The following is a 144,179-nucleotide window of genomic DNA, read 5'->3' on the forward strand; positions in this document are numbered from 1 at the left end:
AAAGGCTGCAGTGTGTTACTGCATGATCCGTTGCAACCAAAATCAATGGGCGATGCAGTGAGAGTGCATAAAGGAAGCGTGGTGTGAAACAGCGCGTATGCACAGGCCAATGGGTATTCCAGTGATGTACTTCCTGCCTAGCAGGGAGTACGTAACTACCTGGGGGGGCGGCGCTAAGCAAATTACCCGATCGTCGCACCGTGGAGCAGGGTTATATAAAGGCTGATTTCTTGGTGCAATGTGGTGCTTACACAGGGGAAGGTACTTTCATATTACAAACAGACCTCTCTAAGAAGATTGCCCCTTTTATCTCCGAGTGGACTCCTGATTATAGGCTCATTCACTAACGACACCATCCAGAGCTTGGTGCAATCCCCATACTGCAGCTAGCCACCTTATTATGCAATATAGCATTATCATAATTCAGTATAACTGAAAGGAGCAACATGTCCAGTGCACCAGCACGGTGCTGGCTAAAGTTCTTTTGAGGATTGCTCTGTTGACAATGCACTGTGCCTGGACTGGAGATTTAATGGTCCTTTCACACTTCTGCCATTGTATTGCGTCACTCACTATCATTGCATAAGCAACACAGAAGCAATAATGATCCTATAGGGCTATCACATTGATCACAGTGCGGCATGGCTGGTTTAATTAAGATAAAGCAAGGGATACCATTTGCGTTATGCGTGTTCACAGCGGTGCAACCTTTCAGGAACATTGTGGTGCAATTAAAAAACAATCACATTGCAACAACATGTTTGAAAGGTGTAAGGGACTTAATTGTTACAGTACTATTGTGCTGCATTGACTATTCCGTGCACTGGGCTACTAGAATATTGCTGCATTAAATGGAAACGTTTACTGGCAAAGTATGTAATTTAAAATGATTATTTTGTAAAGACTACTAGGAAAAGATTTTACATAATCTAAATGGTAAGTACAAGTGCTTTGTGTTCTATGACTCTTTTCCTTTTCATGTATGATTTATTTAAATTTGCCAAAAATAATGCTATATGCAAATGTGACCTACAATGTGTACTATCTGTAAATGCGATAGTTCCCCCTCTGACCTCTTACTCTTTCAAAATGCAGCCAAAGCACTTCTGAATATTACATAATCTGAATATCATGTATTTGATTCACTAAAATACTTGCACTAGGTCAGGAAGATATAAAAATTCCATCTTAAAGAGGAACTGTAACCAAGGATTCAATTTCATTCCAATCAGTAGCTGATACCCCCTTTCCCATGATAAATCTTAACTTTTTCTTGAATAGATCATCAGGGAGGTCTGTATGGCTGATATTGGGGTAAAACCGCTCCCACAGCGTGATGTCAGCACCTAGGTCCTGACAGTTTCCTGTCTGTGAACCTTGTTGCATTGTGGGAAATAATGGATGTTTCCAACTGCCAAGCAACTAGTATATCCCTTTGTGCATATGTATGTTAATAAAAAAAAAACTTTTAGCCTAACACATTGGTAGGGGGTGTGGTCATAGATTGTGGCTGTTTGTGCTGTCAGTTTTTTTTTTATGTCTGCCAGTAGTAAAGATTGTGTATAAAACAATATGAACAAAGTACATGATTGCTTCACTACCTTGGAAGTTGCTGACACAGAAGCAAGCATGCAGGACAAGGGATCAGCCTTTTCCAACCTCACTGACATCATACTAGTTCCATGTTAGTGACTCACTAGTGTTCATGTCATGAGCAGGATGCCAGCACTAGAGTTTGCAGCAGCAGCAGCAGCTTCCAAGTTTCTATCCACAAGAATAAACATACTATAGAAAAAGTAAGTAGTTAAACGTATTAAATTAATAAATGCAGGTATAGTCAAGCTATGGCATGGAATTGCACAAATTACAAAATATTCTGTAAACTTCAGGTAGCAGTTAATAATTTGTAGCAGTCTGTATTCTCAAGAATCACTTGTGAGCTCAGTCTGCAAACTCAGACAGTTGCATAAACACACACACATAGTGTGTCAGGTCCCTCGGCCTACTCTGGGTCCCCTCTGTTCTCCCACTGAAGACATGTACTTACAGGCACCTGATGATGGAAAGGTGGCTCACTCCCCTCCACTAGTGCCTCCCTCCTTCCCTATACAAAGTCCCAAGCAGAGTGTAAATCAGAGGTTACATACCCGGCTCCCAGCATTCCACTGTTGAGATCTTACTTCAGTCAGGAGCACCTCTAGCTACTTAATACTGAGGATGCCACTGGCTACCTAATATTAAGGGGAACCTGTAAGGGTTGTTTGGAACAGCCAAATTCTGATTTCATTTCCAATTTTGAGTTCCGATTTTCGTGTTCCAAGGGCATTTTGCTGGCAACACGAAAATTGGCTTCTGCAAACAGTGAAACCAACAAAATGGCTGCCGGGTAATCCCCGGGCCCCGGAGGCGACGTTACAGTGGCAGAACGAGCAGTTTTGCACATGGATCAGGTAACTAGGGCAAGGGATGCCCTTGTCCCCTGGACCCCCCATTCATGTGAAAAAACGCTTATTCTGCCACTTTAGTGTGGCTTCCGAGGACCAGGGAATCCATGGTGGCCATTTTGTTGACATTAATATGGGCAGAAAATTCTCATTTTAGAAGCCAATTTTCGAAACAGAATGCGGTACTTGGAACAGTGTAAATTCCGAGTTTCATGATTTTACTCAAAATGGCCGAATTCCGTTCAACTGTTCTGATCTGAAAGCTCAACCCTAGTAGCTACCTACACTAAGCAAGAGAAGTAAGGGAGAGGTGAAAACTGGGCCAGTCAGCACACTAAATTATCAAGCTAGAAAGCTAACTATAATAAACAGAGGTAAGAGCAAGATTCATTTTGGTTCAAGGTTTCTTTTTTGTATTTCACGCGCTGTTGTATTATCATTTCATTATTGCTATTACATTAAACGTACATGTTGTTACATTCACTTCTGCTGTATTACTGTACTTTTACTAAGGACAAAAACACTTAAAAAAGAGTAATGTATAATATAAATACAAAAGCTAACCTTGAGGTTCGGGGAAATGGTGCGGAATCACAGCGTTGTCCCTTCCATTCTACTAATGTTTTCAGCTAAATGAAACTCTAAACACAAGGCAAATGTATCCTGGTCACTGTGCAGGTATTTCATCAGCCTGCCACCGGCTAGAACACATTAAAGCATTTTGTGATTGTGATTTACTTGTTGAAGGTCACATGTATTTGAAAGATGTCACCGACCAACTTTACACAAAACGAGTTCTTAAAATGGTTTGTAAAGGGGATATTTTTTACTTCAGCAAATGTTAACCAGACGATTTAAAAATGTTTGGATATGTAAAAGAACAACAACGTCTCAGACAAAATGTAAGTAAACAATTTGTGAAAATTAGGTAAGGTAATTGTAACGATTGGTGTCAGCAACACAGATTTTTCTGATTATTGGTGATCTGCAGTATCACCAATAATACAGATGCTATACCTGATTCTGTGGTGATCTGCAGAATCACCAATAATACTAGTATAGCTAGACACAGGACACCTAATGTGATATTGTGTTTGGTGCAACAGTAATTGGAGAAGTTATCTCCCGAGGAGCGGAAGATACAGACAATACTGCAGCCAAGGATCCCCTGAGGGGCAGGGGATTCAGACTGCACTGCAGCCAGTGGACGCCTGAGAAGCAGGGACCACTGAAGGTGTTTGAGAGTATGATCACCTGAAGAGCAGGTGATCAAGACTAAGCTATAGCCTAGGATCCCCTGAGGAGCAGGGAATACAGACTGTACTGCAGCCAAGAATTCCATGAGGAGCAGGAAATTCAGATAGTACTGCAGCCAGTGGACACCTGAGGAGCAGGGACCACTGACTGTGCTGCAAGGGTGGTCACAGGTGGAATGAGTGATAAAGACTGTACTAAAGCCAAGGATTCCCTGAGGAGCAGGGAATCGGACTGTACTGCAGCCAGTGGACCCCTGAGAAGCAGGGACCACTGACTGTGCTGCAAGATGATCTCCTGAGGAGCAGGTGATTAACAGACACTGTTTACAGCTAACAGACACCTGAGGAGCAAGTGTCACAGACAGTACAGCAAGGCTGATCACCTAAGGGTTAGGTGACAGCCCTTAAGAATTCCCTCACTAGTGGCAAGACCCACTAGTGAGGGCAGAAAGGTCAGACAAGCAAGGTCAGCAACGAACGGACAGATAAAGTACAGAGACGGAAGACTGATTCGGTATCAAGGTACAGGCAGTGTCAGCAGCAGTTATCAGATAGGCAGAAGTACCGAATCAGTAAGCAAGAGAGTAGTCAGGAAAGTGAGAGATCATAACAGATAAACAGTAGTAATATTGCAATATCCTAGTCTAGATGTGAAGTCCTTGGTTTCAACACCTGGGAACTAGACTAACAGATGAACAGTAGCAATATAGCAATATCCTACTCTAGGTGTGAAGTCCTTGGTTTCAACACCTGGAAACTAGAATAAAGAATGGTACACAAGTCTACAATACAATAGTACTTAAAGCTATCAACGGAATCTGACTAAGTGTGAATTCCCAGCTCCGGCTGGTTCTAACACACTGTAAGATCTGACTAGGGTCTGAGTGCTCACACGTAAGCATTCGCAACAGCAGACAACTCGCAACTGACAGGCAAGTCCTATAAATACCCAGAGCGCTCCACAGCGCCGCCCTAGTCACTCAGCCAATCCGGAGCCTAGCTGGAGTCAGCTGACCGGCTTGATCAGCTGACTCCCCTTTTACTTGCATAAAGGTCCTGTCACCTGGCGCGCGCGCGCGTAGCTCTTAATCTGTGTGCAATAGAAGGACCAGGTGAACCAGCAGCATGTAGCTGCGCGGCAGAAGCCGCCGGCTGGAAGGCGGAGATGGCCGCCATGCCGCTTGCCCATGTGGCGGCATCTCCGCTATTCTTTACAGTAAAATAAATGTGCACACTGTATAATGATGACTACAATTGAATCTGAATGAAGCATTGGGGCCTGACTGCTAAATAAATTAAGGGTCACTTTGTATTATACAGCTATGGAAGCTCCACCCTCTATAAAAGCACTGGTTTCCTGGCCATTATGCTAATCCTCTGGCTTGAATACCTTCTATATCTCCAACCTGGAGCAAGTATATATATTTGCAGTAGGTATATACAGTGTATCAATTAGTGTACATTTAGTATGTATGTAAATGAGTTTGGTTATAACTAATCTTGACAGTAATTATAATGGTAATATTGCATTACCGATGTAATACTATCTAGCACCTATACCTTCTCGCAAATTCAACTTGCGGCCTCCCCCTAACCTATCCTTTCACACTAACCTTCCTGCCGCTCTGCTTAACATTAACCTTTCTTCTGCTATTCCTAAAATTAACCTTCTGACCAACAGGCCTAACATTAACCTTCCTGCTGCCATGCCTAACCATCAAACTGATATACCTAACACTAACTGAAACACTCCAGTGCCACTTCCTGATCTGTCACTCCGAACACTCTCACCACTTTACGATAATTGCACCAAACCTAAGCACCCCAGAGCACTCACCGCTGAAAGAGACGCCCTGATATGTATAAAATGGATTAAAACCAGTTTAAAACGAAAAAGGTGAGGTGGCTTACCTTTATAACGAAATTCTTGTAAGAACAAACATTTTTACTAAGCACAAGCAACGCATTTTGCGGGTCTCAGCCCGCTTCCTCAGGCCAATCACAGTGCCAATTAATAGAAAAACGAATAGCAAAGGGAACCTTTTTTGTTTTAAACTAGTTTTAAACCATTTTATACATACCAGGGCACCTCTTTCCCTTTAACTGTGAATCTGTTTCCTGGATTGTCTTATCACTTAAAAAAGGGGGTCATATTTGTGTGGAATTAGGAACTATTATAAAAGTAATAATATAACTTAGCAGAATTACTACTCTTCCTAGTAGCATTCCAAGAATTGAGATGGCTCGAACCTCAGATTTCCGGTCCATGAACAGAGAATGCAAACCGGCGAACTCGCAATAGACTTCAATGGGCAGGCAAACTTGAAAAACTACAAACACTGTTTCTGGCCACAAAAGATGTTTCAAGGGGTCTAACACCTGGAGGCGGAGTGGGATGCATGCCAAAAGTCCCAGGGAAAATTACAGATTTGACGCAGAGCAGGGTTATAATCCCTAAAGGGCAGAAATCACATTGCATTCCTAAATTGGAGGCATATAGTGCTTGAAAACATCTTGGGTGTGTATAGATGGATCAGGAGGTAGTGTAAGTAGTGTACTGCTTCACAATGACAGACCAAACTCACTGTGTAACGCACCGCAAACAGCTGTTTGTGTAGTGATGGCCATGCTGGACTGTGCCACTACCGACCCGCAATGACCTTATTATCTTGGGTGTGCCCCTCAACACACTCATATAGGTCATTGCTTCATTGTGATATGCAAGCCCCTTCACTGCGGCAAGGTAACAATCATGAAGGGGAATTGACACATGTACATGCCTTTTGTTTTGTTGTTGCAGCTGCAGTGCAGCCAGAAAAAAATAGGCATGTACACGCACCAGAAAAATTATTCTTTTTGTTAGCAGTCGCTGCTAGCGTCCTGGACCCTGTTGGTGGTGGAGGAGAAGGCAGTCAAGCGGCCTGCAGGCAGAGATGCTGTGTGGGGATGGACTTGGAATTGGGGCAGGTAGCAGCAGCCGGCCGGCAGGCAGGCAGAGATGCTGTGGGGGGTACTGACTTTGTCTTCGGGCAGGCAGTCACACGGCATGCAGGCAGAGATGCTGTGTGTGGGGACTGACTTAGTCTTCGGGCAGGCAGTAGCCCTCCGGGATCCATGCCTCATTCATTTTGATAAAGGTGAGGTACTGAACACTTTTTTGACCTAGGTGACTTCTCTTCTCACTGACAATGCCTCTAGGTCAAGCCTGCGCACCCAGTAGTCCAGGGGTTCATCGCTGCTCAGAGTGTCTATATCTGCACTTAAGGCCAGGTAGTCAGCTACCTGCCGATTGAGGCGTTGGTGGAGGGTGTATCTGGAAGGGCTATGTCTGTATGTCTGACATCACCATGAGATCACTAGAGCATCCTGTCCTTGCCTGCGTGGACATGGGAGGAGGAGGAAGATTACTGGCAGTGGCACTTTTATTCCGTTGTGCTGTGACATCACCCTTAACCACCCTGGCGTTCTATTAAGATCGCCAGGGCGGCTGCGGGAGGGGTTTTTTTAAATAAAAAAAAAACTATTTCATGCAGCCAACTGAAAGTTGGCTGCATGAAAGCCCACTAGATGGCGCTCCAGAGGCGTTCTTCCGATCGCCTCCGGCAGCCAGAAGTAACACGGAAGGCCGCAATGAGCAGCCTTCCGTGTTTGGCTTCTCCTGTCGCCATGGCGACGAGCGGAGTGACGTCATGGACGTCAGCCGACGTCCTGACGTCAGCCGCCTCCGATCCAGCCCTTAGCGCTGGCCGGAACTATTTGTTCCGGCTGCGCAGGGCTCAGGCGGCTGGGGGGACCCTCTTTCGCCGCTGCTCGCGATCGGGCAGCACACGCGGCTGGCAAAGTGCCGGCTGCGTGTGCTGCACTTTATTTGAGCAAAATCGGCCCAGCAGGGCCTGAGCGGCAGCCATCGGCGGTGATGGACGAGCTGAGCTCGTCCATACCGCTAAGATGGTTAAACACACTGTAAAGCATACTAGTGCAAGTGCTGCATCCTTTCTGCCTTCTGGTAATTTGGTAACATCTCCGCCACTTTGTGCTTATACTGAGGGTCTAGTAGCGTTGCCACCCAGTACAGGTCATTCCCCTTGAGTTTTCTTATACGGGGGTCCCTCAAAAGGCTGGGCAGCAAGAAAGACCCGATCTGCACAAAGTCGGATGCCGACCTACTAGCCATCTCCTCTTGCTCTTCCTCAGTCATGTCAGGTAAGTTCTTCTCTTCCCCCGCCACGAACAATACCACGGGAAAGGTGAGCAGCACAAGCCCCCTGCAACGCCTGCTGCGGTTGTTCTTCTGCCTCCTCCTAAAAAAAAACACCTTCTGCACCTGACTCCCCTTCCCCAGATGACTCCTCCTCCTCTGTGCTGTTGCAGGTGTTGATGACAAATCTGGTACTGGTCGTGATGTTTCCAACAACTCTTCCTCCTCTTCCTGTTCATGCTCCTCTACAGCTTGATCCACCACTCTATGCACGGCACGCTCCAGGAAGAAAGCATACGGGATCAAGTCACTGATGGCACCTTCACTGTGACTCACCAGGTTTGTCACCTCCTCAAACAGATGCATGAGCCTGCAGGCATGAGTGTCCAGTACTTCGGCCAGAAGATGCCCAGCTCCCCAGAGCATGAAATTTGAGTGTAGCTGTACAGATAGTTGTTGATGGCTTTCTCCTTTGTTAGCAGGTGGTCAAACATGAGGAGTGTTGAATTCCAGTGAGTCGGGCTATCGCAAATCAAGCGCCTCACCAGCAAGTTGTTTCTCTACTGAATATTGACCAAGCGTGTAGGCCATGGCCGTGTAGGAATGCCTGAAATGCCCAAACACCTTCCTGGGCTGCTTCAGAACCTTCTGTAAGCCTGGGTACACACAAACTTTGGATTATTAGATTCAGCACATGTGCCATGCAGGGTACATGTGTCAACTTTCCCAAACTCAAAGCCGACAAGAGATTGCTGCCATTGTCACACACCACCTTGCCGATCTCCAGTTGGTGCAGGGTCAGCCACTGATCCACCTCTTTGTTCAGAACAGCCAGGAGAGCTGCTCCAGTGTGACTCTCGGCTTTGAGGCAAGACATGTCCAAGATGGCATGACACCATGGCATGCAGCATAGGCCCTGGGGAGCTAGGGGTGTGTAGTTGGAGAGGAGATAGCAGCACCAGTAGAGTGGCACTGCCACTCAGCTGAGGAGGAGGACGACGACAGCGAAGAGGATGTAGCAGGAGGAGTAGGAGGAGAAGGAGAGGAGGTGGCAGCAGGCCTGCCTGCAAGCCGTGGAGGTGTCACAACTAGGTCCGCTGCATAGTCATATACTCCCTGCTTGCCAGCGGTCACCAGGTTGACCTAATGTGCTGTATAAGTAATGTACCTGCCCTGACTGTGCTTTGCAGACCAGGCATCCGTGGTCAGATGGACCCTTGACCCAACGCTGTGTGCCAGAGATGACACCACTTGCCTTTCAACTTCACGGTACAGTTTGGGTATCACCTTTTTAGAAAAATAATTATGGCCTGGTATCTTCCACTGCGGTGTCCCAATTGCCACAAATTTTCAGAAGGCCTCAGAGTCCGCCAGCTGGTATGGTAACAGCTGGCAAGCTAACAGTTCCGCCAAGCCAGCTGTCAGACACCCGGCAAGGGGGTGACTGGAAGACATTGGCTTCTTCCGCTCAAAGATTTCCTTAACGGACACCTGGCTACTGTGGGCAGAGGAGCAGGAACCACTCAAGGTGAGAGGCGGAGTGGAGGAGGATGGCTGTGAAGGTGGAAGGGATAAAGTGACTGAAGATGCTGCACCTGAAGGAGGAAGAGGAGGTGGAGGGTGGCTTTGCGTTTGTGTGCTGCTTTTCTTCAGGTGGACATCCCACTGCTGTGTGTGATTTTTCATCATGTGCATTCGTACGTGAGTCTTGTTATTTCCACTACTCAATTTTTGGTGGCAGAGAATACAGATGGCATCTCTGTCATCTGAGGAAAACACACAAAAAACTTCCACAATGCTGAGCCCTGGGATGATGGCACTTTGGTGGTGGCGGCAGCAGCTGACCTTGAAGGGCATGTTGGCTGGCTGTCCATAGGTGGTGATACATGCCGCCACACCCTGCCTGAAGCTTTTTCTGATGACGAGCTCCCCCTGATTCTTCAGCAACTCGTCTCCTCCTACTTCTCTCTGACACCCCCTCTGAACTGTCCCCCTGTTCATCTTGTCTATTGGGAACCCACGTGACATCCATGGCAGTATTATCATCATCATCATCATAATCATAATCATCCTCCACAGCTCTGCTTGTACCAGACACCTCCAAAACTGCACCAACAACAGGTACTTCATCATCCACACACCTTATGTCCATACTGACGCCTAACTCAGACATATGAGGTGATGTAACATGCTTAGTGCCTTCATCTTTTAACAATAATGGCTGTGAATCAGTTAATTCCCCACCAAATAACTCCTGCGACTGTCAAATGGAACAGATGTGGTGCTAGTAGTACCAGTGGTGGTTGCCGGCTGAGTATTAAGTTGGGTGCCAGAATCAGAGCAGGAGGAGGAAGATATGTCACGGTTCCATGCAGAAGCTGAGGAAGATGAGCTGTTCTGTGTTAAATAGTCAACTACATCCTGACAATCTTGGTTGATGGCACGTGCCTTGTGAACACTGTACTTTGGTCGAGGGCCGCACGAAATCACGTCAGCACGACCTCGAACAGACCTGCTGGGTGGCCTGCCTCTGGCTCTGTCTCTGCCTCTGCCTGTTGTTTTGTCCATATTGGGGGGATGAAGTGAAAGGTATGCACTGACTTGACTAATACAATGTGCAGTCACACAGATGCAGTGAAAGGTGTAACTGCTGGTATAATACAATGTGCAGTCACACAGATGCAGTGAAAGGTATACACTGACTGCTGGTATAATACAATGTGCAGTCAAACAGATGCAGTGAAAGGTATGCACTGACTGGTATTATAATACAATGTACAGTCACACAGATGCAGTGAAAGGTACTGACTGCTGGTATAATACAATGTGCAGTCACACAGATGCAGTGAAACGTATACACTGACTGCTGGTATCACACAGATGCAGTGAAAGGTATGCACTGACTGCTGGTATAATACAATGAGGCCCTGCTGACTGCTGATGAGATGAATACCCTTGAAATTAACATAACGAGAATCTGTTATGGAGGGCAAGTCTGCCATATATTCAAGTGAAAGGTATGCACTGACTGGTATAATACAATGTGCAGTCACACAGATGCAGTGATGAAAGGTACTAACTGCTGGTATAATACAAAGTGCAGTCACACAGATAAAGACAAAGGTACACACTGACTGCTGGTATAATATAATGTGCAGTCACAGAGATGCAGTGAAAGGTATACACTGACTGGTATATTGAACAGTGTGCAGTCACACAGATGCAGTGAAAGGTATGCAGTGACTGGTATAATACAGTGTGCATTCACACAGATGCAGTGAAAGGTATGCGGTGAATGGTATAATACAGTGTGCGGTCACAGATGCAGTGAAAGGTATGCAGTGGCTGGTATAATACAATGTGCAGTCACACAGATGCAGTGAAAGTTATGCAGTGACTGGTATAATACAATGTGCAGTCACACAGATGCAGTGAAAGGTATACAGTGACTGGTATAATACAATGTGCAGTCACAGATGCAGTAAAAGGTATGCACTGACTGGTATATAAAACAGTGTGCAGTCACACAGATGCAGTGAAAGGTATGCAGTGACTGGTATAATACAATGTGCAGTCACAGATGCAGTAAAAGGTATGCACTGACTGGTATATAAAACAGTGTGCAGTCACACAGATGCAGAGAAAGGTATACAGTGAAAGGTATGCAGTGAATGTGCAGTCACACAGATGCAGTGAAAGGTATGCACTGACTGTGCTGGGCCTGGCACCGTATAGCAAGGGCCAGCTGCGACAGACAGGGCTGTATATGCAGTGTTAGTGGCTCACACACAAAAAAAAACACATCACAAGAACATTAGCTCTCAAAAGAGCTTTTGTTGTGGTGCTTTTCAGCAACAAATATCAGCAAGGAGCCTAACTAACGCTTTCCCTATCTCTGCAGCAACCTCTGCCTTCTCTCACTAAAGCAGGCAGCAGACAGAGTGAGAAAATGGCCGACGCTGCTGCCTTTTATAAGGGGGGGGGGGGCGGTGGTCCAGCGTTGAGAGCAGCCCAATTGGCTTCCATGTGTCTGCTGACTGTGATGTAGAATGTCAAAGTTTAGCCCAATTAAGTAGTATAGGGGGCAGGTCGAACTCACTATGTGTTTGCGGTTCGCCTTGACCGCAAACCCCCGGAGTTCGCGTGAACAAGTTCGGCGGCGCACCGTTCGGGACATCTCTAACCACAAGAATACAAAGCAAGTAGTTATCACAGTGCTTGTAAGTGTGAGGCATAATAACAAAGATGCATTGTGAAAAGATTGCTGGAGAAGAGTTACATAAGGTATAGTTATAAACGTTCCATATTCTGTTAATATTCAACTCTTTCCTGGAATCATAACAACAGACTTGAAGATGTGATTTTTTTGATTTCTATGACAGTCTTCAATCATCTGTCTATAGATAATACATCACTCCACAGCAGCTGCTCTTGCTGTTATTTCTTGGAACACATCATTATCCTCGCTGAACCTAAGTAGCGGGATTTTACTCTTTCAAATCTATTCTCTCAGCAATTTTTTGCTTTAACATTCTCCCACTTGTTCTGTTTCATTGTCATGACAATGTAATTAGTCTTCTCAAGATCCACCTTCAGTCAAACGTTCATTGATTCTACAATTACTTCATTCAACTTTCTAGGTAAGTATCTCAATTTTCAGGGATTAACAAAACTAGCTTATTAAAACCAGGGGGCTTAGTAAATGTGTTTTCTTAGGGGCAGGTTAGGCTGACTGTATCAGTTATTATTATTATTGTGTATTTAATTTGCACTGACATCTTCATGTTTTACAGAGTCCATAGGCATGTCATTCAGAGAAGCTCACAATCTTTTTCCTACCTTGACCAGTCTAATGTCCCAAAAATGATTAGGGAAATTATCAAGCGCTTTACCCTCCTTAGCGGTAACCCCGAGTCAGGCTCGGGACGGAAAGCCGCAGAACAGGGTGGTAATCCTGTGCCTGAGTGAGTTTCATGCAGGAGCTGCTGCAGACTTCTCTGAGATATGTTTTTATTCTTGTTTTTAGGGTCTAAAAGCTTGTGAAAAAATGGTATGGCTTTCAGACCTTAAAGGGAAGGTTCAGGGAGGGTGGAGAAAAAATAAAAATCAATTTCCACTTACCTGGGGCTTCCTCCAGCCCGTGGCAGGCAGGAGGTGCCCTCGCAGCCGCTCCGCAGGCTCCCGGTGGTCTCCGGTGGCCGACCCGACCTGGCCAGGCCGGCTGCCAGGTCGGGCTCTTCTGCGCTCCAAGTCCTGGCACTTCTGCGTCCCACGCCGGCGCTCTGATGTCATCGGACGTCCGCCGGGCTGTACTGCGCATGCGCAGTAGTTCTGCGCATGCGCAGTACAGCCCGGCGGCCGTCCGATGACGTCAGAGCGCCGGCCTGCCACGGGCTGGAGGAAGCCCCAGGTAAGTGGAAATTGATTTTTATTTTTTCTCCACCCTCCCTGAACCTTCCCTTTAAATCTGGAAGTAATCATAATGCCAGTGAGGTTAAAGAGGAACTTTAACCTCGGATTGAACTTCATCCAAATCAGTAGCTGATATCCCCTTCCCCACAAAAATCTTTAGCTATTCTCAAACATATCATCAGGAACATATGTATGGTGGATATTGTGGTGAAACCTCTCCCACACTTCCACAGTGTAATGTCATGACCAATGCTCTGACAGTCTGTGAACCTTGTTGCATTGTGGGAGATAACGGCTGTTTTCAATTGCCAAGCATACAGTATCTCCCTTTGCGGAATGTTCGATTCCACACTTCCACAGTGTAATGTCATGACCAATGCTCTGACAGTCTGTGAACCTTGTTGCATTGTGGGAGATAACGGCTGTTTTCAATTGCCAAGCATACAGTATCTCCCTTTGCGGAATGTTCGATTACTGAAAGTTCTATGCACAGAGATCACCCGCTAGCACTAAAGATGTTGCCAAGTGATACATTTCAGAATGTAAATTAGAGAGAGGAAAGATTTTACAATGGACAAACTTTGAGTAAATACTTTATAAATTAACTAGCCGACCCGCAGTGTAGCATACGCCGCATAAGAAGGTAGAGGGCAGGAAAGGGGTATTGGGCACAGCAGCAGGGAGGGGAGTTGGACCTCCCCTCACCTGGGTCCCCCATGTGCGCTCCTCCTCCTGCTTAAGCACAGTAGCAGCCGCCACTATTAGTAAGAGGAAGTGGGCGGGGATGACTCACCTCTTCCGTGTTCCATCGTGCGTTCCACTGTCGTCACTTCCTGCAATGCCGCACACTGTATTGGTGTCATTTGCCTTTTTTAAACAGAAGTAAATCTGCAATAATTCAGCTATAAGTGAACATTTGTGGTTACCCACAATGCACTGCTACTAAATATGCAAATTACTCCTTTTCCCCCTTGGTAAGCCAAGCAAGCATCCAGAGCTGCTAGTGTATAGCAAGCATATAGCTTTAAATTTTACACAGTCATATCAAACCCACATGCAGACAGCCTGTTTCAGACTTTTAGTCCTCATCAGTACATGGCAGGGATTGATACAGCTGTATACCAGTACAACAGAGTAACCAAGCAGCTCAGGGTGACTCAAACCACTCGGAATGTATAGAGGGATAAAAGGAACCAAAAAGACCTCCTACTAAAAAAAAGCAAAGCTTGGTGTAATTTGCCTTACTAAAACAGAAGGAAATATGCAATAATTCAGCTATAAGTGAACATTTGTGGTTACCCACAATGCACTGCTACTAAATATGCAAATACTTCCTTTTCACCTTTAGTAAGCCAAGCAAGCATCCAGTACCATTGGTGTATAGCAAGCCTATAGCTTTAAATTTTACACAGCCATATCAAACCCACATGTAGACAGCCTGTTTCAGACTTTTGGTCCTCATCAGTACATGGCAGGGATTGATATGGCTGTATGAGATAGGGCTTGGACCAGTAAAACAGAGTAACCAAGCAGCTCAGGGTGACCCAAACCACTTGGAATGTATAGGGGGATAAAAGGGACCAAAAAGACCTACTAAAAAAAATCAAAGCTTGGTGTTATTTGCCTTATTAAAACAGAAGCAAATCTGCAATAATTCAGCTATAAGTGAACATTTGTTGTTACCCACAATGCACCATTACTAAATATGCAAATTATTCCTTTTCACCGCTGGTAAGTCACGCAAGCCTATAGCTTTAAGTTTTACACTGTCATATCAAACCCACATGTGACAGCCTATTTTAGACGTTTTGGTCCTCATCAGTACATAGCAGGGATTGATATGGCTGTATGAGATAGGGCCTGGACCAGTACAACAGAGTAACCAAGCAGCTCAGGGTGACCCAAACTACTAAGAATGTATAGGAGGATAAAAGAGACCAAAAAGTCCTCCTACTAAAAAAAAGCAAAGCTCGGTGTAATTTTCTTTCTTAAAACAGAAGCAAATCTGAAATAATTCAGCTATGATAGGTGAACATTTGTGGTTACCCACAATGCACCACTACTAAATCTGCAAATTATTCCTTTTCACCCTTGGTAAGTCAAGCAAGCCTATAGCTTTTAGTTTTATACAGTCATATCAAACCCACATGTGACAACCTATTTCAGATATTTGGTCCTCATCAGTACATAGCAGGGATCGATATGGCTGTATGAGATAGGGCTTGGACCAGTACAACAGAGTAACCAAGCAGCTCAGGGTGATCCAAACTACTAAGAATGTATAGGAGGATAAAAGAGACCAAAAAGACCTCCTACTAAAAAAAACAAAGCTTGGTATAATTTTCCTTCTTAAAACAGAAGCAAATCTGCAATAATTCAGCTATAAGTGAACATTTGTGGTTACCCACAATGCACTGCTACTGAATATGCAAATGATCCCTCTTTGCCCTTGGTTTGATATGACACTACTTCTTCTTCTTCTTGGACCGGCCCTGGGGGCAGGGCGCTACTTCTTCTTCTTGCTTGAAGGTTAAGGCACTTACTCTATTATATATATAGATAATTTGTATGTTTACTTTAGTTCCTCTTTAGACTGAAAGACATATTTAAGCTAGGCATTATTGGAAGGATGAAGAGTGGAGTTAGATATAAGGAAAGAGTCATAGTCAGGATTAGGCCTCAGTTGGGAAAAGACTTTAGTGTGGATTAAGATTAATAATAGGGAAGGTGATTAGGTCAGAGTTAGGGTACATAAGTGGGTCGCTAAAGGGGTTTGTAGGAACCCAAAAACTAGGTGCTGACAGAAAAATATACTTCCAATACCCAGTACCCAAAGGAATAGGTATCCAGGTGTTGGTCACTCAGTTCATGCATCACACATCTTGGTTATAAGCTATCTTCAGGATTGCATATGCTAAGGCCCATGATCATGTTCATTGCCCATGGCCTCAGAAATTAATTAATTGAATGTAATGTATAGTGTAAATGCCCTTAGGGCATTGATTTTATTGCCCTAAGGAAAGTCACAGTATACTTTAAATTCAATTAACTTAAATTCAAAGACTTCAGATGCCCCCCCCCCCCCCCCGCCAACACACACACACACACACACACACACACACACACACCTCTTTAGCCTCCTCTGTGCCCTTCAATCTTAAAAACCTTTCAGCAACTCAGCTGTGCTGCTTGCAAAGGATCTGGCATTACTTTTGTACAAGTTCATTATGCAGACCAAACAGTGAGTTATGCACCATTTTTGTAACATCTAAAGTGCGTGTATGTGTGTGTATGGTGTGTGTGTGGTGTGTATTAGTGTTGGGCGAACAGTGTTCGCCACTGTTCGGGTTCTGCAGAACATCACCCTGTTCGGGTGATGTTCGAGTTCGGCCGAACACCTGACGGTGCTCGGCCAAACCGTTCGGCCATATGGCCGAACTAAGAGCGCATGGCCGAACGTTCCCCGAACGTTCGGCTAGCGCTGTGATTGGCCGAACGGGTCACGTGGTTCGGACCCGAACGCGCTCTGATTGGCCGAACGGTCACGTGGTTCGGGTAAATAAATACCCGAACCACGTCATATCTCCGCCATTTGTCTGTGGGTTTAGCTTTGGGTAGGCAGGCAGGGTAGTTCGCGCTCCAGCCACGCTAGCCAGGGTCCCCCCTGTCATTGTGTCACTGCTGGGAACAGTAGTACACCGCTTGCTCAGCCACACTATATAGCATTCTGTTTACTGCCACTCTGTGTACCTCGCTCAGCCACACTATATAGCATTCTGTTTACTGCCACTCTGTGTCTGCTGGGAATAGTAGTACACCGCTTGCTCAGCCACACTATATAGCATTCTGTTTACTGCCACTCTGTGTACCTCGCTCAGCCACACTATATAGCATTCTGTTTACTGCCACTCTGTGTCTGCTGGGAATAGTGGTACACCGCTCGCTCAGCCACACTATATAGCATTCTGTTCACTGTTCTGTGTCTGCTTGGAATAGTGGTACACCGCTCGCTCAGCCACACTATATAGCATTCTGTTTACTGTTCTGTGTCTGCTGGGAATAGTGGTACACCGCTCGCTCAGCCACACTATATAGCATTCTGTTTACTGTTCTGTGTCTGCTGGGAATAGTGGTACACCGCTCGCTCAGCCACACTATATAGCATTCTGTGCACTGTTCTGTGTCTGCTGGGAATAGTGGTACACCGCTCGCTCAGCCACACTATATAGCATTCTGTTCACTGTTCTGTGTCTGCTGGGAATAGTGGTACACCGCTCGCTCAGCCACACTATATAGCATTCTGTTTACTGTTCTGTGTCTGCTGGGAATATTGGTACACCGCTCGCTCATCCACACTATATAGCATTCTGTTCACTGTTCTGTGTCTGCTGGGAATAGTGGTACACCGCCCGCTCAGCCACACTATATAGCATTCTGTTCACTGTTCTGTGTCTGCTGGGAATAGTGGTACACCGCTCGCTCAGCCACACTATATAGCATTCTGTTCACTGTTCTGTGTCTGCTGGGAACAGTAGTACACCGCTCGCTCAGCCAGAGTATATAGCATTGTGTTTACTGCCACTCTGTGTACACCGCTCAGCCAGACTATATACCATTGTTTACTGACACTCTGTGTACACCGCTCAGCCAGACTATATACCATTGTTTACTGACACTCTGTGTACACCGCTCAGCCAGACTATATACCATTGTTTACTGCCACTCTGATTCTGCTGGGAACAGTAGTACACCGCTCGCTCAGCCAGACTATATAGCATTGTGTTTACTGCCACTCTGTGTACACCGCTCAGCCAGACTATATACCATTGTTTACTGACACTCTGTGTACACCGCTCAGCCAGACTATATACCATTGTTTACTGAAACTCTGTGTACACCGCTCAGCCAGACTATATACCATTGTTTACTGCCACTCTGATTCTGCTGGGAACAGTAGTACACCGCTCGCTCAGCCAGACTATATACCATTGTTTACTGACACTATATAGCAGACTATATAGCATTGTGTGTACACCGCTCAGCCAGACTATATACCATTGTTTACTGACACTCTGTGTACACCGCTCAGCCAGACTATATACCATTGTTTACTGCCACTCTGATTCTGCTGGGAACAGTAGTACACCGCTCGCTCAGCCAGACTATATACCATTGTTTACTGACACTCTGTGTACACCGCTCAGCCAGACTATATACCATTGTTTACTGCCACTCTGATTCTGCTGGGAACAGTAGTACACCGCTCGCTCAGCCAGACTATATACCATTGTTTACTGACACTATATAGCAGACTATATAGCATTGTGTGTACACCGCTCAGCCAGACTATATACCATTGTTTACTGACACTCTGTGTACACCGCTCAGCCAGACTATATACCATTGTTTACTGCCACTCTGATTCTGCTGGGAACAGTAGTACACCGCTCGCTCAGCCAGACTATATACCATTGTTTACTGACACTCTGTGTACACCGCTCAGCCAGACTATATACCATTGTTTACTGCCACTCTGATTCTGCTGGGAACAGTAGTACACCGCTCGCTCAGCCAGACTATATACCATTGTTTACTGACACTCTGTGTACACCGCTCAGCCAGACTATATACCATTGTTTACTGCCACTCTGATTCTGCTGGGAACAGTAGTACACCGCTCGCTCAGCCAGACTATATACCATTGTTTACTGACACTATATAGCAGACTATATAGCATTGTGTGTACACCGCTCAGCCAGACTATATACCATTGTTTACTGCCACTCTGATTCTGCTGGGAACAGTAGTACACCGCTCGCTCAGCCAGACTATATAGCATTGTGTTTACTGCCACTCTGTGTACACCGCTCAGCCACACTATATAGCATTGCGTACTCTGCCAGTCAGTGTGTATATTGCTGGGATCAGTAATACTCCACTCACCGTCAACCACTATATGAGCTCAACATGAGTTCCCCAGAGACCTCCGCTGTGAGCAGCACTCCCAACAACAGCAACAGCCAACGCCCCACGCAAGCTATAACATCCACCCCAGCAGCCAGTGGTCAGCAGCAGCCCTCCCCGGAGGAGAACGTTGTGTCCATCAGTCCGTCGCCAGAGCGATTAATGAGGGCTGCCATTGAGGAGATGATGGGGCCTGATGTGGAGGAGGAGGTCTGGCTCAGGCCAGCATCCCAAGTTAATGTTGAGGACGATGAGGGGTCTGTGTCTGGGGATGTTGGGGTGGCAGAGGTGGTGGGTGGGTCAGACTCAGGAGAAGAGTTGTATGATGAGGATGATGATCGGGACCATCTGTATGTGCCTCAGAGTCCGACCCCGGAAAACATGTTGTATCGTGTGTTTAGGTACTAAAATCTGCGTTCCCTCCCAGTAGTGTTGGGCGAACAGTGTTTGCCACTGTTCGGGTTCTGCAGAACATCACCCTGTTCGGGGTGACTATATAGCAGACTATATAGCATTGTGTTTAATGCCACTCTGTGTACACGGCTCAGCCACACTATATAGCATTGTGTTTACTTCCACTCTGTGTCTGCTGGGAACAGTAGTACACCGCTCACCCGCCACTGTATAGCATTGTGCTCTGTGTCACTGCTGACAATAGTGGTACACCGCTCACCCACCACTGTATAGCATTTCTGTACTGCCACTGTACTGCTGCCAGTCAGCGTGTACTTTAAGGATAAGTGAAATGAGGAAGAAATCCGGTGAAAGAGGGAGGGGCAAGGGAAGAGGTGTTTCCCCTGACGGTTCACGTACAGGCCACAGGGGAGCACCCAAGAAAACCCACTCAATACTGCCCATGTTGTCCAGGACAACAACCCTCACAGATCCAAAAGAACAGGACCAGATAATTACTTGGATGACCTCTCAAGCGTCCAGCAGTGGGTTAAGCAGCACCAGCACATCACGCACGAGGTCCGAGTCCTCAGCCAGTTAAAGTCTGGGCTTTCTTTGAAGACTGCACTGAGGATGTTACCATGGCGATTTGCAAGGTGTGCAAGACCCGCCTGAGCAGGGGGAAAAGTATTAACAACCTCTCCACCACCAGCATGAGCCGCCACATTCTATCCAAACATCCCACTCTGTGGGCAAACGCGGCAGGACAGGGTACCACCAGCAACACTGCCTCCCTTGGGTTCACCAGACTCACCACCAGACCCGCCTCAGCAGCAGCAGTAGCCCAGCCATTGCGTGGTTCACAACATTCACAAACATCAGACGATGCTGACACTGTCACTTTCCGGACTAGTGCTCTTGAGGTCTCCCAGTGTTCATCAAACACAACAACCAACAGCCCTTCGGTGTGCAGCGCTACGGTTGAGTTGTCTGTCTCTGAGATGTTTGAGCACAAGAGGAAATTGCCAGCAAATGACCCCCGGGCCGTGGCAGTAACAGCCAGCCAGCATAGCCAAGCTTCTGGCCTGCGAAATGCTGCCATATCGAGTGGTGGAGACAAACAGCTTCAAGGGCATGATGTCAGTGGCCATCCCACGTTACGTTGTTCCCAGCCGCTACCACTTTGCGCGCTCTGCAGTGCCTGAGTTGCATGAGCACGTGGTCAGCTAAATAACCCGAAGCTTGAAGAATGCCGTTGCCTGCAAGGTTCACCTCACCACTGACACCTGGACGAGTGCGTTCGGCCAGGGTCGATACATCTCCCTTACCGCGCACTGGGTGAACCTTGTGGAGCCTGGCAGCGATTCCTCACCTGCTACGGCGCGGGTGTTGCCCACGCCGCAAACAGCTGGATAACAACAGCAGCACCTACCTCTCTGACTCCTTCTCCTCCAACGCATCTCAAAGCTGTACCTCATCCGGAAATGCTAACCCAGCACCAGCAGCAGTAGGATCGTGGAAGCAGTGCAGCACAGCTGTTGGCATGCGTCAGCAAGCGTTGCTGAAGCTGATCTGCCTTGGGGATAAGCAGCACACAGGGGAGGAAATTTGGAGGGGAATAAAGGAACAGACGGATTTGTGGCTGGCACCGCTGGACCTGAAACCGGGCATGAAGCTAGACACCTGGCACGAACTGGCAATGTACGCAATAGAGGTGCTGGCTTGCCCGGCAGCCAGCGTTATGTCGGAACGCTGTTTCAGTGCTGCCGGAGGCATCATCACAGATCGGCGTATCCGCCTCTCCACAGAAAATGCAGACCGTCTGACTCAAATTAAAATGAATCAATCCTGGATTGGAAACGACTACGCAACACTCCTGGACCCCAACCAAGTAACATGACCGATGAACATCTGGGATGGTTTAGCGTTTCCGGTCCCTGTTTATTGAACCTCTCATCTGTATTACATTTATGACTGCATGGCGGCAAAAAGCATTGCTGCTATATCCGCACGCTTTTTGTCCTCATGCAAGGCCTGGGTTGTTGTGTCTCACAAAGCGTGGCCTTCTCCTCCTGCGCCTCCTCCTGTTCCATCACGTGTGCTGCTGCTGCTGCTGCTGCTGGGTTACCGTTGCCGCGTGGTCCCTGTTTATGGAACCTCTTATCTTTATTACATTTATGACTACATGGCGGTACAAAGCATGCTATCCGCACGCTTTTTGTCCTCATGCAAGGCCTGGGTTGTTGTGTCTCACAAAGCGTGGCCTTCTCCTCCTGCGCCTCCTCCTGTTCCATCACGTGTGCTGCTGCTGCTGCTGCTGCTGGGTTAGCGTTGCCGGTCCCTGTTTATGGAACCTCTTATCTTTATTACATTTATGACTACATGGCGGTACAAAGCATGCTATCCGCACGCTTTTTGTCCTCATGCAAGGCCTGGGTTGTTGTGTCTCACAAAGCGTGGCCTTCTCCTCCTGCGCCTCCTCCTGTTCCATCACGTGTGCTGCTGCTGCTGCTGCTGCTGGGTTAGCGTTGCCGCGTGGTCCCTGTTTATTGAACCTCTTATCTTTATTACATTTATGACTACATGGCGGTACAAAGCATGCTCTCCGCACGCTTTTTGTCCTCATGCAAGGCCTGGGTTGTTGTGTCTCACAAAGCGTGGCCTTCTCCTCCTGCGCCTCCTCCTGTTCCATCACGTGTGCTGCTGCTGGGTTAGCGTTGCCGCGTGGTCCCTGTTTTTTGAACCACTTATCTTTATTACATTTATGACTGCATGGTGGTACAAAGCATGCTATCCGCACGCTTCTTGTCCTCATGCAAGGCCTGGGTTGTTGTGTCTCAAAGCGTGGCCTTCTCCTCCTGCGCCACCCTCCTCCTGTTCCATCACGTGTGCTGCTGCTGGGTTAGCATTACCGGTCCCTTTTCCTGGAACCTCTTATATGTATTACATTTATGACTGCATGCCGACAAAAAGCATGTTACCTGTGCAAAGAAAACAGACATTTCCCGCATTTAAAAGACAGTTTTCCCTTTGAAACTTTAAAATCGATTTTCTCAAAAACTATAAGCTCTTTTTGCTAAATTTTTTTTTCCTCTTGTACCCACTCCCAAGGTGCACATACCCTGTAAATTTGGGGTATGTAGCATGTAAGGAGGCTTTACAAAGCACAAAAGTTCGGGTCCCCATTGACTTCCATTATGTTCGGAGTTCGGGTCGAACACCCGAACATCGCGGACATGTTCGGCCTGTTCGGCCCGAACCCGAACATCTAGATGTTCGCCCAACACTAGTGTGTATATGTGTGTGTGTGTGTGCGTGCATGCGTGCGTGTGTGTGTACATACAGAACAGGAGGAAATGTATAGATGTATAGATGTTACAAGAATAGTGCATAACTCACTGTTTGACCTGCACAATACACTTTTGGAAAAGTAATGCCAGAGCCTTTGCAAGCAACACAGCTGAGTTGCTTAAAAGGGTTAAGCACACCCTCCCCCCTATTACCAGGAGAGCAGCCAAATGTAGAAATGCCTGAGATAAGCTCACCCCCTGCGTGTCCAGGCTAAGGGAAGCGACTAGCTGTGTGAGGAGGGGAGTGAGGGAGTCCGGATCAGCCAGCAAGAGAAACCACCACAATTCTAATCTGCCGGGACAAGTGGATGAAGGTAAGCTACACATGAGGGAGGGGAGATTACTCACAGACAGACTGCAAGTCTCTCTCATCCCTGGAGCTTTTTTGTCTCTCATGGCTCCGCCTACTTCCCTGCATCCAATGGGCACCGGCCTTACCAGCCTATCGAGGTCCCATTGGCAGCAGCAGAGCACAGGGTGCTTTGCTTATGCGTGTCCAAACTTGTTGTTTTTTTTTTTTAACATGTATGGGCCTTCCCAGAGCTTGTGTAAGTGGCTCATGCTGTGTATCTTCAGGGCCACTGAGAGCCTCCGGACCCTGCTGTGGTTCGCGGGCATTGCAGGTGTGGTAGTTACACCACTGCTTTCTCTGCTTGACAGTTTATTGTATACACCCCATATCTATTTTTCACCTTACACATAAAATAACTTTTCAGCACTTTTTACTTTTCCATAGTTTTGACTACATTATGCAAACATACACACACACACGCATGCACGCCCACACACAAACACACACACACACGCACACCCACACACACTAAATAACATTCAACTTACTTCAAGGACTACTTAAAGGAATACTATCGATGTATGCATTTATTTTGAAATGCTGTATGTTGTAGCACACATTAGGACAAGTACTAGGAGCAATGTGATTCCTCACACAGCTGTTCCTCTCAGCTGTAAAATCCTCCATCAGTTTTGGCGCCAGTGTAGGATACAAAATGTATCTAAATACCGGGCTCCCAGAGGGCTAGACCATGTCTTTGCACAGGGGAGTTGCTATCAACTCTTCAGTTTATAGTTTAATTATCACCTTGCTGAAAGAATCTTGTTGATATGGTGGTAAGGAGTTAAAGATTCTAGCAATGTGTGTTTATTATCTTTGCTTCTCTTGACTGATAAAGAAACTAATAATGCTAATTGTAGACAGTGGTCTGCCCCTCTCAGCAGCTTGTAAAGTGGATGCGGCCTGGAGTGAATCACCTCAAGCAGGCAGCCAGTCTGAGTGTAAACACAGACTACTGTTATAGCTAGTTATATTCCAGCAATATTCCAGCCTCAGATCAGCCTGTTTCTCCTCATGTCTCCTGCATGCTGTGAGTGACACAGTGAAATATATTTGTGAGCTGTGTGACAGAGTAACCAGCAGCTCAGGGTGACCCAAACTACTATGAGCTGTGTGAGAAATGAATTTTTAAGCAGGGATAGTGAGAGAGAGACCTGGGTGAATAAATAAAGTGCCCCTAGCACTAGTGGTAATGTGTACACTAATATAGAGTATTAAAAAAAAAGTCGTTTCAATCGATAGTATTCCTTTAAGGCTGTACAATTTATTGACTGATTTCTGTTCAATAGAAAACATTCAGAAGGCACTTCATTCAGATCTGAAGCTAGCTGCCTTTTATCTTGTAGCTACCCTTACCTTTCATATGATATTTACCAACATGTCTCTAATGATGATAAAAACAAACTGTAATGTGTTTATTTAGTTTGAAATGCATATGTTTTTACTTAAAGGCAAATAATATAATTTACCATACATATGTGTTTTTTTATTATATTGTAACAGTAGGCTATAAAAACAAGACACAAAGCATTTATATTGCACTTTTCTCCTGGTGGACTTAAAGTGCCAGAGCTGCAGCCACTAGGGTGCACTCAGTAGGCAGCAGCAGTGTTAGAGTTGTCTTGCCCAAGGTCTCTTCGCTGAATAGGTGTTGGCTTACTGAATAGAAAGAGCCGACATTCGAACCCTGGTCTCCTGCAAAGCCCTTAACCAGTGCACTTTCCACTATCAAGGTACTTACAGCAGAATTCCAGGATTTTTTTGTTTTTAATATTTTAGATAATATAAAAAGGGGTGATATACTAATGAAATGCGGGTTTTATTGCATCCAATGGGCTCGATTCACAAAGCGGTGCTAACCCAGTTAGAGACTTTATAGGCGTGATAACCATTTTTATCATGCCTAAACTCAGTTTAGGCATGATGGGCTCGATTCACAAAGCGGTGCTAACCCAGTTAGAGACTTTAGGCATGATAACCATTGCACCACTCTGGTGAAAAGCCAGTTTAGGTGTGATAAGTTTAGGCATGCTAAGTTTAGATAAGTTTAGATCGCTTGCAAAGTCCCGCACGCAAAGCAGCGCCATTAAACTTTATACGAAGTGCACCAGACTTTGCTAGCGTAAAACTTTTGATCAGCTGTGCACTGCGGTGCTAAGGCAGTTGGCGCTTAAACTTATCATGCCTAAACTTATCACACCTAAACTTATCATGCCTAAACGTATCACACCTAAACTTATCACACCTAAACTTATCATGCCTAAACTGAGTTTAGGCATGATAAAGGGCTTTTCACCAGGGTGCTAACTGTTAGCACCGCTTTGTGAATCAGGCCCGATAAGTTTAGGCATGATAAGTTTAGGCATGCTAAGTTTAGATAAGTTTAGATCGCATGCAAAGTCCCGCACGCAAAGCAGCGCCATTAAACTCTATGCAAAGTGCACCAGACTTTGCTAGCGCAAAACTTTTGATCAGCTGTGCACTACGGTGCTAAGCAAGTTGGTTCTTAAACTTATCACACCTAAAAGCTTATCACACCTAAACTTATCATGCCTAAACTTATCACACCTAAACTTATCACACCTAAACTTATCGGGCCTGATTCACAAAGCGGTGCTAACAGTTAGCACGCTGGTGAAAAGCCCTTTATCATGCCTAAACTCAGTTTAGGCATGATAAGTTTAGGAGTGATAAGTTTAGGTGTGATAAGTTTAGGCATGATAAGTTTAGGTGTGATAAGTTTAGGCATGCTAAGTTTAAGCGCCAACTGCATTAGCACCGCAGTGCACAGCTGATCAAAAGTTTTACGCTAGCAAAGACTGGTGCACTTTGTATAAAGTTTAATGGCGCTGCTTTGCGTGCGTGACTTTGCAAGCGATCTAAACTTATCTAAACTTAGCATGCCTAAACTTATCACACCTAAACTTATCACACCTAAACTTATCACGCCTAAACTGGCTTTTCACCAGCATGGTGCAATGGTTATCATGCCTAAAGTCTTTTAGGCATGCTAACTGGGTTAGCACCGCTTTGTGAATCGAGCCCATCATGCCTAAACAGAGTTTAGGCATGATAAAGGGCTTTTCACCACACGTGCTAACTGTTAGCACCGCTTTGTGAATCAGGCCCTATGGCCTCGATTCACAAAGCGGTGATAACCCAGTTATCACGCCTAAAAGACTTTAGGCGTGATGACCTTTTCACCACTGAGTTATCACCGATTTTTCCTGCTCTTCGCGCGAAGTTACGGCGCGTAAGCGCGTTCGCGCGTACGCGCGTGAGTGCGCGCGCAAAGTCCCATAGGGCTTAATGGGAGCTTCGCGCGAAGCGTCGGGTGTTGCGCGCGCACTTACGCGCGTACGCGCGTGCGCGCGTACGCGCGGCAACTTCGCGCGAGTTTCTTCTTATCATGCCTAAAGTGACTTTAGGCGTGATAAGGGCCTTTTCACCATGGTGCTAACACTTTGCACCGCTTTGTGAATCGAGCCCTATGTCTTGATTAGAGAGATCTTTATCTCACTTCCTGTCACCGGGCCCTTAATTGGGCTAGTAGTCCCATAAATAGAGATGGGCCGAACCTCCGATTTTAGGTTCGCGAACCTTCGCGGAAGGTTCGGTTCGCGGAAAAGTTCACGAACCGCAATAGGCTTCAATGGGGATGCGAACTTTGAAAAATAGAAAAAATTATGCTGGCCACAAAAGTGATGGAAAAGATGTTTCAAGGGGTCTGGGGGGCATGGCGGAGTGGGAAACATGCCCAAAGTCCCGGGGAAAAATCTAGATGTGATGCAAAGCAGCGTTTTAAGGGCAGAAATCACATTGGGCCTGATTCACAAAGCGGTGCTAACAGTTAGCACGCTAGTGAAAAGCCCATTATCACGCCTAAACTCTGTTTAGGCATGATAAGTTTAGGTGTGATAAATTTAGGTGTGATAAGTTTAGGCATGATAAGTTTAGGGGCCTGATTCACAAAGCGGTGCTAACAGTTAGCACGCTGGTGAAAAGCCCTTTATCACGCCTAAACTCAGTTTAGGCATGATAAGTTTAGGTGTGATAAGTTTAGGTGTGATAAGTTTAGGCATGATAAGTTTAGGTGTGATATGTTTAGGCATGATAAGTTTAAGCACCAAGGCCTCGATTCACAAAGCGGTGATAACCCAGTTATCACGCCTAAAAGACTTTAGGCGTGATGACCTTTTCACCACTGAGTTATCACCGATTTTTCCTGCTCTTCGCGCGAAGTTACCGCCCATAGGGCTTAATGGGAGCTTCGCGCGAAGCGTCGGGTGTTGCGCGCGCACTTACGCGCGTACGCGCGTACGCGCGTACGCGCGGCAACTTCGCGCGAGTTTCTTCTTATCATGCCTAAAGTGACTTTAGGCGTGATAAGGGCCTTTTCACCACGGTGCTAACACTTTGCACCGCTTGGTGAATCGAGCCCCTACTGCGTTAACACCGCAGTGCACAGCTGATCAAAAGTTTTGCGCTAGCAAAGTCTGGTGCACTTTGCATAGAGGATGAAGCAACGACCTTATTATCTTTTGTGTCCCACCTCACCCGAGACACTCAAATAGCCGGCGGTCATTGCTTCATTGTGATACGCAAGCCCCTTCACCGCGGCAAGGTAATGATCACGAAGGGGGATGGGCACATGTACATGCCTTTTGTTTTTTGTTGCAGCCGCCCGCAGTGCAGCCTGAAAAATTAGGCAAGCATGTACACGCACCAGAAAAAAATAGTGTAGCGGCAGCGGCCTTAAAAATTCAGGAATCCGCCTAGAGTCCTGGACCCTGTTGGTGGTGGCGGAGAAGGCAAGTGGCCTGCAGGCAGAGATGCTGTGTGTGGGGACTGACTTAGTCTTCAGTCATGCAGTAGCCCTCCGTGATCCATTCCTCATTCATTTTGATAAAGGTCAGGTACTGAACACTGTCGTGACTTAGGCGACTTCTCCTCTCAGTGACAATGCCTCCAGCTGCACTGAAGGTCCTTTCTGACAGGACGCTTGCGGCAGGGCAAGAGAGAAGTTGTATGGAAAATTCGGACAGCTCTGGCCACAGGTCAAGCTTGCGCAACCAGTAGTCCAAGGGTTCATCGTCGCTGCTCGCAGTGTCTACATCCACACTCAAGGCCAGGTAGTCGGCTACCTGCCGGTCCAGGCGTTGGTGGAGGGTGGATCCGGAAGGACTATGCTGAGGGGTTGGACTAAAGAATGTCCGCATGTCCGACATCACCCTGAGATCACTGGAGCGTCCTGTCCTTGCCTGCGTGGACTTGGGAGGAGGAGGGTTACTGCCAGTGGTACCTTGATTGCGTTGTGCAGCCACATCACCCTTAAACGCATTGTAAAGCATCATCGACAGCTTGTTCTGCAAGTGCTGCATTCTTTCCGCCTTGTGTTGAGTTGGTAACAGGTCCGCCACTTTGTGCCTGTACCGAGGGTCTAGTAGCGTGGCCACCCAGTACAGGTCATTCTCCTTGAGTTTTTTGATACGGGGGTCCCTCAACAGGCTGGACAACATGAAAGAGGCCATCTGCACAAAGATGGATGCAGACGTACTCTCCATCTCCTCTTGCTCTTCCTCAGTGATGGGACGCAACTCCTCTTCCTCCCCCCAGCCACGAACAATACCACGGGAACGTGGAGCAGCAGAAGCCCCCTTGACGGCTGCCGTGGTTGTTCTTCTTCCGCCGCCTCTTCCTCCTCCACAGAAACACCTTCCTCATCACCATCATCAGAGTCTGACTCCTCTCCTTCCCCACACGACTCCTCTTCTTCCTCCTCCTCCTCCCCACTCTGTGCTGCCGCAGGTGTTGTCGAAACATCGGGTTCGGATGTAAATCGCTCCCACAACTCCTGCTGCCGTAACTCGTTCACGCTCCTCCACAGCTGTATCCACCACTCTACGCACGGCACACTCCAGGAAGTAGGCGTAGGGGATCAAGTCGCTGATGGTGCCCTCAGCGTGACTCACCAGTTTAGTCACCTCCTCAAAGGGCTCTATAACCCTGCATGCTTTTCGCATCAGTGTCCAGTTGTTGGGCCGCAACATCCCCATCCTCCCAGATTGTGTCCTTGTACTGTAATGATACAGGTGCTGGGTGACGGCTTTCTCCTGGTCTGGCAGGCGAGAGAACATCAGCAGGGTGGAATTCCAGCGAGTCGGTCTATCGCAAATCAGGCATCTCACCGGCAAGTTGTTTCTACGCTGAATGTCCGCAAAGCATGCCATGGCCTTGTAAGAGCGCCTGAAATGCCCACACAACTTCCTGGCCTGCTTCAGGACGTCCTCTAAGCCTGGGTACTTGGACACAAATCTTTGCACGACCAGATTCAGCACATGTGCCATGCAGGGTACGTGTGTCAGCTTTCCCAATTTCAACGCGGAAATGAGATTGCTGCCGTTGTCACACACCACGTTGCCGATCTCAAGCTTGTGCGGGGTCAGCCATTGCTCCACCTGTTTGTTAAGAGCAGCCAGGAGAGCTGCTCCAGTGTGACTCTCCGCTTTGAGGCAAGATATGTCTAACACTGCGTGACACCGTCGTACCTGGCATGCAGCATAGGCCCTAGGGTGCGGGGGCTGTGTAGCTGGAGAGGAGATCACGGCACCAGTCAAGGAGGAGGAGGAGGATGATGACAGCGAAGAGGTGGTAGCAGGCGGAGAGGAGGTGGCTGGAGGCCTGCCTGCAAGCCGTGGAGGTGTGACAAGTCGGTCCGCTGCGCAGACGCGTACTCCCTGCTTGCTGCCATCGGTCACCAGGTTGACCCAATAGGCTGTGTACGTAATGTAGCGGCCCTACCCATGCTTGGCAGACCAGGCATCCGTGGTCAGGTGGACCTTCCTCCTGACCACCCAACGCTCTTCGCAATAGATGACACCACTTGCCTCTCAACTGCCTGGTGCAGTTTGGGTATGGCCTTTCGTGAAAAATAAGTGCGGCCTGGTATCTTCCACTGCGGTGTCCCAATGGCTATAAATTTACGGAAAGCCTCTGACTCCACCAGCTTGTATGGTAATAGCTGGAGAGCTAATAGTTCCGCCACGCCAGCTGTCAGACGCCGGGCAAGAGGGTGACTGGCAGACATTTGCTTCTTACGCTCACATACTTCCTTTACGGACAGCTGGGTACTGCTGTGGGCAGAGGAGAAGGAACCGCTCAAGGGAAGAGGCGGTGTGGAGGAGGGTGGCTGTGAAGGTGCAAAGGAGAAAGCGGATGAAGACGATGCACCTGAAGGAGTAAGAGGAGATGGAGGGTGGCTTGTCTTTTGAGGGGTGCTGCTTTTCCTCCGGTGTTCTTGCCATAGCTGTTTGTGCCTTCTCTCCAGGTGCCTTCGTAAGGCACTTGTCCCTACGTGAGAGTTGGCCTTTCCACGGCTTAATTTTTGCTGGCAGAGAGAACATATGGCTTTGCTCCGATCTGAGACACACATGTTAAAAAATTTCCAAACCGCTAAGCCCCCCTGGGGTGATGGCGCTACGGTGGCATCAGCAGCTGACGTTGAAGGGCATGTTGGCTGGCTGTCCATAGCTGGCGATACATGGCGCCGGACACTGCCCCCAGCTGTTTCTGAGGACGAGCTCCCTCTGCTTCAATCATGGAGTCGTCTCCTCCTACTCCTCTCTGACTCCCCCTCTGAACTGTCCCCCTGGTCATCTCCTCTACCGGGAACATACGTGGCATCCGTATAATCGTCATCATAATCCTCCTGCCCAGCTTCGCTTTCCTCAGACACCTCCTCAACTGCACCAACTTCAGGTGGTTCATCATCCCCCTCCTCACATGTTACGTCCATACTATCGCCACCTAACTCAGACGTATGAGGTGGTGTACCTGCGCCTTCTTCTTGTTGTTGCAGTAGTGGCTGGGAATCAGTGATTTCACCACCACCATCAAATAACTCCTGCGAAGTCTCAAATGCAGCGGATGTGGTGCTTGTTGTAGCTCTGGTGGCTGCGGGAGATGAGGTGTTCTGTGTTAAATAGTCAAGCACGTCCTGATCTTGGGAAGTGATGGCACGTGCCTTCTTCTGAGCACTGTATTTTGGGCCAGGTCAGCACGAAATCACAGCAACACCACCTCGCACAGACCTGACGGTGCCTGGTGGCCTTCCTCTGGGTCTGCCTCTACCTCTTCCTCTACCTGGTTTGTCCATTTTGTCCATCTCGGGGGGATGCTAGGTATATGCAGTGAGCTGGGTTCACTCAACACCACAGGTACTTAGATGCAGTGAGGTGGGTTCACTCAATGCAACAGTTACTTAGATGCAGTGAGGTGGGTTCACTGAACAGTAAAGGTACTTAGATGCAGTGAGGTGGGTTCACTCAACACAACAGGTAGTTAGATGCAGTGAGGTGGGTTCACTGAACAGTAAAGTTACTTATATGCAGTGAGGTGGGTTCACTCAACACAACAGGTACTTAGATGCAGTGAGGTGGGTTCACTGAACAGTAAAGGTACTTAGATGCAGTGAGGTGGGTTCACTCAACACAACAGGTACTTAGATGCAGTGAGGTGGGTTCACTGAACAGTAAAGGTACTTAGATGCAGTGAGGTGGGTTCACTGAACAGTAAAGCTACTTAGATGCAGTGAGGTGGGTTCACTCACTGCAACAGTTACTTAGATGCAGTGAGGTGGGTTCACTGAACGGTAAAGGTACTTAGATGCAGTGAGGTGGGTTCACTCAACACAACAGGTAGTTAGATGCAGTGAGCCGGGTTCACTGAACAGTAAAGGTACTTAGATGCAGTGAGGTGGGTTCACGCAACACAAAGCTAGGTATACGCAGTGATGAGGTGGGTTAAGTAAACACAACAGGTACTGGGTATATGCAGTACTGGGAAGTACAATGTGCAGCTCCCTGTCACACACACAGGTAGTCACTGAATGTGCTGGGCTGCTGGCAGTGGAACACACACTATGAATTAGCAAGGCTGTGCATTCAACAAAAGTGTCAGTTTGAAACACAGAAAAAAAAAGTACAGGATGAGCTCTGAAAAGAGCTGTTGAGGGGTGCTTTAAAAGCAATAATAATCAGCCAGGAGCAAGCTAAGCAGCCAAGAACCTAACTAATCTGTCCCTAGAAGAACAAGTCTGCAGCAGTTGTCCCTAGTCTGTCTCTAGCAGGCTAGCAGGCACACGAGTGAGGCTAATGGCCGCTGGAGCCTGCCTTATATAAGGCATATATATATATATAAGTGTAGCCTGAATGGCTACAATGTGCCTGCTGACTGTGATGCAGAGGGTCAAAGTTGACCCTCATAGTGCATTATGGGGCGAAACGCACTTCCGCAAAAGTTCGCCTGGTCAAGGCGAACACGAACCCCCAAAGTTCGCCTGGAACAGTTCGGCCCATTTCTACCCATAAATAGGAAACAAGGAACGAAAAAAATACATTCACATTAACCTTAAGGACTTAACTTTTTTAATATCTATTTAATGAGGGTATAATACTTTTATTTTTGTAAACGTAGGCTTGTAATTAGTGACAGAAACAAAACAGAAAAAATACACCTTTATTTCCAAATAAAATACTGTCACCATATTGTACCAGGGACATATTTTAAATGTTGTAATCACCGGGACAAATTGGCAAATATAATGTGTGGCTTTTTATATACGGTAGCACATTTTATTTTAAAACTATAATGGCCAAAAAATGAGAAATAATGAATGTTTTCACATTTTTTTCTTATTATTTCAGTTAAAATGCATTTAGAATAAAATAATTCTTAGCAAAATGTACCAACCAAAGAAAGCTTAATTGGTGGTAAAAAAAAAAACAAGATAAAGATAATTTCATTTTGATAAGTAGTAATAAAGTTATGGGCAAATCAAAATGATGAGCGCTGAAATCTGAAAATTGCTCTGGTCCATAATGGGGAAAACGCCTCAGTGGTGAAGTGGTTAAAATAAGAGAAAATTCCCATAAAGTGCCATAAATTGCTAAACCAAAAGAGTGCCTCCTGAAAAAGTGCTACAGATGGAGTTGGTGAGCCATTTCTAGATAAGCTGTGGAATTGCTCCCCAGCACAATCATAACAGGAATGAAAACCCACATTCCATTTCTAATAAGAGATACTAGTTCCACATATTGCTGACCTATGTTAAACAAGAACACCTCACTTTTGTGCCTCTGCTAACCTGTCTCACCCTCTATGGGGAACTGGTATACAATAGATAGTATGGTGTGGAAGCTAGCAGGGGCATACAGCCATAAGCAGGCCCCATTAATGCACCACACCCCAAGTAAAAACACATTAAACTATTCAAAAGGAAAATAGCAAGCTGCACAAACCAAACAGTGCAATAATAGAGAGGGCCTTGCTGTTTTGGATTCCTAGTTTGACTCCTAGTCATGGAACTACCTGAATGGAGTGTGTATGTTCAGTAGTTTGCCCTTAAATTGGCCCTAGACTACAATAACCTGACTATGGTAGGGACTATGAGCCCCTCTACGGGACAGTTAAAGACATGACTCAGTGAAGCGCTGCAGAAGATGTCAGCACTATATAAATATTACATAACTAGGCGACCTAAGCTCATTTAAAAACGGGCTCTAGGTCTGTCATCACCGCATGTCAGCGCGCAAGCGCCCGCTGCGTGTGCATACGTCCGTCACGCATGCTCGCCAACTGCCACCGCACACGCAACCGCCCCTCCTGGCCCTGTCCTCCCGTGCAAGCAATTCTTCAGTGTCTCTGTGTCCCATGTCCACACAGGGACATGGGACGCAGAGACACTTAGGTTTTATTAGGTAGGATAATACTAAATATGTATTTCTCTATGTGTTTCTGGGACTCTAAACTTTACTTCTGTTCTCTAAGTATATATATTGCATATTTTCAATTGTTATTAAAAAGGAAAAGAAGTGATAAGGACCACTGTGGTTTGAATGATGAAAATATACATCTTTTCCATGAATTCGGAGTGTCACAGGGGCATGGCAGTAGTGTGGCAGGGGCGCATCTTTACCGTGTCCCTCTTTTTCATCTCAGAAAGTTGGGAGACATGTATATATTAATTTTTGTTTTAAATTATAAAGGAGCAAGCAGAAGCCATTGAGCCTGATTTTACATACTATGAAGACCTCAGGCATGCATTATAAATTGCTGATTAAAGCAGTATATTTGCTGATCTTATCCATAGTGTGTGCCCTAATACCATAGAAAGATAATTTATGGTACAATAAGGCATGTCTGAGAGTTCATTTATTGAGGGTCTCTCCAGATTTTATATGTGTAGAAAAAATTACATGCTCAGGAAAATATACAATTAATGAATGCTGTTACACAATCAGCTCTAAGTAGATAAAAGATGTTTAAAAACTCCCCAGTGCTATTAATTTATGTAGACGTTTCAGTTTATACTCTCCTCATATCCCAGCAGGCATCATTAGTATTGCTCCTATTATTACTAGTATTAAGCAGCGACACAACACAGACTAGTCTATGAACTTGATAGGTTGAGACACAAACGCAAGCTGCATTATAGATATTCAAACAGCTCAGTATTTTGTTATAACTTATGGCTGATAACTTATATTTGTTTATATGATATTGGCAGCTAGATACGATTGAAATCACAATTTTTTAATTAGGGGCGGTTCAAACTTGTTGGGTTCTAAACTTGTGGGGCTGGAGTGCAAGGCTCAGGTATACACCGCAGTCCACAACAGTATGTATTTAGGAAGTCATGTAAATATATGTCTAAGGGCTTGTCCTCATGTTTTACGCTGCTGATTTCAGTAACAAAACGCTAATGGGATATGCGCCGCATGGACATCAGACAGAGCATAAACAGCAATGTTTGATGTCTGCACTGCTGCATGCCTTTTGGTGCTCTAAGCAGTGCAATCCCCTTCAATGTACCTGAATGGGATCAGCACCACAGCGGTCATCCACGCAGGTGCCGTGCATTTCTTTCAAATACGTGACCATCTGCATTGCTAGCCAAGTTTGGACGAGGACGAGTCCTTGGCCCTGCCTACAATGTTACCTACAGAGTTGTAGAATACATATAAATACAGTGATCCCCAGCATAGACACACGGCTGTTTATAGTGTACCCGAGGCAGAATAAAATTAAAAAGAAGGTAGTTACCTACTTAAAAATAGGACTCCTCCAGAGGCTTCCCACATCCTCCTTGAGACCAACGTTGCCATGCGTCAACCCCCAGGACATGTCCAACAAGATCTTGTCGGAGGTTTTCATGGACATGCACCCTGCTGTGTACGATGAATCTGCGCAAGTACAGCCATGCCTGCACAGCAAGGCGCAGCCACTTTAAAATAAGACAGCCCACTAAAAGGGAATCAGAAAACAAAATTGGGCTTCCTACCAGGAATGCCTGGATACAGAGAACTAGCCAATGCAGGAAGTGCCCTTTCAAATTACACTAGTGTTTGTAAACAATAGTGATGTCATCTCTGGGCTACTCTATGAAAACTAGGAGGAAGACAGGAGATGGGAGTTCCCACAGCGGAACTCTGCTAGTCAGAATGGGGCTTCCAACATTACAGCCATAGACTGATATCATTTGATGCCCTGGCAGTATGCACCCGACCACATTGTCTACATCCTAGTTCATTTTTGCAAACAGTTCATGACATCACTATGATTAGCAGCTGCAACATGGTCTGTACAGGTAGTAGTTTGTTGATGCCATATATATGTATCTTGACTGTTTACTTGACACCTTAAGTAGGAGGTCCAATTGGATTTTTAATGTACTTTAAAAAACATATACAGGATCTTCTCAAAAAATTAGCATATTGTGATAAAGTTCATTATTTTCTGTAATGTACTGATAAACATTAGACTTTCATATATTTTAGATTCAAATACACACAACTGAACTAGTTCAAGCCTTTTATTGTTTTAATATTGATGATTTTGGCATACAGCTCATGAAAACCCAAATTTCCTATCTCAAAAAATTAGCATATTTCATCCGACCAATAAAAGAAAAGTGTTTTTAAAACAAAAAAAGTCAACCTTCAAATAATTATGTTCAGTTATGCACTCAATACTTGGTCGGGAATCCTTTTGCAGAAATGACTGCTTCAATGCGGCGTGGCATGGAGGCAATCAGCCTGTGGCACTGCTCAGGTGTTATGGAGGCCTAGGATGCTTCGATAGCAGCCTTAATCTCATCCAGAGTGTTGGGTCTTGCGTCTCTCAACTTTCTCTTCACAATATCCCACAGATTCTCTATGGGGTTCAGGTCAGGAGAGTTGGCAGGCCAATTGAGCACAGTAATACCATGGTCAGTAAACCATTTACCAGTGGTTTTGGCACTGTGAGCAGGTGCCAGGTCGTGCTGAAAAATGAAATCTTCATCTCCATAAAGCTTTTCAGCAGATGAAAGCATGAAGTGCTCCAAAATCTCATGATAGCTAGCTGCATTGACCCTGCCCTTGATAAAACACAGTGGACCAACACCAGCAGCTGACATGGCACCCCAGACCATCACTGACGGTGGGTACTTGACACTGGACTTCAGGCATTTTGGCATTTCCCTCTCCCCAGTCTTCCTCCAGACTCTGGCACCTTGACTTCCGAATGACATGTAAAAGTTGCTTTCATCCCAAAAAAGTACTTTGGACCACTTAGCAACAGTCCAGTGCTGCTTCTCTGTAGCCCAGGTCAGGCGCTTCTGCCGCTGTTTCTGGTTCAAAAGTGGGTTCATGCTTCCATCTTCTGAAAAGCTTTATGGAGATGAAGATTTCATTTTTCAGCACGACCTGGCACCTGCTCACAGTGCCCAAACCACTGGTAAATGGTTTACTGACCATTGTATTACTGTGCTCAATTGGCCTGCCAACTCTCCTGACCTGAACCCCATAGAGAATCTGTGGGATATTGTGAAGAGAGGGTTGAGAGACGCAAGACCCAACACTCTGGATGAGCTTAAGGCCGCTATCGAAGCATCCTGGGCCTCCATAACACCTGAGCAGTGCCACAGGCTGATTGCCTCCATGCCACGCCGCGTTGAAGCAGTCATTGCTGCAAAAGGATTCCTGACCAAGTATTGAGTGCATAACTGAACATAATTATTTGAAGGTTGACTTTTTTTGTTTTAAAAACACTTTTCTTTTATTGGTCGGATGAAATATGCTAATTTTTTGAGATAGGAAATTTGGGTTTTCATGAGCTGTATGCCAAAATCATCAATATTAAAACAATAAAAGGCTTGAACTAGTTCAGTTGTGTGTATCTGAATCTAAAATATATGAAAGTCTAATGTTTATCAGTACATTACAGAAAATAATGAACTTTATCACAATATGCTAATTTTTTGAGAAGATCCTGTAATATTACTTAAAGCAAACCTGACCTGAAAATTAAAAGTTGAAATGAACATATACACGTCATACGTACCTCCAGCATAGTCTACTCAACCATCTCTTTCTACTCTCCCGCATCCTGTTTGTCCACTGTGATTGATGGAATTCTCAGTCCTCCTTATAACTGACAGCAGCTGATATATGACTGAGAGCAACTGATATATTATAGTTCTGACAAAATCTTGTCATAATTGGAAGAAATTGTCGGAAGAAGGTAAGTATGTCATATTAGTTTGCTTATACATCATGTGTTTATTTTAAATAATTTTACTCGGTTCATGTTCACTTTACGTGCTTAAGTACAGTTTTTTATGCCAAATCCATACTTTCCTGGAATGTTCAATCATCAGTTATCATTTCATTCCACAGGGTACTCAACTGAGCCGTGCTGGGCAATGTTGCTGCAGTACAGATCCTCTTTGTCCACTTTGCAATGTCATTATCTCTTAACCAAACATAATTTATTAAACTTTCACCTCCCTGCACCATGAAGATTCCCTGATTGAGAATGCTGCACACACTGATGGGCAGACACACAATTATAACTCACATCAGTGTAGTAAACTTTGTGTTAGACCGTTACCCAATCTATTGAAACCCTTTTTTTGTACGCAACAATAAATAACCCACACAGCAGTTCAAGTCTTGGTGATCAGGCCAAAAGTGCAACAACAAAAAGTTTTATGTATTCCAGAATAAAAGACACTTTCTAAATAGAGAATTGCTGAAAAATGTGACCAAGAACAAAAACTTAAAGTAAAGGCAATTTGTACAGAAAATGTTAGCGGGATTGCTGAGTGGCACTGGGAAGGCAGCCAGGCTTCAGTTTAAATAACGACAGGCATGAAACACAAAGCTGCTCTGCCTCAATGAGGGCTTTCTCTTAAAACAACCAGCCAGAATGAAGGTCATGGCAACTAAATGACAGCCTAGTTTAAGAGAATCTTTTCATTATTTATGTAAAAAAAAAATTGGTGTTGTTTTGTTTAATTAGTTTTGATTGCTTTTGTGTTTTGGAAGGCTGAATACATGATATTTATTTGGAATGAATCTGATGTGGGCTTTTTGGAAATCTGGTATTGTTGGGTGTGTATGAGATCTTTCTTGGATCTTTTCCATCCTATTCAAAAAGATAAACAAAACAACCAAAGCAAATCTCATGAGGGGGTTTGTCTAGACTTCTCTGATGTTGTCAATGGAAAAACCATGTCTGAAACCCTCTTCCCATAATAAACGGGGGGTCTGACATAGTCCGCATAGTGATCTCCCACATTGCAAGGGGTTTCAAAGGTGTCCTGCATTTTGTACCACTCATTTCCCTGTATAGGAGCCTATAAAAAAATTCAGATTTCAACTGGAACATCAACTACTGGACAGTTATGAGTGTACTACCCTCACAACCTGTCCTGTGTAGTGCAGCTAGACAGTCAGATAAACACTGTAAATAAGTCCAATAAGTGTAGGAATCTGATTTGTGACTGAGATTCACTGTACTTTGTCTTTCCTTATTTACCTTTTTGTAAAACTGCAATGCAATACAAACAGAAATATATCAGTATACATAGTACTGCAATATACAGCCTACATCTAGCTATCTAATGCCTAACGTTCTACGTGCTTTCTAACATACACATTTCTGATATAGAGGCCTACTATCTGTTTGTCAGGCTTGATGGGAAGGATACATGCTTCTCAGTGAAAATCTAAGAAGGAAACTGGGAAGGGCCTACCACTTCCAGTAAAACTAGATCACTTCCTGGCACTGGCAAGATTATATTATGCATACGACTGCTTATCAAAAACAACCACTAGAAGGCAGCAGATAAGTTATCATACATTACAATTATATCCAGCACTATTATCTCTGTGGAAATGCAATGAAGGCAGTGTAATGAGATTAGGGGTTAGAGTCACTAAAGCGTGCAAAATGTTAGCATGCCAGTGAAAGCCACTTTGCACGTGCTAACATGCTTTGCATGTGCAAACTAGGGTGCTAAGTAGTTAGCACGTGCAAACTACTTAGTACCCTAGTTTGCATGTGCAAACTACTTAGCACTGTAGTTAGCATGTGCAAACTACTTAGCACCCTAGTTAGCATGTGCAAACTACTTAGCACCGTAGTTTGCACGTGCACCCTAGTTTGCCCGTGCAAAGCTTTTAGGCATGATAACTGAGTTATCATGCTTTTGTGAATCAAGCCCTAGATCTTTTTCTTAAAGCAGGGTTGTCACCATAAAAATCAAATTTCAACAGCAACTGGTCTGTGTGTATTAAAGGGGCTTTATGGCAAAAAAATGAAAAATTTAAAATATGTGCAAACATAAACAAATAAGAAGTACGTTTTTTTCCAGAGTAAAATGCACCTAAAACTACCTTTCTCCTATGTTGCTGTCACTTACAGTAGGTAGTACAAATATGACAGAAGCGACAGGTTTTGGACTAGTCCATCTCTTCATGGGAGATACTCAGGGATTTATTTATTCTCAAAAGCACTTAGTAAATGGCAGTTGCTCTGTCCAATTGCCAAAAAACTGTGTAGCGAGCAGGGAAGCTGGCCAGAATCATTGTTTAAATCCTTTTTAGGGAATATCTTTATAAAGAATAAAAGCCTTGCTGAGAATCCCCTGTGAAAAGATGGACTAGTCCAAAACCTGTCACTTTTGTCACATTTCTACTACCTACTGTAAGTGACAGCAACATAGGAGAAAGGTAATTTATGGCTCATTTTACTCTGGAAAAAACGTACTTCTTATTTGTGTATGTTCACATATATTTAAAATTTTAGGATTTTTAAGAGGTCCTTTAAAGAAAAATGACTTATCTTTCATATATTGTTTTAAAATGAAGTGACGGCTTAATGGAATGATTAATGATCAATCCACAATGGTGCTGGGGCATTTTGAATGACTGACATGACAGATCACTTCTGCAGATAATGGTTCATTGCTAGCCGTGTGTACAAAGCTGCAAACAATGTTTAAATAATGTGTCCGCAAAAAGTGTACACCATCTTCCCCTACATCCTGCATTGTTTAACCACTTCAGTTTTCAGTGTTGTTTCACCTTATGCAACTGTGTTCCTATTCATCGATCTCCAGGCTAAAAGTTGGCGGCAGGAGCGCGCGGGTGTGTGCGCGATCGTGCACGGGGCGAGCGGCAGCAGGGGAAGTATTTTGGATGTAGCAGCTACGTCCAAAATGCTTAACTAGTTAATGATCCAATTGGTTATCACTCATTTGGCATTTCAGTTGCGGTCTTCTGCTGTCATTTACATCAGATCGCTAAACATCTTCTGACTTTGATCGTGGAACAGTCATACATCGGTCATTTTACACAATTTTATTTTGCAGTATGTATGTAGCTTTACTGTCCATGGCTACAGAGGCCCTAAAATGGACAGTTAGAGGTCAGACTAATTAACTTGGCTGAGAGGAAAGGGAAAAATAGTTCTGTATCACTCAGTGTGATGGTCTCAGATTTAAGAACTAAAGTTGTAAAATCTAAAGGTCAGACAACTTCTAAAACTCTGTGCAGCAGACTCTGTTTTTGATACTGCCAAATTTGAACTATTCATATTTACCTAACATCAAAAGAAATACCTTTTATATAAACTATCATAAAGGACCACTATCGTGAAAAATAGTAAACTTTAAAATGCATGTGTATGCTGAAATGTATAAAAAGTACACGAAGCTTGGAGTAAAATGCACTATAAATGTATTTTTCCTACATCGCTCCAACTTTCAATAGGTTGTAAAAGTCTGACAGGTCTGACACATTTTGGACTAGTCCATCTTCTCATGGGGGAATTCTCAGAGTTATCTTTATTTTCGAAAGCATTTCCTGAACGACAGTTGCTCAGTTCAACTGTCAGAATAGTGTGTGAGCGAGTAAAGAGGTTGGATGGTATCCTTGTGTATATCCTTTTCAGGAAATACTTTTGAAAAGAATAAAATAAATTCTGAGAATCCCCCATGAGGAGATGGACTAGACTAAAACCTGTCAGATGTTTCAGATTTTTAATGACTACCATAAGCGACAGCAACATAGGAGAAAAGTCATTTATAGTGCATTCTAATATGGGAGAAACGTACTTCTTATAAATGTGTATTTTAAATTTTACAGTTTTTAGCAATAGTGGTCCTTTAAGTGTTCAACATAAAAATAAATTAATACATATATATTTGTTTAGATTTACTATGGAGTTTAAATTTTAATGTAAGGCTTATTTTGATTCATTGTACCTTAGTACACAACAGTTGAAGCAATATTTAAAATGTCATTTATTTTTGCCTGTCTGACCTTATGTGAATCCAGAGCACTTCTGTATACAAAGATTCAGAAAGCCAGTGTGTTTACTTCTCCATAAGAGAGCAGAAGGAGTGAGCAGTCAATGACTCTCCAGTACCAAGAGCAGAAGCTCACCTCGCTGACCTTCTGACTGTCACAAATGTCCACTTATCACCATCTATTTTTTATTTAGGAGAGATAAACATGGCTATATACTTCTACTGAACTATCAATTGTCCTTTCATACACAGAACATATATATCCTTATATTAGACCTCATGGGAAATCATTTTAAACAAACAACCAACAACAACAAAAATAGACTATTCTTGGCTTGCTGTATTTTCTATCTGTGAAATGTCACGAACGCTTGTGATAATTTACAGACTTCAATAACAAGGACAAATTGTACGCTTCAACTTAATTTTGTACCCTACTGTAAAAGACACCTCTCAGATTTTGGAGAACAGTTTTTAAAATCAAAGTCTACGGGTTGTACCATACATTCTGTTAATTCTAATAGCAATTTTAATAAAACCACAGGTATTGACATAAAATTGATCAAATGTCAACAAGATGTTATCCACATTGATATCATCTTGTATTATTACATAACTAGTGACCTTAGCCCATTTAAAAACGTACTAGGTCTATCACTAATCCGCCGTGCGCGCGCACGCCGCCCGACCGCACGCCGCCCGACCGCACGCCGCACGGACGCGGCGCGCACACACGACTGCCCCTTCTGGCCCCGTCCTTCTCCGGCTCTCGGCAGTGTTTCTGCGTCTTGTCCCTGCACATGCGCAGTGCAAAAAAGCACTGACACAGGGACAGATGCAGGGACTCTTGCAAACTATTATATACGATACGCACACCACTCTATCACCACTTGCACGCGGGTTCAGTAACTGGAAATACATCTTTAAATAGAACAAAGTATTCTTCAAAGTCATCAAGGTAAGTATTCTACTAAACATAGTCAGTGGCTCGCTTAATTAACTATCTCACGTCTGGGATTCTGCTTCAACAGTAAAATCTAGGCTTTCCATGTACGCCAAACGTACCCATTGACATCAATGTATAGCAACTTGATGGTGTCAGCTCGCATTAGTATTTGATCTAAAACAAAGGGTCCCAACTTATGTAGAATGGTCATCATTTTCCCTCTCCCAGCTAATTATGGCCTGAACAGTTTGCCGCTGGACAGTTCCCTACAAACTTGGGCTGTTTGCCATTCGCATTTAATGAAAACTCTTTTGTCAAAAATTTGTATTCGCATTTTTTACATTAAAGTAAATGGCTGCTGACTTTAGCGGTTAATAGCAAAGGCCACATACATGCTAGAAGCACTAAATCTGCAGGGTATGTTAAGGAGGACAGTAGGAACTAAAAAAAAGATCTTATAGTTTTGGAGAAAATCGATTTTAAAGTTACGATAGGAAAAAAGTAAATATTTAAATGTGGTAAATGACAGATAATGTATCAACCTAACAGTAGTATACATTTACATATATCGAAAGAAAGAGCAGTGAATTTCATGATGGGGTTTCCAGGGGGTCAGTACACAGTGGCAACTTTACATATTTTTTGGACCATTACATTTTTTTGTTAAAAGTGTGGGAAATAAAAAACATTATGTGGGGTCCCCTTTCCCAAGCCTCTTTAACCCCTTGTCCCCCATGCAGGCTGAGATAGCCAGAATGCGGAGCCCTGGGCACATGGGGCTTCGCACCCTTAGCTATACCAACCCGCATGATCCATGTTATTGGGGGGCTCTGGTGGAGAGGGGTGGCCAAGCCTCCCCCTCTTCCCCGGAGCCCTTGTCCAATCCATGGACAAGGTGCTCTTCCACGCCTCTTGTGCTTCAGGAGGAGATGGGGCTGATGACACCCTGGGGTGGTTCATGGTTGCATCTGGGAGTTCCCTTTAAGAAGGGGACCACCAGATGCCAGTCCCTTCCCCAGGAGAAATTAGTACATAGTACACCTTACCCATTTCCACAAAGGGTTAAAAGAAATAAAAACACAAGCAATAAAAAAGTCCTTTATTATTGTTAATTAGCCATGAATACTTACCTTTAAAAGTTTTCCCTTGCCAATAATTTCGGAAATGTCCCATGCCAATATCCTCTATGAGCTTGATTAAGGATCTCTGCACAGCCGCTGCCACACACGCCACTCTCCACCGCAGCTTTAGCTATACTAATTATAGCTAGAGCAAAAGCATTTTTAAATTTGGCTCTAAGGCTCCCCATTGGTCTATTAATAGATCAATGGGAATCTGGAGGTACACTTGTACCCTTTATACACTTTGCTAAGAGAGGACTAGCACTGCAGGAAACAGATAAAAATGATCATTAATGCAAGACTGGAGCTGTAAAACAGTATCATCATTCAGATAAGATAATACAAATTTTAAACTTAGATTTTTAGCTTTTAAATACAAAATGACATTTATAATTTGTTTTTTGTCTTACTGTTCAAGTTACATAATTGAAAAATGAGTCTAATTCATATAATTTATATAAGCCAAAACATTCTTTGTTTCAGTGGCTTTTTTATATTTGTTTCTCTCATTGATGATCAGAAAAATATTTCTTCATATTATTACATTTTTATAGTAGTAGAAGGCAATAGATGATAAGCTAAATAAAGAAACATGGGTTTAAAGAGACCCTGAAGTCTCTTTTTTTTATCTTCTTTTGTTTAACTATCCTCTTCAGCTTTAATGACAGAGTTAAATCGCCGCAGCAGAGGAGTGATTTATTATCAGAGATAAGCCCTGCAAAGCTCCCGGGCTCTGCAGGGCTTCACTTCCTCAAAGAGGCTGAGCTTTACAATGTAGCTTTGCCTCCTCCGCAGTCAATCTCTGCGGATCACCGCCTCTCCCTGCCCCTCTCAGTCTTCTTTCACTGAGAGGGGCGGGGAGGAGGCAGAGATCTACAGAGATTAATTGCGGAGAGGCTGAGTTAAAAAAAAGAGACTTTAGAGTCTCTTTAAAGTGGTATCGTCACCATAAAAACCAAATTTCAACAGCAACTGGTTTGCGTGTATTAAGTGATAAAGATGCTAACCCTGCATTCAAAACTTTCAAAACTTTTTCTGCTGTTATAATTTGGAGTTATCACATACTTAAGGAACACTGGCCCTTTAGTAGTCGTGCCAAAGAATTGCATGCTAGGGGTTCTTTTTATCTATAATCTATTCCTCCTCTTCCCTTTATTTCCCTGCCAGCTTCTTATCTGAAACCTAATCCCCTACTCACTTGTGTTTACAAGCAAGGCTGAGGCGACTCAGCGATTGGAGGAGACAAGAAAAAAAGTAAAGGGCAGAAATGACATCACGAGTTAGCCTTAACTGAGGGCAAAAGACATGCCCCCCCCCCCCCACCACTAACAGAATTCTCGTAATTTACTATATAACATTCACTGAAATCAAAATGTGGACAGTATAATACATGTGTTATGTAAGTAGGTCAAGTATTTATCTAGCAAGGAAATGAGCAGCGCTACTTAAAAACAGACTAGTGCCTACCTGCAAAAGAGTGCAAGCCCCACTGGTGGGGTCGAATACACACCGAGCATACACATGACCTGTCTACCACTGGAGGATGTTGGTTTCCTGTAACAGCTTGCATGCAACCTATTAAGTACTCGTCCCTCCCACTGCGAAGAAGTCAATCCTGGAGGATTAATTTCATCCCCTATAGTTTTAAAATAAACAATGCTACTATAGATAAAACTGACATTATGTTCCTAGTACAATGTATGGCAACAATATATTATTTTTAAAGGGACTCCGAGCTCTGAATAAAAACAAAATTGGTATTCACCTGGGGCTTTCTGCAGCCCACTGTAGGTCAGGAGGTCCCTCGCTGTCCATCTGGCTCTTCTCCCTGGGCCTGTCCAGAAATGGCTGCCCAGTGGCTCACGGCGACACTGGGTCCGAGTGTCGGGCTCCGCTTCCTTAAATGTCACGACTGTTGTCACCACGCTGGCCACCTCACGTCATCACGGCGGACGGCGTGACAGTACTGCGCATGCGCAGTTTAATTGCGCATGCGCAGTACTGTCACGCCGGCCTCCGTGATGACGCGAGACGGCTGACGTGATGACGACAGCCGTGATGTTTAAGGAAGAGGAGCCCGACAATCGGGCCCAGTGTTGCTGGGAGCCGCCGGCAGCCATTTCTGGACAGGCCCAGGGAGAAGAGCCAGATGGATGCCGATAGACCTCCCGACCTACGGTGGGCTGCAGAAAGCCCCAGGTGAGTACCAATATCGTTTTTATTCAGAGCTCGGAGTCCCTTTAAATTAAGGTGTATTTTTTCTGATTTGTGTTTTTTGCACCCTATCAATAACTACAAGCCCTTATTTGATAAAATAACATTAATATACCCTTATTACGTACATACAAAAAAAGTTCAGACCCACAGCCAATGGTGATGTTTCAACATCAAAAAAACAGCATCCAGCCACCTTAGCGACCAATAGAAAAGAGCCACGTCATGTGGACAAAAGAGCACATTCAACGTGGAAATTAATCTGTGCTGCACGCGTACCGATAGCGCATGCATATATAAAAAATTTTAACAAAACAAACAAACACAGAACATTTATCCTGGCAGACTCAAAGCACCAGAGCTGCAGCCACTAGGACGCGCTCTATAGGCAGTAGCAGTGTTAGGGAGACTTGCCCAAGATCTCCTACTGAATAGGTGCAGGCTAACTGAACAGGCAGAGCCAAGATTCAAACCCAGGTCTCCTGTGTCAGAGGCAGAGCCCTTAACCATTACACAATTAGGCCCAGAAAGCAGGAAATAGCAACATATACACATGGCGCATCCCCTGCAGCCATCCAGACATGTAAACAAAGACAAATACAATTATGATACTCATGATTCCGCAACTGTAGTAGGAAAATAACAGAAATCCTCAAAATCCCACCTCCAATATGTTCTATGAAAGCTCTGCAGAGCAAGAGAGCATGAAATATTAGAACAAACAGTTGAAAAGCAACCCAGTCCATCATACACAAAAAACGGGTTAATTAAATGCAGAAACCCAATTCGTATTTCCAGTTCAAACCACCACCACCCCCATAGTTCCTAACCTCTTAAGCCATCCTGCCTCCCTTCTACTTAACTCTCTTAACTCCATTTGCCCCTCCAACTATGGGGAACCCCATCAATAACTTGGACCTTGGGCTGTGAAACTGTATGATGTTGCATTGTAAAATGTGTGGACACTGCTTGCTTGATATCCTTAGTCCGTATCGCACTTTTATGTAAACTTAATCTATCTTTCAGTCTCTGGGTTGTCATCCCAACGTAGCCTAAATCACAAGTGCATTTTACCAAATATATGCCGTAGTTCTAATCTCACGTATAAAAATCTTGGATTTGGTACTTGATGCTAGGCCTAGTATGTTGGGGTCCCTTTCCAAGTGCAGAAGTGCCCCTCCCATTCCATGTGCAGATACATCTTCCATGTGTATCATCCATGTACTGGAGTCTCTCTCTTTCATGTACAACTCCCTTGGACATCAGCTTCCCTTTTCATGTGTTGCTCCCCATTTTCATATGTAGCAACCTGCAGGCTCGATATACATCACTGGAGCCTATAGGCACAGATGTATTGGCACACTAGAGTTTGCTCTCCATGAACCTACAAACCCCTGCCGAACCGAAGTGCAAGTGTACTGGCTGTCACTTTTCCCTTACTTCCCTTGCCAGTCATAGGTAGCTACAAGGACCCCTTATTATTAGGTTTTAGTAGCTAAAGGTGCCCCCGACTGAAGGGAGAGCTCATCAGTGGAATGCCGGGACCCAGGTGAGTAACTTCTCATTTACACTCAGCTCGGGACTTTGCATAGGGAAGGAGGGAGACATTTAGGGAGGGGGAGTGATCTGCCTTTCCATCATCAGGCGACTGTAGCCACGTGCCTACAGTGCCTTATGGTAAATCCAGCCCTGGCAACCTGTATTTTGTGTCCAGGTGCCCCTGGCAACCTGTATTTTATGTCCAGGAGCCCCTTGGGCTGCAGCTGCTCAAGGCCACAGCCTTTGTTGTCTTTCCAGAAATCTGGATAGAAACCATCCAGGGGTCATAACAAACCACAAAATTATTTTTCTTTTCCACGATTGCCTTAACCAGTTCGGCCTACCTGGACGAACTTACTCGTCCAGATAGGCTCTGCTGCTGCCTCTGCATGGTGCGCGTGATCGGGCACGCTCCAGCGTGCGCTCCCGCCGCTAGCCCCCCGATCAGTGCATGGGAATATAATTCCCATTCACCAATCTAACTTCCCCGCAGAAAAACCAACGCTTTCTATTGAGAGAGCGCGGTATTTCTGCCCCCAGGAAACGTCTCCGTCTTCTTTTAGTTCCTGGATGCGAGATCGTTCGCATGCAGGACTTTTTTGACTGTGGCCATCTTGTGGCCAAATAGTAAACTGCACCCACATACATTTTTCAATAAACAATTATTGTATTTTACATTTAAAATTAGCTGTTTCCCTCCCACACCAAAAATTACCCACATACATTATTTATTAAGAAAAAAAAATACAATTAAAAAAAACAACAACAACATGAATAGTTACCCAAGGGTCTGAACTTTTTAAATATGCATGTCAAGAGAGTATGTTATCATATTATTTTAACGTATAAGCTTATAAGTAGTGATGGACGCAAGTTGAAAAAATGCACCTTTATTTCTAAATAAAATATATGCGCCATAAATTGTGATAGGGACATCATTTAAACGGTGTACTAACCGGGACAGATGGGCAAATAAAATACATGAGTTTTAATTACGGTAGCGTATATTAATTTCAAACTATAATGGCCAAAAACTGAGAAATAATGAATTTTTTCATTTCTTTCTTAATCTTCCTGTTAAAATGGATTTAGAAAAAATAATTCTTAGCAAAATGTACTACCCAAAGAAAGCCTAATTAGTGGCGGAAAAAACAAGATATAGATCAATTAATTGTGATAAGTAGCAATAACGTTTTTGGCGAATGAATGGGAGGTGAACGTTGCTCGGATGCATACGGTTTTCGACTCTGTAGGCTGAAGTGGTTAAACAGTGTTTGAATTCAATATCTTTCAAATACCAAACATTTCAAACTGTTCATCTAAACTGCAAATTGAACAGTATTTATCAAAAGTAGTCAAAAGATAACACATTAAATTTAGTATTCTTTCTAAGCACACACAAACATTTCCATTTGTTAAATGCTTTTGGATGTTGCTTTCTTTTATACATTATTTTTTAATTTCTTTTTTTATCCTGAAGTTCCCTTTGCTCATGAAAATGATATGCATGTCCAACATTATTGTTTTCTCTGTTTGATTTTTTTTCTCATGTAGTTCCATAGACAGAGTAAAGGAATGAACAGAGAAAATCACAGGGAAGCTTCTTGGCAGAATTTCAATGCTGCTCAATGATGCATGTAAAGAAACTATATTACCTGCTAAGAAAATATCAACATCTCTGCAAACACGCTCAAGAAACAATGTAACAAGCTTTCTTTTCATGTTTTCCATACAGAGACAAACATAGGTGAAGCATTATCTTTATCATCAGTTTCCTAAGCTTTCTACAAACATCTTAGGTGGTGATTACCAAAGAGAGGGGCTCAGCAAGCGTGAATGAATAACAAATTAGTTTCAGGTGGCAGCGACATGTCTTGTTTACCAGATCCTTTCAATGTATAATGTTGGATTTACTTTGCAGTAAAACCCTCTCTTTCTAGCCCATATGCAAATAACTTTTTAGGCGGCGTCTCCTAGGCAGGGGCATAACAATAGACCCTGCAAGGGATGCAGCCACAGGGGGACTCAGAGGCCACAGGGGGCCCCATCCTGAGGGACTGACAACTAGGGAAAAGGAAGAGAAAAAAAAAAGTTCTACTCTCTGCACAACTGTTCTAATGACTGCATCTGCTCAGCAACCGAAAAAGCCCAGTGAATTCTAGTTACATCCCTGATCCTAGGTGATATTTTCACACTAAGTCCTAGTTCACACTGCAAGAGCTTTTTTTTTTTTGATCATAAAACTTTTATTTAAGCAAAAGTCATATCATAGTACATAAAATTAGCTTAAATGATAAAACATAGGTACAAACTTGCGGTACACAATGGTCGTATTACCATAGATGGCTTTTAGCCTGTCAAATATGTTGTTAGGACAAAATAATAACACACATGCGAATGCATTACACTCCAATTCAAATTTGTCTTTTATCAGTTGTTTTATCAAAACCTGGATCCGGTAACAACTGATTTTATTGACATAAGCCTAGGTATTGAAAGTGAGGGCTAGGAGAGCCCTTAATACCTGTGGTTTGGGAGTCTTACAGGAGGAGTGGAGCTTATGTATGAGCTCGGTACACTTTGAAACTAGTGTATAAAAGAGGGAAGGGGAAAAAAGGAACTAGTACTAACCTAACATGTCTTCCAACTCTTCCGATGGGGTGGTTGGGGCGAGGGTATTCCCTCTCAGAGAGGCAAGTTGGTTTCTGAGATGGAAGTGGGGAAGATTGACCCCCAGGCAGGGGAAGAGAACTTTAAGTGTGGAATCTTGACCAAGAGCCAGGTAAGTTATAATCCCTAGAATCGTTGGAGTTCCTAGCCCTGATTTTACATTCCATTGATAAGTTTCTACTCACTATGGATATCAAGTGGGATATACTGATCTGATTCGCTGATCTCCAGTTGGAGGTGATTAGATATAGTGCGGAGAGTAAGATATGACAGACCCGAGGTTGTGTGGGTTTTGGGAGGTTTTCCAATCCAATTAGTAGTAATGCTATTTTTGGAGATAACCGAAATTCTCTGAGTATGGAGCTTTTTATCAATTGCTCAATTTGGAGCCAGAAGTTATATATTACTGGGCACTCCCAGAACATATGCAGGAGTGTTCCCACAGAAGTGGAGCAGTGCCAGCACATCTGGGAATTGTCTGATGAAAATGCTGCTAATCTTCTTGGGGTGTAGTACCATCTATATACTATTTTTCTAGAGAGTTCCCAATGTGAGTTATTCTTGGAGAATTTCATCACTTTTGAAGTTGCTTGTAATAAGTGGGATTCTGTTATATTGGTTTGGAGATCGTTTGACCAAGCAAGAGCATATCTTTGGAGGGGGGATGGGTTATGGGAGATAGTGGCTTCATACCAAGTCGAGATTCCTCCTGTTTGTAATTCTCTATTATTTAGGGTCGTGAGCAGTTGACTGGGCAGATTTGGGAGCTTAATTTTTTTTGATTGAATTATGTCAAAAACTCTGTGGTAAGTAAAGAGTTGAGATTGGGGAAGGTTAAATTCTTTTTGGAGCTCAGCGAATGATTTCAGCCTACCAGCATGAAAAAGTGAGTTCAAAGAGGTGATGTTTACTTTACTCCAGGGTAGGAGGTTAAGTTGTGGCGAGAAATGGCTTAAAGCTGAAAGTGGGATGACTGGTGTGTGGAAGTCTCTTGAGTCTGGTGGATGTTTTATTAGCTGTTCCCAAGCTAAAAGTACAGCTTGAATAGTTGGGAACTCCGTTTTGGGAGCTTTTGCGCCCAAGAGTATACTTGACAGCGTTGATCTGAGATTTTTTTTTAGTTGGAAATGTTCCAATTTGGACCAGGGTTTGGCCATGGAATCATTCCACCAATGTTTTACTAGATCTAGTAGTGAGGCAGAGTAATAAGCCTCCATAGAAGGGAGACCCATTCCTCCTAATTTTCTGGGGAGAGTCATGACTTTGTATGGGACCCTTATTTTTTTCCCTTTCCAGACAAAGTAGTTGATACTTTTCCTTAGATCTTCCAGGTAGGATTTACGGAGGGGTATGTTGACCGTTCTGAATACATACAAGATTTTTGGCAGCGTAAACATTTTGAAAGCTGCAATGCGTCCGGACCACGATAGCCAAGATTTAGCCATTTCTGTGCATTCTTTTCTGACCTGGTTTAGTAGTGGGACATAATTGCTAACAAATAGATTATCTGCTCTAGATGTGAGTTTAATGCCTAAATATGTTACTTCAGAGCTGGCCCATGGGAAATTGAAGTTATCTGAGATTTGTTTCTTAATTAGGGGGGAAATATTGAGACCTAGAAGTACTGATTTATGTTGATTAAGTTTATAAAATAAGACTTCAGAGAAGAGAGTTAGTTCTTTCATCACTTGTTCTAATGAGTGAAGTGGGTTTGACAGGATCAGTGCGACATCGTCAGCAAAGAGGCTTATAACGTGGTGGGTATCACCAATATCTATTCCTTTTATTAAGCGGTTAGTTCTTATTTTTTGGGCAATAGTTTCCATTATTAGGACAAATATAATGGGAGAGAGCGGGCAGCCCTGTCTTGTCCCGTTAGAGATGTTAAAGGGCTCTGAGATGAACCCTGCCGCATTGACTCTGGCCGACGGGGAGGAGTACAGGGCCATAATTGCAGTAAGTATGGGTCCTTGAAATCCAAATTTACAAAGCGTAGATTTAAGGAACTGCCAATGTACTCTGTCGAACGCCTTCTCCGCATCCAAAGTGAGGAGCAGAGAAGGCGTCCGACAGAGCTCAACCTGACGAAGTAAGTTCAACATTCTTCTCGTGCCGTCATTTGCCTGTCTCCCCTTCGTGAAGCCCACCTGGTCATAATCCAATAGACTGGGTGTGAGTTGCATAAGGCGATTTGCCAGTAGTTTTGCGTATAATTTTATGTCCGCATTCAGGAGGGAGATAGGTCTGTAACTGGCTGGGTTTGTCTGATCTTTGCCTGACTTAGGAATAACAGTAATTGTTGCCTCTAAAAATTCTTTCGGCATTGGGGAACCCTCTGCGAGGGAATTAAATAGGTCTGTAATATAGGGTGTTACAGATTCTGCTAATATTTTAAGATACTCGTTTGCAAAGCCGTCTGGGCCTGGGGCTTTGTTGTTTTTTAGTTGTTTGATAGTGTTTTTGACCTCAGTGACGGTGAATGGGCTATTAAGCACCGATAATTGGGAGGGGGAGATCTTGGGAAGGTTTATTGAGTCTAGAAAAGCGTTTATTGTGGCCTCTGTAGGTTGAATAGTATGAGGATCTTTTTCAATGTTGTATAGTGTGGCATAATAGTCGCTGAATAGGTCAGCTATATCTTTCGGATTTGAGACTGATATTTTAGTGGTAGGATGTGTCATAGAGTGAATCGTGGATTTGACTCTCCTATGTGTGAGTAATCTGGCTAGGAGCTTACCCGGCTTGTTACCTTGATAGTAAAAGTTTAAGTTAGCTTTTTGCAATAAATAGTCATAATTATGATTTAGGTGGATTTGTAATTGGTCGCGCAGGTGGAACAGTTCTTTTTCAAGGTTTGGATCTCTATTTTGTTTAAAAAGTTGTTCTTTTAGTTGGATTTGGGCTAGTATATCTTCATAGATTTTATTTCTTTTCTTTTTGATTAGGGCTCCCTGTCTGATAAGAATGCCTCTGGCAAAGGCTTTATGAGTTGCCCAAAGAGTGGTCGGGCTAATTTCGGGTGTGGCGTTTATGTTGAAAAACTCTTGAATTTCCCTCCTGAATGCGGACACAAAACTGTCATCTAATAGTAATGAGGTATTTAGCCTCCAGAAGGGTGGCTTAAAGGTTTTAGGTCCATTTTTGATACAAATATGCACTGGGGCGTGGTCGGATAGGGTTTTGTTCCCAATCGAGGAGGACAAGACCTCCTGCAGAAGCAGTTTATCTACCAAAAAGAAGTCGATCCGAGAGTGGGTCTTATGCACATTCGAGAAATAGGTAAAATCTCTTTCAGAACCGTGGTATATCCTCCATGGATCGTAGAGGGTATTCCATCTCATTTGTTTATCAATCATTATAGGCGCTTTAGCATTAACTGCGGAAGAGTCCATACGTGCACTTATTGCATTGAAATCTCCGCCATAAAGAACAGAGCCTTGCTTAATTTTGTTTACTTTATCGCACAGTTTCTGCAGGAAAGCCTTTTGACCCTGATTTGGACCATAAAGAGCAACCAGGGTTAAAGTCTGATTATTTATTTGGCCCACAAAGATGATGAACCTGCCTTTGTCATCTGAGATGACTTGGTGGGGAGACACCTTCAGATCTTTGTGGAAAGCCAATAGCACTCCTCTTTTTTTTTTGTGGAAGGTACTATGGTAGATAGTGGGAAATTTACTATTTTTACAAATGTGTGTGTCTTTTTCGATAAGGTGGGTCTCCTGGGCCATTATAATCTGTGATGAGAAAGTTTGCATTTCTTTCCAAAACCAGTGCCTCTTAAATGCCGAATTTAGCCCTCTCACATTGAGGGAAGAGATTTTAAGGACATAAGTATATCATTAATGCTATAGCGTGGTAGCGGGATAAAACATGCAACTTATTGTGGCCTGATCTATTATTTACGTGGTGTGCCTGGAGGGGGTCATTCTTAAACAATAACAGCTTACAATAATAAAACTCTATAAGACTAAACCATAACGAAAAACACATAGCATCATCATCATCTCCGCATTGAAGCGGGCTTACGTGTGAACATGGTATGTGGCATAGTTCTGGGTTCCACATACAGTGCTGCAGGGGGTGCAGGTAGGAAACTAATGATAATAAAAGGCAGGAGTAGCTGAGGAATGTCTCGGCCATTCAGAGAGGAGCCGGAGGAGCTAACTCGGTGTAAGAAACAAAGGTAAGAGTTCTCCAAAGCTCGGGCCTGCCTTTAACTCTACTTTTTAGTGCGCCAGTCCGGGGCAATCTTGTTAGATGCAAGGAGGCTGGGTGGTCTCTTTAGTTCTTCTGGAACAGTGATTTGCAGCTGTTTAAAAAGTTTAAATCCTGAGTCAGAGGATGAGACGAAGAATTGTTTATTGTGGTAGGAGAAAATCAGCTTCGTGGGGAAACCCCACTTATATTGGATCCCTATTGATTGCAGAGCCTTGGTGAACGGTTGTAACTCCCTTCTTTGCTGCAGAGTGAACGGAGAGAGGTTGTTGTAGACATGGATATGAGAAAAAGGATCAGGGAGCGATCCGGCTTTTCTGATTGCAAAGGTTAAGTCTTCCTTTACTTGGTAAAATAGGAACCTGGCGATTACGTCTCTGGTGGTGGAGTCAGGGAGATGTGCAGGTTTGGGGAGGCGATGTGCCCGATCGATAGTCAGTTCAATATCAGAAGTGTCAGGCAGTGTTGCTTTAACTAAAGACTTTAGGAAAGGCTTTAGCTCTTTGGCAGAGATCTGCTCGGGTATGCCTCTGAATTTCAAATTATTCCGCCTGTTCCTATCTTCCATGTCTGCTGCTTTAAATTTAAGCCAGTCGATGTCCGAGGAGTGTGTTTCAGAAAGATCAACCATTTTGTTGTGCTCGTTAGTGAGTTCAGCAATTTGTACTTCTGATCTGTGCACTCTTTCCCCTAGGGATGACATCTCTAGTTGTAGATTTGTGGTTAAGGTAGAGATATCTGCCATCAGGGCGGATTTAAATGAGATCAATATGTCCCTGATGTATGTCTGCGAGGCAGGCTGATCTGATGCTGGGTAGGCCTCTATGGGGAGTTGTGCCTGCGTGGGTAGTGTATTTGTAGGAGGAGAGGTGCCTACCGTGTTGCTGTCAGCCTGTTCACTCTCTCTCCGAGGTCGGGACTTCACCGGGCTCTGGAATGGTGATATTGTATCCGGGGACGAGAGAGGGGCCTCCGCCGCTAGTTGCGAGGCGGAATCCGCCGAAGCTGCGCTGCGGGCTGAGTCTGTTGTTGAGGTGCCGGCGCCATCTTGGCTGAGCCGCTCCGCCCGTGGGGCAAAGAAATCCGTTACTTTCTGCGGCCTCGGCGGGTGTTTTTTCCTCTTCTTAGAGGCGTCCAGTTCCAGGACCATCTCCTCTGGGTCTGGGGAGTTAGTTACACCCGGTTGGTGCATGCTGTGTGTCGCTTTAGGCAGGCTTAAGCGGGAGCTCAGCTAGCAGCCGTCCGTCTCTCTCTGCGTGCAGGCCACGCCCCCACACTGCAAGAGCTTTTGTAAGTGTTTGAGATTTTAAAAACTCTTGCTAATGCAATGCTTTGTGTGTGTTTTCACTTGAGCAATGTGCTTTTATAAAAATCCCCCATAGCATTACATTAGCAAGAGCTTTTCAAATCACCAGCGTTTTAAAAGCTCTTGCAGTGTAAACCAGCCTGAACAAGAGCTGGTTCACACTGCTCAGATCAAAAACTGATCCGTGTAAAAACTAATCTGTCAAATGTCAGTTTTTATTGGTCATCAGTTTTTCATCCATGACCCTTGCACTCAGTTCATCGGAATAGGCCAAATGGATCTGTTTGAATGGAGCAATGTGAATTATAAAATATTTGCTATCATAGAAATAAGTGTAAAGAATTGTCACTGTCTCTGATCAAAATAGTCCATCTGTAAGTGCCCATGTCTCAGCAGGGGCACTTTACTTACTTACCACCCACATGAAGGTAATGTGACTTGTCTGGCAAAATAACTACGTTTAATAAAATAGGTGTAAAAATGCAACTAGTTTTAATTGAATTCATACATTAGTACTATCATACCAGAAACTTCCAGAATAAATAAAATTCAAAAAACACTGCAGTCTTGTAGCACTGGGACCCCGTGCTCATGCCACACAGGAATGGTGTTGACCTTTGTTTAGTTTTTCTAATTATCTCACACTGAAAAAAAAAATTGGATGAATTAACAGACCTCTCGCTAATTAAGATGAGCATGAACATGTCTGTCCGATTGGCACAGGGTGATTACAGCTGCGGATTGTGTCACTGCTACACAAGTGGTTTAAAATGTTAAGACCTTTAATATTTAGAATTGAGCTGAAGATTAGATCATGAATACCATTTATAACATCTCAAATGACTTAGGGCTCGTTCCCACTGTTGCGACGCGATTTCGGCCGCATTCCGACGCTTGTAAAAACGCATGCGGATGCGTTTCCGCATGCGTTTTTACCCGCGATTTCGCATGCGATTTCGCATGGCAGGGTGCCATGCGAAATTAACCATGACACTGCCAGGGCTAAATAAAATTGAAAAAGGTGCGAAATCGCACGCGAAATCGCGGGTAAAAACGCATGTAACAAACGCATGCGTTTTTACTATTAAATACATTAGCGGCGATTCGCACGGATTCCCGACGCAGGCGAAATCGTTGGCTCTTTTGTGCGTTTTTTTCACGCTGAAAAAAACGCACCTCAACAACGCTACAGTGGAAACAGGCACATCCACTTGCATTACATGTGCGGATCTGCATGCGTTGGACGCATGCAGATTCGCGATAGTGGGAACGAGCCCTTAGGTAAAGATGAGCAGGTTAAACAGGCTCATAAACAACATAAAGTAGCAGTGGAGTATTACATTGTGATAGCTACCAGTAAAAGCAGGAAGTTTCGAACCAGGATGACACCATTTTTCTGGCTAACTTGAAAGAGAACGTGTAAGCTTTCGGCTAATAAGCCTTCTTCAGACTCAGTTCTTGTAGACCCTACAGGAATTGAGTCTGAAGAAAGCTTATTAGCCAAAAACGTACTCTTTTCTTTTAAGTTAGCCATACTGATTTAAAACTTCCTGCAAACAACATACAGGGATCGATTTACTAATAAAACAACAACTAATAAAACAATTCCATTTCACTCACCACAGATAAGTGCTACAGTGAGTGAATGGAACTTTTGATAATCGCTATGAGCAACGCTTTTTAATGGCTGTGTTTTAAATACACAAAAATCACTAACTAATCAGCTAACTGACATGTTTGTTCTTAATATTTTTATGTATAGAGATGAACTGAAGGGATTGTTTATTTCTCAACAAAAGAGTTCCTGCCAAGTGAAGCTAAAGTCCCATCCAGAGATTGTTCATTAACAGTAATTAAGAAAAAAAAAAAGACAAAAAAATAGTAAGATGTTTCCCATTAGTGATGATCTCCGAAATGCTAACGGATGACATACAAATGACTTTGATTCAGATTGCATCCTCCTAATTAATACACCTGAGCGTGTGTGTGTGTGTGGGGGGGGTAAACGTACCTAGCAGGCGTCTTCTTTAACCCGTCCCACGGTGCCTCCCACGGTGCGTTCCAAGCAGTGTCACATGACTACAAATACTTCCTCCTTCAACCCAGAAGAAGGTAGTGTTTCTAGTCACGTGACGCTGCTTGGAATGCGTGAGAGGCACCGTGTGGGACGGGTTAAAGAAGACGCCTGCTGGGTAAGTTTACCCCACACACACACACGCTCAGGTGCATTAATTAGGAGGATGAAATCTGTATCAAAGTCATTTGTATGTCATCCGTTGCTCATCCGTTTTCCATATGATAGAATGTGTCAAGAATCAACAGATTCAGAGTTTTGAGAATGCCTGGAGGTTAAGCACTGCCACCCTGCCCTATACACCAGTGCTGAAGGCTGGTACACAGTCATGTAGTGGAAAGGGGTGAGCACTGAGCAGGAAGCTCATCACTCCCACTTCTTGTTTCCCCCCTATTCCTTTAGATTGTAAGCTCACAAGGGCAGGGCTCTCTCACACTTTTGTGTCTTGGAAATCATTATACATTTTATTCATCATGTTACTTTTGTCACTGTCATTACCAATTCTGTATTTTGTATATTGGTGTATTCCATTGTCTGTATTAGATACCCCATTTTTGTTTCTTACTTAGTACAGTGCCATGGAATATGTTGGTGCTTTATAAATCAATAATAATAATAATAATAATCATGCTAGAGAATAGGAACGGACAAAGTGAGAGAAGAAGGTCAGGCAATTCTGCAGTAGTGGCAGTGTGAAGATGGGAGGGTGCAGCCAAAGAGAACAGAAGATTATAGTATGTGAGTATGCACTTTTTTTATGTACACATTGCGCCTTCCAGCATCTTTGTCCTATTTTGATACTAAACATGTAATGAAAACATTGCACCTTGAGTTCTTTAAAGTGGACCTGAATTTAGAGTACAGGAGCCTATAGGCACAAATGTCCTGGCACCCTAGACTTGGCTCTCCATGAACCTACAAACCCCCACCGACCCGCATCACAAGTGTGCTCGCTGGCCAAGCTGTCACTTCTCCCTTACTTCCCTTGCTCATTATAGGCAGCTACATGTGTCCCTTAGCACTAGGTAGAGATGGCCCGACAGGTTCGCCGGCGAACGGTTCCCGGTGAACTTCCGTGGTTCGCGATCGCGGCGAACCGGGAACTTTTCCGGAAATTCGGTTAGCCCTCATAGTGCATCATGAGGGTCAAATTTGACCCTCTACATCACAGTCAGCAGGCACATTGTAGCCAATTAGGCTACACTCCCTCCTGGAGCCCCACCTCCCTTATAAAAGGCAGGCAGTGTCAGGCAGTGGACTCACTACAGTAATTAGTGAAGGGATAGCTGCTGCAGACTCTCATAGGGAAAGCTTAGTTAGGCTCTTGTAGGCTTGTTAGCTTGCTCCTGGCTGATTGTTATTGCTACAAAAGCACCCCTCAGCAGCTCTTTTGAGAGCTAATCTTGTTCTTGTGATCTATTTTTTTTTGTGTGGCCCGCTTGCATTATATACAGTCCTGTCAGTCATTGTCGCTGTGACTCTCTGTGTGTGACGTGAGTGCATGCAGTGTCACTGTGCCTATCCGGTACCTGTCTGTGTGTGACAGGTTCACATGTAATACCCATCCCTGCATATACCTACTACCTGTTGTTCACTTCAGTGCACCCACCTACCTACGTGAGCGCACGCAGTGTGATATACCACTCCGTGCATACCTGTTAACTGCACCTGTGTGACTGACTGCACATTGTATTAGTCAAGTCAGTGCATACCTTTCACTTCATCCCCCCCAATATGGACAAAACAAAAGGCAGAGGCAGGCCACCTGGCAGGTCTGTTCGAGGTTGCGCTGTTGTGATTTCGTGCGGCCCGCAACCAAAGTACGTGCCATCAACCCCCAATATTGTCAGGACGTAGTTGACTATTTAACACAGAACACCTCATCTTTCTCAGCTTCCACACAGAAGCGTGGCATATCTTCCTCCTCCTGCTCTGATTCTGGCACCCCACTTAACACTCAGTCGGCCGCCACCACCAAAATGCCATCATCCCAAGGCTCAGTGGTGTGGAAATTTTTGTGTGTGTCTGACTCAGATGAGAGCAATGCCATCTGTACTCTCTGTCACCGAAAATTGAGCCGTGGAAAGACCAAGACCCGCGTAGGGACAGCTACCTTACAAAGGCATATGATTTCAAAGCACAAACTGCAATGGGATGACCACCTGAGGGAAAGCAGCACACAAAAGCAAATCCACACACCGCAGTGGAAGATATGCAATTATTTCTCAAAAAAGGCGATACCCAAACTGTACCGTGATGTTGAAAGGCAAACCGAAAATCGGAGGCTCAGGCCATGTCTAGCACTAGGTAGTCAGAGGTACCCTCAATATTAAGTAGTTAGAGGTGCCACCAAGTATTAGATAGCTAGAGGAACCTCAGTTTTAAGTAGCTAAGTGCCCCCTTACTGTTACTGAAGGGAGATCTCATCAATGGAATGCCCTTAGCAGGGTGCGTAAACTCTCATTTACACTCCACTCAGAACTCTGCATAGGTAAGGAAGGCGGGAGGCACTTGGGGAGGGGACTGAGCCGCCTTTCCATCAACAGGCACCTGTAGGCACATGCCTACAGTGCCTTATGGTCAATTCAGCACTGGGCCTTGCACAATAATTAACAAGGTATATTAAAAAAGTATATCTGCTTTGCTTTATAATATTGTAATAAAGGCACTAGCAGACTTGAAATGCTTGGTTTCATTTTTTGAACCATGAATTTCCATTTTGTTAAAATAGTTTTAAATACTGGCAGTGTTTCCATTAACTTAGCATTATCCTTTTCCCAAAAGTACTCAAGAGGAGGTGAGCCAACGCAGTAGCTAATCAGTGTAATCTTCTAGTTTACAGGCTGTAGAAGCCGCTGTCTGAGGAGGCGAGCAGAGAGATGACTTTATCACTAAGGTGTGCACCTTTATTCTTCAATCAGCAGACTGGGGTGAGGAGGTGAACAAGTCCTATTGCTTCTGTAATAGAGAAATGTGAGTTCAGTCACCTCTCCCTGATACAACTATACAGATGCTCCAGCAATTTTCAGTCTACCCTTCAATGATCTCCATAAGCTGCAGATTCCATATATATATATATATATATATATATAATATTCCAACATATTATTCAAAACAGGTCGCTGCAAATGCCACGCAGAAGAGGTCCATACCATGGCACAAGAGGATGAGAGGGCTTATAATGTCTAAGGTGTGGATGCATAATATACAATAGTAAGGGGAATGATCAAACCTGTGGGTAGCTGCAGATTGTTAGGAGAGAGAGAGAATGACGGGTAGGAAAATTTGTAGAGTTGGCATTTAAGGGCTTTTATAAATCTTTTAAGGTAGAGGCAAGCCTAACAGGATGAGGGAAAGAATTCCAAACTTACAACCACACCTCAAATGGAATGGGATGCTGGGAAGGCATTTCTACGGGGACATTACATAGAGGCCATTAAAACTGCTAGATCACAAACTTATGCCTCAGTACAGTGGAGAGAAAAAATAGCTGCTGATCTGGAAGCTGAATATATTCGCGCTAAATCGCAAGAGGCATATAGCAAATGGCAGCTAGCTCTCCAAAAGCTAGAATTATACAGAGTGGATGCCACAAAAAAAGGTCTACTGGAACAAAAACAAAGAATCTTTGAGCAAGGGGGCAGAAGCTGGAGCATGCTCGCATGGCTCTCTAGGGACACTCAGACTAAGACAGCTATCCCGCAGATACAAATAGACCCACAAACAATAACTACTGACCCTGACAAAATTAATGAGACATTCTTCACATTTTATTCTAAACTATACTCGAGTAGTCTAATGGCTTCTGATGCTGAGTTATACGAATATTTAGCAGGTATAACTTTACCCACTCTGCAGCCGGAAGATGTTGAACTGCTTGACGCCCCCCTAACAGTAACTGAAATATCAGACGCTATAAAAGGAATGCAAGTAGGTAAAACTCCTGGTCTAGACGGGCTCCCAACTGAGTTCTATAAACAGAGTTCTATAAACAGTATATTAAACAGATTTCACCTCAACTGAAAGACTCCCTTCAATTATCCTTTGCTGGGGGTGCTCTCCCGCCCTCTATATTGGAAGCTCTGGTAGTGGTAATACCTAAACCTGATAAAGACCCGTTGCAATGCACGTCATACAGACCAATATCTCTATTGAACACTGATGCAAAAATCTTAGCAAAAGTCCTAGCTAATAGATTGAGTCAGGTAGTGCTAAAATTAATACACTCTGACCAATCTGGCTTCATGCCTGGCAAGGGAACTGACATAAATATACACAGACTTTTTACCAACATAGCTGCTTCCCATTCGAACTCTGGAAAAAGAATAATAGCCTCCCTTGACGCCGAAAAGGCATTCGATTAGGTCGAATGGAGATATTTATGGGCTGTGCTAAAAAAATTTGGGTTTGGGGAAACTTATATAAAATGGGTTCAATTATTATATAACTATCCGAAGGCGAAAATTAGAACAGGAAATGTGATCTCTCCTCACTTCAGGTTGGAAAGAGGCACCAGGCAAGGATGCCCGCTCTCACTGAGTTTATTTGCACTTGCAATGGAGCCTATCGCGGCTTACATCAGGCAAACTAGTCTAGTAGAGGGCTTACAATTGGGCAATCTTCAAGAAAGAATCTCATTATACGCCGACGATGTACTACTATACCTCAATAATCCTGACAGCTCCCTGACAAATGCCCTATGGTTGTTTGACAGATTTGGAGAGATGTCGGGTATTAAAATCAATTGGTCTAAATCATTATTATTCCCCTTAGATGAGCTAATGCAAACGTCATTAACCCCAACTTGTCCTCTACAGGTGGTAACTCAATTTAAGTATTTAGGTATCCAAATCACTAAAGACCCATGCACCTACAAACCTCTTAATATAGACCCTGTTGTTCACCAGCTTGAAACCAAATGCACAATATGGAACAGGCTCCCGCTTACGCTTATCGGTAGAATCAACCTTTTAAAAATGATTTTTCTCCCCAAATTGATATACTTATTTCGCCAATGTCCAGTCTGGCTTCCATTATTATTTTTCAAAAAACTAGATACAATTATGCTGAGATTCATATGGGCCGGGAAACAGCCACGAATTGCTTTGGACATTTTACAACTCCCCAAACATAGAGGTGGACTAGCTATGCCACATCTCCAAAAATATTACTGGGCCTCCACCCTAGTTACAGTAAGGTGGTGGTTCTCGCAGGATAACTCCAATCCGGCTATAAATGCGGAAGCAGCTGTGTTGGGATCCTATGAACAATTGACCAACTTCCCATACAGAGGACCTAAACCACATACTAGCACTACTATGGCCATGACTACTGTTTGGAAGGCGTGGAGGGCGGCCAGAGCTCCCCTTTTAAAGCCAGGTAGCCTCTCTCCCTATACACCCCTATGGGGAAATCCGCAGTTGAAACATGTTTCCACCATCCCAGATCCTGTTATCTGGGCTAAATATGGGATTAAGAACATTAAGAACATTAAGAACATTAAGAACATACAGAACGACAAGCTCTTGCTTACGTTTCCTGAACTAAAAGAACAATACAACCTTCCAAATAAATACTTATTTAGATATCTACAATTACGACATGCCCATAGATCTCAATTTGGGTCACAACCTCCCGACCTACAACCCGACAAACTAGAGCAGCTTTTGATGACTAAAGATATCCCTAAACCCTTGTCAGCCATTTATACAGAGCTAATAAGCCTAAACAATCATAGACTTGATAAATGTTTCCGGAAGTGGGCGACTGACATTCCTGAAATGAATGATAATGACTGGGACACGGTATTAATGGAGTTCCCCACCACAGTCATATCAGCTAGCGACCAATTAATCCAAACCAAGTTTCTCCACAGAGTCTATTTGACTCCAGAAAGACTAAATAGAATGATCAGAGCTAACTCTGATAGATGCTGGAGATGCCTAACTGAACTGGGAAACTTCATACATATATTCTGGACATGCCCCCAGATTACCTCATTCTGGAAGGATGTCCTTGCACTAATTAATAACCTGCTACAAATTTCTCTACCTCTCTCAATACCTGTTCTGCTGCTGGGACATTTTAAGGATATTACTCTTTCAAAGTATAGGCAGACACTAGTCAGAATCCTCTGTTTTCAAGCAAGGAAGGAAATATTAAAACTGTGGAAGCAGCCTGCCATCCCAACAATTGGCTCATGGGCCAAAGCAATTAATAAATCGCTCCCATTATATAGGACTACGTATCTGAATAGACGTAGCCCTAAGAAGTTTGCTAAGATATGGGGTATTTGGGAATCTAGAATAATGGATCCCACTGATCCTAGTTTTATTCCTATACTACAATAGACGACTAAATTGGTGCTCTGGGGGGGGGGGGAGGCTGGGGGACTGGGTGGATGGCGGACAACTTTTTTCTCTTTTCTTTCTATTCCTCACATCTACCTTTCACTTCATCTCATATGCACAATGCTGTAATCCTAAATTGTCAAGGAGCCATTACTGCACTGGACCTCTAGATTGAATATGGCTCTTTGGTAAACACTGTATCATTATTATGGGTTCTACACATATGTATACTGTATTTAAAAAGCACACATTTAATGATTGTTATTGGAAGTAACTGTATTGTGCAACTCTGTATCTTGTCTCCTTCTTTCTAAAAAAAAAAACGAATAAAAGTTACCTGTTAAAAAAAAAAAAAAAAGAATTCCAAACTGTGGGGACAGCAGTAGAGTAGTCTTGGAGCCAAGTGAGGAGAGATTTTTAGTAAAAAAAATAATAATCAGAAAGTCAAAGCAAAAAATCAGTAGGGGGAGAAAAAAACAAAACAAAAAAAAACAAAAGTGCCAATGATCGCAATTGATGTCCCTAATCCTTATTTTATATATATATATATATATATATATATATATATATATATATATATATATATATGTACCGTGTATATATATATATATATATATATATATATATATATATATACCGTGTATATACTGTATATATATATATTTACCAAAGAAATTCCCTACCTAAAATAAGAAGAATAGAGAGAAGAAAAATGGATTTATTTTATAAATGATGGCAGGGAAATGCATAGGACAGGCAACATTATTATTTATTATTATTATTTATTGTATTTATAAAGCGCCAACATATTACGCAGCGCCGACATTAGAGGTGTACTCTTGATTATAAGAATCTGGACCTCACTACCTCTCATTTAAACAACTACCTCTGATTTAAAAAGTTTTTAATACAGTAAAGTCCCAGTTAACCGGAACTCGAGCACTCTTAACCAACCAGCATTCCGGGCATTCTTAACCAACCAGCATTCCGGGCATTCTTAACCAACCAGCATTCCGGGCATTCTTAACCAACCAGCATTCCAGGCATTCTCAACCAACCAGCAATATGGACATGTTCAACCAACGAGCATTCTTTCGGAGGGGGGGGGGAGGAGGAGGTGAGAATCTTTTCCAATGTTGCAGAGCAGTGCACAGCAGAAATAAACTTACAAATCCTCCAGGCAACAGTCCTCTACACTCCTGCACCTGGCTGCTGGCTGCTCTGTTGCATGTGCCAGATATTAAGGACTTTACTGTACTTACAGGGACTTTTTTTTTAAATGCCATAATCTTTTTGTGCTGTGTTTTGTGAGATGAGTTTGTACTTGGTTGGCTGATCATGAACCTATCATCATGTCTCACTTTGCTACCTGTAGGCCACTCATTTTTAGCCAGTTGCAGAAGTACAAATTACCTGATAAACTTACCATGTGCATCTTCATCCTGGAGAACTGCCCAGAGAGTTGAGTGAGGGAAATGTATGCGTTTGAAGACACAGTGAAATGGCCCCAACCTCACTTAGCGAGATTTCCACAAAGTTGCTTAGTCAGCAGTCAGTTTCATCAAGTAAAGCTTTCCATTCATGAAGTTTATGAAAAAAATAAAAATAATTTTTATTCTGTCATGCATTTTTGGTTGTTGCCAGCAAGCTGCCTGTTGAGGGCCTGAGCCGACTAATGCAGTTGTGCGCAGTTGTGTCCACTTTTCAGCAACACATCAATGTTACAGATGTTGAAAAGCGGACACAACTGCATACAACTGTGCACAACTGCGTTAGTGGGCTCAGGCCCTGATGCTGCCTCTATTATCCTGACATTATCATGACACACACACACCTGCATTCATTTGGGAATCATTTTTCCAATAGTGGCAGGAATATAATGCCAAATTTGCAAAACCGTTGTGTAAGATTCTCACAATTCAACTGACTTCCAGCAACAATTTTGTTTTTCCCTACTGCTCACTACTGCTCATAGTGCTGTGAGGATGTGTAAACATATAGGCCCTGAAAATGTGTACATTTAAAAGAAGTACCCGGTAGAAAAGAAACAAGGAAATCCCTGTAGTAGAATATCTGTAATTTTCCCATTAGTCTACTATCTCAGATCCCTGAAAGTAGAATATCGGTAACTATACCAATATTCTACTATCCCTCACTGTACCTCTATTTTCACACTAACGCTGCTATTTATGCCTAACACTAACCTCCCCCACCTACTTCTAACACTAACCTTCCTTCTATCTATGTCTAACACTTACCCACGCAGCTAATGTAGTTGAGCCCTGGTGCCCATTGCCACAATCCCACAAGCAGCCTTCCAAAACCTTTGGAGACAGAGCCTTCTGTCATGATGCCGCTACACTTTGTGACTCCCTGCCACACCCAATAAGGACATCTTCATTCCTGGAAGCATTAAGTCCAAACTGAAAAGCTACCTGTTTAGTCTGGCATTTATGAACATCTGACTATTTCCTCTGTAACACAGTCCAGCTTGCAACCATGTATTGATAATTATTATTATTACTATTATTTGGTATTTATATAGCACCAACATCTTCCACAGCGCTGTACAGAGTATATTGTCTTGTCAGTTAGAGAGGATCACAATCTAATCAATACCACAATCTAATCCCTACCATAGTCATATGATTATGCATGTATCATGTAGTGTATGTTTCGTAGTCTAGGGCAAATTTAGGTGGAAGCCAATTACCTTTTTTGTATGTTTTTCGAATTGTTATGAGACATACTGTATCTATGCGCTTTGAGTCAAATAGGAGAAGAGCACTTTACAAATATTATTGTATTATATTATTGTATTATTGTAACGATCGGTGTCAGCACGCAGAGAGAATCTGATTATTGGTGATCTGCAGTATCACCAAGAATGCAGATATATACCTGATTATGGATGATGTGCAGAATCACCAATAATACAGATATAGTACTAACCTCTGGACACCTGTATGTAATCGTGAGTGTTTGGTGTAACAGTATGACTTTGAGTAACGCACCTGCTGAGCAGGTGATTTTAGGCAGTATGGGCAATACTGCTCTTAGAGAGTACAGAAACCTCCCAGCAGCCTGAGACTCTCCAAGGGGTGGAGTTAGGCTGAAGGTAGGAAGGACCAGAGAGTGAGTGACACCTGAAGGTGGATGTCACTTACAGATCTGGAGACTATCTCTTAAGGGGAGAGATAGCTCTCGAGGTCGGGCAAGCCAGGTCGGCAACACACGGACAGACAAAGTACAAAGACAGAACGCTGATTCGGTATCCAAGACAGGCAGGGGTTGGCAACGGAATATCAGATATGCGTGGTACCGAATCAGAGAGCAGAGGAATAGTCAGGAAAGCAATAGGTCATAACAAATATCAAACAATGCCTAGTCTTGGGTGTGAGGTCCGTGGTCTCTACACCCTGGAACTAGTCTTATGTATAACAGAATGATAACACAAGTTCCCTAGTCTTGGGTGTGAGGTCCGTGGTCTCTACACCCTGGAACTAGTCTGAAGTATAACAGAATGATAACACAAGTTTCCTAGTCTTGGGTGTGAGGTCTGTGGTCTCTACACCCTGGAACTAGTCTGAAGTATAACAGAATGATAACACAAGTTCCCTAGTCTTGGGTAGTGATGCTCAAATACCCCTTTTCAAAATTCGAGTTAGGTCGAATTCGAATAGTAAATTATTCGAGGTCAGTCGAATATTCGAGTCGAATAATTTTTACTATTCGATTCGACCTCGGACTTCGAGCTCACTATTCGAGTCGGTATTCGAGCTCACTATTCGAGCTGACTATTCGAATTGGCCTTAAATAGCTTCCAACACTTGTTTTGAGGGTGAATGATGCAAGAAACATCTTTTTTTCCAAGTAACAACAGCAAGTGATTATGTGGGGATGTTCCTTTAAAAAAAAATGTGGAAAGAGAAGTTGTGTCCTTAATTTTGTTCAGTAGTGTTACTGTATATACTTGTTCTTCTTCTTCTTTATCTTTCTTCTTCTTCTTCTAGATCTTCTTCTTCTATATCTTCTTCTTCTTCTTCTATATTGTCTTCTTCTTCTTCTTCTTCTTCTTCTTCTTCATCATCTTCTTCTTCTTCTTCATCATCTTCTTCTTCTTCTTCTTCATCATCTTCTTCTTCTTCTTCATCATCTTCTTCTTCATCTTCATCTTCTTCATCTTCTTCTTCTTCTTCATCTTTATCTTCTTCATCTTCTTCTTCTTCATCTTCTTCTTCTTCTTCATCTTCTTCTTCTTCTTCATCTTCTTCTTCTTCTTCTTCATCTTCTTCTTCTTCTTCTTCTTCTTCATCTTCTTCATCATCTTCTTCATCTTCTTCTTCTTCTTCTTCTTCATCTTCTTCTTCTTCATCTTCTTCTTCTTCATCTTCTTCATCTTCTTCATCTTCTTCTTCTTTTTCATCTTCTTCTTCATCATCTTCTTCATCTTCTTCTTCATCTTCTTCTTCATCTTCATCTTCTCCTTCTTTTTCAATATTGTCTTCTTCTTCTTCACGTATTTCTCTTTTCAATTTTTTTTTTAAAGAAATGCAGCTATTTTTGAGCGTAACAAATAGCTGGTGGGCGCACGCATGTTGGAAGCGCCATTGTATGTGCTCCCTGGCAGTGGAAACACAAAGACAGCAGGAGGTAAATTCAGCAGCAGGAGGAGGAGGATGAGTGTGTGGCAGCAGGCAGTCAATGAGGCAGGCAGCTCGCCGTGACATAATAGCCCTGGTACCTAGCGGTGATACCAGGGCTGTAAATAAACACAACAGGAGGTCCCAGACAGCGGTCGTGCAGCCCACATTGTGTCCAATACACAACTGGGACAACACAGTTTTCAACCCGGGCACCTCAGAAAAATTAAACCTTTTTTTTTTTTTTTTAATGGTTTGTTTGGTTTTGGTTTTGCAACCAATATAGCTATTGTTTGACGTAATAGCTGGTGGCAGAGTGGCAGCAGAAGGTAATTCTGTGTACCCTGGCAGTGGGAAACACAGACAGACAGCAACAGCAGCAGGAGGAATGGAGGAGTAATGTGAGCAGCTATTGTTTGACGTAATAGCTGGTGGCAGAGTGGCAGCAGAAGGTAAATCATCTGTGTAGTGTACCCTGGCAGTGGGAAACACAGACAGACAGCAGCAGCAGCAGCAGGAGGAGGTATGGAGGAGTAGTGTGAGTGTGGCAGCAGGTAGGCAGCGTGACATAATAGCCCTGGTACCTAGCGGTGATACCAGGGCTGTAAATAAACACAACAGGAGGTCCCAGACAGCGGTCGTGCAAGCCCACATTGTGTCCAATACACAACTGGGACAACACAGTTTTCAACCCGGGCACCTCAGAAAAATTAAACCTTTTTTTTTTTTTTAATGGTTTGTTTGGTTTTGGTTTTGCAACCAATATAGCTATTGTTTGACGTAATAGCTGGTGGCAGAGTGGCAGCAGAAGAAGGTAATTCTGTGTACCCTGGCAGTGGGAAACACAGACAGACAGCAGCAGCAGGAGGAGGAATGGAGGAGTAGGCGAGCAGCTATTGTTTGACGTAATAGCTGGTGGCAGAGTGGCAGCAGAAGGTAAATCATCTGTGTACCCTGGCAGTGGGAAACACAGACAGACAGCAGCAGCAGCAGCAGCAGGAGGAGGTATGGAGGAGCAGTGTGAGTGTGGCAGCAGGTAGGCAGCGTGACATAATAGCCCTGGTACCTAGCGGTGATACCAGGGCTGTAAATAAACACAACAGGAGGTCCCAGACAGCGGTCGTGCAGCCCACATTGTGTCCAATACACAACTGGGACAACACAGTTTTCAACCCGGGCACCTCAGAAAAATTAAACCTTTTTTTTTTTTAATGGTTTTTTGGTTTTTGGTTTTACAACCAATATAGCTATTGTTTGACGTAATAGCTGGTGGCAGAGTGGCAGCAGAAGAAGGTAATTCTGTGTACCCTGGCAGTGGGAAACACAGACAGACAGCAGCAGCAGCAGCAGGAGGAGGTATGGAGGAGCAGTGTGAGTGTGGCAGCAGGTAGGCAGCGTGACATAATAGCCCTGGTACCTAGCGGTGATACCAGGGCTGTAAATAAACACAACAGGAGGTCCCAGACAGCGGTCGTGCAGCCCACATTGTGTCCAATACACAACTGGGACAACACAGTTTTCAACCCGGGCACCTCAGAAAAATTAAACCTTTTTTTTTTTTTATGGTTTTTTGGTTTTTGGTTTTACAACCAATATAGCTATTGTTTGACGTAATAGCTGATGGCAGAGTGGCAGCAGAAGAAGGTAATTCTGTGTACCCTGGCAGTGGGAAACACAGACAGACAGCAGAAGGGCAGTACACAGCAGCCCACTGTAGGTGTAAAATGTGTGGCTGCAGGCGACGTAATAGTCAAAGTGAACCAGGCTGGCTTAGTGAGCAGGAGCCAGGAGGTGGTAAAGGGTGGTAAGGCACATTAACGATGGTTCCGGCAGCCAGTTCATGTCCCCCTCTCGCCGACAACAGGGGCCAGGAACTCGCCTTCCACCCACGCCTGGTTCATCTTGAGAAACGTCAGTCTGTCCACAGACTTGTGAGACAGACGTGAGCGTTTCTCGGTGACCACGCCACCAGCTGCACTGAAGCAGCGCTCGGACAGCACGCTGGAAGGGGGGCAGGACAGCACTTCCAGGGCGTACTGCGCCAGCTCGCTCCAGATCTCCATGCGCTTGACCCAATACTCCATGGGATCAACAGGGGCATCGCTGTCAAGCCCGCTGTACGACCCCATGTAGTCAGCCACCATGCGGGTCAGGCGCTGGCTGTGACCGGAGGAGGATGCTGCTGCATGCATCTCCTCTCTAATCACTGCTGCCGGAGCCTCTACAGTCCTGTAGAGCTCGTGGCTGAGAGACAGCAGGTCTGTGGGGCGCTTGCTGCTGCTGGATGCAGGCACCTGCTGCTGCCTCTGTGCTGGCTGCTGGACAGTGGGGGTGGAAGGCTGGGGGAAGGCTTCCTCCAAGCGCTCAACAAGGGCCTGCTGCAAGCTCCTTATTTGTTGCGCTGGGTCTCCTCCTGCAGGCGGCAGGAACTGGCTCAACTTCCCCTTGAGGCGTGGGTCCAACATCATGCTGATCCAGATGTCCTCCCTCTGCTTCATCTGGATCACCCTGGGGTCCCTGCGCAGGCACGTCAGCATGTGCGCTGCCATTGGGAAGAGGCGGGCCACGTCTGCTGGCACATCGACGTCAGTGCTGTCCTCATCCTCCTCCTCTGCCGCCTCATCCTCTCTCCACCCCCGCACCAACTCAGCTGCGCTGTGCTGATCCCCCTCATCAGCAGCCAGGTCAGGGACCTCCACCAAGTCCTCCTCCTCCTCCCCCTCAGAGGTGGACTGCGCAGCTGGTTGCCGCTCCTGCTGGTCCAAGGCTGCCGCTCCCTGTTCCAGCAAAGCATCGAGGGCCCTGTTCAGCAGAGAAACCAGGGGCACCCACTCGCAGACCATAGCATGGTCCCTGCTCACCATGTTTGTGGCCTGCAGGAAGGGAGCCAGCACAAAGCACACCTGCTGCATGTGCCTCCAGTCATCATCGGGGACGATGGACGGGATGTTGCTGGTCTTGTCCCTTCTCTGAGCGGCGGAAACAGTGGCCAGGGCAAGGTACTGGTTGACAGCGTGCTTCTGTTCAACCAGACGCTCCAACATCGCCAGGGTGGAGTTCCAGCGAGTCGGAACGTCAAGGATCAGCCGATGGCGTGGCAGATCCAGCTCCTTTTGCACGTCTTCCAGGCTCGCACAGGCTGCAGCCGAGCGCCGGAAGTGACGCACAACATTCCTTGCCGTTTCCAGCAGTTCGCCCATCCCCTGGTAGGTGCGCAGGAACTTCTGCACCACCAGGTTCAGCACGTGGGCAAGACAGGGGATGTGGGTCAGGTTTCCCCTGTCTATTGCGGCAACCAGATTGGCCCCATTGTCGGCCACCACCTCTCCGACTCTGAGGCCTCTGGGGGTCAGCCAAATCCTCTCCTGCTCCTGGAGTTTGGCCAACACATGGGTTGCCGTCAGCTTGGTCTTGCCAAGGCTGACCAAGTGCAGCAGCGCTTGGCAGTGGCGTGCCTTCACGCTGCTGCTGAGGCGGGGGGTTTGGCCAGGTGTGCCGGAGGATGGCAGAGGATCGGAGGAACCTGCTGCAGTTCCCCTGACCCTGCGGGGTGGCACCACCCACTGTGTTGCTGCTGCTGCTGTGCCCGCTGCTGCTCTCCCATCCTCACCCCCTTCCACCAAGCTGACCCAGTGGACAGTGAAGGACAGGTAGCGGCCTGTCCCGAAGCGGCTGCTCCAGGAGTCCATGGTGACGTGGACCCTTTCACCAACCGCGTGCTCCAGCCCTCGCTCCACATTGGCCATCACAAAGCGGTGCAGTGCAGGAATGGCCTTGCGGGCAAAGAAGTGTCTGCTGGGGAGCTGCCAGTCTGGGGCTGCGCAAGCAAGCAGCGCACGAATGTCGCTCCCCTCCTGCACGAGCGTGTACGGCAGGAGTTGGGAGCACATGGCCCGTGCCAGCAAGCCGTTCAGCTGCCGCACGCGACGGCTGCTGGGAGGCAGAGCCCTAACCACCCCCTGGAAGGACTCGCTCAAAAGGCTCTGGCGTGGCCTTTTGCTGACACGGGAATCAGCAGACACAGCAGAGGAGGCCACTGAGGACTGGCTGCCAGAACAGGCCTCAGTGTCGGCGGCAGGAGTTGCAGAGGGGGGAGGAGCAGTGCGTTTCCGCACTCCTGCTGGTGCTGCTGGAGGAGCAGGAGGGCGGGTGGCTGCTGTTGCTGCTGCTGCTGCTGAAGGCTGTGCAGTGATGGGTGTGGTGCCACTGCCAGCACCAGATGCCTTCAGCCTCTGGAACTCCTCATGCTGGTGGAAATGTTTAGCCGCAAGGTGGTTGATGAGCGAGCTGGTGCAGAACTTTAAGGGGTCTGCACCTCTGCTCAACTTCCGCTGACAGTGGTTGCAAGTGGCGTACTTGCTGTACACAGTGGGCATGGTGAAATATCGCCAGATTGGTGACTTAAACATCCCCCTACGGCATGGAAGCGCTGCTGCCTGTCTCCCTGTGGTGGTTGGGGGGGGGGCTTGGGGGGCTTGGGTGCGGCTGGTGGTGGTACTGGCAGATGCTGCTGCTGCTGCTGCTGAGCCTGAGACACCAGCAGGCTGTGGGACCTGCCTACTGCTGCTGCCAATGCTTGCAATGATGGGCCTCCTTGCAAGGCCCACAAGAGCATCCTCCTCCTCCTCCTCAGAGCTGCTGAGGACGACATCCCCTGGAGGTGGTGGCACCCAGTCTCTGTCTGTCACCGGGTCATCATCATCCTCCCCCTCCTGAAACATGTCCTGCTGGGATGAGGACCCCCCAAACTCCTCTCCTGATGCATGGATGGGCTGCTTGACTGTCGCCACAGTCTTGCTGTCCAATCCCTCATCCCCCAAAGTGCCCATCAGCATCTCCTCCTCAAAATCGCCAACAACAGCAGACAATTGACTCATGATGCCTGGGGTCAAAAGACTGCTGAATGACAGGTCGCCAACTGACGGTGAACTGGCCTCCTCCCCAGGCCCTGCTGGGCGGCTGCTGCGAACAGGGGTGGTGGTGGTGGTGGTGGTGAGGGTGGAGGCCTCGGATGCAGAGCTGATGGCGGGCTGCTCATCCTCCGTCATGAGTTGCACCACAGTGTCTGCATCCTTTTCCTCAATGGGACGTTTCCGACCCGGCTGGAGGAAAATGGGAGCAGGTGCTACACGCTGCTGCTGCTGTGTCTCTGCAGCGTGAGTTGCAGATGCTCCTGCTGGGCGGCGCCCAAGGCGTCCACGGCCAGTGGCTATGGGAGGAATGTTAGCCACTGACGCTGCTGCTGCTGCGGAACTGTGCATGGTGGCGCGCCCGCGGCCGCGGCTTGCCACAATGCTGCTCCCTCTCCTCCTGATTCCCTTGCTGCCCTTGCCCTTGCCCAAACCGCGCTGGCTGCCACTTCCAGACATCTTCAATGTTTTGGGCGTATAGACAAAAGTTTTTTAAAAGGGCGGGTGAAAAGTGGGGTACTTTAATGAGGTGAGTTGGTTGGTTGGTGAGGTGACTGAGTGAGTGTCCCCTAGTACAGTATGTAAGTAGTAAAAGTCAGGAAGTACAACTAGCAGTTACAATAATCAGTAGTAATCACAAGTAAATTTAGTGTGTGTACACTCAGACAGTGAGTGCACGCACGCAGGAGCTAGTAGCCTATGAACACAGTGACTGAGTGTCCTAGACTCCTAGTACAGTAAGAGTAAGTAGTAACAGTAAGTAGAACTAACTAATTACAATAATCAATCAGCGATCAGAAGGAAATGGAGTGTGGGTGTGTGTACACTCAGACAGTGAGTGCACGCACGCAGGAGCTAGTAGCCTATGAACACAGTGACTGAGTGTCCTAGACTCCTAGTACAGTAAGAGTAAGTAGTAACAGTAAGTAGAACTAACTAATTACGATAATCAATCAGCGATCAGAAGGAAATAGAGTGTGGGTGGTGTGTGTACACTCAGACAGTGAGTGCACGCACGCAGGAGCTAGTAGCCTATGGACAGTGACTGAGTGTCCTAGACTCCTAGTACAGTAAGAGTAAGTAGTAACAGTAAGTACAACTAACTAATTACGATAATCAATCAGCGATCAGAAGGAAATGGAGTGTGGGTGTGTGTACACTCAGACAGTGAGTGCACGCACGCAGGAGCTAGTAGCCTATGAACACAGTGACTGAGTGTCCTAGACTCCTAGTACAGTAAGAGTAAGTAGTAACACTAAGTAGAACTAACTAATTACAATAATCAATCAGCGATCAGAAGGAAATGGAGTGTGGGTGTGTGTACACTCAGACAGTGAGTGCACGCACGCAGGAGCTAGTAGCCTATGAACACAGTGACTGAGTGTCCTAGACTCCTAGTACAGTAAGAGTAAGTAGTAACAGTAAGTACAACTAACTAATTACGATAATCAATCAGCGATCAGAAGGAAATAGAGTGTGTGTTGTGTGTGTACACTCAGACAGTGAGTGCACGCACGCAGGAGCTAGTAGCCTATGAACAGTGACTGAGTGTCCTAGACTCCTAGTACAGCAAGAGTAATTAGTAACAGTAAGTAGAACTAACTAATTACAATAATCAATCAGCGATCAGAAGGAAATAGAGTGTGTGTTGTGTGTGTACACTCAGACAGTGAGTGCACGCACGCAGGAGCTAGTAGCCTATGAACACAGTGACTGAGTGTCCTAGACTCCTAGTACAGTAAGAGTAAGTAGTAACAGTAAGTAAGTAGAACTAACTAATTACGATAATCAATCAGCGATCAGAAGGAAATAGAGTGTGTGTTGTGTGTGTACACTCAGACAGTGAGTGCACGCACGCAGGAGCTAGTAGCCTATGGACAGTGACTGAGTGTCCTAGACTCCTAGTACAGTAAGAGTAAGTAGTAACAGTAAGTACAACTAACTAATTACGATAATCAATCAGCGATCAGAAGGAAATGGAGTGTGGGTGTGTGTACACTCAGACAGTGAGTGCACGCACGCAGGAGCTAGTAGCCTATGAACACAGTGACTGAGTGTCCTAGACTCCTAGTACAGTAAGAGTAAGTAGTAACAGTAAGTAGAACTAACTAATTACAATAATCAATCAGCGATCAGAAGGAAATGGAGTGTGGGTGTGTGTACACTCAGACAGTGAGTGCACGCACGCAGGAGCTAGTAGCCTATGAACACAGTGACTGAGTGTCCTAGACTCCTAGTACAGTAAGAGTAAGTAGTAACAGTAAGTAGAACTAACTAATTACGATAATCAATCAGCGATCAGAAGGAAATAGAGTGTGGGTGGTGTGTGTACACTCAGACAGTGAGTGCACGCACGCAGGAGCTAGTAGCCTATGGACAGTGACTGAGTGTCCTAGACTCCTAGTACAGTAAGAGTAAGTAGTAACAGTAAGTACAACTAACTAATTACGATAATCAATCAGCGATCAGAAGGAAATGGAGTGTGGGTGTGTGTACACTCAGACAGTGAGTGCACGCACGCAGGAGCTAGTAGCCTATGAACACAGTGACTGAGTGTCCTAGACTCCTAGTACAGTAAGAGTAAGTAGTAACACTAAGTAGAACTAACTAATTACAATAATCAATCAGCGATCAGAAGGAAATGGAGTGTGGGTGTGTGTACACTCAGACAGTGAGTGCACGCACGCAGGAGCTAGTAGCCCATGAACACAGTGACTGAGTGTCCTAGACTCCTAGTACAGTAAGAGTAAGTAGTAACAGTAAGTACAACTAACTAATTACGATAATCAATCAGCGATCAGAAGGAAATAGAGTGTGTGTTGTGTGTGTACACTCAGACAGTGAGTGCAGTGCGCACACGCAGGAGCTAGTAGCCTATATGAACAGTGACAGTGAGTGTCCCTACGGGTACAGTAAGAGTAAGTAGTAAGTAAGTACAACTAACTAACAATGATCGTCAGTAATCAGAAGGAAATAGAGTGTGTGTACACACAGACAGTGAGTGAGTGCACACACGCAGGAGCTAGCTAGTAGCCTATAAACAGTGACAGTCAGTGAGTGTCCTACTCCTAGTACAGTATAACTACAATACTATTAGTAAAGGACAGCAGAAATACTGGTATAGATGAGAGAAATAAACAGAGGACAGCTGCCCACAGAGTCAACGCCCCCCTGAGGCCTAAACCTGTAAGCTTGCAGCAGCTGCCTGTCTCTAATGTAACACACAAGCTACTAACTAAAATACAATGTCTATCTAACTAACAACAATATAGGTGTGTATAGGAGGTGTATGTGAGCAAAAACGCTAGGTAAATGACCACAATAGAGCTCTTGCTAAGCCAAAGCACAAAGGAGCAACTCTCTCTCTGTACAAGTCTCAGGCAAGCACGGAGAAACGTAACATGGCGGCCGCTATTTATAGGGTAGGGGCTGGCCAGGGTCCCCCTCTGTGATTGGCTGCCGTCAGAGGGCATGGGAGCCCTCTGATTGGCTCTAAGGACATCAATCTGGGCTATGACGCTATTCGAGCTCGGTACCGAGCTCGAATAGCGCCGGGTTGCTCGAATAGCTCGAATAGTGAATGGGCTATTCGAGTGTACTCGGATAGCCCATTCGAATAGCTCCAGCTATTCGGAGCTCGAATACCGAGCTCGAATAGCTGAAAAAGAGCTCGAATATTCGAGCTACTCGAATATTCGAGCTCTGCTGAGCACCACTGGTCTTGGGTGTGAGGTCCATGGTCTCTACACCCTGGAACTAGTCTGAGGTATAACAGAATGATAACACAAGTTCCCTAGTCTTGGGTGTGAGGTCCGTGGTCTCTACACCCTGGAACTAGTCTGAAGTATAACAGAATGATAACAATAGAAGTAATCTGGCTCAGTGTGAATTCCCAGGTCCTCCTGGTTCAAACACACTGTTGGATCTGACTAAGGTCTGAGCGCTTCTACGTAGTGTTCGCAACGGCAGACAACCAGCAACTGACAAGCAAGCTGTATGTATAGTTGCAGGACTTTGCCGCCCCGCCCGAGCCACTCAGCCAATCAGGAGTCCAGCAGGAATCAGCTGATCGTCCTGATCAGCTGCCATATCTCCTGCTGGCATAAAGGTCCTGACTTCTGGCGCGCGCGTGCGTAGCTTTCCATCCAGGTGCACTAGAGATCCCAGCCGACCCAGACATGCGTTGCTGCGCGGAAGCCGCCGCGCTGGACGTGGAATCAGCCGCCTTGCCGCCAGTAGACGCGGCGGCTTCTCCGCGTTTTCTCACAATTATAGTATAATTTAGACATTTATCCAGCTTTTGCAGACACTAGCATTTTTGGTTCTACATTTTGATTTACGTACAGCGTATAAAATATCAGAACCCCCATAAGAAGTCCCCTGTTCAGTGTTCTGATGGTGGACTCATGACCATCACCATTTACCAATATGAAAAAGGCTTTGCCCTTTAGCTCTTTTTCTGGGATCCTCAGACATCTCCTTTGAGCTAAAATACACACTAATGTGTATGTGTCATCAAGCTTTGCCAGATCCCCATTCTTTTAAGAAAATAGGGTCTCTCACTCATACCCGATTGTCATCCCACTGGTTGAAAGCAACAAACTCTGATTTCACCTCCAAATTATATAAAAATAAGGTCTAGCAGTAGGTTAAATCAAAAGGATATTTTACATTTTGCAATAACTTTAATAGCAGTATATGTTTCATCAATTATTTGACAATAGAATAGTATTTCTTTGCTTAAAAAGAGCCTATACCACCTACACTCTATCAATGTGCCTTATTAAGATTTGCAGCTTATCTGGTCTATTTAAGTAATGTGATCTTATTATGAGCACAATGTGCATTGGTGTGATTCTTACGGCCTCACAGTGCAGAGATAGCCCTTTTGATGTGGACTTGACAGATGGCTTGTGCGTCTCAATAGCATATGCTGCGTCAGATGTACGGCAAACAGCCTTGTGCTGCCCCACGTACGTACTTGATGTGATAGAAACATTACAAGAGAGAGAGATTCATCCGTAAATGGTTCATTATCTGGCACTTTGTGAACTGCAATTGATTTATTTGCTAATATCGCCGTGGTGTGCAGGGTTGTTTACTCAAGTTTTAGTTGCATTAATCATGGCTTCTCAGTCTGGCTTGATAGCAGGAAAATTGGAGTAAATCTGCCGAAACAGGCTAAAAGTCTCAGTACCAGAAAGCAAGTGTCATCTGCTTGTCACTAGTGAGAATCACAGTGAGCACGGCTGGGTACGCATTTGGAAGCCAGTAAGAATGAGTTTACAGATAAAGTTCCTGTAAGTATAAAACTAATATGTTCCAGAGCCGATGATCAAATAAGGACAAAACTCAGCATGAAAACAGCCTGTAGACAAAACTGATCCCAAAATCACCATACCACTGAATCTTCACTGAGGAGCCGCTGTACCTCCGTTTAATGATGATAGATGTCACAAACTAGGCTATTCAACGTCTGTTAAGTCTATAGCAGGGGTACTGAGATATACTTTATTGTCCTCCTTCCCCATTAATGCCCAACTCCAAGCACAGATTTAACTAATAGCTCAGATAGCAGAATGCGTGACAGTTTCCTACAAGAAAGAAGGCTGCTACTGATAAAAATCCTGCTTGAAAGTCGTAGCCCACAAACACCACAATAAATAAGAAAGCATTCATATGAGTGGAATACGTCCGCACAAGTTGGTCTGCTCAAACATTATGAGCATAAAAGAAGCTTTTAAGCAACATTGAATCAACATTTCTGCTAATGCACTGTTCTGTATTCAGCCAGTGAAGAGGGAAAAGAGGCAGCACTTCTTCTCCTGCTATATCAATAGTTATTCGGGAAGCACAGACTACACACACAGAACCAGCCTTTCCATACTCTTATCTCTGAACTAGCAAGTACAGAGTGTGATGTCACCCATCCAAACTTTTAACCTGAGAGGATCTTAAGGGCTCTTTCACACAGAGACGTTGCGTTAGAGGGGACGTTGAGGTCGCATAACATTCCCCTAATGCAACGCATGGTGGTGCTAAATTTGGACGCTACATAGAGATGCGTTATGCGTCTCTTGGTGCGCTGTTTTCGTTCGATACTGGTAGAACGAAAACGGCGCATGCATCCAAAGACTGTGGAGACCACGTGATCGGAACACTCCACATCACGTGGTCCTGCCAGCCAATCGCCACACAAAGCGGCCGCCCCAGGAAGTAAACACTGCACGTCACACAGTGCAGTGAATATTAATTAGCCATGTGGCTAGGGACAATAGCGGACTCTCCCTCCTCCTCTCCTGCACTGAGCATGTGCAAACAGTCTAACGCGGCTAAAACCGCGTATAACGCACAGCATGCTGCACTTTCTTTGAACGTCCAGCGTTACACTGTAACGCAACGTGGGCACTGTGAACAGCCCGTTGATTTTTCATTACTGTGAGTTGGGCTGCGTTACAGGCTGCTCTAACGTGCACCTGTAACGTCCCACTGTGAAAGCAGCCTTAAGGATACCGAAGTGTCATGTGACATGATGAGATAGACATGGGTATGTACAGTGCCAAGCACACTAATAACTATGCTATGTTCCTTTTTTTCTTTCTCTGCCTGAAAGAGTTAAATATCAGTTATGTAAGTGGCTGACTCAGTCCTGACTCAGACTGGAAGTGACTGGAAGTGACTACAAGTGTGATAAGAAATTCCAACTATAAAATACTTTCCTAGCAGAAAATGGCTTCTGAGAGCAGGGAAGAGATTAAAAGGGTCAATAGTTCATAGATTTTAGCTCTGGCCTACTTCAATGAATGTGTCATTGAGCAAAAACAATAAAACTGTTAAAACTTAAAAAGTAGATTTAAACATAAGATAAAACTGTGGAATATCTTAAAAAGTCATGGCAACTGCTGCAATAGTTACGTCCTCAGGAACAGACTAGCAAGAATACTACCAATCACCAACGAGGTGATGGCAGAATCCAAGCTATCAGGATCATAAGGACTTCACTGTATCCCCGCGAATACAGCAAACGCCCAAGCAAGAAACAAGGTTAAACAATGCAATTGTAATGATTGGCGTCAGCAAGAACAGATTTTCTGATTATTGGTGATCTGCAGTATCACCAATAATACAGATACTATACCTGATTATGTGGTGATCTGCAGAATCACCAATAATGCTAGTATAGCGAGACACAGGACAACCAGATGTAAAGATAGGTGTTTGGTGCAACAGTAATACAGATAGAGATACCAACTCCCCCAGAGAAGCTGGTAGAGGGAGATATCTCTATAGAACACAGGGATCAGCACTCCAGCAAGCTGCAGATGCAGATAAACAAGTAATCAGTCCTCCCGAGGAGCGGGTGGTGCACAGTAAGACAACATATACTGATCACCCGTGGAGCGGGTGATTCAGACTGTACTGCAGCAGGTGATCACCTGAGGGTCAGGAGATCAAGACTGTACTGCAGCTCCTAATCACCTGAGGAGCAGGTGATGAGAACAGTACCGCAGTTACTAGTCACCTGAGGAGCAGGTGATTAAGACTGTACTACAGCTACTGGTCACCTGAGAGGCAGGTGATTAAGACTGTACTGCAGCTACTGGTCACCTGAGGAGCAGGTGATTAAGCTGTACAGAGAATCCCTCAACAGGGACTTGGCTCACTGGTGAGGGCAGGAGAGTCAGACAAGCAGATTCGGCAACAAACGGACAGATACGGTACAAAGACAGAAGGCTTAAATCAGAGAAGTGTTCAGGCTGAGTCGGCAACAGGATCAGATAGGCAGAAGCACAGAATCAGTAAGCAGAAGAGTAGTCAATGCTAGCAGAAGGTCATAACAAATAATACAATTCAATTAGTACTTTAGCTATCAACAGAATCTGACTAAGTGTGGATCCCCAGCTCCTGCTGGTTCTAGCACACTTTGGGATCTGACTAAGGTCTGAGTGCTAACACGTAGCATTTGCAACAGCAGACGAAGAGCTACTGACAGGCAGGTCCTATATACACTGAGAGCGCCCCACAGCACCGCCCCAGTCACTCAGCCAATCAGGAGCACTGCTGGAGTCAGCTGATCGCTGGAGTCAGCTGACCGGCCGATCAGCTGACTCCCCTTCTATTCGCATAAAGGTTCTGTCGCCTGGCGCACGCGTGCGTAGCCCTCAGTCTATGTGCAACTGAAGAACCAGGCAAAACTCCACCCTGTAACTGCGCGGCGAAGGCCACCGGTTGAAATGCGGAGACAGCCGCCATGCCGCTCACCGCTGCGGCGGCATCTCCGCTATCTATTACAGCAATATACAATTTACATGAATGACCCAGCAACAACTCAGGGAGCTGAACGCTATGTCGGGCCAAGTCTGAAATGGGAGGCAGACTTTTATGTGGACAAACAGCCAATGAATGCAGGCATGCAAATCCCCACACAGCTGAATGGTAATCACTCAATCCTGAGCTAACTTGACCACAATCTGCCAGTCGACTGTGAAAAAGGACTCTCATAACAAATACATGCAATATTATGCAACAATATGCATATAGGAAACCCAGGGCTATCTGGCTGCAGTTCAACTGCAGCAAGCAATAGGAGGAATCCTGACAGCATCCTGAACTGCTCTGAACTGCACAGTGATTGCAAATGACAATGAGACTTATTGTGAATGCGCAACCAAATGCAAGCAGATAAAATAAATTGCATTTATTTGTTTTTTTGTTTTTTGCTAAGCATTTGTGCAAGATCCTAGTTTAAAAATGTGGGGAAAAAATGTTGAAAAAGTCATTATTTTTGTGTAAATACCAGCATTTTTTTCCAGTGATCAGCCTGTCATCACCTATATAAAAAGCAATTTAGTAAATCAGACCCTTGTGTATCAGACCCTTGTGTGTAGGATTATCTCCATCTAGTTTTTGTTTGATTTCTTTTGTAATACAGTAAATCACAGCTACTGTATGCTTTGCCCCAAAGAAATAAAAGCAATGTAATCTGCTCCTGTTGTTCTCTATGGGAGCTGTAGCTATGAGGGTTGTCTAGAACAGTGTTTCTCAACATTTTATTGGTAGGTACCCCTTTTAAAACCTCATACTCACCAAGTACCCCCTAGCATAGTAAACAGTATCACAAGTACCCCTTGACAAATATATATTTAATCGTAGTACATGATAATTGGTTCTTCTAAACAATTTCCAAGCATTTACTATTGCTTTTATGTTAGCTAAAACACTAATTTGGTGTTGCTTAAATAAGATTTACCATTTTCTAAAACTCTAAATTTGCTATTCTTGGCTAAGAACATCAAGCCCGAGTACCCCCTGGAACTATCAGAAGTACCCTCTGGGGTACACATACCACACTTTGAGAACCTAGGCTCTAGAAAGTAACAGTCTTTTTCAATTAATCAATTAAGGAAACATTTCATTTACTTTAGACACACTAATTAGCCCTTATCTAATAAACTTTTTCTCCTGAGTTTTCTCCTAGGTGATATTTTTACACCTTACCAGTAAAATGCCTTTTAAGCCACCAGCAAGCAAGAACATAAAAAAAAAATTTTGCAGTACCTTTTCACCTACTTTTTGGTACTTTTTCAATTGCAGCTTGCTGAAAAGATATTTTAAAACTGAAGATGAAAAATGATCCGGTAAGAGAAAACTTAGGAGATAAAGTGAATTGTATATGGGCCAGTGTATCTTCTGATTATTACTCCACATTTACCGTAGTTAAGCATTTATCATGTTTTTCAAGCACTGGGTTTCTCTGACAGATGCAAGTTTTATTACACAAAAAAGAATACCTTGCATGGCAGATGAAAGCAAACGGCTGTTACTTTCTAGATGCAAGGCCAATACAATATGTGTAAATAACCTCTGCCGGGTCATGGAGAGGAGGCAATCAGTGGGGATGAAGAAGGGGCATGGGCGGAGCCATGCGCTGGGCCAGGTGAGTTATTACAATGTAGCCACACACCATGCAGGAGCCCCAGAGACTCGGGAGCAGTCAGCTAGGGGAGTCCGGTTGCGCCGGGGGTCGGCAGCAGTCGGTTGATTCAATAAGAGCACCGGCCGTGTCTAGATGACACATGCACAAACAAGCCTGTGGAGCACAAAGTCAGGGAAGTAGCAGAATTACTGAATCTGAGAGAGCCTAAGCGCTTTGAGTTCTATGGGAGAAAAGCGCTATAGAAATGTTATTGTATTGTATTGTATTGTATAGAACATGATAATTATTTATACCTAATGGCACATGAATCCACATTGCACTCAGATAAAATCTAACAATTCACATTTTATTATGCTTATATATTAATTTTAAACTACAGAGTATGTAGCACAGGCTATCATTTATTTATTGCTTGTCAGCTTGTCAGGTACATGATGTTCAGAAGTTAGACAGGTACTTGGTACAAAGGTTACAAAGAGTCCTAATTCTCAACCGAATAAAAAACGAACAAAACATCAAATGTGTTTATGGCAACATCCATGCCATCAAGAAACGAAGGCACAGTAGAGATTGCAGCCTAAAATGACACAGAGATACAGAATACTTTGCGTTACTTGATGACTATGCCTGTTGTTAGTGGTGTGATTACGATGGCCTCCTTTTAGAAATATAGTGCAACCTAAACTCTGGAACGACATACAAGGAGGTGGGAAAAGTATTTACAGATAGGCAGCTGTCATCCATGTAATCCTGTCTGGACACACCCTAGCTTCATTATAGAGTCTTTTCCTGCGGTATTTTCATCCACTTAAAACAAGCTGGTGAGAAACTGATCAGAGAGAACACCTTGAATATAAAGCACATTTATATACAGCCGCATATGTTACATTCAATGAAAGGGAAAATAAGACAGGAGGAACAGATTACAGGAACAATTTTCAGGTCCCCTGCTTAGCACTAGAAAGACTTTACTGATCATAAGGTTATCTCAGATCAGCTACAGCCATTAAATTGCAGTGGACAATTCAAGGCTGCAGAGGACAATGTCATCTGGCCCTTAGTATGTCATTTACATGACATCTCCATACAACATGCTTTGCAATACTTACTGTAGCTTTGAAAAATGGAGGCTTTGGCACATTTGTATTGTTTACAATGTGGTATAAAGGTAGCCACACACTCATCGATCTTCCTGTTAATTGATCACTCTGATTGAATCTGTCCGAAATGTATGCTTCAACTTGTCCAACCAATTGACATTTGCACGATTTCAGCCTGTGCTAGGGTGATTACTTTTGACAGAGATTTTAGACTATTTATAATTAAAAAAAACTGAACAATGGTGACAGATGGGAAATATTGGTTAGGATTCATGGTTAATGTTAGAAATAAGTTAGGAAGGCTAGGGGATAAGTTGTTGTTGTTGTTGTTGGTGGGTGGGTGTGTGTGTGTGTTTGTGGGGGGGTGTTAATGTTTAGTTCTTGAAGGTTAAGGTTAGGCATCAGAAAGAGTCTATAACTAGGAGGAAATTGGGGTTAGGCATAAGGGCAGAAATAACATTGGTGGTAAAGGAATATCTCTCAATAAGGTGTATACCTTTAGTAGGAGGTTAAAGAGGAACTTCAGCCTAAACAAACATAGTGGGCTTGATTCACAAAGCGGTGCTAACTGTTTAGCACGGGTGTGCTAAACAGTTAGCACGTGAAGTGCCGTTCGCGGATTTTTGCACACGCAAAGTGCTGCGTTTTGCGCGATCGCGGACTTTTGCACGCACAATTTGCGACAAATTGCGCGTGAAAAAGTCAGCGATCGCGCGAAACGCGGCACTTTGCACGCACAAACGTCCACGAACGGCACTTCACGTGCTAACTGTTTAGCACACCTGTGCTAAACAGTTAGCACCGCTTTGTGAATCAAGCCCAGTGTCATTAAGTTACATTAGTTATGTTAATTAAAATAGATAGGTAATATAATCGCTTACCCACCCTGTTTTAAAAGAACAGGCAAATGGTTGTGATTTCATGGGGGCAGCCATTTTTTTGGTTGAAAGGAGGTGACAGTTGGCATGAGACACAGTTCCAACTGTACTGTGTCCTGATCACCCCTCCCAGCTGTGCATGCTAGACTTCAAATCTCATTCAAAATTTAAAAAAAATGGTGCCAAAACAGCAGAACGAGAACAACATCAGAAATTCCATCATGCATCGGGGGAAAAATGCCCGGGCAGATTTCTTGGGGTGGAGCTTAGCTTCTGTGCAGCTAAAAATAAGGCTTGAGTAAGAAAAACAAAGTCCTGATGCTGTGAAACTGTTAAAGAAACACCAAGCCTTTTCAGTGCTGCTGAGTAGATTTTTAGTCTGGAGGTTAACTTTAAGGCAGGGGTCAGGAACCTTTTTGGCTGAGAGAGCCATCAACGCCAGATATTTAAAAAAGTAAAATAAATAAATAAAATGTAATTCCATGAGAGCCATACAAAACGTTTCAAACTAAATACAAGTAGAATTGGAGCTGGCCATTAGTTTTGGAGGGAGTGTGAGTAAGCTAGTAGTGCACGCTACAGCAGTAGCGTGCCTACTTTGAAAATTTTACTTGCGCTGCCACACTTGAGCGGCGCAGCTTAGTGACTCAACCTCTACTGATTTGTCTTGCGCTGCCACACTTGAGCGGCGCAGCTTAGTGACTCAACCTCTACTGATTTGTCTTGCGCTGCCACACTTGAGCGGCGCAGCTTAGTGACTCAACCTCTACTGATTTGTCTTGCGCTGCCACACTTGAGTGGCGCAGCTTAGTGACTCAACCTTTACTGATTTGTCTGCGAGCCAGATTCAGCCATCAAAAGAGCCACATCTGGCTCCCGAGCCATAGGTTCCCTACTCCTAAGAAGGGGATAACATTGAGGAGATAGCATTATCAGAAAAGGCCAGGATGAGGCATCAAGAAGGGTGAAAGATTGGGATTAGGCATCAGGAAGATTTTAACCTTCTCTACAGAGTTAAGTTTAGGTGTCAGGAAGGAGACTTACCGATAAAGGGATTAGCTAGGGTTAGGTGATTTGCAGAACCGTTTCAAAATCATTGCTGTAAATAGCATCAGAAAGCCAATATAAGAGAATATTGATCAGTAAATTGGCCTCAATTCACTAAGATCATGCTGGAGATAATAAGGCAAGAGAAAACTTACCTCCACACAGTAAGAGAGTTATCTTATCTCTTCATTCCTTACATTACCTCTTCTGTAGTTAATTTACCTCCTCTGTAGTTAAGTTACCTCCTCTGTAGTCATTTTCACACGCAGTTAATGAACAGCCTGTCTTTAACTCTGGAGTTATTTTAAGGATTAAAGAGTTAATTTAAAGACAGAAGAGTTAACTTTAGGTTTGCCTGAGGTAAAATGTTTCCTGAATACTACATACCTTATCACCATGGTAACAACTCTAGAAGAGTTATTAAAGACAAGAGATAAGCTTAGTGAATTGAGGCCATTATCCTAAAACTTTGAGTATTAGGAAGGCTGTCACAATCTGTCAGAAATACATATACTACTGGCCATCATGGGCAGCTGCAAACACAGTAACTAACTCTCATTCTTTTTAAAGTTAAGCAAGTTTGGCCATATTGATTTTTTTCAGCAACTTCTGTGGGAAACTACATTTTTTAAATATATATTTAGCTTAAATATCTGTTTAGAGAAAACCTGAACTGAAAATTAAAAGTCAAAATAAGCATACACAAGTCATACTTACCCCTGGTGTAGTCTACTCATCAATCTCCTTCTCCTTTCCCGCGTCCTGTTTGTCCACTATGATCAAGGGAATTCTCCGTCCTTCATTTTGAAAATGGCCATTTCCCCATAACAGCTTTCTGGTCAGCACACAGTTAAAATGTAACATCGCCCACTTGAGCCATAGGGAAACATAGCCATTACTTGGCACATCAGTTGTCCTCTCAGCTATAGCTGACAGCAATTGATATATTTCAGTTCTGGCAAAATGTTGTCAGAACTGGAAGGGGATCATTGTCAGAAGAAAATGGAGTGCTTCTGAGAGGAACTGGTGGCTAGGTAACTATGTAATGTTCATTTGAAGTTACCTCATGTGTTTATTTTAAATAATTTTACTCAGTACAGGTTCCCTTTAAAGAGACACTGAAGCGAGAATAATTCTCGCTTCAGAGCTTATACGCAGCTATCCCGCGGCTAAACGGGGGTCCCTTCACCCCCAACTCCCCCCCCCCAGCAAAATCAACGACCAAATTGGTCGTAGATTTTGCTGCTCCTAGAGGCAGGGCTAACAGCTGCAGCCCTGCCTCCAGTCGCGTCTATCAGCGGCGCATCGCCGCCTCTCCCCCGCCCCTCTCAGTGAAGGAAGACTGAGAGGGGCGAGGGAGAGGCGGAGATACGCGCTGACAGACGCACGTGGGGCAGGGCTGCGGCGGTTAGCCCTGCCTCAATCCGGAAGAGATCCCCCGCTGCTCGGAGGGGATTTCGGGGGGTCAGGGACCCTCGTTTAACCGCGGGATAGCGGCGGTTTAGCAGGGGCACACATGCCCCTGCTAACTATGAGCACTGAAGCGAGATTTATTCTCGCTTCAGGGTCTCTTTAAGTACAACCAGGGTATTATATGTCCTACACACTTTATGAGTCCTTTCTTTTGTTTTATTTTCCTCTTTTTTTTTTCTATTTATTTTTAACATTTCTTAAAGAAAACAGTTAAATAAATAAGGTTTTATAAGTACAGCTGTGTTGATAGATTTTACTTCTTGGTTAATGGTTTGTAATAAGATATCTGGAAGGAACAGAACACATAATCATATTGCTGTCTACAATATAAAATAGAGTAAATGTAAGAGAACTCTATACAAGTAGTCCCCGGTTTACGAACGCCCGGCTTACGAACGCCCCGCCGATACGAACGCCCGCCGACCCGCCGCGATGACATCACGCAACCGGGGGCTACCTCTTCTGCTGCTGTTTTTAAAGCAGAGTAGGCGCAGCGGAAGGCAGATAGAGGACATCTCCCCTGTTCCACGGTGGTAGAAGGTCCCAGCTTGCTGCCCGGAAGCTGCGAGGCCTGTCCTCTCTCTCCATCCACTGTTCCCCGGCGGCTTTTTATGCGTCGCATAATGACGCAATCAGAAAGCCCCCTAGTGGCGGTGCCTCCTGATGCATCATTATGCGACGCATGAGAAGCCGCTGGGGGGACAGTGGAAGGAGAGAGAGGACGGGCCGCGCAGTGCAGCTTCCGGGCAGCACGCTGGGACCTTCTACCGCCGTGGAACAGGTGAGATGTCCCCTATCTGCCTTCCGCTGCGCCTACGCTACCTTAAAAATGGGGCAAAGGTTAAAAACAAGCCGACAGTCCCTATCTCGTTCGTTAACCGAGGACTACCTCTACATAAAAACAGGAGCATAACTGCAAACAATGGTGACCCCAGCAAAAATGTCATATCTCAGTGTAGCACCCATTTAATATTATCTCCCCTCCTCCCATTCCTATAGTAAGTATGGCTAGTACATCACAGCAAGTGTCACTAGTATCACAATCCCCCCTTTCCTTCCCACATGAAAAGTAGCACAGTGGAGAACAGTATTTTACCACCTCCAGCATCAGGTTTGGTCCACACTCCTCGCTTCTTCCCATCCCTGCAGCTGGGTACTGTGCTGATTCCTACTTACCACACCTGCGTGTTCTCACATGTCACATGACATACATTGGGAGTCATACATAGATTTCAGCACAGTGCTCCACTGCCCTGCACTGCAAGAATAGATGGTTCTACTGCAGTACTCTGCACGTGCTACAGGGCAGTATAGGAGAGGATTCCTGAGATAGATCTGAAAGAAGTTGGCCCCTGGCTTCTTGGTCCACTCTGATAGCTCCACAGGGGCTATTGTTCTACCCTGGCCTGAAAACTACAGTAATAACAGAGCTTCAAATTTAGATAGATGCTACAAGGTAATCCAAAGGGTTATGGTCACATTTTAAAGGGAAGAGGAGGAATATATTATAGACAAAAAGACCCTCCCCCCCCCCCAGCATGCAACTGTTTTGCAATTTCGATGTCGATGGCAATTAAAGGGCCAGTGCTCTTAAGGTATGTGTTAACTCCAAACCATAACAGCAGAAACAGTTTTGAAAGTTTTGAATGCAGGATTAGCATCTTTATCACTTAATACACTTAGACCAGTAGCTGTTGAAATTAGATTTTTATGGTGACAATCCCGCTTTAACAGTGTGCTGCACGGCCATACAACTTACCACTGCTGCAGGCTGTATTTTTTTTATTAATTTAACTGTGCCCGGTTCAATCAGGATGATCCTTTCTCATAGGCACCAGCCTAAGAGAGGGGATTGCGTAGTTAGCCGATCCAGGGGACAGCTAAGTGACACTGCTGTCCCCAGTACAGCGCTGCACTAGATCGCAGCGCTGTACAATGAATAAAAATGGAAGTTTCCTTTTTTACAGTCTGCCACCAACGATCGCGGCTAGCAGACTGTCGACGGAGCGGAGCTCCCTCACTCAAGCGGGGATGCGTGTGCCACACTAATCTCCTCCCCCAGGACTTGATGCCGATTGGCATTCGTAAGGTGATTGAAACAAGATAAATATAGGAGCCACCATATGCTTCACACCCTTATCCTAGCCATTAGGGATGAACATATTCCTTACTGTTCACAAGTTCAAATCACACAATTAAATTTCTTTTTTGCAGCTTCCAGGATGCGGTTGACAGGTGAGTGGTTAGGAAGGGGACCGTGTGGCGAGATGTGTTTTGCAGTTAGCATTCAGTTCAGAGGCAGTGGGCGTGGGAGGTCCAGGGCCCACCCGCACCTCCCTCTGGGTATCGCATGGTGGTTTGGGGGCCACAGCTAGTGAGAGAGACCTGGGGCCGCCGGCTGTCGTGCGAATCAGTGTTTGTGATTTTAAATTTTTTTTTTGCAGCTTCCAGGATGCGGTTGACAGGTGAGTGGTTAGGGAGGGGACCATGTGGGAGATGTGCCAAGTGGTTCCTGTAAAAAAATTAGGAGTGGTTCCTGTAAAAAATGTAATCTACGATTACGTCCAAAGCCTCCCATCTGAATGCTACCTAATTTATGCAATTCCTGCTAGATTTGGTATGGCAGGCAAAGGGTGTATGACAGTACACCTGATTGGCTGACTGGCCCCTGCTGACCAAATAAAGGTAGGAAAGTGCTTTAGCTGGTAGTGAGCAAATTGTGTGTTTTGCAGTTAGCTTTCAGTTCAGAGGCAGTGGGGGTGAATTCCCTGGGGGTGAGAGGTCCAGGGCCCACCCACACTTCCCTATGGGTATCGCATGGTGGTTTGGGGGCCCCGGCCATTGAGAGAGACTGGGGCCCCCGGCTGTCATGCGAACCAGTGTTTGTGTTCACAAGTTCACAAGATTTTTTTCAAACTTCCCATCGGTTTTGCAAAACTAGCATTAGAATGGAGATTTAATCAGACAAAACATCTAATCAATCACAAATCAAAGTGAAATTGTGCTAAAGGCAGGATGATCCTTTCTCATATACGCTATAGAATTTTTTGCTCAATTATCAGAATCAGAAATCTTTTTAATCGCCAAGCACGACTGGGTCGTGCCCGGAATTGGGTTTAGCACATACAATTGCTCAGAGAGAGAGTGAGAGTAGTATCAACATAAGAAAAGAAGCATAGTCATGCAATAGTACAGTATAAGGGCATAGACATATCAAAACATACAGTATAATCAGTAGTACATATTAATAGTTTGACGAGCAGCGGTATAGCGGTAGTTCGCAGGGTGCAGTTTAAACAGTTTTATACTAGACAGTCCATCAGGTTGGCAACTGCAGCATTTGGGGGGGGGGGGGGGGGAGCGTTAGAGATGAAGGGAGTTTAGGAAGTTGACAGCAGAGGGGAAAAGGGAGTCTCTATGCCTCGAAGTTCTGGTGTAAATGGCTCGATATTAGATATTCGATTAGACAAAATGTCTAATCAATCACAGCTGAAATTATATTTTCAACAATGCAATTGATAATTCCCATTTTTCTGTTAATACAAAATGTTAATTCGATCAAAGTATGGATCAGCAATTCTGGTTCTTTTTTATCAGTTGAAAAGTAATAGTTGAAAAGGTGGCAGTTCACGATCAATGCAAGATCAACTTCTTTATAATTGTTTAGGCAGATAAAAAATTGATTACTCCATGAACTTGGTGTTCTTGAGTGTTGGGTTTGTGAGAATCTCGTTAAGCAACATTGAGGCTAATTCAATGCAAGACTGAGCTTGTCAATTTTGCTCGCTCATCCCTACTAACCTTACACAGGTTAATTACAGCCCAATATGCCTAGCTGATGCTTTGTTATTCCATTAGAATTCAATTGAATAGTGATCGGCTCCTATCACAGAAAGGTTATTTTGATAGGTTTCAGCATAAATCTATCAAGCTTCAATCAAACTGCAAGCACTGTACTGTTCGATGCAGGGCAAAAGCGCCATCGATTTTTCCCCATCTTTCCTGTCCTGTCCCTATTCCACAGAGATTTTCCAATTAGATTTTTGATCGATAAACAGCACAAATCCGATTGAAAGTCAATTGATTGGATATGTATGCAATAGACTTTCAATGTCTATATGGCCAGCTTTAGACATTTTTGCTTTAATCAGGTGGTACAATTAAGGCTAATTAGTTAGCCAGAACCAAACATCAGATAAAAAATCAAAGGCTTCTGAGCAGAGTAAATTGTCCAAATGATGGTGCTATCATAGAAGAAAAATTAACTACAGATGTACCTGTATGCTTCAATCCTACCTTCCTTACTAGCAAGCAGTTGCTACTGTGTGGATAGATCACATACTAGTCCTTCCCCCCACCCGACATCCTGGGGCCCTAATCATTTGCTTGGGTTGCTTGGTCAGTAATCCGGACCTGGTTCTGAGTCATGCACCATTGCTAGGGGGACCTTCCTGGTTTTAGTATTCGACTGGAGGATCACATCAAATATAAAGAGGACTGGGGATAGGTGGGACCCTGAGGACAATAAGCAGCGCCAGGAAACTAAGAGGTAACCTAGCCCACCATGGACTTCATTTTTTTTCCCCAGTTCAGGGGTACTTTAAGGTGACCATACAATTTTGATTGTACAGTCTTACCAAATCTATGTAATGGAGTGGTAAACTGAAGGAATATACTTTGACAGATACTATAGGTAGTCCCGCATATTACATAGAAGTGGTTTAATTGTACAATCAAGACTGTATTGTTGATGAGCACCATTAGCTGTGAATTTGGTAGCTATTAGTTACAAGCATCAATAGAGAAGAGTGTCACTTTTACATCAAAATGTTACTATAATAAAGTGCATATACTGAATTTCACACAAAAAAATCCTAAATATGTGGAAGTATCATTCATAATGAGATGAGAAATATACAAAAAGACAGATGCTGTAGGTGGGTTCTTCTAAATTGATAGCCAGTCAGTACAGCTTCTTTTTTTATCAAAAAAAAATCAGATTTTAAAGGTGTGTACACACACATATCTCCCCTCTCCATTAATGATTGTGCATAAGGGAAACAGTTTGGGGCATGAGAACTGCACAGATAAGTTGCTCAGCTGAGTAGTATGTACTGTTTGGTGGAGAGTGGAGACTGGAGAGGAGAAAAGAGGGATATTTGAGCAGCGCATGACACAGCAGTTTCCAGCTGGTAGAGTGAGTGTGATACAATGCGCTCTGTCATTTAGAGATTCAGCTTGCCAGATCTCAAAGCATTCCTGTGGGACACCTGTACATACCTTAGATTCTTGGCCAGTGGCATAGCTAGATATTATGGCAAGCAACATTTTCGTGGGGGCATCATATCTAGACACTCTTGAGCATTTCTACCTGCCCTACCCTATGACTATGATTTGATAGATCAATTTACATTCTCGTGCAATACACACTGTGTATAGTGTATGGTCTATAAGCACTAAGACAAAGTCAGAGGGTGAAGCAACAAAGAAAATGATTAGTTAACACATCAAGTACTATCTGAGCTCCCTCTTCTCCAGGGTCCCAAAGCAGCTGCTATGGCTGCTATGGCTATTGCTACGCTCCTGTTCTTGGCCAAGATTGCACTAAACAGCCACCTTGACCAAGTTCCTTCTAGCATGTGCTCGAGGCTTTTAAAAGCCTCCAATTGTTCAATAGCCATGTAAGCGTATGTTCTGAGCTTTTGACAGAGTGATCCATGTTCTAACTGTTTTTTATTTTGAACACAGGAGCCCTGAAAACAGGCAATATTATTTATCACGCTGGCGTTGTAGGGACCCTACACTAAAAAAGCTGATTTTTTGTTTTAAGGCTTGCTGCACTTGGCGGAAACCCAGAAATTGGCTCTGAGGGTGGCAGCTTTTACATTGAAAAATAACAGAGAGACCTCCAGTGAGCACCAACGGAGGCTGAAATGTATTTCACTTTTGTAAGAAAATAAAAGTACATTTTTCTTTAATATGAAGGTATCTGTGAAGTGAATCCCGCATTTTTCTAATCCCTGCCATCTATCAAGACAAAAACACCTATCATTCTTCAATCAATTCCTAAGTATGTGGGACCTCTTATACTGCATACTGCAAGACTGCATTACTAATCTACATACTTTAAATCCTTCAATTACACATTGGCCCATATGAAATTCACTTTTCCTCCTGAGTTGTCTCCTAGGTGATATTTTCACACCTTGTCATAAAATGCCTTTTAAGTGCCCTTTTCTACTAGCTAGTTGCTATCCGCTTCAAAAAGCAGATCGCAGCAGTCTTGTCGATCGCTAGAGTGCCGCAATTTACATGTAAATCAGGGTGCTCATTTCCCACTAGTGCACACAACTTTTTTCCCCGAACGCAATCGCCAGCTTCTGCAATTCTCCCCCCAATCATGGTCCGTTCCTGACGGCTATACAGCGCAATCACATTTAGTGGAAAAAGCAACTTGCGCATTCGCAAACGCAGCCAATTGTGATTGCGACCGTGCTTGCTAGTGGAAAAGGAACCTTAGCCACCAGCAAGCAAGAAAATACTCAAAATAATTTCAGAGAACTTTTTTAACAACATTTAGGTACTTTTTCAATTGTAAAATGCTTAAAAGTTATTTTAAAGAGAATATGACAATTATCTTCCGGGAGATAGCTCAGGAAAAAAAATTATTGAATATGGATCATAAATGTTTCTGACAGTAACTAGTGTTGGGCGAACAGTGTTCGCCACTGTTCGGGTTCTGCAGAACATCACCCTGTTCGGGTGATGTTCGAGTTCGGCCGAACACCTGGTGGTGTTCGGCCAAACTGTTCGGGGTTCGCCCGAACTGTTGAATGCATGGCCGAACATGGCCGAACAGGGCCCTGTTCGGCCGAATACTGCCCCCCTATGGGGTCGCAGGCATAAGGGGGGAGCATGCCCCGGTCGCGGGGGGGGTCGGAAATTCCCCCCACCCCCTCCGCTAGCGCTCCCCCCTCTGCCCGCTTCCCCATAAAAAAAGTTATAGTACCTGGTGCCTGGTGGCTGGCAGTGGAGTGAGGAGGAGGAGGAGGAGTCCGAGTAGCAGAGTGGCGTTGAGGCCGGGCAGCGGGCGGTTCGGGCGGTTCAGCGCTAGTACCTTGTGGTACTTCCGCCCTTTCTCTGACCTCACGTCCTCTGCGTGATGACGCATACGAGGGTACGCGTGATGCGTACCCTCGTATGCAGAGGACGTGAGGTCAGAGAAAGGGCGGAAGTACCACAAGGGTACTAGCGCTGAACCGCCCGCTGCCCGGCCTCAACGCCACTCTGCTACTCGGACTCCTCCGTCTCCTCCTCACTCCACTGCCAGCCACCAGGCACCAGGTACTATAACTTTTTTTATGGGGAAGCGGGCAGAGGGGGGAGCGCTAGCGGAGGGGGTGGGGGGAATTTCTGACCCCCCCCGCGACCGGGGCATGCTCCCCCCTTATGCCTGCGACCCCATAGGGCCCCCATGTTCGGGGGTCCCATTGACTTCCATTGAGTTCGGCGTTCGGGCCGAACATGCCGAACATCTGGCCCATGTTCGGCCTGTTCGGCCCGAACCCGAACATCCAGGTGTTCGCCCAACACTAACAGTAACTAACAGTGAACATGAAATACTCAGGAATAATAGTTCATATATCCATATGTTCATACATACAGGATTACAGGGTTGATTCAAAAAGTTTGCGTTTTTCTCACCTTAACTGTAAGTAGAGCTAATGCATGAGATAGACAAAGAAGGAGAGATAATTAATTAGATAAGCAGATAAGGAGGTTGATTGATTAAATCATAAATATTACCAGCCACAAGTAATAGTATTAATTCCATCATTTGTATAGCATTTTACTACTGTGCGTGTGAGGCAGCCACTATGGTGAGCTCAGTAGGCAGTAGCAGTGTTAGGGAGTCTTGCCCAAGAACTCCTTACTGAATTAGTACTGGCTTACTGAATAGGAAGAGTTGAGGTTTGAACTCAGCTCTCCTATGTCAGAGGCAGTTTCTTTAACCATTACTTTATCCATCTAACAAGTATCTCAAGTCACGCTATTAGCGTGACCCCCAGTACTCGCGTAGCATGACCATTGCTACGGTAACATACATTACTAATGTGTGCTACTAATGATAATGCTCAAAAGTTATGCATGTTATCTTAGCAACGGTCATGCTACGTGAGTACAACTGGTTCCACTAATAGCTTAACTCGCGGTACTTGCGTCTTGTAATAAGCCATGTTTGTGCACGTTAGTATTAACACGATTTATTGAATCAACCCCAAGGAGAGATAATTCATGCAAAATAAGCAGATATAAACCATGAGTTAAAGAGGCACTCTAGTGAAAATAATGTAATAAAAAAGTGCTTCATTTTTACAATAATTATGTATAAATGATTTAGTCAGTGCTTGCATTTTAAATCGTTTAAATCCATGATTTACATTCTGACATTTATCACATGGTGACATTTTTACTGCTGGCAGGTGATGTAGCTGCTGCTTGCTTTTTTTGACAGTTGGAAACAGCTGTAAACAGCTATTTCCCACAATGCAACAAGGTTCACATACAGGAAACTGCCAGGAATACACTGGTCCTCAGAGTTTCTTGTAAGAGGGGTTTCACCACAATATCAGCCATACAGAGCCCCCTGATGATCCATTTGTGAAAAGGAATAGATTGCTAATGGGAAAGGGGGTATCAGCTGCTGATTGGGATAAAGTTCAATTCTTGGTCACGGTTTCTCTTTAAGTCCGTTAAAGAGGAACTGTCGCAAAAATCTTAAAATGTAAAACACATATAAATAAGAAGTATGTTTCTTCCTGAGTAAAATGAGCCATGAATTATTTATCTCCTATGTTGCTAGCATTTACAGTAAGTAGTAGAAATCTGACATTACCGACAGGTTTTGGGCTAGTCCATCTCTCCATAGGGGATTCTCAGCATGGCCTTTATTCTTTGAAAAAGACATTCTCTGAAAAAGATTTATACAAAGATGCTGAGTCTGACCAGTCTCCCTGCTCACCATAAACTTTTTTGGCAGTTGGACAGAGCAACTGCCATTCACTAAGTGCATTTTGAAAATAAAGAAATCCCTGTGAAACCCCCCTATGAGGAGATGGGCTAGTCAGAAACCTGTCGGTTCTGTCTGATTTCTACTACCTACTGTAAGTGACAGCAACATAGGAGAAAAGTAATTTATGGCTCAATTTACGCTGGAAGAAACATTCTTCTTAATTGTATATGTTTACATATATTTTAAATTTTAAGATTTTTGTGACAGAGGTCCTTTAACCACTTAAAGAGAGTCAGAAGCGAGAATAAATCTCGCTTCAGACCTCATAGATAGCAGGGGCATGTGTGCCCCTGCTAAAATGCCGCTATCCCGCGGCTTAACGGGGGTCCCTTCACCCCCAAATCCCCTCTGTGCAGCCGGGGAGCACTTCCACATTGGGGCAGGGCTAACCGCCGCAGCCCTGCCTCATGCGCATCTATCAGACACGTACCTCCGCCTCTCCCCCGCCCCTCTCAGTCTTCCTTCACTGAGAGGGGCGGGGGAGAGGCGGCGATGCGCGTCTGATAGACGCGACTAGAGGCAGGGCTTCAGCCGTTAGCCCTGCCTCCAGGAAGAAAAATTTTTACGACCAAGTGTTGCGGGGGTGGGTTTGGGGGTGAAGGGACCCCCGTTTAGCCGCAGGATAGCGGCGTTTTAGCAGGGGCACACATGCCCCTGCTAACTATGAGCTCTGAAGCAAGATTTATTCTCGCTTCAGAGTCTCTTAAGCCCTCGGCCGTTTTTACCTTATGAATCCGAACAATGTTCACCTCCCATTCATTAGCCTATAACTTTATCACTACTTATCACAATGAAGTGATATATATTTCGTTTTTTCCGCCACCAATTAGGCTTTCTTTGGGGGGTACATTTTGCTAAGAGCCACTTTACTGTAAATGCATTTTAACAGGAAGAATAAGAAAAAAACTGAAAAAATTCATTATTTCTCAGTTTTTGGCCATTATAGTTTTAAAATAATACATGCCTCCATAATTCAAACCCACGTATTGTATTTTCCCATTTGTCCCATTTTTTTCACCATTTAAATTATGCCCCTATCACAATGTATGGCGACAATATTTTATTTGGAAATAAAAGAGCATTTTTCCGTTTTGCATCCATCACTATTTACAAGCTTATAAAAAAAATATAGAAATATTTCATCTTTACATAGACATTTAAAAAGTTTAGACCCTTAGGTAAATATTTATGTGTTTGTTTTTTTATTGTAATGTTTTTTTTTATTATTATTAAACATTTTATGTGGGTATTTTTGGGAGGGTGGGATGTAAATAGTATTTGTTTGGGGTAAATATATGTTTATTTTTATTTTTTTTTACATTTAGATGTAGTTTTACTTTTTGGCCACAAGATAGCAACCTTGAGTTTGTTTACATGACGTCACTGTAAGCCAGGGGTGCCCACACCTTTTCGGCTCGCGAGCTACTTTAAAATCTGCCCGAGTCCAGGAGAGCTACCAACATTTAGGTAGCAGGTATACGTGTCTTCAGTATAGGTAGCCAGGTATAGTATAGTTAGGTATAGGTGCTTTCAGTACAGATAGCTAGGTGTAGGGGCCTTCAGTATAGTTAGCCAGGTATAGTGTAGTTAGGTGTGGGTGGCATCAGTATAGTTAGCCAGGTATAGTGTAGTTAGGTGTGGGTGGCTTCAGAATAGTTAGCCAGGTATAGTGTAGTTAGGTGTAGGTGGCTTCAGAATAGTTAGCCAGGTATAGTGTAGTGTAGGTAGGCGTAGGTGCCACTCACCTCCCTCCAGTTCCAGCGGCGGTGTCTGGGGCTCCTCCTGGTCTCCCTCCTTCAGCCATGCTGCAAGTGCAGATGGGCACTCTGATGAAGGCTCCGGAGTCCGGCGAGCGAAGGGGGCGGCGGGCAGCGTGCATTGACGCATTGTGCCCAGGCCCAGCTATGACGTTGCGGCGGCGTCCTCCTCTCCCGCTGTACCACCCCTCTACTCTTCGCCTCTTCCGATTGGCCAGCGGCTGGCAGCAGATTCTGACAGCTGCCGGATGCAAACATTTTACATGACGCATAGGCGGTCACGATCTACCGTTAGATCGCGATCGACCTATAGGGCACCCCTGCTCTAAGCGTACAACATAGGAGCCAGAAAAAGGCAAAGCTTCTGAGAGAAGCTGTCGCTTTTTCTGCGGGGGAGAGGAATCAGTGATCAGGCACCATGGCCTGATTGATTCCTGGGCTATCGATCCGTGGACCGGGAGCACGCGTACACGCATGCGATCGGCCACAGGAGCGCACATGTCCTCCTTGACGTAGGTCTACGTCAAGGAGGACAAAGTGGTTAAGGAAAAATAAATCATGAGTTAAGTTAGATAAGGAGAGATAAACCATGAGTTAAAGTCATTTAAGTATAGATATATGGTGAGTTAATAAGTAAGGTGAGATAATTCAACAGAAAAGCTTTGTGAAACAATATCTCAGACTCTTGATATTTGTGGCACAAGGCACTCATATTGTTCACTTGAAAGAGTTCATCATTATACATAATTATTGCCTATAGTTTTGAATATAGTTTTGTTTACCAAGTTTAAAATTTGCATGAAAGACTACATGTCTTACATGTAAAGAATGTTACATATAGGGAAATTACCCTGCCTAGATCCAAAATAGCGAAGGAAAGTTTGTTTGTTTTCTGTTTTGTTCAGTTTTTGTTGTTTTAAAAAAAAACAAGATATATTTCAATTTCAGTTCAAGCAAAATATCTTATGTCAATTCTTAAGCACCTCTAGAAAGTTGGAGTACAAGAGGATTGATTTGTAATTAGTCAGTGTACTTCATGGTTTGGTAGATGCAAAAGCATAAACAAGCTAATGGTGCTATACACATTTCATGGACACTGAATTAAATATTGTCATTAACCATTACTGCCGCACGGACGCGAGTCTCATGTCCGCGGCTGCTGCTGCTACAGCCGTAGGGATACGAGACTCAGTTTGCGGGGCTGCGTGCGCAATCCTGGGAGCAGAAGTTCACGTTCGTGATGGTCACAACGACAGGGGGGATTGGTGGCAGGGGACAGAAGTCCCCTGAGCCAATACGTACTTGTGCAGCGAGAATTATCACTGTTCAAAAACAGTAATCATTATTATTATTATTTATTGTATTTATAAAGCGCCAACATATTACGCAGCGCTGAGACATTTTCATCCTCAATCATTCTCAAATGAAGAAGCGATCGTGCTGCCACGCTCCCTCCCACTCACTCTCTCCCACCGCTGATCGTTAGATTATATGAATGTGAACTTTGCTCCCATTCTTTCATCTACTCTCGAAGTCCCTTTGATTACCGGCATTAATAAAATGCCTGCGTCACTTCCGAACTAACACAGCCACACATTACTTCCTATTTGCGTACTTAAAGGGAACCTGAAGTAAATACAATTATTTAAAATAAACACATGATGTAGCTGCAAATGAATATTACATACTTACCTCACTGTCAGAGGCTCACCATTTTCTTCTTACAGTGATCCCTTCCAATTCTGACAATATTTTGTCAGAACTGAAATATACCAGTTGCTGTCAGTTATACAGTAGGTTGCAAAAGTATTCGGCCCCCTTGAAGTTTTCCACATTTTGTCACATTACTACTACAAACATGAATCAATGTTATTGGAATTCCACGTGACAGACCAATACAAAGTGGTGTACACGTGAGAAGTGGAACAAAAATCATACATGATTCCAAACATTTTTTACAAATAAATAACTGCAAAGTGGTTTGTGCATAATTATTCGGCCCCCTATGATCTGAGTGCAGTCAGTTGCCTATAGACATTGCCTGACGAGTGCTAATGACTAAATAGAGTGCACCTGTGTGTAATCTAATGTCAGTACAAATACAGCTGCTCTGTGAGGGCCTCAGTGGTTGTCTAAGAGAAATTGGGAGCAACAACACCGTGAAGTCCAAAGAGCACACAAGACAGGTCAGGGATCAAGTTATTGAGAAATTTAAAGCAGGCTTAGGCTACAAATAGATTTTCAAAGCCTTGAACATCCCACGGAGCACTGTTCAAGCGATCATTCAGAAATAGAAGAAGTATGGCAAAACTGTAAACTTACCAAGACAAGGCCATCCACCTAAACTCACAGGCCGAACAAGGAGTGCGCTGATCAGAAATGCAGTCAAGAGGCCCATGGTGACTCTGGACGAGCTGCAGAGATCTACAGCTCAGGTGGGAGACTCTGTCCACAGGACAACTATTAGTCATGCACTGTACAAAGTTGGCCTTTATGGAAGAGTGGCAAGAAGAAAGCCATTGTTAACAGAAAGCATAAGAAGTCCCGTTTGCAGTTTGCCACAAGCCATGTGGGGGACACAGCAACCATGTGGAAGAAGGTGCTCTGGTCAGATGAGACCAAAATGGAACTTTTTGGCCAAAATGCAAATCTCTATGTGTGTCGGAAAACTAACACTGCACATCACTCTGAACACACCATCCCCACTGTCAAATATGGTGGTGGCAGCATCATGCTTTGGGGGTGCATCTCTTTAGCAGGGACAGGGAAGCTGGTCAGAGGTGATAGGAAGATGGATGGAGCCAAATACAGGGCAAACTTGGAAGAAAACCTCTTGGAGACTGCAAAAGACTTGAGACCGGGACAGAGGTTCACCTTCCAGCAGGACAATGACCCTAAACATAAAGCCAGGGCAACAATGGAATGGTTTAAAACAAAACATATCTATGTGTTAGAATGGCCCAGTCAAAGTCCAGATCTAAATCCAATCGAGAATCTGTGGCAAGATCTGAAAACTGCTGTTCACAAACGCTGTCCATCTAATCTGACTGAGCTGGAGCTGTTTGCAAAGAAGAATGGGCAAGGATTTCAGTCTCTAAGCTGGTAGAGACATACCCTAAAAGACTGGCAGCTGTAATTGCAGCAACAAGTGGTTCTACAAAGTATTGACTCACTTTGCAGTTATTTATTTGTAAAAAATGTTTGGAATGATGTATGATTTTCGATCCACTTCTCACATGTACACCACTTTGTATTGGTCTTTCACATAGAATTCCAATGAAATTGATGCATGTTTGTGGCAGTAATGTGACAAAATATGGAAAACTTCAAGGGGGCCGAATACTTTTGCAACCCACTGTATATATTAATAGGGAGCCAGGGTGTAGTGGTATCTGGTATCTAGAGATCTAATCCAGTGAGAAATTCTGAGGTAAGTAAAATGTTGTGAGTCATCTATTCCATATTTGTTCTTAATACAGTAGTTGAAAAGTTCATTACACCAGTATGTGTACTGATATCCTGTAGGTAATTTATTCCTGCTTTTATCCAGGGTTTAAGGTTGATATCTTGTATTAGATTACCAATAGTCTGTAGAGGGACTTTGATGATTTTTTTTATTATTTTGTTGTTGGGAAGTACACAACAAGTGTTTGAAATATATTTCCAAGTTTGGACCGTGGCTAAACATGCAATGTTTTTTGTTGTCGGAGATTTTATACCTAATAAAGTGCCTATTATAGCATCTCGTAATGGTAGTTTAATTTCCTGTTCTTCAATATTAGGCCATGATTTCCCCTGATTTATTATTCCCCAAAAATTTTGCTTGATCTAGAATAGCAGCTTGATGGTAACATTCCATGCTAGGAACACCCAGGCCTCCCAAATTTTTAGGAACTTCTAATGTGCTTTTCTGTATTCTAGCTTTTTTCCCCGCCCAAATAAATTTTTATATCATCCCATTTAGGTTTGTGAAAAATGATCTTTTCACTGTGGTTATTATTGATCGAAATATATAAAGAATTTTTGGAAGGACTACCATTTTAAATATATTTATTCTTTCTGCCCATGAGACTTCAAACTTTGCAAGGGAATCCAGATCAGTTTTTACATCACGAAGAAGTGGAGGAAAATTAGTGTCATATATTTTTTTTTGTAGAGTTAGGAATTTGAATACCTAGATATGTCACACTGTTTTTCGTCCATGGGAAGGGATAGAGTTGAGAAATGTGATCTTTTATTGGAGATGGTAAGTAAATTGCTAACATTAACGATTTGCCTGTATTAACTTTGTAGTATGAAACCTGTGAAAAGGAATCCAAAGCTGCGGAGATATGTTTCAGTGATTTAATTGGATCAATTACAGATAGTATGACATCATCGGCGAATAGGCCAATCTTGTGAACTGTATGACCGATCTGGACTCCCTTTATACCATTGTTAAATCTAATGGACTGAGCAAGGGTCTCCATCAATAGTGTACAGATCAGAGGAGATAAGGGACACCCCTGCCGAGTCCCATTAGAAATACCAAATGGTTTAGAAAAGTAGCCTGCAGCATTGATTCTTGCTGAAGGTACCGTATATAACGCCATGATACCCTTTAAAATTCCCCCTGAGAAACCAAATTTCTTCAATGTGTTATACAAAAAGCTCCAATGAATCCGGTCGAACGCCTTCTCCGCATCCAAAGTCAGGAAGAGAGAAGGCATCCGACCGGCCTCCAATGAGTGTAAAATTGAAAGCATTCTCCTTGTACCATCACTCGATAACCTCCCTTTGGTAAACCCGACCTGATCACCATGTACTAGAGTAGGTAATATGTTCACCAGGCATTTAGCTAGCACCTTCACGTAGAGTTTAGTGTCAGTATTTAATAACAATATGGGGCGGAAACTTGCGGGACTACAAAGATCTTTACCTGGTTTAGGTAGAACTATTATTGTGGTTTCCAAGTATTCTTTAGGGATCTGGCCCATAGATAAAAAAAGGTTGAAAATTGGAGTTAGGTGAGGCGCTAGTGTTATAACGAATTTTTGATAGTACTCGTTTGCAAAACCATCTGGTCCCGGGGCCTTATTTTGTTTAAGGGTTATAATTGCATTTATAATCTCTTGAGGTGTAATTGGAGAGTTTAAGGTATCTAATTGAGTTTGTGATAAAGAAGGTAGGTTAATAGAAGTTAAAAAAAAATTGATCTGAGAATCCATTGGTTGAGGGGTAGAGCTATAAAGTTTCAAGTTATAGAGATTGAAATTAAATTGTTGAAATACATCCGCTATTTTCTTGGGGCTCATAACCCTTTGACCTGAGTTGGGATCATTGAGGTATGGAATTTGAGTTTTTGTTTAATTTTTGAGGCAAGTAAGCGACCAGTTTTGTTACTTTGTGAGTAGAATTTGGTGCGTAAATGTAGCATGTCAAATTCCATTTGGGAATGACAATTTTTAACATGTATGTCAAGAGGGTATATTACAGTTAAATTATGGGCTTGTAATTAGTGATGGGCTCAAAACTGAAAAATGCACCTTTATTTCCAAATAAAATATTGTTGCTATACATTGTACTAGGGTTATAATGTAAATGTTGCAATAACCAGAACAAATGGGCAAATAAAATGTGTGGCTTTTATCTACAGTAGAACGTCTTGTTTTAAAACCATAATGGTCGAAAACTGAGAAATAAGGAATTAAACACAACCCAGAACATGCAGCAAATCATGATTCTAGTGAGACTCATAACTGACATATTTTCAGTTGTTTCACACATGAATAATAATATGGTTTTAAAGAGACACTAAAGTCTCCTAAAAATCATGTTTTTAATTAAAAAATGTGTTTAACATCCTTGCCCTACCTAAACCGCCGCATCCCCGCCGCTGAAATCTATCTAAATCCCCCTAACTCCCCCTCCCTCTCCCCCGCAAAATCCACAACTTTCTTGGTTTTGGATTTTGCTGCTGTTGGAGGCAGAGCTATGAGCTGCAGCTCTGCCTTCATGCGCGTCCATCAGCGGTGGATCTCCTCCTCTCCCCGCCCCTCTCAGTCTTCTCTCCCCCGCCCCTCTCAGTTAAGGAAGACTGAGAGGGGCGGAGGAGAGGCGGCGATCCGGGCTGACAGACACGCTGAGAGGCAGAGCTGCGGCTCATAGCTCTGCCTCTCATGGAAGCCCTGCCCGGATTGCCACCCGGGGAGTTTGGGGGATTTAGTTAGTGTACATCGGCGGGGATGCAGCGGTTTAGGTAGGGCAAAGATGTTAAACACATTTTTTAATTAAAAACATGATGTTTACGAGACTTCAAAGTCTCTTTAAGTTGATCAGCGAATAATGAGTACACTCACACCACTCACCGTCACTCAACACCCTTATTCAATTAACATTTCTTACAAGAGATGTTTTTACACCTTGCCAAAACATACTGTATCTTTTCAGCTGCAAGCAGGCAAAAAAGTGCTGAAAATAGGCTGTTCCAAAAAAAAAAAAAAAAAGTTCTAGACTTACGGGGCTTCCTCCAGTCCCATAAGCACTGATGTGTCCCTCACTGTCCTGCTCAGGCCCAGCCTGACTCATTACTATTACTATTCTTGAGGTGGAACAAGAGTGAAAAATATGTGTAACAGAACCTGTAATGTGTAATGTACAGCTCTGTGTCTGTGCTACCAGGATTGGTGGGTGGTAGGTCACCCACTCCCCCATAAATCATTATCCGTCAGACACCTCCCCCCCCCTCCCCCCACACACACACACACACCCCAGGGGCTGAGGATTTTTGAAGATCTAAGGCCATACCTACCTGCGTTGTCACCCCCAGCTCAGCAGCCTAATTGATGGCTTCTGAGCTGGAGACGGGTCACAGAAACGCAGGAGGGGATGGCCACAGAACTTTGGTACATTTTGAGAAAAAATCCACAGTTGTTTTGCCTGAGGGGGGGGGGGGGGGGGGGTAGGGTGATTCGGCGACTTTACAAGCAGGTGGGTGAGTTATTAAGCCTAACATCTGTCGATCCTGGAAGAACAGAAACAGAGTTGTACATTGTTTTATTTTTTAAACACTTGGTGTTTTTTAATGACTTTTCAGTACTTTTCACCTGCAGGAGGATCACACTTTACAAAAGACTGCAACAGTGGAAGTGGCAGCTTCATTGCCGATAAGGCTGGGGACAAATTTACATTCCAGATTGGCTCAGAGGATTTGACACCTTACATTCTATGTTTCAGTAGATGCTGCCACCTAGGTCACACCTTGTTTAAGACGATAAAAAGCAAAAAAAAACAAAAAAAAACCTTATGCTGAACTACATTATTACGCACAAAATATGACGTTATAGAAGCCTTCAAATATTACTATGTATAAATGTGGAATTCTGCTGCGATCATAATGGTTTACAAGAATCCAAAATTAGAAGCAATGACACATTCTAGCTGTATTCAACTTCAGAGGCAACCATGTTAGTATCAGCATGATTGCATCCACCTAAATATCACAGCAATCAGAAGCTTCAGACACTCACAAAGACCTCATTACAAGGTGCAGTCTCAACTTAAAATTAGTTACATGGTGCTGCTTACTGCTGCTAGAGCGAAATCTGTGAGGTTCTGCTGACTGCCAAGTAGTAAAGACTAAGGAGAAATATTACTTTTTTAATCTGTGTTTCTTCAAACACTACAATATGGCAGCTGTTGTGTGGATACAGCAAGAGGGTGTAAAAGTTGCAGATTCTACAAACTGCGGGCTGCGGCTACAACTCGTTTAACAAAAGCCATGAATTATTTCAGAGAAAATAAGACACATTTCAAAACAACCACTTGTATAGATAAGTGGTGGCAAGTAGAAATTAACCACGTAAGGATGGGGAAAGTGTAGGAAGTGCCAGATCTGCTTATTCTGCACAGAAATGTCAGATACATTACTATTATTATATATTTTTTTTTTATTTAGTGCCATCATCCTCTTTGCCAACACAGCATGGGCATAGCATTCATCCCAGAGGCTTTGGAGGCCCCTCCTCCTCCCTCTCCCTCTCTCTCCCTCCCTCTCCTCTCTGTCAATTAGCAAAAAAACCCTCCCTGTTCGCTAACAAAAACCGTGTGCAGGAGCACTTGTTCCTGCTTCCAGATGCTGCTTTACAGCAGAACAGTCTCCGCTGCCATTCGCCGGCTCCCAATCATGTGACCTGCATGATGTTCCGGGACCAAGGGGGCCCCATAATATCATTTTTGAGGAGGGCCCTATTAAGTCTAGTTACGCCCCTGCATCTAGCAATTTGAGTACAAAAATACATACATAGTTGGCACACAGCATGATAAAATCCAGCAATACAGGTGAATGTACAACAACTATGACTAAGGGCAGATTGTAAGCCCGACACGCGTCAGTTGAACCTTGTGGTTTTATGCACCTGTCATGTGGAATTCCTGAATAAAGAATACCAGCTTTTTTCAACCAATGGTCGGTTTGCGGATCCTTCTGTGTATAATACAGGTGAATGTGCAATGATAGCATAGTACAGCAGAAGCTAGGAACACTAGGGGGAAGACTGTGCCCTTGGAAGCTCACAATCTATAGAGGCATAGAAAAGTTATTTGACAAAGGATGTAGCAGATGAGGCATGAAAGTCTTTTGACATTGAATGTACATATGGATATATGGATGACTATGACTCAGGGGCGTAGCTAGAAATCACTGGGCCCAATAGCAATTTTTTTTCATGGGCCCCCCTCACCCCCTGGTAAATTCTCCCTCCCCCAACACACACACGCACACATTACAGGAAATATTACAGGAATATTGTTGTGGCCAGTTACTTACCTGGGGCTTCTTCCTGCCCCCTGAAGTCCTCCTGGTCCCACACTGTCTGCTCTGCTTTATTCCCTTGTTGTCCCCCTCCAACTGTCGCATGCCTGGCCCCCTTAGCCAGGGGCATTCTGCTTTTACGCAAGTAAAATATTGCAACTGCACATGCACAGAACGGTTCGGGCACCAAGAGGCGGATTAAAGAGGTGTGCGGCCACGTAGACGGCAAATGGCTGAGTCACCCAGCGGGACAGTGGAGGAACGGAGCAGCGTAGAATGATGGCGAGGGAGCAGGAGGACTTAAAGGGCTGAAAAAAGCATCAGGTAAGTAAGTGGACACATTATTTCCTTCAAGCAATACTGAAAAGAGAACTGAAGTGAGAGTGATATGGTGGAGGCCATATTTATCTCCTTTTAAACAATACCAGTTGTCCGGCTGTCCTGCTGATCCATTTGGCTACAATAGTGTCTGAATCACACCAGAAACAAGCATGCAGCTAATCATCTCAGATCTGAAAATAATGTCAGAAACATCTGATCTGCTGCATGCTTGTTCGGGGTCTATGGCTAAAAGTATTAGAGGCAGAGGATCAGCAAGACAGCCAGGCAACTGGTATTGCTTAAAAGTAAATAAATATGGCAGCCTCCACATCTCTCTCACTTCAGTTGCCCTTGAAGTGAATAAAAAAAATGATACTTACCTATGGAGAGGGAAGGCTCTGGGACCTATAGAGCCTCCCCGTTCCTTTTACAGTCCCCTCGTTCCAGCGCTGTCACCCCCGTTTGAGGCCATGGAAGTGTTCAGTAGCCTGAGTGCTCCTGAAGATGGGCGGCTCTGTACTGCGCATGCATGAGCACGCTCTCCTGCGCACACGTGCAGTACAGAGCCATCACTCAGGCTCCCGAAGACTTCCATGGCCTCAAATGGGGTGACAGCGCTGGAACGAGGGGACTGTAAGAAGAACGGGGACGCTCTATAGGTCCCAGAGCCTTCCCTCTCCATAGGTAAGTATCCTTTTTTAATTTTAAAATTCACTTCAGTCCTGCAACATTACACTATGCACGCACGCACGCACACACACACACACCCTCGCCCCATCCTTCTCCTCACACAGTAATTTACACTTTTCCCTCTTCTACACAAACACAGCAAGATAAAAACACAAAGTAGGTTACAAAACATAAACACACCAAGTTACAGAATGTTCACACACACACACACACACACACACACACACAAAGTAGGTTACAAAACACACACACAACAAGTTACAGAACGCTCACACACACACACACACACAAACTAGGTTACATAACACACACACCAAGTTACAGAACGCTCACGCGCACACACACACACACACACACACACACACACACACACACACACACACACTATACACACTGTCACACTGTACACACACACTGTACACACACACACACACTTTACACACACACACACACACACACACACACACACATACACAGTACACACACACACACACACACACTGTACACACACACACTGTACATAGACACACTGTACACACACACACACACACACTGTACACACACACACACACACACACACACACACACACACACACACACACACACACTGTACACACACACACACACTGCACACACACACACACACACACACACACACTGTACACACTGTACACACACACACACTGTATACACTGTACACACACACACACTGTACACACACACACACACACTCTGTACACACACACACACACACTCTGTACACACACACACACACACACACTGTACACACACACACACACACACACTGTACACACACACACACACATTGTACACATACACACAAAGTCTCACCATGACCCAGCTACTCACAGTGGCACTTGAAAGTCCTTTCATGCTGTCTTCCAATGCTGTGACCGGGCAGACAGACGGGAGGGGGCGGAGCTACACACGGGAGGGGAGGAGCTACACATGGGAGAGGCGGGGCTACACACTGGAGGGGCGGAACCATAGCCAACACTGCTCTTCTGTGTTCCGGGCCAGGCCGGAACTATGAAGTAAATGTCGGCAGTCGGAGGGATATGCAGAGAGGCAGCAGGTGGAAAATAGTCCCATTTCACCTGCCAGCCTCTTTGCAATGCTGCAATGGGGGGCGAGGGTGGTCACTACAGCAGTCATGAATGGGCCCTGGGACCATGATTAAAAAAAAAAAAAAAAAAACACGAAACACGAAACAAAAATAGGCTGCAGGACAGGCGGGCCCCCCCAGTTGAGGCGGAGGGATCCGGGCCCCATAGCAACGCTATGGTTGCTATAGTGATCCCTACACCTGTGCTATGACTGTATGCTTGTCTTAAGTGGGATTTTTAAGGGTGGAAGTAAAGGGTTCAAGGCTTCAAGCTTGACAGACAAGATGTGGAAGGGAGTTCCAAAGGAATGGGGAAGCTTATGAGATGTCCTGGATACAGGTGTGGGAAGAGTTGGCCAATGTGGAGTATAGGAGAGTTTCGTGTGCGAAAGGTTACAAATAGGATGTCTTGAAAATCTGTGACTTAATGTATGAAGAAGACAACCTATGGAAAGGTTTGTCATTAAAAACTGTAATCTAGGTGACTGACACTGACATGGAGTGGTTGGAAAAAAGGTACAACTTCAGAGGAGTAGGAGGAAAGATAAATGAGGCAAGTCCACTCAGTAGTTTCCTGTAGTTTCACATTCTAATTTTAAGTTCAAGAGCTGCAATTCTCATATGGGTAACATTGCAAGCATCCTTTGCTATAGTTTTAAATAACTGTACACATACTAAGATGTGCATCTTTTAACTACATAGCTAGTTGTAGAAACATATTAAGACCTTGATGTATTAAGCCTCGTATACACGCTTGACTAAATTCAGCTGAGGCAGCACATATCAACCAATAGTCAGGCATGTGTACAAAAGGTTCGTAACCTCCGACCGCCAACCCGCAAGCGATCCACCCGGTGGATCAACTCACCCCCAGCAACTGCCAATCGCATTGTGAATGCCACCCCGCACCTACTGCTCTGTCGTCCCTCCATCCCACGTTACCGCCTAGTGACACAGCACATCGTCAGTTACACAGCTGAATCATGTCTGTGCAGCCCAACAAAGTGATCCAAAGTGATTGGGTCCTGATCCCCAACAAGCGACATTAATCACAGTGTGTACACACCTTAGACAGAGGTAATTACTATATTACCTGAAAGCTTTTGAATTTAGTGAAATAAACAAAAATGTCTCTGCCCTTCTGGGAGGATAGTTGCAGCAGTGCCTTGTTAGAGACTAGTAATGAGTGTACAAATACGGGGGTAGACTGGAACAAACGCTGACCCTGAAACGAGGTAGGAGATTAAAGAAAAATGTAGCAGATATTGACCTAGCATCCTAGGATCCTCTCTGGAAGACATGGAAGCAAAATGTTTCATTAAAAGTTGATTGCTTGTTATGTAACCAATAGTCATTAACACATAGGGGACATTAGGAATAAAAGTACAATTCTTCTCTATGGTAATTGCTCTCAAAATATATTTTACATTAAAATGAAAGAAGAAGCCTAATTATGAAATGGATAACTTATCAATGACAAATAGAAAAATACTGAAGAAGACAGAGGAAGCTAAAGCTAGTGGTCGTAAACTGGTTCAGGTGGTCCAACAGATAGATCCCTCTCTGATCATTATATGACCAGAGTTGGATCTATCTGATGGAATCCCTCAACACACTACACACAGATTTTCAATATATTTCAGCATTAAATCTATTGAAAATGTGTGCGCATTGGCATCTGGGTCCAATGGTCTCCCAGTCGTCCTCCCTGTGCCGTGCAGAGTAGTCAACTCTCACATGTCCGCTGCATTTCTTCTGTCCACCGCCAGGCTCTGCTTCCTGACTCTTAGCTCCCAGGGGCCTGTGTCATGTGATAAACACTACAGGTACCCTAGCATGTACCTTACGTGACCACAAGAGGCCTCTAGTGTTTGGTCTCTACTGTTTATCATATGACACAGGCCCTCGGGAGAGAGGAGACAGAAAGCAGAGCCCAGCGGTGGAGAGAAAATGTCAGGTGGATAGGTGAGTGTAAGCACTTCTGCTGCGTCAGTCTTCACAAAAACAAACACCTCTAGCAACATGCTCCTAATCTGCCGTGGATCGAGGGAAATGTCTCATCCAGCATGATCAACCAAATCAATTGATTTTGGCAAAAAAATCGATCCATCGGGAAACGTTTCCTGCATTGATTTCTAGCTGTTATTATTTATTTATTTTAAGTATTTATATAGCACCGACATAGTACGCAGCACTGCACAGAGTATATTGTCTTGTCACTAATTGTCCCTCAGAGGGGCTCACAATCTAGTCTCTACCATAGTCACATGTCTATGTATGTATCGTGTAGTGTATGTACCATAGTCTAGGGCCAATTTTAGGGAGAAACCAATTAACTTATCTGTATGTTTTTGGGATGTGGGAGGAAACCAGAGTGCCCGGAGGAAACCCACACAGACACGGGGAGAACATACACACTCCTTGCTGTTGACCTGGCTGGGATTCAAACCGGGGACCCAGCGATGCAAGGCAAGAGCGCTAACCACTACGTCACAGTGCTGCACAATCAAATGATTGAATCAGCTGGATATTGATACAAAAAAATCGACCAGTGTATGGTCACTTTTAAACATTTGACTTGGCACATTTAAACATAGGACATTGTAAGTGACTTGCAACAATTAGATTTCCTATATAAATAAAGCTATTAAAATGTAAACATGATTGTTCAACACAATTAGTTGGGAAGGAAATAGTGCGCCCACAACAGAAATGTACCAGGGATCTGCAATACCATTTCCTGGATAATCCCCTCTTTAACTACCTAACGACCGCGTCACTCCAATTGGCGTGAACGCGGCGGCAGCCCCAGGACTGCCTAACGCCAATTGGCGTCAGGTCCTGGAGCCAGCTACTGAAGGAGATCGCTAGCGCCACTCGGGAGACTGTTAGACGGCGTAATCACCCTCTATTTACACAGTACAGCGCTGCGATCAGCAGCAGGGCTGTACTGGGGACAAGAGAGCGATCGGCTGTCATAGGCAGAAGCCTATGACAGCCGATCGCCGTGATTGGCTGGCGGGGGGTGGGCGGGAAGGAGAGGGAAAAAACAAATACAAAAATAGACATTTTTCATAAAAACAATTACCGTATATTCCGGCGTATAAGACGACTGGGTGTATAAGACGATCCCCCAACTTTTTCAGTTAAAATATAGAGTTTGTGATATACTCACCATATAAGACTACCCCTCTTCCAACGTACACCAAATTAAAAAAAAAATCATATACTGATAATGTACTGTATGTGGTACCCAGTATATAACAGTATATAGTCAAGTGATTGGTTGGATTGGTCAGCTCTCCCTCTCCCTAAGTGGATTGGTCATCTCTCCTTGTCTACCTGTTTATCAGAGCGGTATGGAAGAATTCACCCTTGTATCCTATTTACCTCCCTCTCTGCCTCTCAGATCTCACACATATGCGCCTGCGCCGCTTCAATACAGTCCTCAGCAGCAAGATCTGAGAGACGGTAACAGGATAGTGGGTATCACCCAGCATCAATGATAGCCGGGGTATAAGACGACCCCCAACTTTTCAGAAGATTTTCAAGGGTTAAAAAGTAGTCTTATAAGCAGGAATATACAGTACAAATAAATATCTGTTTAAAAACCTGTTTAAAAACCAACAAACAACTGGGGGACGATCAGACCCCACCTCTTTTGTGGGGAGAAAAAGGGGGGGGGGAATCGCTCGTGTGCTGTGTTGTGCGGCCCTGCAGCTTGGCCTTAAAGGCCTGGCCTTTAGGGGGTTTTAGCACTGTGGTCCTCAAGTGGTTAAAACATGACTTGCCTCCTAGGAGAATCACATATGTTTTATTGCAACAGTTTCATTCAAAATATGGCGAATAAACCTGTTCAAACTCAGCCTAAGCGATTCTCCTAGGAGTAAGTCCCATCTTACATTTCTTTTTATATTTTAAATACTTTATTTTCCTTAGGCGCCTCCAATGTATATCTAGTTTTCATAAATGTGGAAATAGAAGTCTTGAGATGGAAAATGCAGGATTTGGAAACACGTTAGATTTAATTCCCATGTCTGATGGTGAGAAAGCAGAAAGTGCTGAATTAACTTAGCTGACACAACATCCAGTGACAGTGAGGAGTAGAATGCCTCCAGCTACTCCTTGGCCGACATAATATATCATGTTGTAGTTCTTAACTGACTCCTTCCTAATGCCAATTCTAGCTTCGTCGACTTCGGTTGTTGTGCCTTGAGAAAACGTAATCAATAAAAGATATTAGGCTAGCAGACAACTGTCAGTGTCTTTTAAATGAGCTCCCAATAGACTAGAAATTAACATTATATTTCATTTTACGCAGAACTGTAATTTTGATCAATTCTAGCGGTATATTACATTTTTTTTAGATAACAGATAAAGGTCTTGTCCTAGATCAAGGCATTTTTATATGAAGCTCCCAAGACCAATAATGGCATTTAAGTCTCAGCTGTTGGTATTTGATCATCCTCCTCTTGGACATCCATAAACAAATGAACAGTGATGAGGAAAAATGCCAATATTCTTTTTGCATTAATTTTCGGGAAAATAATCTTTAATTCGATATTGAGCGAAAATGCCATTGAAAATAAGTTTTGTTATTTTCACATATTTTGTGCTTTCAATGTAAAAATATAGATTTTTTTGTGGTCAAAAATATTGTTTTTCTGCGTTTTTGACGTAAAATATTGATTTTTTTTTTTTGCGTTTTTGCGAAAATACAAGCAATTTTTGCAAAATTTTCTCAAAATTGAAAAGAGCATTTTTCATACGAAAATAACTTTGGCAAAAATTTGCAAGCAACAGTGCAGATGAATAGTGCATGTAGCTGTCTGCATTAGTTAGGGCTTTAATAGGAAGGGTGCTACATGGAGTGAATCCAGATTCTGCACAACAGCTCATTGGGCAAGTTCTCCAACTCCATCTCATTACATTTTGGGTAATTGTAATTAAAACCCCCGCAAATGCCTAAAATAAGGATAATAAGAAGCATGTGAACTTCTAGAATGTGAGGAAAGGTTGCGTTATCACAAGACAGTAATGATTCACCTAGTCACTCCTATGGAGCTTGGAAGGTGGTATGTTCCAGAGCATTGCAACAGGCACAGACACAACATCCAGATTCAATAGTATCTCTTCACTCTATTTCCGGTAATTACAGAGTCTTAAAATTAGTGCACAAAAAATGGTGATTGACTAGCGTGCCTGGGGTTCTGTTTTAACATGAATGTACTGTATATGCACATGATCAGTCTTTCCCGCATTGCTTATTGCCTGTATTATTTTGTTCATATAAATATATACCCTATTATCACTGTGTCTATAACCTTATTTATTGTGGTGGAAGAAAGGAGAAAGAGACAATCGGCACTGCTGCTGTTACTATTTAATCCAAGGTGCGGTGGAACACATGTACATAATCCAAAACAGTAAATCTTCAAACTGTGGCATAAAAAATTTCAATCAACAATGACATGCAAAAACGTACCAATATCTGAGGTGGTGTGGTGGCGGTGGGTGCTGGGCACAGATAGCCTTACGGTCGTTTCACGCAAAAATTGCGCTTCTACGGAGGCTGCAGCCTCCGTAGAAGCGCAGCACCCACCGCCACCGCCGCCACACCACCACGCAGCACCCACCGGCCGCCACCACACCACCTCAGATATTGGTACTTTCTATGCATTCTATGGTCTATCTTTAAACATTGATCCTTGTCAGGGAAACATCATTCTGACTGCTGTATATACACTGTGCTTGCTTGATCGCAGTGCGCATTTGATCCCATGACTAGGAGTAATACTAATTTGGCTCCTAGCTCAGCTCACCACCAGCTTCCTATCATTTGCAGCTAGCAGTATTATTTAGCTATTGCTTTAATGTGAAACTCTTATTGTGAACTAATAATCAGTTTCTTTGTTTTATAAAGCTGAACTATTTCTTGTTCTTGTTTGCTGGCCCTTCATAGAAGAACAAAAGCAAAATAGAAGAGATCCCATTTTCTCGAGTAAATCAAATAATCTGTTGTTTAAGGCACCGATCTGGATTTTCATTTCTCTTCGGATGTGTTCAGTGCACATTGCTCCATCACTCAGTTCTGTCACAGCTCAGAACTGAACCTTAATGTTACAGTGAAAAAATAATTTGTTATTCAAAAGAACATTGAAACAGCAGAAAAACTGAAAAGTGAAAACAGTAAGTAATCATAACATACCGTGATTTACAGGGGCCTAAAACTTCACAAGATGAGCAGCATCAGCATAACATATTTTACACAAGTTTGTTTGTGTTTTCCATCTTTTTTTTACCCTAAGATGAGTAAATATGTGGAATTGCTGTGTCCAATATTTCATGTATAATATTTACCAATTCTTTCTCTGTCTCTGTCTCTCTGTCTCTGTCTCTGTCTCTCTCTCTCTCTCTCTCTCTCTCTCTCTCTCTCTCTCTCATATAAATATACTCTACAGACATGACAAGCAGGCAGTAAATGCTACGAATGCATATGCTAAGGGCGCGTTTAATCTTTGGGTCCTGTGTCCTTAAGACCCCGAGACGAAGTTATCTGCTATATCAGTGGTTCTCAAGCTTTTCCAGGTCAAGGCTTCCTTGATGATTTTGAATTTTATTCAAGGCACCCCTTGACAAAAACAATTGACCAAAATGTACGCTCGCCATTTTAAGCATTGTCCCCTGTGTCCGCCTCTGTTCCCCTTTGTGTCCCTGTGTCCTTGTTTGTCCTGTGTCCTCCTTCATCCGCCTTTATCCTCCTTCATCCCCCTTTGTGTCCGCTTTTGTTCCCTGTGTCCTCCTTTGTCCCCCTTTATATCCTTCTTTGCCCGTTTCCTCCTTTGTCCCCTGTGTCCTCCTTCACCCCATTTCCTCCTGCGTTCCCCTTTGTCCCCTGAATCATCCTTCATCCCCCTTTGTATCCTCCTTTGTCCCTGTGTACTTTTAAAAACAAATGGATGCTTGTATACTAAAACTAGGCATTTACTAAAACTAAGCATTTTTCTGCCCAAATTTGTTACCTTTCATTGGGTTTCCCGTAGATCTGTTGCCCCTAAAGTATCCAATTTTGGGCAGTATATCCATTGAAAGTTTTATGCGATAATGCAAGCAGACAAGGGAGGTCCAGCAGGAAATTGATGGCTGCACAGTGTTGCACTGCATGAAGAGGTGCAACAGTGACATTTCAACCAATGCTCAATAGATTTCTGCTGAAGTCTATGAAGATTTATTTTGGAGTGTGTTGCAGGAGTCTATCACTGCCTAATTTATTTCTGATCTACGAGGAATTGATCTACTTGGCATATAAGGGTGTAATTGACCTCTCAATGGCTAGATTTTCTGCAACATGAGCATTTCAAATACATTTTGGATTGTTTTGCAAAACCAGAGTAGAGAAATGTAACTCTAGCAAAGCAGGCAAGAAACAATGGACTTTATGCGCAACCTGCCCCGCATAAACAAATCAGTTTTGAGTACATATGGAACTTGACTTTCAATTATCATTGCACAACTTTATTTACACAACACTTATTAAATTATACACTTTATTTACGTGACTTTCTCTTTGCAGATTTACTTTAGGATAAAATCAAAACAAAAAGAGCGTAAAGATAGGACTATATCAAAAATGGACATAACTACAATTTACAAAAATGATAAATTTAGTTTTATTGAGAAGACACACAAAAGCACAAGCACACAGTGCTAGAAAAAGATATACATACATAAATAAATAAATGACTCCATATATCTCAGTAGGGCAGGGTTCACACAGGGGCCCCATCATAGCTATCAGAGTCCATCATTAAAGGGCACTGTAATGTAGAGATGGCCCGAACGGTTCACCCGGTTAGTAGTTCGCATGAGTTTTCGCTGTTCGCGTCTGCGGCGAATAGCGAACTTTTATAGGCGTTCGGCCCTTTTCCTATACTTGTCATTGGGCTAAACTTTGACCCTCTACATCACAGTCAGCAAACACATGGCAGCCAATCCGGCTGCACTCCCTCCTGGACCCTGCCACCCCTTATAAAAGGCAGCAGTGTCAGCCATGTTCTCACTCTGTCTGCTGCTGCTATAGTGAGAGAAGGGAGAGACATTGCTGCAGAGATAGGGAAAGCATTAGTTAGGCTTGTTGGCGTGCTCCTCGCTGAAATTTGTTGCTGAAAGCACCCTAAAACAGCACTTTTGAGAGCTAATATTCTTCAGAGGTGTGTGTGTGTGTGTGTGTGTGTGTGTGTGTGTGTGTGTGTGTGTGTGTGTGTGTGTGTGTGTGTGTGTGTGTGTGTGTGTGTGTGTGTGTGTGTGTGTGTGTGTGTGTGTGTGTGTGTGTGTGTGTGTGTGTGTGTGTGTGTGTGAGACACAGACACATAGGTACAGCCCTGTTGCAGCTAGCCCTTGCTTGCTGACACACTGTATTACCACCAGTGCATTTATTCCCACTCTATTTGTTTGTTTTAACTTACTAAAGTCACTCTCTTTGTCGGTGACACTGCATAGATACAGCCTACAGAGAGTTACTGCCTGCTTGGTATTTGTAGTCCCACAGACTGCCCGCACATTGTATTAGACCAGTGCATTTCTTCCCACTCTATTTGTGTCATTTAACTTACTAAAGCATAGCTCTCTTTGTGGGTGACACTGCATAGATACAGCCCACAGACAGTTGCTGCCTGCTTGGTATTTGTAGTCCCACTGACTGCCTATACACTGTATTAGACCAGTGCATATCTTTCCACTGCATCTGTGTGACTGCACACTGTATTAGACCAGTGCATATCTTTCCACTGCATCTGTGTGACTGCACACTGTATAAGACCACTGCATATATTTCCACTGCATCTGATTGACAGCACACTGTATTAGACCAGTGCATATCTTTCCACTGCATCTGTGTGACTGCACACCGTATTTGACCAGTGCATATCTTTCCACTGCATCTGTGTGACAGCACACCGTATTTGACCAGTGCATATCTTTCCACTGCATCTGTGGATCTTAAAGCGGACCCAAACCAAACATTTTTTTAATTCAAAATATTTAATTGCACCACTCTGACACATACAAATATAAATAAACACTCCTTCAAGCCTATGAGCATTTCGGTGCATGTTTTTCACCCTCCCTTTTTGCATAACTAGGGTTATACTGGGGGCAGCCATTAGCAATTCCTCCTTTGCTGGACACCATCTACTCCACCAGTTTGCCGGATTTTTTGCCGGCAATATGAAAGGAAGGGAGGGGTTTCTCCAATAAATGTAAAATATTTTATATTTGTCATCATGCAGCTGAAAAAAAGGCAGCTATTTATTATTATAATGTAGAAAATAGATTTTATTTCTGAAATCTTGTATTTTTAGTTTGGGTCCACTTTAAGTGGATCCACTGCATCTGTGTGTATCTTAAAGCACTTTATGCCTTTTAGGAATGCAATGTGATTTCTGCCCTCTAGGGATTATAACCCTACTCTGCGTCAAATACGTAATTTTCCCAGGGACATTTGGCATTTATCGCACTCCGCCATGCCTCCATCGAGGTGTTAGACACCTTTTCCATCACTTTTGTGGCCAGAAAGAATTTTTGTAGTTTTAAAAATCACCTGCCCTTTGAAGTCTATTGTGGTTTGCCCGATACGCGTTTTCACGAACTTTTTTGCAAGTTCACGTTCACGAACACAAAAACAGAAGTTTGGGCCATCTCTACTGTTATGTAGAGTAGCCTCAACCTATCTGGAATAATCCATAGTAAACATATACTCAAACATTGGGAAGGTCAATCTAATAGCAAGTTCATATATTGCCAGAATGTTTATCCATAGGCTTGATTAGAGAGGTTTCCATGAGGGGTATCACATACAGTCCAAGCTGAACACCCAATCACAGTCAACAGTGGAGGCTCAAACAAAATAACAAAGACAGCCAGTCCCAGTGTCTAAGCTCAATAAGAGTGATAAACAGTCCAATATGGATGGCAGATACAGTCCAATATGTATAAAAAGGTAGAATGCTGACTCCCATCAGCATCCCATGTGAGTCAGGAGTCCATCTGAAAGGCTCAGTGGATGGTGTAAACCAAAGGGCCCATTGAGAAAAGAGACTGCCCACTAGTGATGGGCGAACATCTGGATGTTCGGGTTCGGTGTGGTTCGGCCGAACATGCCCCTGATGTTCGGTATTTTCGAGCCGAACCCCGAACCCAACCCGAACATGTCCCTTTAGGGCCCCTATAGGGTCCCAGCATAAAGGGAGAGCATGCCCCGAGCGCGGGGGGGGGGGTCGGAAATGCCCCCCACCCCTCCCCGCTAAGCTCTCCCTTTTGCCGGTTCCCTATAATGTTAAATTTAAGCCCCCCAAAAGTACCTGAGGAGGAGGGCAGGAAGCGGGCAGCCAGAGATGCTAGGTGCTAGTACCATCTGGTACTTCCGCCCTCTCTTGACGCACTTCCTGTTTACATTTGAAGTCGCATCAAGAGAGCGCAGAAGTACCGTGATGACGCGAACGAGGGTACGCGTCATCTACATGATGACACGTACCCTCGTACGCGTCATCGCGGTACTTCTGTTCTCTCTTGACGCGACTTACAAATGTAAACAGGAAGTGCGTCAGAGAGAGGGCGGAAGTACCAGATGGTACTAGCGCCTATGCTCTCCGGCTGCCCGCTTGCTGTCCTCTTCCTGCCAGCCTGCTACAGGTACTTTGGGGGACTTCTATTTAATTTTATAGGGTCCAGCAGAAGGGAGAGCTTAGCGGGGAGGGGTGGGGGGCATTTCCGACCCCCCCCCCCCCCCCCCCCCGCGCTCAGGGCATGCTCTCCCTTTATGCTGGGACCCTATAGGGGGCTATGTTCGGCCGGACACGGCTGTGTTTGGCCGAACAAAGAAGGCCTGTTCGGGTTCGGGCAGCGTGCCCGAACACCCTCCCGAACACCATGAGGTGTTCGGGGGGTGCCGAACCGAACCTGAACAGGCCAAAATCCGGGCGAACCCGAACAGTGGCGAACACTGTTCGCCCATCACTACTGCCCACCCAGGAGACAGCCAGAGGCAAAGAGTAACAGCTGCAAAATAGAAATCAACGTGTTTCACTGCAGCCCACAGAGTTCTCAAAATTGCATGCAGCAAGAGATGGCATCCGTTTTTTTCTTCCAACACTTTTTTCTTCCAACTTTTTGTTGCTACTACTACACTAATAAGCAAAAACAAAGTGTGCACACTATACAAAACAGCACCATACTGCATAAATAATCCTGAAGTTCTCACCAGCTTTTGAATACACACAGAAGTATTATTACATAATCCAGTTCAGTCATGCTATAGAGTCCAAGAACATTGTGCAAGAAATTAAGTGAAAGCTTCACATTCTTCCTCATGAAACTTTTTCCTTTATTCAGATTCCATTAAAAACCTATTAACGATCCCAGCTCAGTATTGATTCTACGGTCCCATAAACACAGCATGGAAATACAAAATAGAGAGGAACAGGAACTCTACACCTACTTATTCTGCATGTCCAAACTGTGACTATATGGGGCCATGCAATCAATACTAAACTGGTTTGTAATAATGAGATTTTAATGAAATCTGGATAAAGATTAACATTTTGTCAGAGGGAGATGAGTGTTCAGCTTTTACTGTTGTTCCTCTTTACACATGTTCTCTGATCGATAACTGAGTGTCTTTTTATTCTGAGATTTTAAGTGCTGACAATTTGAGGTTTGATGGTAATGGAACTACTCTACAAAAGCAGAGGACTGCTAATAGCAGTCCTAAATAATAAAAAGTAGTACCTCAAAGGAAGTAGAGTTAACCAAAAATATACTTGGATGCTTTGAATGTTTCAAAGTGTTGAATCCTTGTTTGCATGAGTTACCCTGCAACAAAGCAGAAAGAATCACGCAAGAATAGAAAATCAATATTTGTTCTTATTCCCCTATCTCAACTTGTTTATGTTCTCATTGCCCCTATGCTAACACTTCAGAGAGACATCATGCTTGTTGTATAGTAATGACTAGTGTGAAGAATCAAGACAGGAGTATAGGATCCATACCTCATTCTTGGTGTGACGTATCTTGGCAGGAGGTAAGGATGCAATCAGAGGATTGGAAGTGAGTTACTGGCTTCCCATGGGCCCTGCTGTAAAAAGTGGTCACAAAATGAAACTTTACATATAGAAAGATGTATAGAGGGTCTTGAGCTAAACAAAAATCCTCAAGGGACTGGTAGCAGATAATGGCCCAGATGCATTTCACTTTTTCTTCTGAGTTTTCTCTTAGGCGATATTTTCACAACTTGTCATAAAATGCATTTTAAGCCACCATCAAGCAAGAAAATACTCAAAATAAATTTGATAGAACTTTTTCACCAACTTTTGGGTACTTTTCATTTGTAAAATGCTGAAAAGTTAGTTTAAAGAGAAGATGAAGATGATCTCCTAGGAGATAACTCAGGGGAAAAATGTAATTGCATATGGGCCCTTGTGACTAAAGTTATTTAAAGAGACTCTGTAACAAATTTTTCAGCCTTAGTTCTTCTATCCTATAAGTTCCTATGCCTGTTCTAATCTGCTCTGGCTTACTGCAGTCTTTCCTAACTGCACTGTCTCTGTAATAAATCAATGTATCTTTCCTCTGTCCTGTTTGTCGGGCTAAGGCTTGATTGTGTGGAATGTGCAGGGCTGCTTGTGATTGGTAGAAGCGATACACACCCTCTGCAGGCCCCCTGCACACTTTGAATGACTCACACACTATGCTTAGCTGAGCCTATTAGAAGCTGGTTAGTTTGTTTGTAAACACTGCCTAAAACTGTTAATTACAAGCCAGGATTGCAGCAGAGAGTGGCAGAAACAGCACAGAGGGGCACAGGAGAAAATAATGAATAGAATGGTATGCTTTTTATTGTAAGAATATTAGAGTACAGATTCTTTTTAACATTTTAGAAATGTCCTAAAACATTAACCTCCCTGGTGGTGCATTTCTGTTTGGAATTATGAGCCTAATGCTGGGAATACACAGTTCATTTTTGAGCCATTTAGATGGCTTGATAGATCATTTCTGACATGTCCGATCTCCCGCTCGATCGTTTCGCCGTTCAATTTGGGATATCGGTGAATGGAAAAAGATAAGAAAAAAACGAGCGGAAGATAAGAGAATCGACTGCAGAATCGAGTGGCGAAACAATTGAACAGGAGAATCCAGCGGCATAAACGAGCCATGTATGCCTGGCATTACAAGAACCCACTGGTTACTTAATCTATTACATAAACTGCCTTATCACATACTACATTATACAAGCAATGAGCATGTCATGTACATAATGTGAGATACGCTATTTACAGTGGGTTGCAAAAGTATTCGGCCCCTTTGAAGTTTTCCACATTTTGTCATATTACTGCCACAAACATGAATCAATTTTATTGGAATTCCACGTGACAGACCAATACAAAGTGGTGTACATGTGAGAAGTGGAACGAAAATCATACATGATTCCAAACATTTTTTTACAAATAAATAACTGCAAAGTGACGTGTGCATAATTATTCGGCCCCCTTTGATCTGAGTGCAGTCAGTTGCCTATAGACATTGCCTGATGAGTGCTAATGACTAAATAGAGTGCACCTGTGTGTAATCTAATGTCAGTACAAATACAGCTGCTCTGTGAGGGACTCAGAGGTTGTCTAAGAGAATATTGGGAGCAACAACACCATGAAGTCCAAAGAACACACAAGACAGGTCCAAAACAGGTCAGGGATCAAGTTATTGAGAAATTTAAAGCAGGCTTAGGCTACAAAAAGATTTCCAAAGCCTTGAACATCCCAAGGAGCACTGTTCAAGCGATCATTCAGAAATGGAAGGAGTATGGCACAACTGTAAACCTACCAAGACAAGGCCATCCACCTAAACTCACAGGCCGAACAAGGAGAGCGCTGATCAGAAATGCAGTCAAGATGCCCATGGTGACTCTCGACGAGCTGCAGAGATCTACAGCTCAGGTGGGAGACTCTGCCCATAGGACAACTATTAGTCATGCACTGTACAAAGTTGGCCTTTATGGAAGAGTGGAAAGAAGAAAGGCATTGTTAACAGTAAGCATAAGAAGTCCCGTTTGCAATTTGCCACAAGCCATGTGGGGGACACAGCAACCATGTGGAAGAAGGTGCTCTGGTCAGATGAGACCAAAATGGAACTTTTTGGCCAAAATGCAAAACGCTATGTGTGGCAGAAAACTAACACTGCACATCACTCTGAACACACCATCCCCACTGTCAAATATGGTGGGGGTGCATCTCTTCAGCAGGGACAGGGAAGCTGGTCAGAGTTGATGGGAAGATGGATGGAGCCAAATACAGGGCAAACTTGGAAGAAAACCTCTTGGAGACTGCAAAAGACTTGAGACTGGGGCGGAGGTTCACCTTCCAGCAGGACAATGACCCTAAACATAAAGCCAGGGCAACAAGGGAATGGTTTAAAACAAAACATATCTATGTGTTAGAATGGCCCAGTTAAAGTCCAGGTCTAAATCCAATCGAGAATCTGTGGCAAGATCTGAAAACTGCTGTTCACCAACGCTGTCCATCTAATCTGACTGAGCTGGAGCTGTTTTACAAAGAAGAATGGGCAAGGATTTCAGTCTCTAGATGTGCAAAGCTGGTATAGACATACCCTAAAAGACTGGCAGCTGTAATTGCAGCAAAAGGTGGTTCTACAAAGTATTGACTCAGGGGGCCGAATAATTACGCACACCCCACTTTGCGACAGTACACATGGATTGCCCACCACAGAGCCTAAACCTAAACCCCAGAATCTTTGGGATGTGCAGGAGAAAAATCTGTGCAGCTGTCTAGGCCTCATTCACATTCTGGCATTTTACTAGCCTTCTCAGCTTAAAAACAAAAACACTATGGCAGTGCAAATCAATGGTGGAGTTCAAACTGTAGTGTTCACCAGTGACCATGCAGCATTTGTTAGTGATTTTGGAGCGACTGCATTTCAATGTTAAAGAATCACAAAAACACAATCACTCTAAAATTGCTTTCCCGTAAAGTGAAAAATCACAGGAAAAATGTTTTGCAAAACGCTAGTCATTTTGCAATTCCAACTCCCATCCTCTGTACGAGATCTTGTCAACAAATTAATGCAACTCTGGATTGAGATAAATGTTGCAACATTGCAAAAGCTCATCTAAAAGATGCCACTGTGAATCTACGCTATAATTCCATAATTCCAGCTAAAGGCGGTCCAACGAAATATTAGAGTGTGTGCTTTTTTTTTTTTTTTTTTTGAACAGTTGTTGGAACCTTCTCTTCTCTATTGTCAGGTTACACACCACTGTGCTGTATTTTCCCAAATGAAAGAATGGCATCACCTGATATGTATGGCTAAACTCATAAATATGTAATCTACCAAAGAAATGGGATTTCTTGTAAACCGGGATTAGAAATACACCGGAGTGGAGATCCCTGCTGCTCTGGTAAAATCCACTGCTTCCTCTTGCCTCCTGGAGAACAAAGGCCCGGAAATGACATAGTGTGACTGTGCAATCTTATGCCCAGATCCAGCCACTACTTGGCTTGGTAGAAGGAAAACATAGATATTCGGTAGGTGAGGTGATTTAATCTTTGTTCTCAATGACTGAGCATCCTTTTATATACCCTTGTGTCCACAGTGAAGAGTATTTCACCAGAGTAGTGGGATAATCACACCAGTTTACAGGGGATTAAGCTTCCTAGCTAGATTTCACATATGTGCATGTCTAGCCACTACATCAGGTGAGACTGTTCTTTTAACGATATACTGACAGTTATATGTACAATGTGAACACTCTTTTGCTTCATTCAGTGTCTGTTGTCCTTTTGCTTGTGGAGAGCAGCACCAAACATTTTCTGTACAAACACCCTGTTGTGGGACCCTGTGATTCCTGAAGCTGGACAAATCCTTGCCAAGGCTTCAGTATGGGTTTGCATAACCGTTCAAAGGACACCTTATCTGAGAGGGATCTGAAGGCTGCCATATTTATTTCCTTTTAAATATTACTAGTTGCACGGCAGTCCTGCGGATCTCTTTGGCTTCAGAAGTGTCCGATTCACATCCCTTAAACAAGCAGCTAATCCAGTCAGCCTTAAGTCAAAAACATCTGATCTGCATGCTTCTTCAGGGTCTATAGCTAAAGGTATTACAGGCAAAGGCTCAGCAGGCAAACAAATCAAACTACATTGTTCCAAATGAAATAAGTCTGTCAACTTCCATATCCCTTTCAGTTCAGTGTGCTTTAAGTGGGTAGGATGGAGGCAACCAATGTGCGTTCTATTTTAGTATTTTTAAATACAAATAAAACATTATATAATAAAAAGAGTGGTAATTGCTTACCTCTCCAGATGATATAGACACCAGTTCAACTGGGAAAAAGTTTTTATTCAAAAAGCAATCTGATAACGCGTTTCACGGGTCATGGCTCGCTTCCTCAGGTCAATACAAAATGCCTTGATAGCATAGGGGATACAGTGTAGGCACCTCTAATGACTATTTGTATTTTAAAATACTAAAATAGAACGCACATTGGGCGCCTTCATCCTACCCATTACCAGTCAGACCTCCTTTGGAGGTAATAGCTTTGCAGTTGTTTTGGAAAGTCTATCGTACTACAGGAGAGCGACCATCCAGTATCTGGAGTACCAAGCAGGGACGGTTAATTCCCTGCAGGCCTATACAGTGGTTGCAGGAACTGCAACCCACCTTTGTGAGTATATATTTATATGAGTTTATCCTCCCTATACCTGATGATACTGCACCATTGGGCTCCCGGGCTCTCCCTACTTCTCACCTAGATATTCTTGGCCATTACAAGAATCACCAAAGAAAAAACCCTACAGTGTGCTTTAAAGTCCTCGAATGCAGAGAATCAGATACAAATGTTATTTCTAGATTTAGTTTTTCAGGCCTTGAAGAAATGGTCAGAAAAGCAAAGTAGGCTTAAAGAAAACCTGTACTGAAAAAAAGTTCTCCTGGGGGGTACTCACCTCAGTAGGGGGAAGCCTCGGGACCCTATCGAGGCTTCCCCCGTGCTCCTGTGTCCCACGGCGGTCTCGCTGCAGCCCCCGGAATGCATAGGCGAGAAATCCGACAACATGTGCAATATTTACCTTTTCGGGCTCCAGCGGGGGCGCTGTTGCTATCTCTGACGGAGATAGGTGAAAAAATTAGCCGATCTCCATCGGGTCCGCTCTACTGCGCAGTAGAGCGGCCCGACGGAGATCGGCTATTTTTGCCTATCTACGTGGGAAAAGCGGATACTGCGCCTGCGCTGGAGCCAAAAAGTAAATATTTACAACCCCGCTGTTCCGGGAGGATTTTCGCCGCCGTCGTAGGACCGAGGAGGATGGGGGAAGCCTCAATAGGATCCGGAGGCTTCCCCCACTCGAGGTGAGTACCCCTCAGGGGAGTTTTTTTCATTACAGATTTTCTTTAAATATTCTGACATTTATTTTTTTCTGAAAACTCCACAACATGTGCTCTTTAGATGTTACAGGCAAAACTTTGCTGCCTAAAACTCCATTACTCATACCTGTCCACTGATCTTCTCTTTTCTCTCTGGAACATTCCATACGCAGCTTTAAATGTTTATATAGGCCAAGGCAGCAGAATCTACTTGGATGTGCCCAAAGTTGGCCTCTGGAAGACAATGTATGAAAAAAAAAAGAACGCTTGTCTTTCATACACAACCATAAATAAGTGCATTCTATGCAAATTAAGAGATCCTCTGGTCTGGTTTTTCCTGCCCTTTGGCTATCTAATTTCAAAATCTTCTTAAATGCATCATAAACTTTTTAACTTTGCTAAGTCATAAAATTTCCTCGGGCCTCAAATAAACATAATTCAGCTAATTCAGCAAAGATCTGCCTTGCGCATAGATATTATATAAGTGAAATGCTAATGGAATTCCTTCCATGTGTTGCTCTTATTTTCCATCATTTGCTTTAGTGTCATTATCAGTCACTAGTTGTAATGATAAGTTGTCAAGGGAAATGATTATGGAAAATGCAGAGCAGCTGATAGCGGTACATTCTAGCCTTTAGCCAGAGGTAAAGTAGTAAAAATGTGTCACTTCATCAAGGTCTAATGAAGAAGAAGCTAATCATTTGTTTTTTTTTAAAAAAGAGACTATATTTAATACAGTGAAGTGTTGGGCCGCTGCATGCGTATCCTGAGTATTTTACATAAACTGGCACAATGCTTGTGCATTAAACTATATTAAATGTATGTATTCTTTAAAATGGGGAAAGTAGTGATATGATTATGTTTTTTGCTTTCTTCCCTTCATAAATGGAGCTGTATCCGTTTAGGAATAGGGATGGTCAATCAGATGCAAATTATTCTACTACTTAACCACTTGAGGACCACAGGCTTATACACCCCTAGTGACCAGGCCATTTTTTATAATTCAGCACTCTGCAGCTTTAACAGTTTGCTGCACGGCCATACAACTTAGCACACAAATGAATTTTGCCTCCTTTTCTTGCCACCAACAGAGCTTTCTGTTGATGGCATGTGAATTCTGCTCTGATTTTTTATTTTTTTATTTTATTTATCAATGTTAATGGTCATTTTTTATTTTTTTATAAAATTATAAAAATGGTTTGGTTTTTTTTCTCCCTCTTCCCTCCCCCCCCCCCCCCAAGAGCCAATCAGTATTAATGAGAGGGATCTATTTTCCTCCAGGGGACAGCCAAGTCACAAAGTTGTCTCCAGTACAGTGCTGCACTAGATCACAGTCCTGTACAAAAAAACAAAGCCATTGTTTCTTTTTAACAGCCTGCCTGCCGTGATCGTGGGGTGGCAGGCTGATCACAGAGCTCCGCTCTGTGTCTCGGCAGGGAACGATCACACATGTGCGTGCATGTTCCCTGCTAATCTCCGCCCCAGGACTTGACGCCAATCGGCGTTAGGCGGTCCTGGTGGAGCCACTCTGTATCCACCAATTGATGTGAGGCGGTCGCAGAGTGGTTAAAGTAAATCAGAAGCAAATAAAAAATTAGATACTCACCTATGTAGTGTGGAGGCTCCAGATCCCATGGAGTCTTCCTGGTCCTCTCTCCATTCCGTTGTTCCAGCACCAGGCCCTGGAGAAGTTCTTCAACCAGCTTGATTGACTACATCTTTAGCCATCCTTGGGCAGTCTTCAAAAATACTTGTGTCCCCGAATATTTCCAAAGACGAGCGGATCCATACTGTGCATGCATGGTCTCGTGCATGTACAATACGGATGTGCCTGTCTTCCCGGAGTATTTCTGAAGACTGCCAAGGAGTCCCAAAGACACGCAACTTCAATGGGAGATAGCAGTGGATCTAAGGACAGAGCACGAACCGGGACAGTTCTATGGGATCCAAAGCCTTCCCTCCACAAGGGTAAGTATCTAACTTGATGCAAATTTCCATCATGTCATTGCCACCTGTGCTGAGGACAGATATGTAGAGAGGTGGCAAGAAGAAAAGAAGATTAACTGTAGGTAAATATGCATTTATTATTATAAACATTGACAACCACTAGCCTTAGTCTACCTCCTCATTGTCGGTGCTCTAATTTTAAGGTAATAAAGCTAAGACCACAGATTCAGAGGAGGAATAACTTATATGTAACTTTGGATGGTATGCACATTGTGTGTTGAGCTCTTGACAGCTGGTGACAATGATAAACTGAGTTGAGACTGGGCAGGTGAAGTGGCTGTTGTACATAATCCATCATTCTGTAAATGTGTGGCTACACACTTCACAATATAAAGTGATTTTCTCACCAACTGTCTCCATCTGAATGACCTGGACTACCTCTAGGCTGTTTTGGGCAGTCATTATTGTGTATTGATACCTTATGCCTAGCATTGTATCTACCATTCATTATCTGTACAGCATGTCATTTAGCCTTTTCCATTTTTAACCTTGATGTTGAAACTAGCTAAAGGTATGAAAATGTTGTTTTTAGCACAGTAGTTCCATGCAATGTCAATTACACAAAGGTGAATAGCATTTTATTTTATACCTCACCTTCAACATATAAATATACTGCAGCAACAGTTTAGATTCTGGTTTATGAGTGTTTTGATTTTACTGTTTTTGAACATAATGATTGAAAATGGTTCAGAAGAATTCCATCATTGGTCATTTTATGTTTCTGTGACCACAGCTGCCCCAACTCAATTCCCTAGAAAAATGTATCCTCTTCAGCCCTCCTGTTGGTTACCACCACTTTGTGCCAGGTAAGTCTCCTTATGCATCCCCTTGATCCAGAGAACTGTGTTTAGGGTTATTTAGGGTTAATCAGCCACCATCTGCTGTCTTGTATTGGTATCCATGATATCCAAAGTACAAATGAAGAGGCGGCACACCACTGGCTTTACTTATTGAAGTGTATATTGCAATGTGACAGAACAATATGCTACATGTTGCGAACCATCATGGTCCTTCATCAGGTGTATGCACTGGCAATCCAGGGATATTCATTACTGTGGACATTTCAGCACTGTTGTTGCTTCCCTATTTACCCCAAATGATATATCTGACCACATAAATATTGATGGTTTAGTTTTTACCAAAAGCTGCCTGTCCCCTGCCTCCAGTCACAGCACTGTTCCCAAATAATGTGGGCCACTACAGCCTGCAGCTCTGTAAGTGACATCCCTTCTTGACTTGGCTGTGAGGAGAACCACTGGGGCTGGAGCTAGCATTAGACCAGGGGTCTCAAACTCGCAGCCCGCGGGCCATTTGCGGCTCTCGATACAATATTTTGTGGCCCCAGGGCCCCAGAGCTTGTGGGGGCCCCCAGTGGCTGAATACGTATAATTGGGTATCATCCTTTTTAAAGTGAAGGATCAAAAACACAAAGTCCTCTTAAGGGCAATCCACCTTGCCCACAAGACCTCAATAATTTTATAGAAAAGGACTTGGGTTCAAAAAACGAGGAAATACAGTGCAATTTTAGCAAAATCTTATAGAAAAACTTTATTGGTACAAAATATCAAAAAATTCGTTAAAAAGCTTCTTCAATTCCACATGATTTGTCTTCATATAATCAATAATCAACCATAGGACATGAATAATTGAAGCTGATTGGTAGGTATTATATTCTGGCTTGATGCAACTTTGAATAGATGTTGTATTTTACAGGCGGCAACGACACATGTTCGTTTCGGGCTCTTTATATCATATGTATGCCCTTCATCAGGCCGTAATACAAATTTCTAAAAGACAAGCAGTAAAAGAAAACATTAAAAATCAGAATTCCAAGTAATAGGCTCAGAAAAGAGCAAAGAGGAAGCCCCACCATTGTGGTTTCTGGTATGTGTTACACCTGGTTCAAAACATTATTATGAACCTACATACCAATAAAGAAGAAATTAGGATGTGGACACCAGATCTTAGAGTAATTACAAGAAAAGCTTAAATCAGACAATCAGAAAGGGAGACCAGAGAGACCATAGTTCATCCTTAAAAGTATAAACCCACAACCAAAGTAGGCCTGCATCATGGACTAGTGAATATCAGTCCATGCATCCCTGCATATGTCTAAAGATCACTGGAGCCGTGAGAAATTGGATAACACCTGAGTTGTTGAAATATCAAGTATCCACTAATACAATTTAATAAAAGTACAATTTTCAAGCACAACACTTTAAACACGATATAGAATACGCGAGCACAAACCTGTATGGCACAGTCAATCAGCATATGGTGCCTATCAATTTTCAGCATGGGGTAGGGTATAGATATGGAGGGGTTATATATTATATAAATGGGCGCAGGAGCGCCCTACTGTGGCGCTATATTTTTGTTTTTGTTTCCCTTTTTTTCCTTGTTTTATTCCCATAATATGCCCAATTTGGTAATTTGTATCATCTAATATATATTTTTCTATTATTATTACATGCCCCTGCGTTTATATGCCAATTCCATTGGTACTGTGCGCTTCTGCGCAGGCCGCGGTCCACTTCCGCCTTTACTTGACAGATCCCCATTATAAACAAGCTGGATTGCCATTTCCGTATCATGGAGGAAAGAGGTATGACGACCATTGTGATCTGGTGTCCACATCCTAATTTCTTCTTTATTGGTATGTAGGTTCATAATAATGTTTTGAACCAGGTGTAACACATACCAGAAACCACAATGGTGGGGCTTCCTCTTTGCTCTTTTCTGAGCCTATTACTTGGAATTCTGATTTTTAATGTTTTCTTTTACTGCTTGTCTTTTAGAAATTTGTATTACGGCCTGATGAAGGGCATACATATGATATAAAGAGCCCGAAACGAACATGTGTCATTGCCGCCTGTAAAATACAACATCTATTCAAAGTTGCATCAAGCCAGAATATAATACCTACCAATCAGCTTCAATTATTCATGTCCTATGGTTGATTATTGATTATATGAAGACAAATCATGTGGAATTGAAGAAGCTTTTTAACGAATTTTTTGATATTTTGTACCAATAAAGTTTTTCTATAAGATTTTGCTAAAATTGCACTGTATTTCCTCATTTTTTGAACCCAAGTCCTTTTCTATAAAATTATTGAGGCCCCCAGTGGCTACAGGAGGAAAAACATTTTTTTCAAATCGGCCTTATAGTTTTTGAGAAAATCGATTTTAAAGTTGCAAAGGAAAAAAATACACATTTAAAAACCTGTCGACTTTAATGGTTAATAGCAAATCCACCTTAAATGCTAGAAACCCTAAATTTGCAGGATATGTTAAGGAGATCATTAGGAATAAGAGGAAAAAACAATTTTTCAAAAAGACCTTATAGTTTTTGAGAAAATCGATTTTAAAGTTTCGAAGGAAAATAGTATACTTTTAAATGCGGTAAATGTCACTTTTAGTAGCAAGCCTAACGGTAGTGTAATTTTACATGTATCAAAAGAAAGAGCAATACATTTCCTGACAGGGTTTCCAGGGGGTCCATACGCAGCCGCAGCGCTTTGGCCAGGGCTATACAGCCGCAATAAGGCTGTATGAAGATTCCTGGCATTTTTTCTTATTTTCCCAATTTTTTTTTTTATGTTTAGAGTGTGGGAATTTTTTTTTTTTTAAATTATGTGGGGTCCTCCCTCCTGAAACTTTTTAACCCCTCGTCCCCCATGCAGGCTGGGATAGCCAGAATGTCGAGCTCCGACCGATTGGGGCTTCACACCCTGACTATACCAGCTGCAAAAAAGGTCCCTTAATGCCGATTTTTGTTCCAGGGTATCTGTTGGGGGGGGGGGGAGGGCAGGTTTATTTTGCTCTGGGGCCCCATTGTTGCTTAAACCGGCCCTGCCTGCAGGCAAAAGCAAAAGAGACACGGAAGCGAACTATATTTGCCCATTTTACCTTATAGTTCGCTTCAGTGCTTGCAAGTAATCCGCCGCATCCCCACCGCTAAACAAGGGCTGCAGACCCCCAAATCCCCCGGGCAAACATCCACGACTGTGCTGAGGGGCAGATCTTCCAGCTGTAGCTCTGCCCCTCCTGACGTCAATCGCCGAATGGATTGCCGCCTCTCCCCCGCCCCTCTCTGTGAAGGAAGAGTGAGAGGGGCGGGCAGAGGCGGCGATCCGCCGCGATTGACGTCAGGAGGGGCCGAGCTGAAGCTGAAAGCTCTGCCCCTTCCAGGAAATGACGGCGGATTGCCCCCCGGGGCGATTTGGGGGCTCTGCAGCCCTCGTTTTGCGGCGGGGACACGTGAACTCCTTTATGCGGCCCAGCCTCATCCTGACTTTGCCTCCTGCGGGCCCCCAGGTAAATTGAGTTTGAGACCCCTGCATTAGACACATCTCTACTCAGTGACTAGAGCTAAAATAGAAGACTGGAAGCAGGTAGGTTTAAGGAGAACCTTAACCGAGGAGGATATGGATGTTTCCTTTTAAACAATACCAGTTGCTTGTCAGTCCTGCTGATCTCTTTGGCTGCAGTAGTGGCTGAATCACACACCTGAAACAAGCATGCAGCTAATCACCTGATCTTCATGCTTGTTGGGGGGCTGTGGCTTAAAGTATTAGAGACACAGGATCACCAGGAGAGTCAGGTAACTAGTATTAGTTTAAAAAGGAAAATCTGTATCCTTCTCAGTTTAGGTTCCCTTTAAGTTACACACTGCACCATACCACCAGCCTGCCTCCACAGAACATGTAGAAACATAATAGGGTTCTCTCTGTAGAACCAAACATCTAAATACATAGGGTACGATTTGGAAATTTGTAGTAGCACAGAAGCTGAAAGTACCAATCCCACTGTGTGTGAGTAGGAATTGAGAAATCCCTACACTGTGCACATCATAGGAACACATTATGGTATGCTGTTAATTATGCAATGTAGAAGGGTGCTGTGCATAATTATGTTGTTCGGGGTATACTGTTGTTGAGAACACTTCCTTATTAGATTTCTTCCTGGGAAATTCTGCCTAATTGTGTTGTTTGGGGGTAACATTCTGCCTAATTATCTTTTTTAGGAGGATGCTCTAATTACTGTTTGTCGTTCAGGGAGACTCTCTGTCTAATTATGTTTGGGGGGATCCTTCCTAATTATACTGTTTAGCCTCTTGTGGATGGCAATAGTTGAAATCTATTTGATTTGAAATCGATTTCAGCTACACATGCAGTGTGGACCTGTCGCACTCTCCAGTTGCACTGCTCTGATGTCACTGCAGCCTGATCGCTCTGCTGTCATTATGACAGCAGAGCTCTGTCTTCCTGTCTGGAGACAATTTCATTGGCTCCTGACTCAGTGTTAACTGTGAACCAATCACACTGATCACAACTCCATCCTTAAGGAGCCACAGACCATGAGTCAGGAAGTGATTAAGGGGGACGTGCTGCCTAATTAGGCTGTCTGAGGGAACACTACTCTTTTTGTTGTTCCAGTGATATGCCTGCTTAACTATGATCAAAGATTTTAGAAATGGTTATTGTGAAAACAGTAGAACACCATTAACTGCATCTCATGTCTGTTCTATGATAGTCAATGAGTTATTTTTTTTCTTCCAGGAGAGGGGTCTTCATAAAACATTTTTCTGGGAAGGACCTACTGATTTCCATTTACACCCCTGCTAAGTTTACTTACCTTATTTGGTGCAGTTCACAGTCCTTCATGACCATTATTGTGTTTCCTGCTGTAGACTATAACCTTACTGGAACTCATTTATTTATTTATTACATTTATAAAGCACCAACATATTGCGCAGTGCTGGACATTAGTTAAAGTTACAGACAATATTTCGGGGTGACATACAGCAATAAGACAATACAGGAAAACAAGAAAAACCAGATCACGCAGCTCAGTATAAGTACAAGGTAAGGCTTAGTCACTGGATGGGAGCATGTAGATTAGGCAAGTCGAGTTCACTCAAATGCATAGCAAGGGTGCACAGTAATGGAGGTGTGTGATCAGGTAGGGCACACGAGGAGGAGGACACTGCCAAAGGCTTACAATCTAGAGGGAGAGGTAGGGACACTAATGGTAGGGAATCAGAGTTCAGCTGCGGGTTTAGAGCACCACTGAGGGGTGGTAGGCCAGAGTGAAAAAGTGAGTTTCAACAGCCTTCTTAAAGGGGTTCTTTCGCGAAAAAAGTAGGCAGTTAAAAAATGTGACAGATGACAGGTTTTGGGCCAGTCCATCTTTTTAAGGGGGATTCTCAGGGCTTTCTTTGTTTTCAACAGCATTTCCTGAACAGCAGTTTAACTGCCAAAATAGCAAGATACCAGCCAGCCTCCCTAATCACTTGCACACTATTATGTCAGTTAGATTTTGCAACTGTTGTTCAGGAAATGCTGTTGAAAACAAAGAAAGCCCTGAGAATCCCCCTTAAAAAGGTGGACTGGCCCAAAACCTGTCATCTGTCACATTTCTTAACTGCCTACTTTTTTGCGAAAGAACCCCTTTAAAGATATTGAACTTGTAGTACATCAGCTGTGCTGAAGAGACCCTTTGTTGTGGAGACTTGTAACCTTACTGCTGGGACTTTTGGAACCTGTATTTAATTCATGTGAAGCTACGACACAATGTTCCTCTGTTGGAATCAGTGGTGACTAGTGTGCTGTGTAACCATTTTCTTACCAGTTTTGTGTGCATTGTACTCCCAATAAACACCTTTTCTACGGCAACAGCTGTGTGTTTTCTCTCTTGGTACTGATAGCCCTGACGTGTCATACATTGTCCTGGACACAGTCTGTTTGTTTTGCTTTGTTTTTCTTTTTGCCTTTCTCGGCGGTTGAGTTACCCTTTAACACGGCAAGCAGGGTGTTTGTTTTAACTATTTAAATGGTATATTATCAAAATGAGAACAACACAGTGATCCTCTGGTTATACCTGAATGAATAATACAAAATAAAATTGACATTAGATTTGAACTATTATTATTATTTCCATCATTGTCTTGCTAATGTTAACTCTTTTGAGAGTGTAAAGCAAGGAGCACAATATAAATGTACACAGTACACTTCACCTATCTCCTGAGCTGCGTTTCCCACTTGTGACAGCATACATTTAACCCAAGGTCATGTTTGGATTCATTTGTATAACATATGCACCATTACATTCCACAATAAATAGATGTGACTTAGTGAAAACAGTACATTGCATGTGACAAATGTCATGTTACGGGGTCTAATTAAGCTATTTTTCCTATTAAAATACAACATATAACGCATATTCAGGCATAGTGAAGCTACAGTGAAGGTGCTGGAGGTCAGAAAAAAGTATTTGATGCAAATACTGTACTAATTATCCACTCTTGCTACGGGCAAATAGAGCACTCTGCATCATCTCCTGCTTCACAGATCACACATAACCTACCGAGGCATTTATCCCATCCCACTTTTCAGACTCACTGAGCACAAGCAATTTGAAAAAGAACTTATAGAGAAACCATCCATAACAGAAATAACTGCAGTAAAAGTCGGTCCCTTATGTTTAAATTTCTGTGCAGAATTAGTGAGCAGTAACAGGTGTGTCTAGATCCTAGATTATCATTGGCTAGTAAAACTGAAAACAGAGTTGTAACCCACTAGAACTGGCTTACAAAGGCACCAGCAAATGTGTATTTACCGGTGTAATGGGAAATTGTAAAAACTGCCTCCCTCATTATAATTCTCTCCATTACTGTTACCTAGTTTATTCGGGGGTGCAAAGCTGCATTGAGATACAGTGGGAGCGAGCAGGTCACTCCATTAAAGTGGAGCTGTCAGCCATACTATGTCTGAAAAAAAACACATATATAAGTAGATAAATACTTGCTCTACTTACATAACATATGTATTGCACTGTCTACATTTTGATTTTAGTGATTTTTCATAGTAAAAAAAAAGAGAAAATCCTTCTTAGTATTTTCCATTTTGTCTTTGTCTATCGTGAAGCCAATCCTGACATAATTTCCTCCCTTACTTTGTCTGTGTATCATTGCCCGCCCCCCTCCCAGTCCTCAAACACTCCCACCCAGATCTGCATTGAGAAATATTGGCCAATCAGAAAGGAAAAGAGATGTGGGAGGGGGAAACAGGAGGGAAAGAGGCTTTAGCCAATCAGGCTGCATTAGTTAAGTCTGAGGCGAAAGTAAAGAAGAAAAGAAGAAAACCCAGCATGCCATGCAACTTCCTTTGTGCGGCAATGTACCAAATAAGAGCCAGGGAAACTAAGGAATAATGTTTTATAGAGAAGAAAAATAAGAGTGATTTTTAACTTTTGGATTGCCTGGTTAGCATCCTTATTACTTGTTTACCAGATAAAAATAAAGGATTGATTTTTTATTTTATGCCGACAGTTACTCTTTAAGGTGACTTACAGAGAGAGAAGTGCACTGTCTTAACTGCTTGGAATATGATGATCCATGATCGAGGTTGTTGAGTAGCAGTGTCTTGGAAATGATAAAAAAATAAAGCCAGAACTTCAGCTGAATCTAATGTTCTTCCTCAAAGTGTATTGGAGAGGAGGCAAGAGCCAAACTCTACAGGAGAAAAGTGAGCTCCTGGATGCCTAATGGGATGGGTTATACAGCCTGTAACAACTTAGATGGGCATGCAGCATTGCATTATAGAGGTCTGCAACTAGTGGTGGTAGACAGCCAGGAGGATAACTGCTGCATTACTAGCAGGGGACATGTAGGCATACCTATGAATCTGCCGCCAAAAGACTTGGGTGCAGAATAAATTAATATATCTCCTCCTTTATGCTTTGCCCCCTCTCTGTGTAACCTCTCCATCTCATTTTTCCTTCTCTGCTACCTCCTACAAATCATTATGTCTCTTTCTGCCACCTACCTGTCTCACTCTGCATCCTCTCTACATGGGCGTGAAATTTTTCCAGGGGGGGGGTCAAAAAGTGGGGAGCAAAAAGCGGGGCGGTGCGCATAGCGCGCCTCGCCGCAAAACTGGGTTGGTGTTGTGTGGCACGCGTAGCGCGCCAAAAAAAAGGAGCTACGCCGCGCCGAAAAATGGGTGTAGTCATGAACCAGAATGTGGGTGTGGTCGTGGGTGGAGACAAGTTTACATGAACTAAGCAATGGTGGGACATTAGATTAGGACAGTGGTGGCGAACCTTTTGGAGGTCGAGTGTCCAAACTGCAAAGTCACTTTACTATCACAAAGTGGCAACAGCAATTTAAACTAAATACAAACGTTTTAACTCATACATGAACATTATGGAAAATTAAGTTGAAAATAAACTGTGAAGATAAACAATTTCATCCATCGTACTCCTGAAAAAATTATTCATTTTTTTTAGAACCTCCCAGTTTCATTTTCTGTTTTAAAAAGCGGAAAAAGTAGGTTTAATGCTATTGTCTCATATGATGATGATTCCCTCAGCTTTTTCCATAGTCTCGCAGTTAGCAATCATGTGACCCCCAACAAGACAAATTCAGCAATCATGAGCCCCCTCCCCCATCAAGACAAATTCAGCAATCATGAGGCCCCCAACATGACCAACTCAGCAATCATGAGGCCCCCAACAAGACAAATTCAGCAATCATGAGGCCCCCAACAAGACAAATTCAGCAATCATGAGGCCCCCAACACGACAAATTCAGCAATCTTGAGGCCCCCAACAAATCATGAGGCCCCCAACAAGACAAAGTCAGTAACCATGAGGCCCGCAACAAGACAAATTCAGCAGTCGTGAGGCACATAAATAGACAGCTTTTCACATAAATAGGCAGAATGCCCCCTTAATATGTAGACACCTCTCACCTGGCATCAGTTCCCCAAAATACACTCAATCTGACAGCAGTGGTTCCCCACAAATAGGTAGCCCCAGGTCTATAGGTGTCCCCAGAATAGGTGGCCAGCGGTATAGATGTCCCCAAAACTGGTAGCCAGGGGTAGAGATGTCCCCAGAACAGGTAGCCAGGGGTATATGTGCCCAGTATATGTAGTCAGGGGTATATGTGCCCAGTATATGTAGGCAGGGGTATTTGTGCCCAGTATATGTAGGCAGGGGTATATGTCCCCAGTATATGTAGGCAGGGGTATATGTCCCAGTATATGTAGGCAGGGGTATATGTCCCAGTATATGTAGCCAGGGGGATATGTCCCAGTATATGTAGCCAGGGGGATATGTCCCAGTATATGTAGGCAGGGGGTATATGTCCCAGTATATGTAGGCAGGGGGTATATGTCCCAGTATATGTAGCCAGGGGGATATGTCCCAGTATATGTAGCCAGGGGGATATGTCCCAGTATATGTAGCCAGGGGGATATGTTCCAGTATATGTAGGCAGGGGGTATATGTCCCAGTATATGTAGGCAGGGGGTATATGTCCCAGTATATGTAGCCAGGGGGATATGTCCCAGTATATGTAGGCAGGGGTATATGTCCCCAGAAAAAGTAGCCAGGGGGATATGTCCCAGTATATGTAGGCAGGGGTATATGTCCCAGTATATGTAGGCAGGGGTATATGTCCCAGTATATGTAGGCAGGGGGTATATGTCCCAGTATATGTAGCCAGGGGGATATGTCCCAGTATATGTAGTCAGGGGTATATGTGCCCAGTATATGTAGGCAGGGGTATATGTGCCCAGTATATGTAGGCAGGGGTATATGTGCCCAGTATATGTAGGCAGGGGTATATGTCCCAGTATATGTAGGCAGGGGTATATGTCCCAGTATATGTAGCCAGGGGGATATGTCCCAGTATATGTAGCCAGGGGGATATGTCCCAGTATATGTAGGCAGGGGGTATATGTCCCAGTATATGTAGGCAGGGGGGTATATGTCCCAGTATATGTAGCCAGGGGGATATGTCCCAGTATATGTAGCCAGGGGGATATGACCCAGTATATGTAGCCAGGGGGATATGTGCCAGTATATGTAGGCAGGGGTATATGTCCCAGTATATGTAGGCAGGGGTATATGTCCCAGTATATGTAGCCAGGGGGATATGTCCCAGTATATGTAGCCAGGGGGATATGTCCCAGTATATGTAGCCAGGGGGATATGTCCCAGTATATGTAGGCAGGGGGTATATGTCCCAGTATATGTAGGCAGGGGGTATATGTCCCAGTATATGTAGCCAAGGGGATATGTCCCAGTATATGTAGGCAGGGGTATATGTCCCCAGAAAAAGTAGCCAGGGGGATATGTCCCAGTATATGTAGGCAGGGGTATATGTCCCAGTATATGTAGGCAGGGGTATATGTCCCAGTATATGTAGGCAGGGGTATATGTCCCAGTATATGTAGGCAGGGGTATATGTGCCCAGTATATGTAGCCAGGGGGATATGTCCCAGTATATGTAGGCAGGGGTATATGTCCCAGTATATGTAGGCAGGGGGTATATGTCCCAGTATATGTAGCCAGGGGGATATGTCCCAGTATATGTAGGCAGGGGTATATATCCCAGTATATGTAGGCAGGGGGTATATGTCCCAGTATATGTAGCCAGGGGGATATGTCCCAGTATATGTAGCCAGGGGTATATGTCCCTAGAAAAAGTGGCCATGTGTGCCCATGCGGACGCCCATGCCTCTCTATCTCTTTTGCCTTCCTGTGTCTGTCTCTATTTCCTCCACTTCCTTGTGTCTCTCTCTGCCACATCTCTATCTTTTTCTCCTTCCTATGTCTCTCTGTTTCTCTGCTACATGTTTACCAACCTCTTTCAATTCTCAGTGTCTCTCTCTGCTACCTTTCTGTCTACTTCTTTGGACTCCTTGTGTCTCTCTTCCCTTCCCTTCACATCCCTATGTCTCTCTCTGCCACCTCTTTGACTGTATCTTCCACATCCATGTGTTTCTCTCTGCTACCTTTCAGTGCATCTCCTTCAGCTTCGCACATCTCTTTCTAACCTCTCTAGGCCTTCTCCACCTACCTGTGTTTGTCTCTGCAACCGTTCTGTCTTTCTCTTCCACCCTCCTGTGTGTATCTCTGCCACCTTTCTGTCTTTCTCTACCAGCCTCCTGTATCTGCCTGGTAAACCTTTCCTTCTCTCCCCTTCACCTCCCAGTATTTGTCTCTGCCACCTCTCTGTCTATCGTCTCCACCTCCCTCTATCTGCCTCAGCCACCTCTTTGTCTATCGTCTCCACATCCCTATATTTGTCTTTGCCACCTTCCTCTGTCTCTCCGATATACATAATTATGCAGAGTTAATAGAGCTCGCCAAGATATTGACATTTTGCAGAAAGATCATGACAGATTGGTAGGATGGTCTGTAAAAGCTGATGAAATTGAATGCTGGTAAATGCTAGGATATTCACCTAAGTCACATTATTAGCATTGTACGCTGAACACTGAATGGGGTGCAGTTGGACAAAACTTATTTGTGCTTTACTGGTACTGTAATAAGAAAACTGTTACAAAACTGGAACAAAGAGCTAAAAAGCAGGCGTCGTCCTTCAACTGATTAAAGTTCAGCTGATGTAGCTGCATTAAGTGGGCTGAAGGAACTAGCTTGTAGTAAAACACTACTCTTCCTGAGAAAAAAAGTAACGCAGGTTAGTTTTATCTATTACAAAGTTTTGTCAAGATTTTGAAGGCCCTCACTTAGTTCTGGTGTCTTTGTAACAGAAACTATTGCAGTATCTTCATAACAGAAAGTGCTAAATGGGTGTTGCATCAGCTACTGTACAATATCTTAAAACCACACAATATCACTGATACTACAAGAAGTAAGACTTGAATTTTTTTGCAGTTCTAGCAGCTGTATATTGAAAAGAAAAGAACATTTTTACCAGAGCTGTTGACCTTGTGATAAGAGATATAAAGGCTACCATATTAATTTATTTATTTTTAAATAATGCTGATTGACTGGCTGTCTTGCTCTACCCTTAATACTTCAAACTGTGGACCGTGGGAGAGGCGGTGGGTGCACCAGGCACTAAGGTGAACGAACAACTGCATAGATGTGAAACGATCATCGTTCGTCCACCTAGTACTGGTGTACCCACCTTCTCTCCGTCTCCCCGCATGATGTTAGCATAAGCACTTAGCTGTGATGGTTTTCTCTGGATGGAAGTGGTAACGGCAGCAATAAACTACTTGCATACCTTACTCTGTTCCTCTTAGCCAATGGCCTCAATTCACTTAGATCATGCTGGAGATAATAAGGCAAGAGAAAACTTACCTCCACACAGTAAGAGAGTTATCTTATCTCTTTATTCCTTACGTTACCTCCTCTATAGTTAATTTACCTCCTCTGTAGTTAATTTACCTCCTCTGTAGTTAATTTACCTCCTCTGTAGTTATTTTCACACGCAGTTAATTAACAGCCTGTCTCTCTGGAGTTATTTTAAAGAGGAACTGTAAGCTCAAAATAATTTATTGCCAGCAGGTAGCCTATACCCAATTTATAGATGAAAACCCAGTATTTTCTGCTAGAAATCCAGCATTTTGCACCTTTAAGTAGGAAGCCACGCCCCCTCATGAGGCTGCTCCGCGGCTGTATATTCATTAAGCTTGTGCGCACTGCCTTCTGGGTAGTGACATCATGGGTTGCTAAGGGGGAATAAAAACAGCAGTCCTCACTGTCATCAAGGTGGGACATGTGCACGAGGCAGAAGAAGTTTATCTTGCAGCCTCCGATGGGATGATTGATCATCCCTCTCTGCCCTGTGAAGCTGCCGCTGCCACTATCAGGTCAGCGACATGTGTTTAACTCTCCTCATCCCAGCTGGAATCCCTCTTGTCAGCTCTTCCTACAGCCTCCGATGATCTTATAGCTCTGCCTGCATGTCGGGTGAATGCACATGACATGCAGGCAGAGCTATAAGATCATCGGAGGCTGTAGGAGGAGCTGACAAGAGGGATTCCAGCTGGGATGAGGAGAGTTAAACACATGTCGCTGACCTGATAGTGGCAGCGGCAGCTTCACAGGGCAGAGAGGGATGATCAATCATCCCATCGGAGGCTGCAAGATAAACTTCTTCTGCCTCGTGCACATGTCCCACCTTGATGAAAGTGAGGACTGCTGTTTTTTTTCCCTCTTAGCAACCCATGATGTCACTACCCAGAAGGCAGTGCGCACAAGCTTAATGAATATACAGCCGCGGAGCAGCCTCATGAGGGGGCGTGGCTTCCTACTTAAAGGTGTAATTCCAGCAAAATGCTGGATTTCTAGCAGAAAATACTGGGTTTTCATCTGTAAATTGGGTATAGGCTACCTGCTGGCAATAAATTATTTTGAGCTTACAGTTCCTCTTTAAGGATTGGAGAGTTAACTTAAAGACAGAAGAGTTAACTTTAGGTTTGCCTGAGGTAAAATATTCCCTGAATACTACATGCCTTATCAACATGGTAACAACTCTAGAAATGTTATTAAAGACAGGAGATAGGCTTAGTGAATTGAGGCCAATGTCTCTGGGAAATATTTTAGGGAAGCAAAACATAAATAAAAAATAAAATAAACAGAATAGAAAAGCTCACCGAGAACATTGTTGCCAGCACCCTGTTGGCAGAAACATTGTTAGTAAACACTGGAAGGTGTTTAACATCCAGGAGCATAAGGCCCATAGGAAGCATTAATGAAGCTGATTGTGATATTCACTGATTAATT

Source organism: Hyperolius riggenbachi, chromosome 1, assembly GCF_040937935.1.
Source record: "Hyperolius riggenbachi isolate aHypRig1 chromosome 1, aHypRig1.pri, whole genome shotgun sequence".
In the NCBI taxonomy this organism is placed as follows: Eukaryota; Metazoa; Chordata; class Amphibia; order Anura; family Hyperoliidae; genus Hyperolius; species Hyperolius riggenbachi.